Source organism: Mauremys reevesii, linkage group 12, assembly GCF_016161935.1.
Source record: "Mauremys reevesii isolate NIE-2019 linkage group 12, ASM1616193v1, whole genome shotgun sequence".
In the NCBI taxonomy this organism is placed as follows: domain Eukaryota; kingdom Metazoa; phylum Chordata; order Testudines; family Geoemydidae; genus Mauremys; species Mauremys reevesii.
This window is the reverse complement of record NC_052634.1, coordinates 48,478,968-48,618,273: the sequence shown is the minus strand read 5'-3', so window position 1 is coordinate 48,618,273 and position 139,306 is coordinate 48,478,968. Positions and strand designations below refer to the sequence as shown.

General features: G+C 54.0%; 25 non-coding genes across 25 annotated transcripts; 10 read left to right on the top strand and 15 right to left on the bottom strand.

The window, feature by feature from the left end:
* The first annotated feature begins 3,154 nt into the window (after window positions 1–3,154).
* Window positions 3,155–3,226, top strand: TRNAM-CAU. Its single transcript has one exon. It is a non-coding gene; the product is annotated as a tRNA-Met (tRNA).
* Window positions 3,227–3,990: 764 nt separating this feature from the next.
* Window positions 3,991–4,064, bottom strand: TRNAN-GUU. Its single transcript has one exon. It is a non-coding gene; the product is annotated as a tRNA-Asn (tRNA).
* Window positions 4,065–7,553: 3,489 nt separating this feature from the next.
* On the bottom strand, window positions 7,554–7,626 carry TRNAR-CCG. Its single transcript has one exon. It is a non-coding gene; the product is annotated as a tRNA-Arg (tRNA).
* Window positions 7,627–17,968: 10,342 nt separating this feature from the next.
* Window positions 17,969–18,050, bottom strand: TRNAS-AGA. Its single transcript has one exon. It is a non-coding gene; the product is annotated as a tRNA-Ser (tRNA).
* Window positions 18,051–20,045: 1,995 nt separating this feature from the next.
* Window positions 20,046–20,117, top strand: TRNAC-GCA. Its single transcript has one exon. It is a non-coding gene; the product is annotated as a tRNA-Cys (tRNA).
* Window positions 20,118–24,101: 3,984 nt separating this feature from the next.
* On the bottom strand, window positions 24,102–24,173 carry TRNAG-UCC. Its single transcript has one exon. It is a non-coding gene; the product is annotated as a tRNA-Gly (tRNA).
* Window positions 24,174–34,050: 9,877 nt separating this feature from the next.
* TRNAS-GCU lies at window positions 34,051–34,132 on the bottom strand. Its single transcript has one exon. It is a non-coding gene; the product is annotated as a tRNA-Ser (tRNA).
* A 14,594-nt stretch (window positions 34,133–48,726) lies between these two features.
* Window positions 48,727–48,800, top strand: TRNAI-AAU. The gene has a single exon. It is a non-coding gene; the product is annotated as a tRNA-Ile (tRNA).
* A 6,437-nt stretch (window positions 48,801–55,237) lies between these two features.
* TRNAQ-UUG lies at window positions 55,238–55,309 on the top strand. The gene has a single exon. It is a non-coding gene; the product is annotated as a tRNA-Gln (tRNA).
* Window positions 55,310–56,328: 1,019 nt separating this feature from the next.
* On the bottom strand, window positions 56,329–56,401 carry TRNAR-UCG. Its single transcript has one exon. It is a non-coding gene; the product is annotated as a tRNA-Arg (tRNA).
* A 1,906-nt stretch (window positions 56,402–58,307) lies between these two features.
* On the top strand, window positions 58,308–58,380 carry TRNAR-CCG. Its single transcript has one exon. It is a non-coding gene; the product is annotated as a tRNA-Arg (tRNA).
* Window positions 58,381–66,027: 7,647 nt separating this feature from the next.
* Window positions 66,028–66,099, bottom strand: TRNAC-GCA. Its single transcript has one exon. It is a non-coding gene; the product is annotated as a tRNA-Cys (tRNA).
* Window positions 66,100–73,587: 7,488 nt separating this feature from the next.
* Window positions 73,588–73,660, bottom strand: TRNAC-GCA. The gene has a single exon. It is a non-coding gene; the product is annotated as a tRNA-Cys (tRNA).
* A 2,793-nt stretch (window positions 73,661–76,453) lies between these two features.
* LOC120376291 lies at window positions 76,454–76,617 on the top strand. Its single transcript, XR_005587190.1, has one exon. It is a non-coding gene; the product is annotated as a U1 spliceosomal RNA (small nuclear RNA).
* An 11,361-nt stretch (window positions 76,618–87,978) lies between these two features.
* Window positions 87,979–88,050, bottom strand: TRNAM-CAU. Its single transcript has one exon. It is a non-coding gene; the product is annotated as a tRNA-Met (tRNA).
* Window positions 88,051–99,725: 11,675 nt separating this feature from the next.
* Window positions 99,726–99,807, top strand: TRNAS-CGA. The gene has a single exon. It is a non-coding gene; the product is annotated as a tRNA-Ser (tRNA).
* Window positions 99,808–101,966: 2,159 nt separating this feature from the next.
* TRNAR-CCU lies at window positions 101,967–102,039 on the top strand. Its single transcript has one exon. It is a non-coding gene; the product is annotated as a tRNA-Arg (tRNA).
* A 10,528-nt stretch (window positions 102,040–112,567) lies between these two features.
* Window positions 112,568–112,640, top strand: TRNAK-CUU. The gene has a single exon. It is a non-coding gene; the product is annotated as a tRNA-Lys (tRNA).
* Window positions 112,641–118,618: 5,978 nt separating this feature from the next.
* Window positions 118,619–118,690, bottom strand: TRNAD-GUC. The gene has a single exon. It is a non-coding gene; the product is annotated as a tRNA-Asp (tRNA).
* Window positions 118,691–119,851: 1,161 nt separating this feature from the next.
* On the bottom strand, window positions 119,852–119,923 carry TRNAD-GUC. The gene has a single exon. It is a non-coding gene; the product is annotated as a tRNA-Asp (tRNA).
* A 627-nt stretch (window positions 119,924–120,550) lies between these two features.
* On the bottom strand, window positions 120,551–120,622 carry TRNAH-GUG. The gene has a single exon. It is a non-coding gene; the product is annotated as a tRNA-His (tRNA).
* A 461-nt stretch (window positions 120,623–121,083) lies between these two features.
* TRNAD-GUC lies at window positions 121,084–121,155 on the bottom strand. Its single transcript has one exon. It is a non-coding gene; the product is annotated as a tRNA-Asp (tRNA).
* Window positions 121,156–122,315: 1,160 nt separating this feature from the next.
* TRNAD-GUC lies at window positions 122,316–122,387 on the bottom strand. Its single transcript has one exon. It is a non-coding gene; the product is annotated as a tRNA-Asp (tRNA).
* An 11,276-nt stretch (window positions 122,388–133,663) lies between these two features.
* TRNAV-UAC lies at window positions 133,664–133,757 on the bottom strand. The gene is made up of 2 exons: window positions 133,720–133,757; window positions 133,664–133,699 (listed from the first exon to the last, which is right to left on the bottom strand). It is a non-coding gene; the product is annotated as a tRNA-Val (tRNA).
* Window positions 133,758–134,858: 1,101 nt separating this feature from the next.
* Window positions 134,859–134,952, top strand: TRNAI-UAU. Its single transcript has 2 exons — window positions 134,859–134,896; window positions 134,917–134,952. It is a non-coding gene; the product is annotated as a tRNA-Ile (tRNA).
* Window positions 134,953–139,306: the final 4,354 nt, after the last annotated feature.

Genomic DNA, 139,306 nt, shown 5'->3' with positions numbered 1-139,306 from the left:
CCCCCACCTACCCCCCAGCACCTCACCCAACCCATCCCTGATGGAGGGGAGGGAGGAGAGAGAGAGGGATGCTCCTGGGGAGGAGGGAGAAAGGAGGGGGTGCTCCATGGGGCAGGGTGGGAGAAGAATGGATGTTATGGGGGACAACAGAGGATACTGGTTCCAGAGCCGCAGGGCCTGCCTCACCTCACCTCAGCCAGGGGAAAGAGTCACACTCACAGGTGAGCTCCCTCCCCAACCCCTACCCGTCCCAGAGACCCCAGCAGCCAATCCCCACCCACCGCCTGTGCTGCATTTGGCTCTCTAGGACCGAGCAGCCCTGCTCTTACATGCTCCACTGCTTCCGTCTGTCCAGGCTCCCAGCAGAGCAGTGCCCCCACACCTAGTGGTGCCCTAGGCAGCTGGCTATGGGTAAGGATGGCCCTGGACACATAAGAGAGAGATCAGGCTAGAGCAGAAAATGGTTAGGGGTGGGGGTGGAGAATTTGAAATGTAAGGAGAAGAAAAATCTTTCTTCTGCTCGCTCTCATCAGAGCATCTAAAAACCAGGTGAGAAATACCTCTCCCTCACTGCAACATCAACTCTGGTGGGCTTGGGCTGAGGAAGGAACTTCTCTCCCAGCAGCTCCAGCTCACCTGGGCTGGGCCATGGACATCTGCCCCACAGATCTGGTACGCCTGGCCTGGGACAGGAGGGGCTCCTCTCCTCTCCATTGGGGACATGGCGGGATGAGAGATGTGACAGGGCTTTACGGGAAATCATTATTTGCCTGATTCATGTGCCAGTCCTAGTCCTTGCTGACCAAACAAACAGTATCCTGCATGCTGATGCCAGTTTGGAGGGTCTGGGAGCACTCTCCTACCAGGAAGTGGAAGGTAAATGTAAATCTGTAGCCTTTGCCAGCTGAGGACTGTCTGATAGCAAAACTCGCTATCCCATCCACCGGCTGCAGTTCTTGGCCTTGAAATGGGCCATCATTGAGAAATTTCGAGACTACTTGTCTGGTGCTCAGTTTCAGGTATGCACAGAGAACAATCCACTGACTTATGTGTTAAGAAGGGCTAAGCTGGATGCTACAGGGCAGAGATGGGTGGCTACTTCTGCTAGCCATAACTTCAGCATGCAATACCAATGAGCTGGTATAATAGGGAGTGTGATTTATCAGGACCACCAACTCTTGGCTGTGGGGAGGATGTAAGCAGGGTCAGAATGAACTCTACCCTGCCATCTGTTGGTGATGTGTTGTAAAGGCTTTTGGTTGCTCATGTGCATGGTCACACCCACCCCGCATTGCATGATGGGGGTGCTTGTCCAAATGGTGATTTTGGCTGCTGTGGGATCCCCAAACACTTTCTTAATAGGGCAGGAGTAATAAAGTGTAGTAATCCTGGTCATATGAATCAAAACCAGTAGAACGGTACTTAGCAGTTCATGATTTCGGGACTCACCCGAACCTACATAAAAATCGATAGACAAGGGACATGGGTTCCAAAGACTAGCAATTTAAGAGAAATTGAAAATATATGTATTTAACATCCTGAGATTCTGTGGAACTCTCTAAATACACATTTTATCATTTTCTTCTCTCTTTAGTTGAAAAATAGAATTAATTATTATTCCACTACAAATAGTGTGTTAAAGCATGCACTTAAAATTTTAGACAGATAAGTGAAAAATTGAGATATACTGAAGGAAGTGGACTGTGATGTTATTTAAAAGCTTAAGTTCATAGCAATACAGTTTGGAATGAGAACCTGGCAGAAAAGTTTTGCTGGAAGAGTTAGCAGAGCGAGATTGTTAGTCACAGGTCAGTGGGTGGGTTTATGCAAATCCTGGACTCTTGGACAGAGGCGGGGGGGGGGCACACGACTTCTCTGGCACATGCACCACCTCTGCAACTAACGTTTGCTACCTCACTCCCTAACAACACACCTTTTACCTCTCAGGGCCAAAATACACCGTGAAAGAGATCTAACAGCATTAGCTTAGGGTGAGCAACTGCAGCACTCACAACAATTTGAAGAGATTCAAAACCGCCTCTGTCTTTCCACACCAGGGACAGCAGAAAGGACATCAGCAGCACCTGCAAGAGACCAACAAACATCCATTTCTACCTCCCTCCACGAGCGGCCGTTAGGAACCCCTACCCCTTAATGGTGAGCACTTTTCAGGCGAGGGTGACGCTCTCAGGCCTCAAATGCCACGTACAGTTACTCTGTCCTTGATCCAAAATCAACAGGAAAATACACTGGATTACTCTTGCCCCAATAACAAAGAGACTGGGGATCCCGCAGCAGCTGAAATGACCGTTTGGACAAGCACTCCCATCATGCAATCCGGGGTGGGTGTTACCATGCAAATGACATCAGCCCCAAAAGGCCTTGACGACAGATCACCAACAGATGGCAGGGTTGACTTCATACTGACCCTGCTTCAACTAGATTGTGGCAAAGATTCCCAAACACCGAACGTTAAAACTCACCTAACGCGGGTCAATCCATCCTCATCGTCGTAACCGCTCGTTATACTCCACACCTGAATGTAGCCCTCGTATGGACAACATACCCTCCTAACTCAGTGGCTGTACGTTAACCTTTTACCGCCAGTCAGGGCTATTGCAGATTATGTATTTTTTACGCCACCCCATTTTAAACCGAACTTTGCACCCCTTGGGTAAGCTGTACGTTGTTCCCTGAGCACCAGAAACTTCTACGCCGAAACTCTGAACCGTACACTTTTTTTTTCTTTGAACTTCATCTTAATAAAATGTTGACTTTTGTTCGAGATCCCAGCTCCTCTTCCTTTGCAAGGCGTGTGCGTTCGCTCCGCGTTTTACTCTGCTAATACGGCGGGGGGCGATTGAGCCAGAGGTGCTTGCCTGCTGCAGACATGGATCCAAGGCTGAACCTCGTCCCCCACAAGCGTAACTGAAAACAGTTTAAGAAGTGCTCCCGTCTCTGGCACTCAGCTACCCAGCTCCCAATGGGGTCCAAACCCCAAATAGATCCTTTTTACCCTGTAGAAGCTAGCTGTAAAATCCTGTAACCAGGGCAGCTGCCTAGTAGCCTGCGCATCTGCCTGCCAGAGCGAGGGCGTGTAAGGCACTAATCCGGATAGTGGCAGCTAGGTGGCAGGGGGAGAGTGTGAAGAAGCAGCAGAGTGGCGCAGCGGGAGCGTGCTGGGCCCATAACCCAGAGGTCGATGGATCGAAACCATCCTCTGCTACGTGTGCGCTTGTTTCTTTTCCCTCTGGGCCTTCAAGCGAGCGGGTGACCAGCAGAGCCCCAAGAGCCTAGGCCATGAGGCAAGAGGTGGCTGAGGCGAAGCGGCGGCCTGCCAGGGAGCTCCCTGGCACCTCTGGCTGCCTGGGCTGAAGGCAAGAGGCAGGCCTGGGCGTGGCCAGGGCCTCCTGTCCCGGAATGAGGCTGCAGTGCTTCCTGGTCCCCTTTTCCCACCCACACCGGCAGGCGGCTGCTGCGGGAGAACACGAGGGAGGCTCTGGGGGCGCTAGGCAGCGCTGTGTGTGTGGCTGTCAGGGGAAAGAGCCGAGGCTCCCGACTCGACCTGCCATTGACTCGCGTGGCTCTGCGCGCTGTCAGCCGGGGCGGGGCGGGCCAGGCCGCGGACGTGACTCAGGCTTGGGCCGCATGGCCGTGCTTTCCTGACGAGGCATGAGGCAGGCCAAGAGCTTTGCACAGCGTACAGGGAAGTGGGAGGGAGGTGTCTTTGAGCCGGCCTGTCTCCTCCGCTTCTCCCTTGCTGCTTGGGCGGAGGCGGGAAGGGAGCGAAATGTTCCCGGCTGAAAGTTTTTGTGCTCGGCTTTGAGGATTAAGCCTGAGCCTCCGGCACGGCTGCTGGCAGATGGGTTTCTGAATGGCATCCAGTCCGCTCTTTGGACCACCAGCTGAAAGCACTGAGGCCAAGAGGCAGCAAAATGGGACCTTTGAGGCCCCACCACAGGCCTCGGGGAAGCAGCACAGGCTTAGTGTCGTCCCTGGGTGGGCTCAAGCCACCAGCCTTTCGGTTAACAGCCGAACGCGCTGACCCATTGCGCCACAGAGACACGGAGGGGCAAGGCTGTATTGAGCACAAAAGCCGGGCATCAGCTCAGGGTACGGTATAGCACATGCATGCAGTGGATAGACAAGCAACAGCAAGGAACTGGACTGGTATGGAGCGAAAGTTCTGTGGGAAGGAATGAAAGGAGCAACGGGGCTGTGGTACAGCGCTCGCATACACTTTCTTTGGTCCGTTTTGCTGGAAGAGTTAACAGTGAGAGACTGCTAGTCACAGGTCAGTGGGTGGGTTTGTGGAAAGTAGGAGTGTACAGGGAACTGTCTTTGAACAGAAGGAAGGCGAGGAACCAGTGAGAGGAGGGAGGCTGAAAGACTTCTCTCTGAACAGCATTCTGTGTTAATGGTTCTTGCTTTGAAATCCTCAGTTGGAGTCATTTCGGGGAAGTGATCCTCACTTAGTTACCTAATTTTCAAAGTCATGTGAATGGTGTTTGGTGCGTGTCTGGGAGCTCGTCATGGCGAGGTAGAAAGCAGTGGGGCAGAGAGGCTGTGTAACAGCCAAGGGTGTCAGCCTTGTTTTCGGCTCTTTAGAGCCCAGATCCAAGGGTATATTACTTTTGTTCACTGAATGGTTGGGTAGTAAGTCATCTGTTGGACTTTTATTTATTGTGTTTTGTCTGCAGGTAGTAAATCAGTCACCAAATGTTCTCCTGTTGATTCTGCAACTTTACCAGGGTGGGAGTGGGGTGGATGGGGACCCCACCTGTCAATCCTGTGCTGTGAGGACGGGAGGTAAGTCACAATAAGATATATCAACTTCAGCTACACTATTCTTGTAGCTGAAGTTTTGTGTTTACATTGACCCTGTTCCCCAGTGTAAACCAGGCAAAAGTGTAAGTAGTCTCTTAGCCTATCCATGCTGTGATCAAGTGTCTTGGGGTCTATCTACACTATGAAATTAGGTCAAATTTATAGAAGTGGTTTTTAGGAATTGTTTTATACAGTCGATTGTGTGTGTCCCAACACAAAGGGCTCTAAGTGCATTAAGTCACTGGACTGCATCCACAGTACCAAGGAGCGTCGACTTCTGGAGCGTTGCAATTTGGGTAGCTGTGGGTAGCTATCCACAATCTCCGCTGTCCATTGGGATTCTGGGTTGAGATCCCAATGCCTGATGGGGCAAAAACAGTGTCGCGGGTGATTCTGGGTACATGTCATCAGACCCTCCTCGCCCTCCCTCCCTCCGTGAAAGCAACAGCAGACAATCATTTCGCACCTTTTTTCCTGGGTTACCTGAGCAGACGCCATACCACGGCAAGCATGGAGCCCGCTCAGCTCACCGTCACACCGTACGTCTCCTGGGTTCTGGCAGACATGGGACTGCATTGCTACACAGCAGCAGCTCATTGCCTTTTGGCAGCAGAAGGTGTGTGTTCTGATTAGTAGCCATCATCATCCTAGGTGCTCTTTTTGCTGATCTCAGTGAAATCAGTTGGGGCTCCTGGGCAGACAAGGGAGTGACTCAGCCAGCTCATTCCCATCTTCTGCCAAGCAGCCAGGCGATGACGATGGCTAGCAGTTGTACTGCCCCGTTTGCTACTAGCCTAAGATGTAAAAGCTAGATGGATCAAAACAAGAAATTGAGCTGATTTGTTTTGTGAAATCAACAGCCTGCTAAACCCAGGGTTTTGAGTTCAATCCTTGAGGGGGCCATTCTGTGTGACAGTTGTTTGTGTTTCTCCTTGATGCAAAGCCACCCCTTTTGTTGATTTTAATTCCCTGTAAGCCATGCCGTCAGTCGCCCCTCCCTCCATCAGAGCAATGGCAGACAATTGTTTCACACCTTTTCTCAGCGCAGAACCAGAAGCTGCAAAAGCAAAACCAGGCAAGGAGGCGACAGCAGTGCGGTGACAAGAGTGATGAGGACATAGACATGGTCATAGACTTCTCACAAAGTATGGGCCGGGCAATGTGCCCCGGCAATGTGCACATCATGGGGATGAACTCTGCATGGTCACCTGTGCTGATCAGCACACCACGCTGGCCAAACAGGAAACGAAATTAAGAAGTTTGCAGGCCTTTTCCTGTCTACCTGGCCAGTGCATCTGAGTTGAGAGTGCTGTCCAGAGCGGTCACAATGGAGCACTCTGGGATAGCTCTGGAGGCTAATACCTTCAAATTGTGTACACCACTACCCTAAATTCGACCAGGCGAGGCTGAGTTCAGTGCTAATCCCCTCGTCGGAGGTGGAGTAAAGAAATCGATTTAAAGAGCCCTTTAATTTGAAAAAAAGGGCTTTGTCGTGTGGATGGGTCCAGGGTTAAATCGAGGTAATGCTGCTGAATTCGACCTAAAGTCATAGTGTAGACCAGGCCTCCGAGGGATTTTATAGCTACTGGCTGGCTGGGTGTCCAAAAAAGGGAGCAACCCTCCCCCCCGCTTCCATTGATCACACTTGGTAACTACTAAGCAGAAGCACAGAATCATAGATTGATTTGCTGAGTCTCCTGCAGGCTTCCTCACGGCACAGCAGGGCTGCTCTTGGTTCTGCACAATGTTGTTTCGTTTAGCAGTGACTGTGAAGGCACTTCCAGCTATTTGGCCGTGGGAACTCTGGTATTAAGTGGACACCCTGTGTATGGCTGTATTGCTTGTAGATTTATATATTCTGTATTGATGTTACCAAATGGAGTATTTTGTAGCTGTCTGCTATAATTTGTTTAACTTGTATGAAATATGAATATGCTCCCTCAGACTTAATAACCTGCCTTTCACACACTCCCTGCCCCTCGCTCTCTGGGGTGGGAACAAGCCACCAGCATGTGTGTCCATTGGATTTTTTTTATTTAATTACTTCTCATTGTTAAATTATTTATGAGTGGTTTTTAAATTTCATTGCAGTGCGTTTTCTTCCTGCCACTGTCACCTGGCAGCTCAGGGATGTGAGATTCTCCTCCATTGCGTTTCTGCCCATGGAAAAAGAAGAGAGACCACACGTCAGTACCTTTGGAAATAAAAGCAACCTGGAAACAAACCAGCTGTCTCCTCAGTGTGCAGTTTGTGTCTCTTTTGCTGCAGTTGATGTGTGTGCAGCATGTGTGGTGGACAGGGGCACTGTGTGCTCACATGGGAATTCACCACCCTTGGTGCAGGATTTGACTTGTTCCTGGAGTGAATGTAGCACTGTGGAGTGTCAGGCACAGGCTGCATGACCCCCTCCATTTATCCTTGGTGCAGATACAGCCCAGGCAGTGCTAGTGCAACCTCCCATCCTGCTGCCCTCCACCATCATCTGCACAGCCCACCTGTCAGGGCAGGAGGGGAATGTTGCTCCATGGATCCTGCTTCTCAGATGGGGCTGCCCTTGGATGGGGATGTGTGGTTGCATCCATTAGGTCACCAGACTGAGCCTTCTAATATCCTTGGTGATTATTCCCAAGATCCAGGACTTTGTGCTCAAACAAAGAAACATCTCCCAGCTTCCTGGTTGAAAATAAGGCCCTTTCCTTGCAATATAGAGGAAAGAAGTAGATCTTCACCCCAGATGGGACTTGAACCCACAATCTCTGGCTTCGGAAGCCAATGCCTTAGCCATTAGGCCACTGGAGCCCTGATGTACAGCTGTGGAAAAGATGGAAATTTCCTCTCATAAATGCACATTCCTCGCATTTGCTTCAACACTAAATAGCCCCTTTATGTGCCTTAGAGAAACGTCTGCATCCCCTGGCAGCGAGGCAACTGGGCAGGTGGCTGACAGAGCTGAGCACCACCTTTCTGCCAGCCATCGTTAGAGAAGAACCCCACCCTAGAGTCACCCCTCCCTCCTTCAGCACCTCCACGGCTGTGGCTCTGAGTGGCAGTAGGATGATTAGGGGGTGAATCCGGGGCTGGAAGGGGGGTAAGGTCGGCCTGTAAGGAGTAACCAGGTGGGGCAGACCCAGGGGGAGGCTGTGGGCTGCTGGTTGGTTGTTGGGATCCGAGCTCTAGATCAAAGCTGCACAGTGACCTGACACCCAGGGTTATAGGGCCGACATAGTGACCCCCTTACTGGCCTCTGTGACCCCCAAACCCTTGTTACTAAGGGCACTGAGGAGTCTCTGTCCCTTAATAACTTCTGGGAGCTCCCCAGCAGGCTGCAGGCATCAGCCGCCTCCTGCCTCACAGGTTAGACTCTTGGCACCGTGCCAGCCGCCCCCTCGCTTGCAGGCCCAGTGTAAGAAGCAGGAGGCCTGGTGCTGGCAGAATAGGGTTTTGATTGATCCACCTCTGTGTTATGGGCACAGGACGCTCCCACTGTGTCCCTCTGCTGGCTTTTCTTCAGCAGCGCCTAGCGGCCCTGGCTCCAGGCTAGCGCCTGGTGAGCTCTGGCACTGGCAGGAAGCGCTGCAGGGTGCTGGGCAGCGGCCCTGGCAAACCAGCTGCTGGTAGGTGTCTCTGTGGTATCATGGGTCAGTGAGTGCAGCTGTTAATGGAAAGGAGGGGGGGTTATGCTCCCCCAGGGCTGCCACTGAAGGCTCCTCATGGGCTCCTCAAGGTCTGCTGGGAGCCGTGATGTCCCCCTTTTGCCACGTTGAAGGCTCCCTCTTGGACACAGTGGGGTCACCTGCTGCCTACAAGAGTGTGGGGGCCGTGCTGCAAAAGCGCATCTCCCAGCAGCCATGCCAGAGCCTCAGGCTTAATCCTCAAGGCCGAGCACAAAAACTTTCAGCCGGGAACATTTCACTCCCTTCCCGCCTCTGCCCAAGGAGCAAGGGAGAAGTGGAGGAGACACGCCGGCTCAAAGACGCCTCCCTCCCACTTCCCTGTACGCTGTGCAAAGCTCTTGGCCTGCCTCATGCCTCGTCAGGAAAGCACGGCCATGCGGCCCAAGCCTGAGTCACGTCCGCGGCCTGGCCCGCCCCACCCCGGCTGACAGCGCGCAGAGCCACGCGAGTCAATGGCAGGTCGAGTCCGGAGCCTCGGCTCTTTCCCCTGACAGCCACACACACAGCGCTGCCCAGCGCCCCCAGAGCCTCCCTCGTGTTCTCCCGCAGCAGCCGCCTGCCGGTGTGGTGGGAAAAGGGGACCAGGAAGCACTGCAGCCTCATTCCAGGACAGGAGGCCCTCGCCACGCCCAGGCCTGCCTCTTGCCTTCAGCCCAGGCAGTCAGAGGTGCCGGGGAGCTCCCTGGCAGGCTGCCGCCTCACCCAGGAAATAAGGAAAAGGCGATGAATGACTAAGTCAGGAAATAACAAGGAAATGAAGAGGTTTGTCGAACGGGTTTCTGCCCGATTTAACATCTTCTCAGCTACCGCTCAAAGTTAAAGACCTAAAGTCGACCTATCGGCATAAGTACAGATGGTTGGATGGGAATTAAAAGGAGCTGCTGTCACAAGTGTTAGGTGCCTGCAAGCAGCATGCAGAGCCTTTAAAACCACCGCAGTTAGAGGCTCAGATGAAACGTTTGCCCTAAATCAGCAGCGACAATAGGAGGACCAGCAGAACGCCACTCTAGGTAAATGTCAGAGTAATGGAGGCCATTAGAGGCAAAAAGTCATTCCTTAAAATTTGGAAATCAGATCCTAGTGAGGATAATAGGAAGGTGCACAAACTCTGGCCTGTTAATTGTCAAAGTCTAACAAGTCAGGCCAAGAAAGAATCTGAGGGCTTGTCTACACTACAGGACTATTTCGAATCTACTTAAGTCGAATTTGTGGATTCGACCTTAATAAGTCGAATTTGTGTATCCATACTAAATACACAAATTCGAACTTCTGAGTCCACATTCACGGGGCCAGCTTCGACTTTGGAAGCGGTGCACTGTGGGAAGCTATCCCACAGTTCCCGCACTCCCCGCTGCCCATTGGAATTGTGGGATTTCCCCCCAATGCATGCTGGGGGGAAAAATGTGTCGTCATTGAACCGTCAATCCCGCCCTCCCTCTCTTCCTTGAAAGCGCCGGCGGGAAATCTGTTCGCGCCCTTCTCTGGTCGGTTACAGCGCGGACGCCACAGCACTGCGAGCATGGAGCCCGCTGCGATCATCGCTGCACTTATGGCCGTTGTCAACTCCTCGCACGTTATCGTCCACCTCTTCCACAGTCAGATGCTGAGAAACCGGGCGAGGAGGCTCCGGCAGCACGGTGAGGAGAGTGGCGCAGACCTCTCAGAAAGCAGGGTACGCCGGGCAGTGGAGATCATGGTGGCAATGGGTCAAGTTCATGGTGTGGAACGGCGATTCTGGGCCCGGGAAACAAGCACAGACTGGTGGGACCGCATAGTGCTGCAGGTCTGGGATGACACAGAGTGGCTGCGAAACTTCAGGATGCGTAAGGGCACTTTCCTTGAACTGTGTGACTTGCTGTCCCCTGCCCTGAAGCGCCAGGACACAAGGATGCGAGCAGCCCTGACTGTGCAGAAGCGAGTGGCCATAGCCCTCTGGAAACTTGCCACGCCAGACAGCTACCGGTCAGTAGCGAACCACTTTGGCGTGGGCAAATCTACCGTGGGGATTGCTGTCATTCAAGTAGCCCACGCAATCGTTGAGCAACTGCTCTCAAAGGTAGTGACTGTCGGAAATGTCCAGGTCATCATAGATGGCTTCGCCGCGATGGGATTCCCAAACTGCGGTGGGGCTATAGATGGGACTCACATCCCTATCCTGGCACCAGCCCACCAGGCCAGCGAGTACATTAACCGAAAGGGCTACTTTTCAATGGTGCTGCAAGCTGTGGTGGACCATAGGGGACGTTTTACCAACATCAACGTCGGGTGGGCGGGCAAGGTTCATGACGCGCGTGTGTTCAGGAACTCTGGTCTGTTTAGACGCCTCCAGGCAGGCACTTTCTTCCCGGACCACAAAATAACGGTTGGGGATGTGCAGATGCCTACAGTGATCCTCGGGGACCCGGCCTACCCGCTAATGCCCTGGCTCATGAAGCCCTATACAGGCGCCTTGGACACTGAAAAGGAACTCTTCAACTACCGGCTGAGCAAGTGCAGAATGGTGGTGGAGTGTGCTTTCGGACGTCTCAAGGGAGATGGCGGACCTTACTGACTCGCTCGGACATCAGCGAAAAGAATATCCCGTAGTTATTGCTGCTTGCTGTGTGCTCCACAATCTCTGTGAGAGCAAGGGCGAGACCTTTTGGCCGCTTGGGAGGTTGAGGCAAATCGCCTGGCTGCTGTTTACGATCAGCCAGACACCCGTGCTGAGAGAATATCCCAGCGGGAAGCGATATGCATCAGGGAGGCTTTGAAAGCGAGTTTCCTCGCAGAGCAGGGTAACCTGTGACTGTCCACTTGATTTTAAGAGAGCCTGATCATAAACCAAGTTTTCCCCACTTCCCAAGGACGTTTTAAAACTAAGGACATGTTTTAGTAATTAATAATAAATCTTTCGTTGACTTTGCATTTCTGTTTATTCGTTGAAACATGGAAGCATTCTGTGCTGGTTAAGGTGTGCACTGATGGGTGGGTTTGCAGGAAGGGCGAGGGTGCCGTCCTTGGATAGGGGTTACCATGACGGCTGTGGGTTTGGGCGTTGGAAGGTGAGGGGTGTGGGGAAGGGTGAGTATCTGCCCCTGGATGAGGTCTCTTTGGGGCTCGGGGCACCGGGAGGATCGTGACTACGGTCCAAATGCATGTGAAGGGAAGCCTGCCTTTACATTCAGGGATGTCAGGCACCAGGACCCTGCACAAGCATACACCTCAAGGAAAGACCCGGGGCAGCATACACCACACAGACTGTCCCTGGTGCCTAGTGACTGCAGTCTGTGTGTGCCCTGCAGTTGACCCTGCAGCCAAGTCTGTAGCATGGCACTGTGGGCTATGCAGTGACATTACAATTACCCCCCCCCCCCCAGAACAACAGAAAGTCTTCTGACACCAGAAACGTGACGGAAACAGTCAGTAACACCAAACCGCTTTTAATAATGTAATACACAGTGGGGGGTTTGAACTTGGAGTTGGGACTGGTTGATGCTGTAAAGAAAGAGCTTGTACAAATTTACAGCGCGACAGTTGTCTCTAACATTATCGGTGTGCTGCGGTGCAGGGACAGTTCTCACGGCCCCTACCGCCTCCGTCTTGTCACTTTGGGTGAGGGGGGGACAGGACTTCTTGGCGTTGGAGGGCGGTTGCAGATGCACTGCAGGGGGGCTCTCTCCTCCTGACTGCGGTCTTGCAGAACATCTACAAGGCGCCGGAGCGTCTCCGTTTGCTCCTCATTAGACCAAGCAGCGTTTGAGTCGCCTGCTGGTCTTCCTGCCGCCACCTATCCTCCCGTTCCAGGTGTGTGCGATGCTGCTGACACAGGCTCTCCTCGACTGTCTCTGCTCTGCCGCCTCCGCTCTGGAGCTGGCCATCAGTTCCTGGAACATGTCGTCCCTTGTCTTTTTCTTTCGGCGTCTAATCCGAGCCAGCCTCTGCGAGGGGGATGGCGGGGCAGTCCGGGAAGGAGCCGAAGCTGTGTGATGTGAAAAAGTAGGTGATTTCCTTGAACACATACATGTTTGCCAACAGTAAACACAGTCTAGTCAGTTTCAGTGAACAAGACCAAAGAGGGAACCAAGTCTCAGGAGATCTCAGAACTAGTCCGAGATTTCGGAATACGCTCTCATTGGCGGCGCCATTGCACTGGAGAGCGCACAAGCGAGGAAAGATAGCTGCATCCCTCTTGCACAAAGTCCTGGTAAGCCTTACAGTACAGAGTGCTTATCAGTTAGTGCTTAGCTGTGCTCTCCTGCTGGAGGCAATGTGCAAAGCAGAAAAGATGAGCGTTATGCGGCATCTCCCGCCAGTGAACGGGAAAGACCCCTGTATGCTTTTCCTCTGAGGCCTGCCACAAGTGGCTGTTAAGCGAGGGTCATTCTTATGCAAAGTAAAACTCTGTTAAGCGAGGGTCATTCTTATGCAAAGTAAAACTCTGTTAAGCGAGGGTCATTCTTATGCAAAGTAAAACTCTGTTAAGCGAGGGTCATTCTTATGCAAAGTAAAAGTCTACCATGCACAATAGTAACAGTACACTAATTCCACTAATTAGATGCAGCACTTCCACAACGACATCACCCTGAGGCGTGTCAGGCGCACACAGAGAGAGCGGATGTTAATAGAAGCCCTGCACAGACCAGGACCCTACGCTGCCATGCTCGTAGAGGCGATGGTCCCCCTCTACCTGAGGATGGCATGGCGCGGAAGAGTGTGCTTCAACGGAGCACCCAATAAAGCACCTCTCCCAAGAAACCTCTTGCTGAGGCTTTTCCAGCTGCTCTCTGAGAGCTTTTTTGAAATATCCCCAGAGGACTATTGCTCCATTGCTGTTTGTGTAGACCTGCTGTTTGTTTAGTTTCATATTTAAAAATGTTTATATAGTATTTCTATTTTTTATATAAATCCCTGTTTCTTAAAAAAATAAATGTTTCCCTGTTTGTAGCACTTACCGCCTGATCCTTCCCCTGATTCCGAGTCCTGGTTAACGGGCGGGGACGGTTGGTAGGGGATCTCTGTGAGGGTGATGAAGAGATCCTGGCTGTCAGGGAAAGCGGGAGTGGGTTCGATGTCGCCTGCGCCGTCCTCTAAAGACCCTTCCTCATCTTCCCCATCGGCGAACAGGAGGGGGAACTGTCCCGGTACACTATTCCGTCCTCGGAGTCCACCGTCACTGGTGGGGCACTGGTGGCAGACCCACCTAGAATGGCATGCAGTGCCTCGTAGAAGCGGCATGTCTGGGGCTGGGCTCCGGAGCGTCCGTTTGCCGCTCTGACTTTTTGATACCCTTGTCTTAGGTCCTTCACTTTCACGCGGCACTGCATCGCATCCCGGCTGTATCCTTTGTCTTTCATGGCTTTAGAGACCTTCTCGAAGGTCTTCGCGTTCCGCTTGTTGGAGCGCAGCTCCGAGAGCACAGACTCCTCGCCCCACACAGCGATCAGATCCTGGACTTCCCGGTCACTCCATGCTGGGGACCTCTTTCTATTCTGGGATTGCCCGGACTCCTCTGCTGGAGAGCTCTGCATCGTTGCAGGTGCTGCGGAGCTCGCCCCGATGTGCAACCAGAACGTCAGATTCAAACCGCCCAGACAGGAAAATGAATTCAAATTTTCGCGGGTCATTTCCTGTGTGGCTGGCCAGAGAATCCAAGCTCGGACTGCTGTCCAGAGCGTCAACAGAGTGGTGCACTGTGGGATAGCTCCCGGAGCTGCTAAGTTCGATTAGCATCCACACCAAGCCTAATTCGAGCTAGCAAGTGCGAATTTAGCGTTACTCCACCTGCCGGGGTGGAGTACCAAATTCGAACTAAAGAGCCCTCTAGTTCGAATTAAATGGCTTCCTGGTGTGGACGGTTGAGCGGTTAGTTCGAATTAACGCTGATAAATTCGAATTAAAGTCCTAGTGTAGACCAGGCCTGAGAAGCAACATGCTAAAGACACAAAAGCTAAGCATAAATCCGGTCAGTGCGAGTCCTGGTCTGTCCCCGCAGAAAGGTGAACCCCCTCTGTGGCTGGAGTGAGCTCCTCTAAGCTGACCTCACTACAGACCTGTGCCAGGTAGTGCTCATTGTAAAAATGTTTCCTCTGATGGTTGGGAAAACGGGACCAGTGGTGCTCAGGCCGGCTGACACAATTAAAATCCCCCCCAACAACAAACATCATGCAGTCCTGAGGAAGGGAGCCTTTGATCTTCCCTCTCATGCCTTAACTGGGGACCATACACACTAATATAGCAGTAACCAGTGCCACAGAGCACAAAGCCCACCAGAAATGCCCTCCCTGGTTGGAGCTCCACCACCTTCTGTACTCGCACCGTGAATGTGAAGAACAAGACTCCAGCCCCATCATTCTTCCCTGTCCAGGAGGCCTTTCCTCCAATCAACCTCTGCCTATTGAGCTACCCTAGAGTTGTTAATGTGCATTTCCTGAACACCCACCATGGCCAAGTCCAGCTGCTCCAAGGCACTGAACAGCAAGCACCTCCTCCTGGGCCCCCAAATCCCTGCCACCTTCCACACGGCCACTTTCACAGATGCCCCTTCCAGGGCACTGCCCTTGCTCAACTGCGCAGAGGAGTTTTCATCCCCAATGCCTGCCTGCCACTGCCCAGCAGCCCTCTGGCACCATTCCTGAGGGCCACCATGTTCGGAAAGACAGCTCTCATCTCTCAGGGGCCCCATGAGAATACAGTATTGCAACTTTTTTAATGGAAAGGGCCCCCAAAATTGCTTTGCCCTAGGCCAGCCCTGCTCACCTTGGGTGCAGGCACCGCTGTGCTTCCAGAGAGCAAGCTGGCAAAGGCTGGGGTTAAACCAGGGACCTTTAGATCTTCAGTCTAACACTCTCCCAACTGAGCTACTTTGGCAGCTGCTTAAAAGTATTTTGGCCCGTTGCTTCTCTGCTCGGGATGTTTTTGCAGCAGTTGAAAAGCAGGTAGGAAAGCAGGGCCAGCCCCCGAGTGGGGCCTCTGACCGTTCCCACTCAAGGGGCTCCTTTTGGCAGCGGGGCAGGAGATATTTCCCACAAGAGGCTCCTACGCTGCCTCATCGCCCAAGACCCCTCCTCCCGCTCACTGCTCTCCGTCCCCTCCCCACCCTCACTCGCCCTTACGGTCATTAGAAAGTGGCAAGGCAGAGCCCTCCCATTTTTAAAAGTCCTGGGGTGTTGTTCCCCCCTGTTCCGGCACCCCTGGGGCCCTGCACGTCACACAGCTCTCCCTGATTTCAGCTGTTAGTGAGGGAGCCTCACTGCTAGCGCAGACTGGGCAGTTTCTTGCAGGAGAGACACTGTCCCAAAGCAGGACTAATGCTTAGAGCTGGTTATCAGTGATTTCAGATCTGTTGGGCTGCAGCAAGACTCTCCATTGAGTCTTAACCAGCTCTGTTATTACACAGGGAAGAACAAAAGGGTGAAATGGGGCCTGGAACCCTTAAGAAGAATCCACCCCACCAAGTACAACACTTGTCGCTACCTGCTCCCAGCCCCACTGAGAATGTTTTGGGGGTCACGCCTTGGCTTTATCAGCCTAGGGGGGTTTCAGAAAATGCTATTCCACAGGTGCTCCAGTGGTACAATTGGTTAGTGCACAGTACTTATAGGGCAGTGCTGAGAGGAGCTATGCTGAGGTTGTGAATTCAAATCTCACCTGGAGCACTGGTTTTCATTAACCACATGGCATCACCCCCTCATTTGGCCCTGTGGAATGTAGAATTCCAGCCCTGGGACACTGAGGAGGGGAGGAGTGGGAAATGCCCCCTTCAATTATTACCTCCTCTCCAGAGTGCAGGTGAGAATCTACAATCCTTTCTCCTCCCTGTGCCAGGATCCCTCAAGCAGAGCCTGGAGTCCTGCCCCTGGCGTCTGTACTATTGACAAAGACTAAGTGACAAAGACAAAACACTCAAATCCCGCCTGGTGCGGGGAGCCAGGTTTGCTCTTCAAATTCTGTCGTTGGTACATTTCCAGGCCTGGGAATGTCCCACAACAGCATTGAATGGGAAGCTGCCTGCAGAACAGTTACACTGCACAGAGCTCCTGCGGAGGAGGGGTGGGAATTAGTAACATTTTGAGGATAGTTTGGGAAATGAGCCTTTGCTGACAAGGTTTGTCTCTGTTCACATTTCACCTTCAGGTGTTATGTTGAGGGATCTTTAGTATATCTTTGGGAAGTTAATAACTATCGCCTCAACTTTATTTACTCAACTTAAAAATTGGTGTCACTTGATTTTTGCATCTCCCTGTGAAAATACAACTGACACGTGTGGCTTTCTACACAGGGTCATGATGTTAAAGTTGGGGAATTCAGTCTTTGTACTTCTGGGGGGGGGGTGTTGCTTTTTTACAGCTGCCTCACTGCCAGGCACACCGGGCTGTTAGCTGCACCCACGGTCCTTGCCAGGGGCTCCTGCTGAACCCTGGGCAGCTGCACTGCAGTGCTGGGGTGACTGCAGGAGGAGAAGCTGCTGTGCAGCAATGTAGAGCAGGTGCAGGAAGGAGATGGGGTCACTATTCACATTCTGAGCTGCACAATTTTCCAAATTTGGGAATAGATTAATCGATTCATAGACTTAAGGTCAGAAGGGACCATTATGATCATCTAGTCTGACCTCCTGCGCAACGCAGGCCACAGAATCTCACCCACCCACTCCTGTAACAAACCCCTAACCTATGTCTGAGTTATCGAAGTCCTCAAATTGTGGTTTAAAGACTTCAACGTGCAGGGAATCCTCCAGCAAGTGACCCGTGCCCCACGCTGCAGAGAAAGGCGAATGTCCGATAACAATTCTAAGGGGAAGGTGAATGCAGAGCTATGACATTGGAGGTGCCCAGACCTCCAATGGGGGCAGCGTGGAAATTAATAATGGGAAGATCACTTGCAAACTTAGTCATCACTGACAAGCTTTGTCTCTGTTCCTATTTCACGCTGTGGTGTTAGTTAGAGGAATCAGTACAGATTTTTACTATATTAATTAAACACTTAATTTTATTTAACCAAGACAAAAACTTAGTGTCACTTATTTTTTCTCTGTCCTAGCAAGAATGAATTGAATTTTGTGACTTTCTGGAAAGTGCAGCGAGATTAAATGTGGGGAATTCAGTCTCTGTGTTTGTGAGCTGATGTTTTCTTCTCACAGGTCAGTGCCTGCATTGAAATACCAAAAGGGATCTAAGGGCTGGTGTACGCTGGGCACTTCACTGGCAGAGCAACGTCTCTCAGGGTATGAAACCCCCCGTCCACCCATATAGTTACAGTGACCTAAACCCTGGTTAGATAGTGCTAAAGAAAAGGAAGAATTGTTCTGTCAATGCAGCTATTACAGGGATGGGAAAACCTCTCCACTGACTGTCTACTCCAGAGTGCTATAGCAGGTGTCACAGCAGAATTTTAAGTGTAGACAGAGTGAAACTAGATTTAGCTCCAGTTTGCACTGTGAATGCTCAGGCACTAAAACTACAGTAATCATAACAACAGTGCAGAGCTTGCGTAGTTGGCAGGATTTGAACCTGCGCGGGGCAACCCCAATGGATTTCTAGTCCATCGCCTTAACCACTCGGCCACAACTACTTGAGGCATAATTGTTTTACTACACGATAATTCAGTTCTCACTGAATTGTCTCTTCAAATTGTTTGCTCAGACCAGCTTCCCCAGCACATTCATGGCTGTGCATCAGTGTAAGTGTGTCCTTGGGTGAACAGCGAGAATTCCTGCCCATTTCCCTTCCGGCTGGAGCAGGATGAGAGTGTGTTTGTGTTAATGACATTGCTGTAGATTGTTGTTCATTCCCCACTCTGACAATTCAGACAGTCCCTTTCCTAGTCAAATCTCCAGCACATCATTCCAATATCAGGTGGCAGGATTTCTCTGGGGCACTGAAATTTTTCAGGGGGCTGTTGCATGAACTGAGCCTTGCATTCCACCCTTGATGTTTCATGGACTAACAACAGCAGCAGAAAGAAAGAGCTGAGCCAATATCTCCCTGGCGGGGATGCAGGTGCCACGTCCCCTCTGTCTGACCATCACATTGCAGGAGAGAAGATTTCACTGGAATCGAATGCCCTGGCTCAGACCAGAGACACAGGGAGGTTTTGCTGTTCACGGATCTGTGCAAAGGAAATTGTGTCTCTGTGGGAAATGGATGCAGGAAATGAAACACCCAATGCCCTAAGGAATATGGGTGAAGGACTCGGGCTGAGCAATGATTTAACAGGGGTTTGTTTCAATTTATTGGCCTGATTAAAACTATGGCTAAAAGCCCCCTGTAACAGAGGTTGCGGGACAGGACAGGCAGTTCTGCGCGGAGTGTTCAGAGCTGCCCCCTATCTGCCCTTTCTCTGCCCCGCCCCTGCTCCCAGAATGCACCAGGCCCTGGACTGAACTCTTCCCCTGCCGGCCGAGCTGGTTTCGTTTGCTGTGATCCTGTTGGCTTGGCAGGGGGGGGAAGTGACAGTCCCACCCCAGAGCCAACGCCTCCCTGTCACCCAGCCCCCTGACCCCCAGCAGTGCAGGTCAGCCAGGAGCTGGGCCCTGCCAGGCACTCAGGGGCGTCTCCCCTGCAGCTGGGGGCTCTCCCCAGCGTAGTCTGTGGGAGCTCGCGCACTAACGGGGCAGCGGCAGCAGCCACATGGTGGGTTGGGCTGGTGACCCGGGTCCATCTCCTGGGGTTGGCTGGGTTCATGCTCAGGCGACTGGCCCCAGCCACAGGCCCAGCCCCACGGCCACGCTGCTGCTGTTACCGCACTAGCCCCTCACGCCCCCATTCCCTCACTGAAGCCAGGAGAAGGTTTGCAGGGAGGAGGTGGGAAGGGTTTGACCCCAATATCCCAGAGCTGATTCTCCTCACAAAGGGGTGTGTGCATGTGGTGGGTGCCGTGTGCAATGCCCTGTGCCCATGAGGAGGGGACCGGAGCTCTGCTAGCAGGAAGATTTATCCTGCAGGAGCCCTGCCTCCCTCCCACAGGGGTTTCCCTGGAGCAGAGAAGCTTTGAATCCTCGCTGGAGACTAGAGACGCCCGAGCAGCACGAGCTGCCTGGCAGAGGTTCTGGATCAGGGCCTCACGGGCACATTGGGTTCATTCCCTCAGGGCTGCCCTGCCCAGTGCCAGGGCTGATCTCACTCCCCAGCACAGAGGGGGCTGCAGGCTCTTTGCCAAGCTGGGTCCCAGCTCAAGGCAGATTTAACACTAGCAGGGGGCCCAGGCATGTGCTGGTGCCGCTCAGGGAGGGAATCTGGGCCAAAGACTGATTAGAAATTGGGTAACACTGAAGTGGGACTAGAAAGACCCTTGCTGGGACGTGGCGGGTAGGTAGCCCCCATTGTGTACCGTGCCCTCGCCGAGAAGTCTCTGGGAGAGTGGATTCTTCCTCATGGGCCACCAGCACGTCTCGTTGGTCCTGATGTCGGCTGCTCCTTTGCTGATACTGACAAGCTAGTTGTGGGCCTTTCCCACTCACCCCATAGCTCCGGGATGCACAGACAGTAACACTGCTGTGGAAGAAATGAACGCCACTCTCCGGTTTCAAGATCCTTAAGATCACTGCCATTGCCAATGTAATTGTCAGGGGGTATAGCTCAGTGGTAGAGTGTTTGACTGCAGATCAAGTGGTCCTTGGTTCAAATCCAAGTGCCCCCTTAAAAGCCTGGTCCTTCAACAGCAATAATAAGTGCATATCCATTTCCATTATGTTCAGGAGCTCCACTGACCAGGGATACCTGAAATGAATGGAAACACTCAACATTTTCCTGTGCAAATGCATAAAAACCTAGCAAACATGTCCCCCAGCTGAAATCAGTTCCAATCCTCTAAGTGTCTAATTTGTGTTTTCATCAACTAAACGAAGGCACATGAAGACACATTTGCAGGTTCTTGGCCTCCATGGGCTACAATGTGCAGAAGAACAAGAACCACATCCACGTGAGAGGCATGGACTAGTCTGTATTACATTTGGTAAGTAAGTTGCCATTGGGACTGAAAACTCTACTGGAGGTGGACAGGAGCCTGTTACAAAACTAAAATAACCAAGATTTACCAAACTCCCTGTTACACATTCAATCCTCTGTTTGTGCACACGGCATCAACTGGGGCAACCTTCCTTTAACACAGATAAATGGCAACCTTCCTTTAACACAGATAGTTGTTCCTTGTGACTTTCAGATACATTCGAATGGCAGCTGTTCAGAGGTCATGTGCTTCTAGTTTATGAGCAGCAGCAGAGTCTCTGTACGTTACCAGCCGTAGAGCTGGGTGTGTCTGCATCCAAGTAACTGCAGAGTCAGTGTAGTCCCAGACAGTTAATTGCACAGTCTCATTTTCTGGTCTCATTGATCATTTGGGTAGAAACAGCAACGGTTTGGTGGGTTTTGTTTTTTTTCCCCTTCGTTTTCTCCTAAGGAATGTGTGATCTTGAGCATGTTAGTTTAAGTTCCCTGTGGGTCAGGAAAATTCCATCTCTTTGAAATAGCTGGGAAGTGACCTGTTTGTATCACCTAGAATAAAGGAGCTTTTGTAAAGCAGTTTTGCCTTTAAATATACTGGGATAAAAATAGTAAACAGTAAATTCCACAGCCAGACACCAGGCCAGGATCAATTGATGGGGCCAGGATCAATTAATTACAGAAGAAACAAACTCTTGGGAAGTAAATGTAATTTGTCCCCAAACCTTTCCTTGTTCTCATATGCTATCAGGGATTCTCTTCTAGAGGGCAGAGTTAAGGTTATCTGGGCATATACCCTCACTCTGTATTCCCTGTTTTTCCAGAGTTTGAGTTTTACTGAAGTTGATGTTCTGGAAGGTAAGAGATATTCACAGTCAAAGTTAACTCTCTGTTAACAAAGGTTTTGTTATTGGCAAATAATGAGACTAATCCCTCACTGCGGTAATTCCACTGACTTCAGTGTGCTCTTTCCTCATTTCTAGTTCCAAAAGAATAAGCAAATTAAAACAATATTGAGAACTAAAATGCTGTGAGAAAATGGAAATTTTAGTAGCTCAGATTTCAGTTTCTTCTGTGTCTTGTCCGTGTGTAAATGGCACAACATGTTAATTTATAAGCACATCTTTCTTAACTTCTTTAAATATTCTGTAGTACATTAACTATATCCAGTGGGTTGTTCAATGCAGTGAGGTTTTCATGCATTGCCCAAAACATATTTTTCATGTTATGTAAATGAACACAACTCATTGAACACAAAATTGTGTATTTCATGCTGTGAACTGTGTCGGTAGCTCAGATTAATAGGTTTGTTTTTTCTCTCTCTCTCTCCATGAAAAAAGGAAGAAACCGTGAAAATACCCATGGGAGAGAGGGGGTTTCTGAGAGCTGGGGTAGATATGGAGATATTTATGAAAGGAGGAGAGGCCAAAGTAGAGCCTTAGCTGGAGCAAAGGGGGAGGTTTTTTGTGCAGGTTCATTTCAGCCAGCCTCACATCCTGTAGTCCCTACTTCCCCACCCCCCCCAACAAAGCCACCTGTGACTCCTGAGACAGCCCCACGTCAAAAACTGCAGAGCCCCCAGCACTCCCTCTCCTAACTGGATCCCCTGGCAGCCAGAGCTGTCCGCAGAACTGCTGTGGTTGCTCCCCTGGGTCTCTGGTCAAGGACGGCTACCGGCTTCTCCTGAGAATGCAGCTGAGAAATGATTCACCCTTCTCTAGATTCTCGCCTGTGGGCTGTGAGAAGCAAGATGGGGCCTGTATGATAAAGTCCATGCAACATTCCCCTCACATCCCAGCCCTGGTATGTCACCAGTAGCCTGCTGTCCCTGCGTTGCAGCAAAGGATGTTTCCCGTCATTCAGGAGATCCAAGCCTGGGACTAAAGTCAGCCCAGCCCAGCCCCCACACCTTAAAGTGAATAAAGAAAAGTTATTTACTTGTTCCCATAATATAAGAACTAGGGAACACCAAATGAAAGTAATAGGCAGCAGGTTTAAAACAAATAAAAGGAGGTTCTTCACACAGTGCACAGTCAACCTGTGGAACTCCTTACCTGAGGAGGTTGTGAAGGCTAGGACTATAACAGGGTTTAAAAGAGAACTAGATAAATTCATGGAGGTTAAGTCCATTAATGGCTATTAGGCAGGCCGTGTAAGGAATGGTGTCCCTAGCCTCTGTTTGTCAGAGGGTGGAGATGGATGGCAGGAGAGAGATCACTTGATCATTACCTGTTCACTCCCTCTGGGGCACCTGGCATTGGCCACTGTTGGCAGACAGGATACTGGGCTGGATGGACCTTTGGTCTGAGCCAGTATGGCCATTCTTATGAAGGGAGGGAGAAAGCACTGCAACAGAGTTTCTGTAGTATATTGGTTATCATGTTTGCCTACCACACAAAAGGTCCCTGGCTCAAAACCAGACAGAAATAGGAGGGCTTATTTCTGCCTGTCCAGCAAGGCGCTCCTACTGCTGCCACTGGTCCGTCCCTGTGATAACCCCAACTCCTGCATGGCAGAGGGTGGTGAAATGAGCTGAGAAGAAACCTTGGCATCAGCAGGGGAAAGCTAGAGGATCTGGGCCAGGCACCTTTTGAAGCCTTGTGGCTTGGTCTCTGCCCTTGGAGATTGGCCTATGGCGGCCGGCTCTTCTGCGTGACTTGCCAAAGGAGGGAGTGAGGCAGGAATTGGGCAAAAGAGGAAAGTCGAGCTGAGGAAGGCAGGGCAGAAGCTAAGTGCCTCAGTGCGGCTAAGTGGGATTAGTAGAGCACCACCAGTCGTTCTGCAAAGCCTGGGGAGGTGCGGTTGGCTGCTGGGAGGCAGAATCCTGTGCCTGCCTCTTGGCTTCCCAGGGGTGGCTACTTGCAGCCCAGGAGAAGAAGGACGGTTCTGGGTGAAAGGAAGACAAGCAAAGCTCTGGGAGGAAATTTGGGTGCGGGGTGCGGGCTCTGTGCTGGGGGGGGGGGTTGGGGTGCAGGAGGGGTGGCACTTACCCCGGCCAGTGCAGCTCCCAAAGTGACTGGTACACACAACCCTGCGGAAGCAGGTCCTAGGTGGGTGGGGCCAGGGGGTCTCCATGTGCCGCTGCCTGCAGGCACCGCCCCCAGAGCTCCCATTGGCTGCAGTTCCTGGCCAATGTGGGCTGCGGAGTTGGTACTCGGGGCAGGGGCAGTGAATGGAGATACTCCCCCGCCACAGGGGATGCTGGGACATGTCGGCCACTTCTGGGAGTGGCACGGAGGGATGGAAGCAGAGTGGGCAGGGAGCCACCTCAGTGCTGCTGGCACATCTCTGCACACCCATGGGGGGAGGGGAGCAGAGGGCCTCCATGTGCTGCCTGGGGTAGGGGCAGTGCACAGAGCTGCCTCCCCTCCCGGGTCTATTACAGGAGTGGGTGGGTGGGTCTTTTGGCCTGCAAGGTGCAGCAGGTCGGACTAGATGATCACACTGGTCCCTTCTGACCTTAAAGGCTCTGAGTCTAAAAGGGAGAGGGAAGAAAAGAAATTAAAAAAAAAATAAACCAAATATTGTAATACCAGGATAACTCCAACAGCTCATTGTATAGTCCCGCCCCTTTCTTCTGTGTTGAATGACCTGCAGGACATTGATTCTCTCATTCTATTGATAAACTGATACAACGTGACTGAAATTAAACCAATTCCCAGCAGAGAAAACATCACATGTCTGCATTGGCTGGGAATCGAACCCAGGTCAACTGCTTGGAAGGCAGCTATGCTCACCACTATACCACCAATGCATTTGGCAAAAGGACCACTTATGCTTGCCCAATAAGGCTAGAGCAGCATTGAGGAGATTTTCTGCCAGTTAAAATGTACTGGATTCTCATCACTAAAAAAAAAACCTCCATCTTCACCTGGGTTTGAACCATCAGCCTTTCATTTAGCCACCAAAGTTATTAATCACAGGGTATGTCTACACTACAGGATTATTCCGATTTTACAGAAACTGTTTTTTGGAAACAGATTGTATAAAGTCGAGTGCACGCGGACACACTAAGCACATTAATTCAGCGGTGTGCGTCCATGTACCGAGGCTACTGTCGATTTCCAGATCGTTGCACTGTGGGTAGCTATCCCATAGCTAGCCCATAGTTCCTGAGTCTCCCCACCCATTGGAATTCTGGGTTGAGATCCCAATGCCTTATGGGGCAAAAACAGTGTTGTGGGTGATTCTGGGTAAATGTCAGTCAATCCTCCCTCCGTGAAAGAAACGGCAGACAATCATTTCACGCCCTTTTCCCTGGAGCCCGTTCAGCCTTTTTTCACTGTCACCGTATCTCTACTGGATGCTGCTGACAGACGCGGTACTGCAGCGCTACACAGCAGCATCCCCTTCCTTTCTCTTCCCTTGCCTTTTGCAAGTTAGCAGAGATGGTTACCAGCCATACCGTCCCACTGCTGATTTGCAAGTTGACAATGACAGTTGCCAGTTATACTGTACCGTTTGCTGCTGTCATGGGTGCTCCTGGCTTGCCTTGGTGAGGTTGGCTGGGGGCGCATGGACAAAAATGGGAATGACTCCCCAGGTCATTCCCTTAAGTTTTGTCTAAAGGGAGACAAGCCTACAAAAGAACCAGAGAAGCAAACGGCCGCTCCAGGTCAGAGCCCCAGACATCCCGCAGAAATGATGAGCTGCATGCCATTCTAGGGGGTGCCCCTGCAACAACCCCACCCATTGCTTCCCTCCTCCCCCACCCCTCCTGGGCTACCGTGGCAGTTATCCGCCCATTTGTGTGATGAAGTAATAAATAATGCAGGAATTTGAAACAACACTGACTTTATTGCCTCTGCAAGTAGAGCTCAAAGGTGGGAGGGGAAGGCAGTCTCCAGCTGCTATGATATTCCAGGCAGGACTGAATCTCCATTAGACAAAGCTTAAAGAAGAGAATGACCTGGGAGTCATTCCCATTTTTGCCCAGGCACCCCCAGCTGACCTCACCAAGGCCAGCCAGGAGCACTCACGGGACGACAATAACAGATATCAGTCCTACCACAACATCAGTCCTGAAGGGAAGGGAAGGGAAGGGGATGGTGTTGTGTAGCGCTGCAGCACTGCGTCTGCCAGCAGCATCCAGTAGACATACGGTGAAATTGAAAAAAGGCGAGAAATGATTTTTTTCCCTTTGCTTTCACGGGGGGGTGGGCGGAGGGGGGGGAACGACATATACCCTGAACCACCCGCAACAATGTTTTTGACCCTTCAGGCTTTGGGAACTCAGCCAAGAATTCAAATGGTTTTCGGAGAGTGAGAGGAACTGTGGGATAGCTACAGACGTCAGTTGCCCCTCCCTCCATGAGCGTCCATTACATTCTTTGGCTTTCTGGTACGCTTGTCACAGGTCCTTAAGTTTTAGCACTGTATTGAGTCCCTGTTGTGGCCTCTGTCTATCATGGCCTTGGAGATTTTGTCAAATGTTTTGGCATTTTGTCTTTTGGAACAGAGTTCTGATAGAACAGATTCATCTCGCCATACAGAGATCAGCTTCAGTATCTCCTGTACGGTCCATGCTGCAGCTCTTTTCTGATTCTGGGACTGCATGGTCACCTGTGCTGATCTGCGCTCCACGCTGGGCAAACAGGAAATGAAAATCAAAAGTTCATGGGGCTTTTCCTGTCAACCTGGCCAGTGCATCCGAGTTCAGATTGCTGTCCAGAGCGGTCACAATGGTGCACTGTGGGATAGCGCCTGGATGCCAATACCGTCGAATTGTGGCCACACTAACCCTAATCCGACATGGCAATACCGATTTCAGTGCTACTCCCCTCGTCGGGGAGGAGTACAGATACCGGTATTAAGAGCCCTTTATATGGATATAAAGGGCTTCATTGTGTGGATGGGTGCAGGGTTAATGTGATTTAACGCTGCTAAATTCGATATAAACTCGTAGTGTTGAATGAGGCTAATCATCTAGTGGAACAAGCTCCGCAAGGGACGTGGTTAAATCCCCATCACTGCCATGTGTAAATGAAGACCACAGCTCTTGCTGCAAGACACCTGGTGTGTGGGTGTCCCTGTTCCCCGTTCAGAACCTCTGGTACATGGTGCTTCCCTGCTCCCAGTTCAAGATCCCCATCATGTGGGTGCTCCCATCCAGGATCTCTGGTGGGTGTCTCTGTTCCCCACCCCATGAGCTAGCTCCAGTTTGTGGTTTCCCCTGCCTGCCCCCGTCCCGGATCTGTGGGTGTCTCTGTTCCCCTTTTCAAGATCCATGTCGCTTGGGTGCATCTCTCCCCCCCAAGTCAGAATCCCCAGCGTGTGGGTGCTCCCATCCCGGCTCTGCATAAAAAGAGACCATGTCTTGCTGTCTTGCCCAGGCTACGCTGCAGGGGCTATTCACAGGTGTGATCCTACTACTGATCCGCACGGGAGATTTGAGCTGCTCCATTTCCGACCCGGGCCGGTTCACCCCTCCTTAGGCAACCTGGGGACCCCAAGCTTCCCTAGGATCACCATATTTATACTGAACGTAGTGGGGACACCCAATTGGCACAGCCCCCTGCAACCTAGAACTCCTGAGCTCAAGCAATCCAGTGGCTTCAGCCTCCCCAGGCACTGGGATCACAGGCACCAGCCACGGGGCCCAGTTTGTTTTGCAGCCTGGCAGCTGGAGCTTTAAACTCTGCTTGTGAGCTCTGTGCTTTGGCCAGACGGGGACAGCCTGGAACTGGGAAATGCTCCTGCTCCCCCTGCCCCCATCTCATGTCGAGCTGCAGGCACCGCTGTCCTCCCAGGTAAGATCCCGGATGTTTCGGTGCCCCCTTCCCCCGCCCAGGTGTCCGGGTACCTCTGCCCCCCACACAGAATCCTGGATGTGTGGGTGTCTGTCCCTCTGCAGAGGATCCCGGAGTGTGGATGCCCTTGTCCCCCCCTACAAGATCCTGGGTGTGTGGGTGCCACTCTCCCCCCCTGTAGATCTCTGGTGGGTGGGTCCCCAGGGTGTGAGTGCTCCCATCCCCCGATACAGGCTGGGGGGTTGTATAACTGGCTCTCCCTGTCCTGCCCAGGCGGTGCTACAGCAGCTGTTCACAGGGGCAGCAACCCCACTGTCACCCTGCAGCTTTAACCTGCTCCAGGGGTGACCTGCTTCACCCTCCTTTGGGAGCCTGGGGATCCCGAACTTCCCAGAATCACCTGATTGATGCCGAGCTTAGCACAGACACCGGCTCAGCATGGCAGGGAGCTGCCCTGAGCCTTGACAATCAGCTTCCCTCCGCCTTCTGCTGCACAGCGAGGATCCCACGCGAGAGGCTTTATGCCCAGTTTGTTCAGGAGCGTCCCAGTCTCCAGCTGTAAACTCTGCTGGTCAGTTCTAAACTTTGGCCACACGGGAACGGCACTAACGTTGTCATCTAAACGCTGTTTGCGTTCGACCCTTCGGATCGCAGATTGTAACCCGCGGGCAGATCTCTTAGCGCAGCCAAATCCCTCCCCAAACTGAACATTGAAGCAGCAGCTCCCATTGGAAAGATCAGGATTTTTGCCTTTAAAAACAAGGGAAATGTCTACAGCGAGAGACTGAAGAAGCTCAATTGATTTCATTGACTGGAGGTTAAGAGGCGATTTAATCACTGGTTTAAATACGTTTTACAAATTACCAGAGGGGGGGATATGTGAGTTGAAGGGTTCTTTAATTCACCAGACAAAGACTGAACAAGACCCCATTGGCTTGCAGTCGATGTCAGAAAATCCCAACTGGAAATGACCATTTTTTAACCATGAGGCTAATTATCTAGTGGAACAAGCTCCGCAAGGGAGGTGGTAAATTCCCCATCACTTGCAGTTTGTAAATCAAGACCGCAGCTCTTGCTGCAAGATACCTGGTGTGTGGCTGTCCCTGTTCTGCGTTTCGGGATCCCTGGTACATGGTGCCTCCCTCCCACCAGTTCAGGATCCCCACAATGGGTGCTCCCATCCCCCCTTACAGTCTCTGCGGGGGAGGGGGGGTGTATAAAAAGAGACCGTGTCTCACTGTCTTGCCCAGGTTACGCTGCAGGGGCTATTCACAGGTGTGATCCCACTACTGATCAGCACGGGAGTTTTGACCTGCTCCATTTCCGACCTGGGCCAGTTCACCCCTCCTTAGGCAACCTGGGGACCCTAAGCTTCCCCAAGATCACCATATTGATGCTGAGCTTAGTGTGGACACCCGATCAGCACAGCCCCCTCACCAGGCCAGAGAAAGCAGCAGGTTTCCCCTATTGTTTCCTGCTCTTGTTTTCTTGACTAGTTTCTCCTCTGCACCAACTTGCTCTTTTCCTATGTGAGCCTGGCTAGCTCAGTTGGCAGATTATCAGTCTTTTAATCTGAGGGTCCAAGGTTTAAGTCCTTGATCAGGTGATAAACTACTCACCAAGATCTAAAACTGTCTTGCTGGAGTCCTCTTTGATGTTACTTTTTCTCTGCAGGATTTTCCCTTTCTTCAGAAGGGCCTTTTTGTGTGTGGGTTTGAAGGGGCAACTTCCTGACAGCCCCTATGTCCTTGCAGCCTGGAGGAATAAAGGCCTCTGGGCATAGAGCATGTTCCTTCCCTGCACACACACACACACACACACACACACACACACACACACACACACACACACACACACACACACACACACACAATATCCCTAAGGAATTAGAATCACCTGCTGCCTTCCCCTGTCCTGCTGGATCCCCAAATGAAGATGCTCTTCAGCCTAAACCCATGTCCCCTCTTTTCCCAGTGCCCGTCAGACCCAACCCTCAGTCCCTCCTATGCTCACTGCTCCTCACTCCCAACCAGAGCCTGCTCCTCTTCACCCTTCTCCTCTGTCCCAACCCACAGCCCCCTCCTATTCCCAGTGCCCCTCAATCCCAACCCACGGCTCCCTCCTTCCCTCCAGCAGCAGGTGCTTCAGACCCCCTCAGGAAGATTTTCTTGCAAGGTTTCGTGTACGAGTCTGCATGTGGATTTTACAGTATGTTGGAAATAGGTTGGGTCGCTTGCTGAAATGATCACTTGTGGCTGGTGTTGGATTCCCAGTCTCCATGTTACAGGGGCAGGAGAAATAAAGCGTTGTTATCCTTGTTGTGTGAATCGAGGGCAGCACAACTGGGCTTGGCAGACCCCGATTGAGGGACTCACCCTCAATTCAATAGCCTTTGCTAGGCAGGGAACAGGGGTTCCAAAGCCAAGCGGGCTGGGGCCTGGGTCTCAATACTAAAATGTAGGTGTTAGACCAATGTTAGGACAGGGTGGCAGTGGAGGGATGAGTGAGTCCCTAGACACCATAGTGAGTACGGGGCCTTCTTATTTCCCACTTTTCCACCCAGGATGGCAGGTGAACTCTACAGAGGCACCTCTGGGCTTGCACTGACTAAGGACAACAGCTGTGAGTGGGGTGCAGAGCGGGGATGGCTCATGTTAAAGGACTTTTGGTTGCTGGACTTACAAACTGTAGGGAGAAGGACACTGCCCAGCTTATTTGGTGGGTGGGACTTTCCCTTGTGGTTTATGTTTATGTGTTGGGGCTGCTGACATGACTTCTGCTAACCCTGGGCTTACATTGCAGTGTAGACGTACCCTGAGAGGGCATCTATACTGTGGTAAAATCCCGCTGGCCCGGCTGGCCTGGATGATCTGATTTGGGCTCGTGGGGCTCAGACTGGAGCCCAGGCTCAGAGACCATCACCCCTCGTGGGGTCTCGGAGGCTGGGCTCAAGCCCAAGTGTCTACACTGTAATTTTATAACCCTGCAGCACAAGCCCCACAAGCCTGAATCAACTGACCCAGGGTTTGAGAATAGTGACGTAGGTGTGTTAATGGCAGTGTAGACATAATGCCAGGCTATGTCCGCACTGCAATGAAACACCCACGGCTGCCCCGTGCCAGTGCAGGCTCCCAGGCTAGGGCCGTGGGGTGGTAAATTTGCACTGTAGACATCTCGGCTCAGGCTCAATACCGGGCTCTGGGACCCCACAAGGTTGGGAGGGAGTTTAGCAAGCAAAAAAGGTAAAATGGCAGTGGAGTATTACCCTGGACTCAACAGCATTGCTCCATTGGTCTGTCTGCTAATCCAGGATTCTGTCTGGGGGGCAGAGGTACCCGGACAGCTGGGTGGGGGAAGGGGGCACCGAAACATCCGGGATCTTACCTGGGAGGACAGCGGCGCCTGCAGCTCGACATGAGATGGGGGCGGGGGAAGCAGGAGCATTTCCCAGTTCCAGGCTGTCCCCGTCTGGCCCAGGCACAGAGCTCACAAGCAGAGTTTAAAGCTCCAGCTGCCAAGCTGTGAAACAAGCTGGGCTCTGTGGCTGGTGCCTGTGATCCCAGCGCCTGGGGAGGCTGAAGCCGCCGGATCGCTTGAGCTCAGGAGTTCTGGACTGTAGCGGGCTGTGCCGATCAGGTGTCTGCACTAAGTTCAGCATCAATATGGTGATCCTGGGGGAGCTTGGGGTCCCCAGGTTGCCTAAGGAGCGGTGAACCGGCCCAGGTCGGGAAACAGAGGAGGTCAAAACTCCCCTGCTGATCAGTAGTGGGATCACACCTGTGAATAGCCCCTGCAGTGTAGCCTGGGCAAGACAGTGAGACATGGTCTCTTTTTATACAGACACCCCCCGCAGAGCCTGGAGGGGGGATGGGAGCACCCACACGTTGGGGATTCTGACTTGGGGTGAGGGACGCACCCAAGCAACACGGATCTTGAAAGGGAACAGAGACACCCACAGATCCCGGATGGGGGCAGGCAGGGGAAACCACACACGGGAGCTAGTTCATGGGGTGGGGGACAGAGACACCCACCGGGGATCCTGGATGGGAGCACCCACATGATGGGGATCTTGAACTGGGAGGAGGGAAGCACCATGTACCAGAGGTTCTGAAGGGGGAACAGGGACACCCACACACCAGGTGTCTTGCAGCAAGAGCTGCGGTCTTCATTTACACAGGGCAGAGATGGGGAATTAACCACGTCCCTTGCGGAGCTTGTTCCACTAGATAATTAGCCTCACGGTTAAAAAATGGTAATTTCCAGTTGGCATTTTGTGACATTGACTGCAAACCAATGGGGTCGTGTTCAACCTTTATCTGGTGAATTAAAGAACCCTTTAAAATCAGATATTCCCCCCTCTGGGAATTTTTAAAACTGTGTATTTAAAAACAGTGATTAAATCCCCTCTTAACCTCCAGTCAATGAAATCTATTGCGCTTCTTCAATCTCTCGCTGTAGACAGAAGAGAACAATGCACATTTTCCTTGTTTTTAAAGGCAAAAATCCTGATCTTTCCAAGGGGATCTTCTGCTTCAACTGTCAGTTTGGGGAAGGATTTGGCTTCCTGGGTTATAATCTGCCTGCTGGGTTATAATCTGCAGTCTGTCAGCTAAGCCATAGTACCTGCTATTATTTAAAGTATCATGTTTGCCCACACCTGACTCCCTGCCATCCCCACTGGGGCCTGACAAGCTTTGCTTGTGTTTGGATTCTGCAAAGCAGAGGAGCAGGTGACATTTTCCTTGCAAGCTGTGTGTGTGTGTGTGTGTGTGTGTGAATCTTTGGCCAGGTCTGCACTACAAAGTTATTTCAGCATCATTATATTGCTCAGGTGTGTGAAGAACACACAACGCTCCCTCGGTCAGCAGCTTTTGGCTGGTGCACACACTGCAATGCCACGTCTGGGGACAAAACTGCCCTGTTTTGGTGACAAAATAAAACCACCTCGACGAGAGGCCTAGAGCTTTGTGCAGCAAACTTAAAGTGACAAATTGTCAGAGTAAATGCTGCTGGTCATTATATCACCATAACTGGTCTCCACCAGTATCCCACAATGCCTGCCGTGAACTCGCCTGCCCTGCATTCCTGCTACAGAGTCTGGGCCCCTCCCCTTTCATAGCTCCAGAAAGTTCTGACTGCTGAGCTGTTATCTACACTGGGATTACGTTTATATAACGGCATTGCCAGCCTAGATAATGTAATTACACCAACCTAATTTTGTAGTGTAGACCTGTCCAAAGAATCACACACACACCTTGGGAGCAAAACGTCACCTGCTCCTCTGCTTTACAGAATCCAAACACGAGCAACACTTGTCAGGGCCCAGTGGGGATTGGCAGAAAGTCAGGTGTGGGCAAACATGATACTTTAAATAATAGCAGGTACTATAGCTTAGCTGGTTAAAACCTTTGTTTTGTAAGCAGGAGATCCTCGGTTGAACTCCCAGTAGTACCTTGAGGAGTGGCTTTTGTGGCACCTGGTATTGGCTACTGTCAGAAGACAAGATTCAGAGCTAGATGGATCTATGGTTTAAATTACACTCACAGGCATTGATAATAGAGTTACTGAAAGTTTGGGTGTTAAGAGCTGATAGGTCAGTGATCCAGTCCCCTCAATGTGGTTTTACCATTTCCACTTGCTAAACTCCCTCCCAACCTCTATAAAATTACAGTGCAGACATATGGGCTTGAGCCCAACCTCTGAGGCCCCATGAGGGGCGAGGGTTTCTGAACCCAGGCTTCAGCGTGAACACAAATATCTGCACCACAGTTTTTAGCCCCTCAGCTTTAGCTCCATGAGCCCAAGTCAGATGACCCAGGCCAGCCCTGCTGCCATCTTTATCCCAGGAGAGATGGACTCTAAGGGTACGTCTCCATTGCAATGTAAGCCCAGGTGTGGCACGCTCTGCTCAAAGCAGCACCTGGAAGCCCCATATTCACCACTCTCATATAATGATGACATGGTTTGTACAAAGTCTGCCTGGTGAGGTATCATTTCAAAAGTCTTGATCTGTTGAACATTAATATCGTGTTGGATTGTGTGTGCTCGCATTGGTTGGGAAGTTATGAAGTTTTGCTCTGTGTGCGTTACTGAGATATGTTATGAGGTTGGGAAATGCCCCCCACCAGCCTTTCAGGTGTGACAAGGGAGGAGCCAGACTCGCTGCTGGCCCATTGAAGGGATCCACACTCCCAAGGACTATCCCAGGAACCGTGTACAATGCAGACTTCTCCGAGATAGCACAGCGACAATGGACACTGCTTGACTCACATCGTAGCAAAGGAGCTTCCTAGCAAGTTGGAAGAAGCTATGAAAGAGGGGAAGAGACATCATAGCTTGGCCTCTCTCCCCCACAACTCAGCAGGTGGAAACACACCTGGAGGAGAAAAAACTGAACTGATTCAGAAATCAGAAGAGTATAATAACAATAATACTTGCAAACCAAAGTCCCCAACCAGACTAGTACTGGTTTTTCAGCAGAAAATTTTCAGTTTGGGGAATTTTATTTTCTGAGTCAGACCTTGCCAAGGGAAGCTGGGAGAAAATGTTTGAGTTGCCTCCTTCAGAGCAGCTTGGCCTAGACACTAGCTCTGGTTCACTGCTCTGGCCTTGCTCGGGTTGAGGGTATTTTAATAATTTGGGCAGGTCCCAGGGTGTTTGGGGGAGATGATGAGGATGTTCCCTTTTGAGATAAAAACTAAGAAATACAGGACTAGAGAATTTTTTTTTAAGAAATCTGGGATTTAGACATTTTATTTAAAGCAAGGGAGTTCTGAGTTTCTGAGAAGGTTTTTGTTTGCAAGAAGGAACATTGTTTGATCTGTCATTGTACCAAAGGGGTACATGTTTGTCTACAAAGGAGGGGCGACGACTAAAAGCATCCGATGAGGATGGGATTCGGACCCATGCGTGCAGAGCACAATGGATTAGCAGTCCATCACCTTAACCACTCAGCCACCTCATCTGAGCTGGTAAGAAGAAGACAGGAGGAGAAATCTAAGACCAGCAGAGCTAGGGACAATAAGGAGTTTTTAAACACTAAGCGGAAGCAGGGGCTGAATGAGCTCCCCCCTCACATCTAGTGAGGAGCTGGGGGAAAGACTTCAGGAACAGACCGTGTTTGCACAGACACACCTACTCTGCCTAGCTATGCAGCATGATGGAGCCACTTTCCCAAAATGACCAGTTTTGGCTGCTGGTGGGTTACAAATCACTTTAGCATTGAGTGGAATGAAATGTTATTATCCTTCCTGTATGAGTGAGGGGCAGCAGAACATACCTAGACCGTCCTGATGGAGGGGTGGGTGGGTGAGGAATAGCTTTTATTGGACTGCATAGAAGCCATTGAGAACATCATCCTAAACCAGGGGTCCCCAAACATTTCACTCTGTGCCCTCTTATCCATGGCTGTGGACCCTCGGAAACCACAATCGGAAACCGAGGCTGGGAGTGGGGCTGTTGCTTGCTGGGGAGAGGGGTGCAGACAGGGGTAAGGGGGTCGAGGCTGAGCTGGGAGCCAGAGCCCCAGGCTGAGGGTGGGGTTGGGGAAGAGCTGGGGCAGAGTGGGGCTCAGTGCTGCTCCCTCCATGGGGGCTGGCTCAGACCCTGAGGTGCCCCCATGAATGTGCCTCTGTGTCCCCCTAGGAGTCATGCCCCACATTTTGGGAACCACTGAACCCTTCTCGCTAAGCAGGGGCTAGTGATGCCAAAGCCCAGGGAAAGGGAGAACAAGTGCAGGGCCCCCAGCACTGGAACCATGTGAAGGGGCTGCAGGAGAGGGGCAATGGCTGGTGGCCCAGGGAGTTAAGGGCAAAGGGGGCACAGGAGGGGGCAGGAGTTAGGGGTGAAGGAGGTGCAAGGGTTGGGAGTGCAGGAGCTAGCGGTAAAGGGGGAGTGGGGATCATCCAGGGGCAATGGGGAAGTGCCAAAGTACAAGCTTTGCTCAGGGCACCATTTTCCCTAATGCTGGTCTGAGCAAACAATTGGAAATGACCCTTCAGTGAGACCAGAACCATAGTGTAGAAAAGCCCTTTTGTTAAGTGGTGGTGGCTGAGGGCTTAGGGAGATGGGTTAAAAAACAACAAGCATCTCTCTGTGGAGGTTTGATTCTTGCCTGCTGGGCAAGGCTGGTGTGTGGTGTCTCCATGGCTGCACTTTCAGTGTCTGATCACCCACGGTGTCACAGGGAGCCAAGTCTAGACATATTCAGAGGCTCTATGCCAGGGTTTCTCAAACTTCCTTTCACTGCAACCCCCTTCAGCTAAAAAAACAAAACACCTTACTATATGGCCCTGGAAAGAGGGACCAAGCCCCTCCACACCAGGCAGGGGCAGGGGGGAGCCAAAGCCTGAGCCCTGCCCCAGTTAGGGGAGGGTAAAACCAAAGCTTGAGGGATTCAGCCCTGGGTGGTGGGGCTCAGACTTTTGGCTTCAGCCTCAGGCACCAACAAGTCTAATGCCAGCCCTGGCAACCCCATTAAAACAGGGTTATGACCCACTTTGGGGTCCTGACCCACAGCTTGAGAACCACTGCTCTATGCTGAGGGGAGAGAGTTTTCCTGTGGGTGCAGTTAATCCACTTCCCAAGAGGTGGCAGCTATGTCAGTGGGAGAAGCTATATCGGTGGGTGCGCAAGCTGTGGTGGTTGCCACATTTAAGAAGTTTAATCAAACCCCATTTTTAAAACCACCTGTGGTCTGGGAATGGCAACGGAGCTCAATGAAGCAGGGTCTGTCCTTCAAAGTCCTGGAGATCACAATTCTATACTCCTGTTGTCATGGGGGTATAGCTTAGTGGTAGAGTGCTTAACTGCAGCTCAAGTGGTCCTTCGTTCAAACTCCTGTGTTCTCTTATAACCTTCTTTCTTTTTTTTAAAAAAAGGAAAACATTTTCATTTCCATTCTCCATTCTGTTCAGGGGCTCCACTATATGGGGGTGCTTGATATGAATGTAAACACTCAACATTTCGCTGTCCAAATGCATAAAAACCTAGCGAAGCTGTCCATCAGCTGAAATCCGTTCCAATCCTCTAAGTGTCTAGTTTATGTTTTCATCAATTAAACAAAGGTATCATACGAATGTACATTTGCAGATCCCTCTTCTCCAGGAGCTGTGCTGTGCAGAAGAACAAGAGCCACATCCAGCTGCAGTTCAGGAATCTGATGACCAAAGAGCCAATAAATGTTCTGAGGGCTGGAGAAAAATGCCTTCTAGTGAGCTATTGAACGAGCTCAACCTGTTTAGCTTATCAAAAGAAGATTGAAAGGTGACTTCATTGAAGTGTTGAAGGGCCTTAATGGAGAGAAGAGATTGGGTATAAAAGGGCTCTTTAATCCAGCAGAGAAAGGCATAACAAGACCCAATCGCTGGAAGGTGAAAAGAGACAAATTCATATTACAAATAAGACACAAATATTCAACAGCGAGGATGATTCACCACAGGAACAAGCTACCAAGGAAAGTGGTGGATTTGCCATCTCCTGATGTCATTTAATGAAGACTAGATGGTTTTCTGGAATGTGTTTGCCCCAAAAGTAGCTCTTGTGTCATTCAGGAGGCCTGTGATATGCAGGGGGTCAGATTAGATGCTCTAATGGTCTCTTCTGGTCATAAAGTCGACCAATTTCTGAAAAACTGAGTGTAGCATTGGGAGCAGCGTCTGATGTTTTCCTGTCTCGCCGGCTTGCTGCCTAGAACGAACGCTCCTTGAGTGGGGTGATCCCCAGGGAGTAGCTCAAACCTCCAAAGTGCCTGGGCAGGGGCAGGACATTAGCACAGCAAGGGAGGGGTGTGGCAGTGACATCACAAAGGCCTTTTGCAGGACCTCAGACTATTGGTCAAAGGTGGTGGGGAGGTGGTGACCTCACAGAGAGATGCTGACATCAGCCAGGCAGGACAGGGGCGAGGGGCCAGGGAAACCTCAGAGACCCCTGTGGCTTTGCTTCAGCAAGTCTCCTTCTCCAGGTCTCTCTTTGAGGACTGAGAGAGTATTCAGGTTCACGGACGTGAGCGCCAGGAGGAACCTCTTTCGAGTTTTCTCCTTCCCTTTTAGTGATTTTACTAGAAAACGGATGTCCCTGTTTAGAAGGTAAGAGCCTCCTCGAGGTTTGAAACCTGTTCAGTCTGATCCATCTGGTGACAGTTTAATTCTAGGCATGGAAAACACGAGCTTAAGGAGGCAGAATTTTATTCCGTACCTGGGATTTTGTCCCGTAAAATCACTGGGGACATTAGGGTTTGTTCTTTTTGTTTCACCTTTTCCTCCATCCATCCCTCCCTCCTTTTTCTTCGTCTCTTGCTTCTTTTGTCCTTTCTCCTGTTCCCCTCCCAAAACCAGGAGCAGTGTCGGGGTGTGTTTGGGGCGGGGTCAGAGAGGGGGATGGGCGGCACTGGGGGAGGGGGAGCTCGGGGGGTGTTGGGGCAGGGGCAGAGAGGGGATGGGCGGCACTGGGGAGGAGCTCGGGGGTGTTTGGGGACGGGGCAGAGAGGAAAGGGAGGTCGGGGGTGGTGGGGCGGGGAAGAAGAGGGGATGGGAGGCACTTGGGAAAGGGAGCTCGGGAGGTGTTGGGGGCAGGGGGCAGAGAGGGGATGGGCGGCAGTGGGGAGGGGAGCTCGGGGGTGTTTGGGGCGGGGGCAGAGAGGGGATGGGCGGCAGTGGGGAGGGAGCTCGGGGTGTTTGGGGCGGGGTGCAGAGAGGGGATGGGCGGCATTGGGGAGGGAGCTGGGGGTGTTGGGGCGGGGGCAGAGAGGGGATGGGTGGCACTGGGGAGGAGCTCAGGGGGTGTTTGGGGCAGGGGCAGAGAGGGGATGGGCGGCACTGGGGAGGGAGCTCGGGGTGTTTGGGGACGGGGCAGAGAGGGAAAGGGAGGTCAGGGGGTGTTGGGGCGGGGCAGAAGAGGGGATGGGAGGCACTTGGGGAAAGGGAGCTCGGGGAGGTGTTGGGGCGGGGGCAGAGAGGGGATGGGCGGCACTGGGGAGGGGAGGTCAGGGGTGTTTGGGGAAGAAGAGAGGGGATGGGCGGCACTGGGGAGGGAGCTCAGGGGTGTTTGAGTGCGATAGAAGAAGAGGGGATGGGCGGCATCGGGGAGCTCGGGTGTTGGGGACAGGGGCAGAGAGGGGATGGGCGGCACTGGGGAGGGAGCTCGGGGTGTTTGGGGCAGGGGCAGAGAGGGGATGGGCGGCACTGGGGAGGAGCTCAGGGGTGTTTGGGGACGGGGGCAGAGAGGGAAAGGGAGGTCAGGGGTGTTGGGGGCGGGGCAGAAGAGGGGATGGGAGGCACTTGGGGAAAGGGAGCTCAGGGAGGTGTTGGGGGCAGGGGCAGAGAGGGGATGGGCGGCAGTGGGGAGGAGCTCAGGGGTGTTTGGGGCGGGGCAGAGAGGGGATGGGCGGCAGTGGGGAGGAGCTCAGGGGGTGTTTGGGGCGGGGTGCAGAGAGGGGATGGGCGGCATTGGGGAGGGGAGCTGGGGGTGTTGGGGCGGGGGCAGAGAGGGGATGGGTGGCACTGGGGAGGGAGCTCAGGGGGTGTTTGGGGGTGGGGGCAGAAGGGGATGGGCGGCACTGGGGATGGGGAGCTCAGGGGTGGTTGGGACAGGGGCAGAGAGGGGATGGGCGGCGCTGGGGAGGGGACCACGGGGTGGGGTTGGGGCGGGGACAGAGAGGGGATGGGCGGCACTGGGGAGGGGATGTCTGGGGGTTGGGGGCGGGGCAGAGAGGGGAGGGGCGGCACCGGGGAGGGGAGCTCAGGGGTTGGGGCAGGGTCAGAGAGGGGAGGGGCGGCACTGGGGAGGGGAGCTCGGGGATGGGCGGCACTGGGGAGGGAGCTCAGGGGGTGGCTGGGGCGGGGGCAGAGAGGGGATGGGCGGCACTGGGGAGGGGAGGTCAGGGGTGGTTGGGGCGGGGACAGAGAGGGGATGGGCGGCACTGGGGAGGGGAGGTCAGGGGGCAGAGAGGGGATGGGCGGAACTGGGGAGGGGAGGTCGGGGAGGTCGGGGTGTTGGGGCAGGGTCAGAGAGGGGATGGGCGGCACTGGGGAGGGAGCTCGGGAGGGTTGGGGGTGGGGCAGAGAGGGGATGGGCGGCAGTGGGGAGGGGAGCTCAGGGGTTGGGGCGGGGCAGAGAGGGTGATGGGCGGCACTGGGGAGGAGCTCGGGGGTGTTTGGGGCAGGGTCAGAGAGGGGATGGGCGGCAGTGGGGAGGGAGCTCAGGGGTTGGGGGCGGGGCAGAGAGGGGATGGGCGGCAGTGGGGAGGGGAGCTCAGGGGTTGGGGCGGGGCAGAGAGGGGATGGGCGGCACTGGCGGAGAGGAGCTCGGCGGGGTGCTGGGGCGGGGCAGAAGAGGGGATGGGCGGCACTGGGGAGGAGGTCGGGGCGGGGCAGAGGGGATGGGCGGCACTGGGGAGGGAGCTGGGGTGTTGGGGGCGGGGGCAGAGGGGATGGGCGGCAGTGGGGAGGAGCTCAGGGGGTTGGGGGCGGGGCAAGGAGGGGATGGGCGGCATTGGGGGTGGGGAGCCCGGGGTTGGGGGCAGGGCAGAGAGGGGATGGGCGGCACTGGGGAGGGAGCTCAGGGGTGTTGGGGCGGGGCAGAGAGGGGATGGGCGGCAGTGGGGAGGGGAGCTCAGGGGTTGGGGGCGGGGCAGAGAGGGGATGGGCGGCAGTGGGGAGGGGAGCTCAGGGGTTGGGGCGGGGCAGAGAGGGGATGGGCGGCAGTGGGGAGGGGAGCTCAGGGGCGTTGGGGCGGGGCAGAGAGGGGATGGGCAGCACTGGGGAGGGGAGCTCAGGGGTTGGGGCGGGGCAGAGAGGGGATGGGCGTCAGTGGGGAGGAGCTCAGGGGTTGGGGGCGGGGCAGAGAGGAGGGGCGGCAGTGGGGAGGGAGCTCAGGGGTTGGGGCGGGGCAGGGAGGGGATGGGCGGCACTGGGGAGGGAGCTCGGGGTGGGGCGGGGCAGAGAGGGGAGGGGCGGCATTGGGGAGGGGGCGCTCGGGGGTTGGGCTGCTCAGGAGCCGCCTCGCGAACGCTTCAAGGCCACGTGACACCCTCTCGAAACTCCGCCTCTCCCGAGACAGCCAATAGGAAGAGGAGGCAGAGCCCTGACCAATGGGAGCGCGAGAAGAAACCTGCCCCCGCCCAGTTCCAGTGTGAGGTTGGGGCTGCAGTGACCAGAGCCCCAGCAGGGTGCAGCGGGGCTGAAGTGACCAGAGCCCCAGCAGGGTGCATCGGGGGGGGGGAGCTGCAGTGACCAGAGCCCCCTGCGGGGTGCAGCGGGGGGGGGCTGGAGTGCCCAGAGTCCCCAGCAGGGTGCATCGGGGGGGGGCTGCAGTGACAAGAGCCCCAGCAGGGTGCATGGGGTCTGCAGTGACCAGAGCCCCAGCAGGGTGCATCGGGGGCTGCAGTGACCAGTGCCCCCAGCAGTGTGCATGAGGGGGGGGCTGCAGTGACCAGACCCCCCGGCAGGGTGCATCGGGGAGCTGCAGTGACCAGAGCCCCAGCAGTGTGCATCGGGGGCTGCAGTGACCAGAGCCCCCAGCAGTGTGCATCCGGGGCTGCAGTGACCACAGCCCCCAGCAGGGCGCAACGGGGGGGGGCTGCAGTGACCAGAGCCCCCAGCAGGGTGCATCGGGGGGGCTGCAGTGACCAGAGCCCCCAGCAGTGTGCCTCGGGGGGGGGGCTGCGGTGACCAGAGCCCCAGCAGGGTGCATCGGGGGCTGGGTGACCAGAGCCCCCAGCAGGGTGCATCGGGGCTGCAGTGACCAGAGCCCCAGCAGTGTGCATCGGGAGCTGCAGGGACCAGAGCCCCCTGCAGGGTGCATCGGGGGGGGGCTGGAGTGACCAGAGTCCCCAGCAGTGTGCATCGGGGAGCTGCAGTGACCAGAGCCCCTGCAGGGTGCATCGGGGCTGGGTGACCAGAGTCCCCAGCAGTGTGCATCGGGGCGCTGCAGTGACTAGACCCCAGCAGGGTGCAGCGGGGCTGCAGTGACCAGAGCCCCCAGCAGGGTGCATCGGGGGGGCTGCAGTTACCAGAGCCCCAGCAGGGTGCAGCGGGGGCTGCAGTGACTAGACCCCCCAGCAGGGTGCATCGGGGGGGGGCTGCAGTGACCAGAGCCCCCAGCAGGGTGCATCGGGGGGGGGCTGCAGTGACCAGAGCCCCCAGCAGGGTGCATCGGGGGGGGGCTGCAGTGACCAGAGCCCCCAGCAGGGTGCATCGGGGGGGGCTGCAGTGACTAGACCCCCCAGCAGGGTGCAGCGGGGGGGGGCTGCACTGACCAGACCCCCCAGCAGGGTGCAGCGGGGGGGGGCTGCACTGACCAGACCCCCCAGCAGGGGGGCTGCCGGCCGTGGGGTTCCCTGCAGCCTGGTGCCATTCACAGGGAGACCCGCAATAGCCTGACCCCCCCACCCCTGTCCGAGCTCCCGCCCTGCCCCCCAGCCCACTGCCTCTTGAGCAGCCCCCCCTGCGGTGTCACCACTACCCCCCCCGGCTGTGTCCCCCCCGCAGCTTCCCAGCCCCCCAGCTCCCCTCCGGTGGCCCCCCCACACTTCCTCCCTGCAGCCTGCCCCATTCCCCCCCGGAGTCCCAGCTTCACCCCCCGACATCTCTCAACCCACCTCCCCCATCGCAGCCTCTGCCCCCAGTGCCCGGCCCTGCTCCCGGGGCTTGAGGCCCCACCCCGGCCGCTCCACTCCCCACAATGGGCAGCTGCTGGCGCTGAGGAAGGGTCTGGGCCAGGCCAGGTGCTGGGCCGATCCTGGTGAAAGAGAGACGAGCCGGCAAGGCTGAGGCCCCTCCCTTGTCTGGGGACAGGGGCTCCACAATTTGGCCAGTGTCACCCTCCCCATCCAGAGGAGACGTCCGCTCCCAGCAGGCCATGCTCCATCTCCACCCCGCAGGGGAGGGCCCCCAGTCCAGCAGTGCCCCACCCCGCCCCATCAGCAGCCAAGCCGGGAACCTGCCCTTCTCCCCTGCGAGGGCTGCAGGACTCCCTGCCCCCAGCACCAGCCTCCCCATGTCCCCGGGGTGGGGTGGGGAAGGGGGATTCCTTCTTCCCATGGCCCAGATCCCACCCCACCCGGGCTGCCCAGGCGGGAACCAGGGGCTGCAGCAGTTGGCTGCTTCCCCAGGAGCTACCAAGGAGCCGCCAGGAGAAGGGACGAGATTCTCCACGGCGCTGCAGCCGTTCACACTGGCACCCGCCTCACACGGGGGAAACTGAGGCACCAGGGAGGGCGAGATGGGCTGCACCAGCTCAGATTGGGAGTCTGTGGGAGAGCCAGGAATAGAACCCAGGAGTCCTGGCTCCATGGGCAGCAGGACTCCTCCACTTGGGGAGGCTGGGCGGGCCCGGACTGTGGACCTGCCCCAAGGCCTGCTGCCACTCAGCCTCCTCCTGCCAAAGCCCCGCCCACACGCCCCCTCCACCCCGCCCACCCTCCCCCTTCAGCCCCGCCCACACGCCCCCCTCAGGACCCCTTTGTTCCACTCCCCTGACCCCCCCCGCCCACCTCTCACGTCTCTTCCCCCGAGGCCCTGCCACTTGTGCCTCTTCGCCCCACCCCAAGGCCCCCGCCTGCCTCTCTGCCGTTTGCACCCGGCCTCTCCCCCCACGGCCCCATGTGGCCCGATGGAGCTTGGGAAAGGGTGAAGTGAGGATGGGGCCTTGCGGGGGAGAGGACGAGTGGGAGCAGGGCCTCTGGGTGGAGCACAGGCCAGGTGCCTCCCCGGGCCCCTTATACCCACCGCCCCTGCCTGGCTCCCGGCCTCCCCGGCTCTAACCACTAGACCCAGCGGCACTGGGACAATTTGTATAGTGGGAGGTGCTGAGAGCCAGTGAACAAACCTGTAAACCCTGCACAGGATGGAAACAACTTCAAGCCGGGGGGGGGGGCACCACGACTGGCCCCCACTCCCTTCCCAGAGCCAGCGGTGGGACCCGGATACCCTGGCTCCCAACCCCCACTCTAACCACTAGCCTGCACTGCCCTGCCAGAGCTGGGGAGAAGAACCAGGAGTCCTGACTCCCAGCCCGGTCGTGGGTGGAGCAGGACGTACTGGCCATGGGCTCAGCTGGGCATCACTTACCATCAGGCTGGATAGTATCCCAGTGCTGACCTCCAGCCCCACAGCTCTGCTGGTGCCCCTCACTCCCGACCCGCAGCCCCTTGGTTCCCCCCAGCACTGACGGTGCCCCTCACTCCCGACCCGCAGCCCCTCCTATTCCAATCCTGATCTCCACACCCACAGCTCTGCTGGTGCCCCTCACTCCCGACCCGCAGCCCCTTAGGCGTCAACCAGCTCTGACGGTGCCCCTCACTCCCGACCCGCAGCCACTGCTTTCCCAGTCCTGACCTCCAGACTCACAGCTCTGCTGGTGCCCCTCACTCCCGACCCGCATCCCCCTGGATTCCCCGCTGAGCTACCCAGTTACTGCGCTGCCAGTGCCCCTCACTCCCGACCCGCAGCCCCTACTATCCCAGTCCTGACCTCCAGCCTCACAGCTCTGCCGGTGCCCCTCATTCCCGACCCGCAGCCCCTGCTATCCCAGTCCTGACTCCAGACTCACAGTTCTGCTGCTGCCCCCTACTCCCGACCCACAGCCCCCTGGTCTCCCTCCTGCTCTGCTGCTGCCCCTCACTCCCGACCCGCAGCCCCTCCTATCCCAATCCTGATCTCCAGATCCACAGCTCTGCTGGTGCCCCTCACTCCCAACTTGCAGCAACTGGGCTTCCCGCAGAGCTCCCCAGTCACTGTGCTGCCGGTGCCCCTCACTCCTGACCCACAGACCCCTGGGCTTCCTTCAGCTCTACCGGTGCCCCTCACTCCCGACCCGCAGCCCCCTGGGTTCCCCCCAGCTCTAGTGGTGCCCCTCACTCCTGACCCGCAGCCCCTGCTATCCCAGTCCTGACCTCCAGACTCACAGTTCTGCTGCTGCCCCTCACTCCCGACCCGCAGCCCCTCCTATCCCAATCCTGATCTCCACACCAAGAGCTCTGCTGGTGCCCCTCACTCCCGACCCGCAGCCCCTTAGGCGTCAACCAGCTCTGACGGTGCCCCTCACTCCCGACCCGCAGCCCCTGCTATCCCAGTCCTGACCTCCAGACTCTCAGCTCTGCTGGTGCCCCTCACTCCTGACCCGCAGCCCCCTGCGCTCCCTCCAGCTCTGACGGTGCCCCTCACTCCCGACCCGCAGCCCCCTTGATTCCTCGCTGAGCTCCCCAGTTACTGCGCTGCTGGTGCCACTCACTCCCGACCCGCAGCCCCTTAGGCGTCAACCAGCTCTGACGGTGCCCCTCACTCCCGACCCGCAGCCCCTGCTATCCCAGTCCTGACCTCCACACCCACAGCTCTGCCGGTGCCCCTCACTCCCGACCCGCATGGGTCACCCCTGGAGCAGGTTAAAGCTGCAGGTTGACAGTGGGGTTGCTGCCCCTGTGAACAGCTGCTGTAGCACCGCCTGGGCAGGACAGGGAGACCCAGTTATACCCCTCCCCCGCCCCAGCCTGTATCGGGGGATGGGAGCGCTCACACCCTGGGGCCCCTGAGTTGGGACGGAGGGAGGCCCCCGTGCACCAAGGAAGCTGTAAGGGCGAACAGGGGCACCCACCCACGCACCCGAGATCTTCTAGGGGGGGAGAGTGGCACCCACACACTCAGGATCTTGTAGGGGGGGACAAGGGCATCCACACTCCGGTATCCTCTGCAGAGGGACGGCACCCACACATCCAAGATTCTGTATGGGGGGCAGAGGTACCCGGACACCTGGGCTCCTGGACAGGGGATGGGGGGCACTGAAACATCCTGTATCTTACCTGGCAGGACAGCGGTGCCTGCAGCTCGACTTGAGACGGGGGCGGGGGGAGCAGAAGCATTTCCCAGTTCCAGGCTGTCCCCATCTGGCCAAGGCACAGAGCTCACAAGCAGAGTTTAAAGCTCCAGCTGCCAGACAGCAAAACAAGCCGGGCTCTGTGGCTGGTGCCTGTGATCCCGGAGGCTGAGGCTGGTGGATCACTTGAGCTCAGGAGTTCTGGGCTGCAGGGGGCTGTGCCGATCGGGTGTCCACACTAAGTTCAGCATCAATATGGTGATCCCAGGGAAGCTTGGGGTCCCCAGGTTGCCTAAGGAGGGGTGAACCAGCCCAGGTCGGAAACAGAGCAGGTCAAAACTCCCGTGCCGATCAGTAGTGGGGTTGTGCCTGTGAGTAGCCCCTGCAGCGTAGCCTGGGTGAGACAGTGAGACATGGTCTCTTTTAAGACCCCCCCCCCCCGCAGAGCCTGGAGTGGGGATGGGAGCACCCACACGCTGGGGATTCTGATTTGGGGGGAGGGACGCCCCCTGCAACACGGATCTTGAAAAGCGGAACAGTGACACCCACAGATCCCGGATAGGGGCAGGCAGGGGAAACCACACACGGGAGCTAGTTCATGGGGTGGGGGACACACCCATATGCTCCGTTGCACCATTCTTAATGAGAAGAACGGGGGCATCCACACAACACGGATCCTTAATGGGCGGGGGGACACCCACACACTCCACTATTAACCAGGAGGGACAGGGGCACCAGACACCCCCAGTAGCATGGAGAACACCCACATCCACCGGATCCCTCATGGGGAGTAAGACAGAGGGGATTGTAATGGGGCCCAGCGCACCCATGCACCAGGGATTGTTAAGGGTTGAAGGGACAGGGACACCCACACACACTGAGATCACGTCCTTGGAGGAACGCAAACCCTCCACAGAAGGACCTGGTCTGTTCCATGATGGCAGCCCAGCCTGGGTGAGTCAAAGTCTCTTTTTATACAGGCACGCCCCAGAGATCCTGACTAGGGGGAGAGAGACACCCACCCACCAGAGATCCTTAATGGTCTAGGGTGCACCCACACACCAGGGATTCTTATGGGTGGGAGGAATGGAGACAGCCAGACACACTGAGATCACTTCCTCCCAGGAGCCTGGGCCAGACAGGGAGACACAGTCCCCCTTTACATATCTGCCAGACAACCTTCCTCCCACTCCCTCCACACAATGTTCTTATTTGGAGGTGAAGCCAGGGAAACCACATGGAGGATTCTTATCTGGGGAACTGGGGGGACCCACTTACCACCAGAGATTCTTAAGGGCAGAAGGAACAGGGACTCCCACCTCTGCAGCATGGGGGTGGGTCGCCTGCTGGGATCATCGGGGCATATTTCACCTCGTCAATTCCCTGCCATTGCCTTGGGGGCCCCTTGTTCGCTGCCTCTGGCACCCAGTTTAGCCTCCTTCCTGAGGGCTGAAACGCTTTGATCTATCTAAGGTCTGTGGGATCAATGTGTGTCATGGTGTAATTCTGTGTTATTCGGGGGTCAGACTAGCTGAGCTAATGGCCCCTTCTGCCCTTAAACGCCATGAAAACATTTCCCTGGTTTCCCCTTGTGCCTGACAGACACCACGGTGAGGGGCCCGATAGAAGATCCTGGACACAGCGCTCTGGCTCTTACGTTACTTGGGGACGTCAGCACTTTCCTAGCAAAGCTGCTGCTAAAGCGCTGGATTTGGGGAACGGTTCGGCTCCGGTTCAGAGATCTGCCTGCGCGGTGTGAACCTGCCACGAGGAGCGGGAAACGCAACCAGCAACGGGAGGCGTTGGCTGAGCTCCGGGCTGCCCCCGTGTGGCCAAAGCTTAGAACTGAGCAGCGGAGTTTAAAGCTGGCGCTGGGAGGGACCTGAACACGCGGGGCACGAAGGCTCCTGCGTGTAACGCTTGTTGGGTGGGCAGCTGAGTGTAGCTGATTGCCGGAGTTCAAGCCTGCACCCTGGGGTGCTGAGCAGGTGTCTGTGCTCAGGTTGGCCAGAAAAGGAGGCTTTCAAAACTCTGGTACCAATTGGCAGTGGGACTGCCCCTGTGAAGAGCCGCTGCAGCCCCGCCAGGGAGAGCCGGTCTCTCTTTATGCAGCCCCCCCCCATTCCTCAGGACGGGGGTTGTGCTCAAAGATCTGTGCCCCATGTTTTCACCTCCGTGTGAAGCGCACAGTGCAAATAACCCTCAGCGCATCAGCTCAGTGCCAGGCTCAACTTCCACCGGCTCAGGCAAGATGGTGCAGAGGAGCCCCTGGGTGGCTGTGGGCCTGGGGAGGATGGCTTTTGATTTTTCGGCCTGACCGCTACGTGCAGCAAGGCCAAAAGTCAGATGGCCGGCTCTCCCGTCCACCACGCTCATCAGGAGCCCTTAGTCGACAGGCTTGGAGAATGCGGGCATCGCCCCCCACTACCTCTCGCATGCAAAGCGAGCGCTCTGCCGCTTGAGCTAATTCCCCACAGCTGGCCTGACTCTCAGGCACCGGGCAAAAAAAGGCAAGGGCTCTGTGGCCTTAAGCAGAACACAGCCTGAAATGGGGAGGGGGGGCGCTACCCAGAGCTGGGGAAGGGGGTCCGAGTCCCAGCCACGCTCCTCGGCACAAACACCAACGCTCCCTCCCTGGAGTGTGTCTGGGCTGAGAGTTAGCCCCAGAAACAAGCACCAAACTTCAGAAGACAACACAGGGATAGATCACTTGACGATTGCCTGCTCTGGCCATTGCCTCTGAAGCGCCTGGCATCGGTTACTGTCAGAAGACGGGATAGTGGCCTAGATGGACCATCGGTCTCACCCAGGAGGGCCGTTCTTATCTTCACCACTTTCCTCTAACCCAAGCAAAGCCAGGAGCAGGCCCAGCTCAGCAACTCTAGCAGGCTCCCTGGCCCCTGGCCCAGCATACAGCAAAACGACCCTGCCTCCGCCAGGCTAGACAGCCACCGACTCCCTCTTCCAGACCAACGCAGCCCTTCCCCGCTTTGGCTGTCTCCAAGCTGTCTGCGTGCTCTGCTCTGCTCCACGGCTGCCATGCTGCCTGAGATCAGGAGGCTGCGAGGTCTCACGGTCTCAGCTGAGCTGGTATCGCATGCCCCCCCGCCCATCTCCTCATTCCCTTCATGGACCCCTGGGATGTGAGTAATTCTGTATTTGAGTGGCTCTCCCTCCCGGCCAATGAGCTTGGCGTAGACTAGCAGGGAGGGAGGAGGAAAGGGATTGTGCTCCAGTGAGAGCTCAGAAAGAAAGGTGCAGGTCCCCCACGAGAGCCCAGCCCAGCAGAGCAGAGCAGAGCAGAGCAGGCTGGAGAATGTGTGTCTGGGTCTGACTACTTCGCCCCTGCTCTTCCATTTGAGCTAACTTCCCCCAGCTGTCTCCAGCCTCCCAGTCAGCGCAAGGGGGAGAAGGGCCGGGGTGGAAGAGCTTTGTGCTCCGCAAGGGCTGGCCTTTTGGGAGGCCAAGGGGGAGAGGGATGGAGGCCACTGGAGGAGCTGAGCCGGCTGACTGAACATGGCTTTTAAAAGAAGGGCAAGAGAAGGTCCTGCAGCTGCCTTGCCGCTGGAGACTGCGGGCATTGATCCCGCTGCCTCTCACATGCGAAGCGAGCGCTCTACCACTTGAGCTAATTCCCCTACCTTAGCAGGTGGTGTCTTGATCCATTCATTCGATAACGGAGGCCACATCGTTCCCTGCGCCAGCCGGTGACTCCTTCCAAAAGGGTCAGGCAAGGAAGGGCTTCCCGTAGGCCGGCTAGCTCAGCTGGTTAGAGCATGGTGCTAATAACGCCAAGGTCATGGGTTCAAGCCCCATGCTGGCCACTGCGGGAGGGAGAGGGTGACTTCTGCTCTTTTGGCAGACTGCTAGGGGTGGCAGAGGCCAAAACCAGGTGGGCCGGGAGCGGGCAAGAGCCCTGCTGGGCACCGGGCAGGACGAGGCTCCGGACACCTCCTTGGGCTCCCCTCCCTGGGCTCCTCGCTCCACCTGCTGCCTGAAAGGAACTTGGGCCCGGGGAGGAGACGGGTGAGCCCGGCCGGCTGCCTTCCAGGCTCATAGGAGGCCAGGCTTGAGCTGCCTGCCCACGAAGCCAAAATCGCAGGCCTGCCGGCTCGCCCCCATTGTCCACAGAGGGTTGACCTGATGGCCCAAATTCTTGCCGGCCGCCAGCTCCACCCAAATGTACCCGACGCCGGATCACGCTCCCCAGGCCAAGCCACAGAGGAAGGCTTAACACTCGGCACCCCAACCTAGGGGAGAGGCTTCACACTCCGCCGGCGCAGGGTGACCTTTGGGACTTCCCTGGACACCATCCTCCCACCGCCCACAGCCAGACCCCCCAAGCCCACACTCGAGCCCACCCCTCCGACAGGAAGGAGTAGGAGGACCACTCCACCCAGGGGCACCACCACTCAAAGTCAGCTTCACTTGCTTTCTCTTCTACCCCTTTCCTCCCAAGTTATGCGCCCCTCACGGGAGCCGGCCCTGGGAAGACGCAGGCACGGCACTCTGACTGGCGGAAGCCAAACGCCCACACCGAGAGTTTAGCACGGGCTCTTGAGGCACTGGAGGAACCCCATGCAGACGCACTGACGGAGCTAAGCTTTACGGCCAAGGGCCCTACCTGTGCAGAAAGCCAACTTGCTTGTGAAAAAGACGCCTCTTTCGGCTCCCCTTCCAAACTTCCAAATGGGAAAACACACACACTGAAACCCCCAAACGGTCCTAACGCTGGGGCCAGGCGAAAAAGAAAAGCAAGGAAAAGATTTCTAAATGGCCACCCTGCCAGAGTCGTACAGCTCCGCAAGTGAAACCCGTGAGAGGGACATTACACAGAAAAGGGGAATGGAAAGCTGCCCAAATTGAGATGCTGTGGAAAGCTACAGCCCCATCGCTACTTCTACTCTGCACACTTCTTGCAACAGCTGATTAACAGCCAGGTGCTTTTTGCATCCAAGCCCACACCAGGGGAAGACCTTGAGAAGCTTCCCGTGGCTTGCCTGGTTCAGCTGGTCAGAGTGCGGCACTCGTGGAGGCCATGGGCACCAACTTATATGGGCTCCTGGGGCTAAAGCCCCAGGAATATGCACAGTCAGGGGTTCTGCTCCACCAATATTTGGAGCTAGGTTTCTCCCCTGCTTGGAGCGCCCCCGCCTCTCATTTCCCCCCGCCGCCGCCGCCAGGGCTGGAGCTTCCCCACTCCCGCCCTGGAGCTTCCCTGCCTGAACGTAAAGAACGCGCAGCGCGCGTCTCTCTCCCTTGCTGCTGCTGCTGCCGCCGCCTAAGGGCTACAGCATAACAGCAGTGCAAGCTGCTGGTGCTGTAGCACCTCAGGAGCGGGAGGGGAGTGGAGGGGGCCGTGCCGTGCTTGGCAGCCCTCCCCTCCCCTGCCCCTACCTGGAGGAGACGCGAAGGGGACTTCCGGCCAGGAGACGGACATCACTCACCTTAGCAGCTGCTGGGGCTTCCGTGAGTGTTTGACCCTATGATTCCCCCCCTGCCCCAGCCCCTGCCCCAGCCCCCACTCCTGCCCAATGCTGGGGAAGGGAGGGGCAGCCCCATCCCCTCCCACCGTCCCCCAGTGAGGCTGTGGTGAGGGGCAGCAGGCTGCAGCAGGGGTCAGGGAGGCAGGAAGCCACATGTGAAGGCAGTGCCCCTCCCCACCACAGGGGAGATGGGGGAGGGGGTTCATAGACCTACCTGAGCAGCTGGGGCTTGGGTGTATTTTGTGACAACTTGCTCTCCCTGTCCCCCCCCAGCCACCACCCTGCAGCCCCACTCCTGCCCACGCTGGGGACGGGAAAGCCCCATCCCTACCCCCAGTGAGGCGCAGCAGGCTGCACAGGGGTGGCAGGAAGCCACATGGGAAGGCAATGCCCCTCCCCAGCACTCCACCAACCCACCCGCCACAGGGGATGGGAGAGGAGGCTTCCTAGATCTAAGCAGCTGGGGCTTGGGTGAATTTTATGACACCCTGCTCCCCGCCATAGCCACCACCCTGCCTACCCCACTTCTGCCCCATGCTGGGCAAGGGCAGCCCCATCCCCATCCACAGTGAAGTTATGGTGAGGGGCAGCAACATGGAAGGCCACCTGTGATGGCAACCCCACCCCACCCAGTACCCATCGTAGGGGAGGGAGTGAGCTTTCTGGACCTGAGAGGGCTCTAGGAGCATGTGCAGAGTGTGTGTGCCATGGGGGCAGGAGGGTCCCTCCTGGAGCTTGCTGCTGCCAGTGGTGGTGGGGGGGAGTCCTCTCTGGCCCTAGCCCTGGGGCAGCCTGTCTGCACCCCAAGTTCCTCATCCTCAGCCCTGCCCCACCCCAAAGCCTGCACCCCCAGCACTGAGCATGCTCCTGCACTGTGAACCCCTCATCCCCAGCCCCACCCCAGAACCCTCACCTGAGGGGAAAAACATGCAACTTAAATTTGGTGGTCAGTTTGGAGTATCATTGTATTTAGCACAATATTTGATTATTTTACACCCTTCAAAGTATGTAACTGGTCGTATACAGGTGTTACGAAGTGGGATTGTGCTTAATGTTTTCTCTGAATACTGTCTGTGTGCCTCAGTTTCCCCTATGCATTTCTCAAGGCTCTAGATGGTGGGATAACGGGGTGTGATTGTTGTAGAGCCCAAGAGGGACAGTGTGATGCCATCTGCACAGAGAATGGCCGACACCCTGTCTCCAGGCAACAGATGGCCTGGGCCCTCCCCTGCAAAGGTGCCAGCTGAAGGTGTTGGTGCGCTCCCTCCAGCTCTGGCGGTGCCCCTCACTCCCGACCCACAGCCCCTGCCATTCCAGTCCTGACCTCCAGACTCACAGCTCTGCTGGTGCCCCTCACTCCCGACCCGCAGCCCCTGCTATCCCAGTCCTGACCTCCAGATTCACAGCTCTGCTGGTGCCCCTCACTCCCGACCCGCAGCCCCCTGCGCTCCCTCCAGCTCTGCTGGTGCCCCTCATTCCCGAACCGCAGCCCCCTGTGATCCCTCCAGCTCGGACAGTGTCCCTCACTCCCGACCTGCAGCTCCTGCCATCCCAGTCCTGACTTCCAGACTCACAGCTCTGCTGGTGCCCCTCACTCCCGACCCGCAGCCCCCTGCACTCCCTCCAGCTCTGATGGTGCCCCTCACTCCCGACCTGCAGCCCCTGCTATCCCAGCCATGACTTCCAGACTCACAGTTCTGCTGGTGCCCCTCACTCCTGACCCGCAGCCCCCTGGGCTCCCTCCAGCTCTGCTGGTGCCCCTCACTCCTGATCCGCAGCCCCCTGGGCTCCCTCCAGCTCTGCTGGTGCCCCTCACTCCTGATCCACAGCCCCCTGGGCTCCCTCCAGCTCTGCTGGTGCCCCCACTCCTGATCCACAGCCCCCTGGGCTCCCTCCAGCTCTGCTGGTGCTCCTCACTCCCGACCTGCAGCCCACTGCGCTCCGTCCAGCTCTGACGGTGCCCCTCACTCCCAACCCACAGCCCCTGCTATCCCAGTCCTCACCTCCAGACTCACAGCTCTGCTGGTGCCCCTCACTCCTGACCCGTAGCCCCCTGGGCTCCCTCCAGCTCTGCTGGTGCTCCTCACTCCTGACCCGCAGCCCCCTGGGCTCCCTCCAGCTCTGCTGGTGTCCCTCACTCCTGATCCGCAGCCCCCTGGGCTCCCTCCAGCTCTGCTGGTGCCCCTCACTTCTGATCCACAGCCCCCTGGGCTCCCTCCAGCTCTGCTGGTGCCCCCACTCCTGATCCACAGCCCCCTGGGCTCCCTCCAGCTCTGCTGGTGCTCCTCACTCCCGACCTGCAGCCCACTGCGCTCCCTCCAGCTCTGACGGTGCCCCTCACTCCCAACCCACAGCCCCTGCTATCCCAGTCCTCACCTCCAGACTCACAGCTCTGCTGGTGCCCCTCACTCCTGACCCGTAGCCCCCTGGGCTCCCTCCAGCTCTGCTGGTGCCCCTCACTCCTGATCCGCAGCCCCCTGGGCTCCCTCCAGCTCTGCTGGTGCCCCTCACTCCTGATCCACAGCCCCCTGGGCTCCCTCCAGCTCTGCTGGTGCCCCCACTCCTGATCCACAGCCCCCTGGGCTCCCTCCAGCTCTGCTGGTGCTCCTCACTCCCGACCTGCAGCCCACTGCGCTCCCTCCAGCTCTGACGGTGCCCCTCACTCCCGATCCGCAGCCCCTGCCATCCCAGCCCTGACCTCGAGACTCACAGTTCTGCTGGTGCCCCTCACTCCCGTCCCGCAGCCCCTGCCATCCCAGTCCTGATCTCCTGTGACGTTGTGAGTGTAATATAATATTTCATTGAAAGGTGACAGGGCCAGAAAGAGTTAATTAACTCACCTCACTGACTGACCTGACCCATGGGTGAACCTTAAGGACTGGTTAGGAAGATCTGTAAATGAACAGAGCTTTGAAATGCAAGTCGGCATTGTTAGAGGTAGAAGGGGAGATGTTTGCTCAGGGCTTGTGATGTCAGCAAACAAGTCTTGTCTATTGCTGTAGTTTTAATTCAAAGATCAAAAAAGGAATATTAACATTTATGATGATACTTGAGTGATATAGTATTATTGTCTCTGTGTCTCTTTGAAGGTTGTGCTAACCTGGATCTGAGCTGTTTAATGGCTAAATTACCCTGTGCTAATTGCCAGGATGTTTGGGAGAAGAAGTTAAGCCTGTTGTTTTCTCAGGCTGAAAGGCTGCTGGAAATGTAAAAGAACCCTGGGACATGATCTTGCTTCATCTCAGATCTGCTTTGGGATTTAACAGGGGGAAACCTTAAGCCATAAGGATTGAGATCCCGAGTCACTGACTGGAGTCACCCTGAATATGGAAATTGGACTATAACCTCTGGACCATTTCTAAAAGGACTTTTGGCAACTACAAGCTCATCTCTGCTATGCATCTGAACCTCGAGAATTGAATTCAAGTCTGTCTGTAGATTGATCTTTTAACCAACTCTCTCTCTCTCTCTTTTCTTTTTTAATAAATTTTAGCTTAGTTAATAAGAATTGGCTATAGTGTGTATTTTGTGTAAGATCTAAGTTATAATTGGACCTGGGTATGTGGCTGATCCTTTGGGATTGGAAGAACCTTTTCTTTGATATGATGAGATCAGATTTTCAGGAATCATCATCATATCTGACGTGTGTGTCTGGATGGAGGCCTGAGGCTGGGCACTTCAAAGGAACTGCGTGGTTTGGACTCTGAGTAACCAGTGAGGTGCTACAGAAGCTGTTTTGTGCTGGTTGGTAAATCTAAGTATTGGAATAACCACCAGCGTTTGGGGTTTGTCTGCCCCGTTTTGTTTACAGTTCACCCTGATTGAGTGATCTCAGCTGGCTCCCACGGGCAGCACCGTCACACTGCTCCTTTCTAGTCACACTTTCTACACATCTAACGTTAGTATATAATGTAATACAGATCTATCCCAACACCTGCCGGAGGGCCTCTGGTAAGGCGGATTCGGCGGCATGCCTGTGGGAGGTCTGCCGGTCCTGTGCCTTCGGCGTAACCACCGCCGAATTGCCGCTGAAGCCGCGGGACTGGCAGAGCTCCTGCAGGCATGCCACCTAATCCGCATTACCAGGGGACCTCCTGCAGGCAGCCTGACTGCCACCCTCACAGCGACCGGCAGGCCGCCCTCTGCAGCTTGCTGCGCTGGTGCCTGGAGCCACCCCTGTCCCCTACCTAGAGCAGAGGATATTGGAAGCTGAACATCCAGAGCTTGCAAGATAAAGGAGCAGGGGGGCGAGGCCTGGTGGTGTTGGCAGAACGGGAAAGCATCAGAGGGTTCTATGGCAACCAGGGGGATTGGTGGGAGTCGGTGAGGGAGGAGTTGGTGACTTTGTTCCAGCAGTCGGGCAAACACCACAACATTAAAGAAACCAACAGTGCCAAGTCCTGCAGCGTCGCCTGTGGGATTTCCACAAGAGCATCCAGGCTGGGGAGCCAGTCAGCCTGTGACTGTACGACCGGGTCAAGCGACAGCTGCCCGAGTTCCAGGAGATGAGGCTGCAGTTGGCTGATATGAGTGGGAGCACCAAGTGAAGGGAGGGGCGGCCTCCCCTGACATTTTTGCAGCCTGAAGGGAATGGAGACAAAGCAGGGGGATGTGGAGACTCAGGGCAGGACCCGCGGATCCAGCCGTGCAGGCCCACAGTCGCTGGAGGAGGAGAGAGAGTCCTGCGAGAGGAAGCCGCTGGTGGGAAGCAATAAGTGCAGAGTGCAAACCAGCCAGCTGAGAGTCACAGGGGTCTAAAAAACAAAACAGCAGCAGGTCCCATGGTGTAATGGGCAGCACTCAGGACTTTGAATCCTGGAATCTGAGTTCAAATTTCAGTGGGACCTCTGGCAGATATGTTGGTTTGCTGCAAAGCCTTAGAGCTCAATGTGCTTGGCTACCCTCTCCTTGTCTAGATAGAGTGGATGTTTTTTTCTCCTCCTCCTGGGTCATTGGTGCCCACTGGAGATGGGTCTCTGGTCCAGCTGGCCGCTAGAGGGTGGGGTCCTAGAACTTAACAGTCTGGCTGAGATTCCTGCGGGTTGACCTGATGGTTGGGTTTCTTGCTGCTTCACCTGATGTCCACAATTTTGGTCCCTGTAGCTGCAGCTGCCACACTCTTCCTCTTGCCCACATGGCATTTAAAGGAAGCAGTGCCAGGGCCAGGCTTCCCAGGCTGGAGCCCAGCCCCTCTCCTCCTCTGGGCACCTGGAGCAGAGGCAGCTGGTGCTGACGGCTCCAAGGGAAGGCTTAAAAGCCACAGAGCAACCGAGGGCAGGGCAAGAGGTGGGGAGAACCATGCCTATGTGCGGCCTTCAGACAGGCACAAAAACACCCAGCCAGGCTGCTCCCTGCCATGCCAAACCCCACTGAAGGCCACCCACAGACCAGCATGCGGGGCGGCTGCTGTCGCTCTGTGGCCAACATCAGAAGACGGTAGGAAAGCAGGGCCAGCCCCCCTGGTGGGGCCTCTTACCATTCCCACTCCAGGTGCTCACTTTGGCAGTGGGGCAGGAGATTTTACCCCAAGAGGCTTTTCCCCAGCTGGCGAGAAGCAGAGAAACTCCCAGGCTCCCAAGGTGCTATGTAGCAAGTACCCTCCAGAACAGGGACAGGCGCACACTTGGAAGAGGGAAACTGCTCCACACTCTAGCCCGGGCAGCCACCCATTTCCTTTGGCAAGTCAGGAAGGGCAAAGGCGAGACTGGAAGCACCTGGGGCTCATGCCCCAGCCTTTGTGACACCCACCCCCCAACTCCTTCCCGGGGCTCTAGCTGAAGCCAGAGCATTGGCCTGAGTGGCCAAGAAGAGGTTCCAGCCCTGAAGGGAGCAGGACGCTCAGCACGAAGGTAAAACTGCACAAGCACAACCACAAAGGGACTTGAACCCTCAATCACCTGATCCGAAGTCAGACGCCTTATCCATTAGGCCACGTGGTCACACAGAAAAAGGCCCTCCAGGCACTTCTTTGGAAAAGGCCGACACTGATGCCTCCAACGAAGTGGGGATTCACCCACGAAAGCTCATGCTCCAATACGTCTGTTAGTCTATAAGGTGCCACACGACTCTTTGCTGCTTTTGCAGACACTGTGTTTCTCAGGTCAGCTACTGAGGGGGGGCGAGACTCTCTGGGCACAAGAAGTCGAGTTCCCAGTGAGATGTGAGACTTAATTGTATGGAGCCAGGTGCAGGGCTTTGACAGGGAGGCTCAGGCATGGGGGATTGGGGTGCAGCGCATGGACCGGCTGTCTAGGCACAGAGATTTAGTCTCACTGAGGCACAGGAGGGAGGAGGAGGAGGAATCCTGCTGACAGGCAGTGGCTGTGCAGAAAAAGAGGAGGGGTTGCTGGGGACTTTTTTTGCTTCTCTTTTGCCTGCCTGCTCACTCTTGTGGTGAACAGTGAAGATGGTCCCAACAAGCCCAGATAGCTCAATTGGTAGAACATCAAGCTCTTAATCTGAAGGTCCAGGGTTCTAGCCCCTGTCTGGGTGCTCAGCTTTTAAGTTGCCTTGTGTGCCAGGAGCCAAGTTCTGTTCACAGCCACACAGGGATTCCCAGAAGCTGTGGCCATTTCCTGGGAAGGTTCCTTTCCTTAGCAATCAGGAGAGAGGCCACATCCACAGGAGCAGGTGGAGAAAGCGTTCTCTACAATGGTGCTTAGATCGGGATAATCCCCCATGCCTGAGCCTCCCTGCCAAAGCCCTGCACCTGGCTCCATAGAATTACATCTCACTGGGAACTCGACTTCTTGTGCCCAGCATCTTGCCCCCCCCTCAATAGGTAACCCAAGAAACACAGTGTCCACCTTTTCCAAAGAAGTGCATGAAGCAGGCATCCACATGGCTTAACAGATAAGGCTTCTGACTTTGAATCAAGAACTTGCGGGGTCAAGTCCCTTTGTGCTTTTGTTGCTGCAGTTTTACCTTTCTCACCCTGTTCCTGCCTGAGTTCCTGGGTTCATCTGGCAGTGGAAGGGGCTGGAGGCCAGTGGCGCGGGGAGGAGGTTGAGCTGGACCCTGAGCTAGACTAGACCCTGGCGGTGAGAGTCTGGCCACCACTTGCCGCTCCATCCTGGTGTCCCCCAATGGGAATCATTTTGGGAGGGAAGTGGGGCTTCAGCCTCCCCTCCCCGATTTTAGCTGCTTCCCCTGCTCCCCCCCAGCTGTGCTACTGAGTGGAAGTGTCCTGTGCCCATAATCAAAACCCTCTTCTGCCAGCACCAGGCCTCCTTCTTCTTACACTGGGCCTGCAAGCGAGGGGGCGGCTGGCACAGCGCCAAGAGTCTAACCTGTGAGGCAGGAGGCGGCTGACGCCCGCAGCCTGCTGGGGAGCTCCCAGAAGTTATTAAGGGACAGAGACTCCTTAATGCCCTTAGTAACAAGGGTTTGGGGTTCACTAAGGCCAGTAAGGGGGTCACTATGTCGGCCCTATAACCCTGGGTGTCAGGTCATTGCCCAGCTTTGATCTAGAGCTTGGATCCCAACAACCAACCAGCAGCCCACAGCCTCCCCCTGGGTCTGTCCCACCTGGTTCCTCCTTACAGGCCGACCTTACCCCCCTTTCCAGCCCCGGATTCGCCCCCTAATCATCCTACTGCCACTCAGAGCCACAGCCGTGGAGGTGCTGAAGGAGGGAGGGGTGACTCTAGGGTGGGGTTCTTCTCTCAAGATGGCTGGCAGAAAGGTGGTGCTCAGCTCTGAGAGCCACCTGCCTAGTTGCCTCGCTGCCAGGGGATGCAGACATTTCTGTAAGGCCATTAAATGGGGTATTTGGCTCCTGAGTGAATGTGAGGAATGTGCAATTATGAGAGGGAATTTCCATCCCTCTTTCATGCACAATTAAGAGCCCCAGTGGCCTAATGGATAAGGCATTGGCTTCCGAAGCCAGAGATTGTGGGTTCAAGTCCCATCTGGGGTGAAAACCTCCTTCCTTCTTGTATATTGTAAAGAAACCTTGGTCTTATTTTCACCAAGGAAGCTGGGAGATGTTGGAACACAAAGTACTGCAGCTTGGGAACAATCCCCCAGAAATAGCATCTTCCACTTGAAAAATGCTTTCTAGACCCATCAGTAGCAAACACTTAATACTAGTGTTTGTCTGAGAATAGAGTGTGTGGTGTGTGCTTCACTGTGCCCCTATTCACTGCACATGGTGGTGGAGGGCAGTTACTGAGTTCGGTTGGTCTGGCAAATTTAGGGCTTGGCTACACTTGCAGATGTAGAGCGCTGGGAGTTAAACCACAGCAGGCATGCCGGCGGGAGCTCCACCGGAGCCAAATGCCGCCCTCCCCAGGATGCCGCCCCAAGCGGGCGCTTGGCCCGCTGGTGCCTAGAGCCGCCCCTGCTCCTGTGCCCCCTTTGCCCTTAACTCCCTGTGCCACCAGCCATTGTACCTCTCCTGCAGCCCCTTCATATGGCTCCAGCGCTGGGGGCCCTGCACTTGTTCTCCCTTTCCCTGGGCTTTGGCATCACTAGCCGCTGATCACTAGCCGCTGATTAGTGAGTAGAGTTCAGTGGTTCCCAAAATGTGGGGCATGACTCCTAGGGGGACACAGAGGAACATTCATGGAGTCAATGAAATCAGTTGAGCTTCTTCAGTCTCTCGCTGTAGACATTTCCCTTGTTTTTAAAGGTAAAAATCCTGATCTTTCCAACGGGAGCTGCTGCTTCAATGTTCAGTTTGGGGAGGGATCTGGCTGCACTCAGAGATCTGCCCGCGGGTTAGAATCTGCGATCCGAAGGGCCGAACGCAAACAGCGTTTAGATGGGACCGTTAGTGCTGCCCCCGTGTGGCCAAAGACTAGAACTGACCAGCAGAGTTTACAGCTGGAGCCTGGGACGCTCCTGAACAAACTGGGCACAAAGCCTCTCGCGTGGGATCCTCGCTGTGCAGCCGGAGGCGGAGGGAAGCTGATTGTCAGGGCTCAGGGCAGCTCCCTGCCAGGCTGAGCTGGTGTCTGTGCTAAGCTCGGCATCAATCAGGTGATTCTGGGCAGTTCGGGGTCCCCGAGCTCCCAAAGGAGGGTGAAGCAGGTCACCCCTGGAGCAGGTTAAAGCTGCAGGGTGACCGTGGGGTTGCTGCCCCTGTGAACAGCTGCTGTAGCACCGCCTGGGCAGGACAGGGAGAGCCAGTTATACCCCCCCCCCAGCCTGTATCGGGGGATGGGAGCACTCACACCCTGGGGACCCACCCACCAGAGATCTACTGGGGGGGAGAGTGGCACCCACACACCCAGGATCTTGTAGGGGGGGACAAGGGCAACCACACTCCGGGATCCTCTGCAGAGGGACGGACACCCACACATCCAGGATTCTGTATGGGGGGCAGAGGTACCCGGACACCTGGGCTTCTGGATGGGGGATGGGAGGCACTGAAACATCCGGGATCTTACCTGGCAGGACAGCAGCGCCTGCAGCTCCACCTGAGATGGGGGCGGGGGAAGCAGGAGCATTTCCCAGTTCCAGGCTGTCCCCGTCTGGCCAAGGCACAGAGCTCACAAGCAGAGTTTAAAGCTCCAGCTGCCAGGCTACAAAACAAGCCGGGCCCTGTGGCTGGTGCCTGTGATCCCAGCTCCTGGGGCAGTGGAGACCAGCGGATCACTTGAGCTCAGGAGTTCTGGGCTGCAGCGGGCTGTGCCGATTGGGTGTCTGCACTAAGTTTGGCATCAATATAGTGACCCTGGGGAAGCTTGGGGTCCCCAGGTTGCCTGAGAAGGGGTGAACCGGCCCAGGTTGGAAACAGAGCAGGTCAAAACTCCTGTGCCAATCAGTAGTGGGATGGCACCTGTGAATAGCCCGTGCAGCATAGCCTGGGCAAGACAGTGAGACATGGTCTCTTTTTATACAGTCACCCCCCGCAGAGCCTGCAGGGGGTATGGGAGCACCCACACACGGGGGATTGTGACTTGAGGGGAGGGACGCCCCCCTGCAACACGGATCTTGAAAAGAGGAACAGAGACACCCACACACCACAGAGCCTGGATGGGGGCAGGGGAACCACACACGGGAGCTAGTTCATGGGGTGGGGGACACACCCATATGCTCCGTTGCACCATTCTTAATGAGAAGAATGGGGGCATCCACACAACACGGATCCTTAACGGGCGGGGGGACACCCACACACTCCACTATTAACCAGCAGGGACAGGGGCACCAGACACCCCCGGTAGCGTGGAGAACACCCACAACCACCGGATCCCTCATGGGGGTAAGACAGAGGGGATTGTAATGGGGCCCAGCGCACCCACGCACCAGGGATTGTTAAGGGTTGAAGGGACAGGGACACCCACACACACTGAGATCACGTCCTTGGAGGAACGCAAACCCTCCACAGAAGGACCTGGTCTGTTCCATGATGGCAGCCCAGCCTGGGTGAGTCAAAGTCTCCTTTTATACAGGCACGTCCCAGAGATCCTGACTAGGGGGAGAGAGACACCCACCCACCAGAGATCCTTAATGGTCTAGGGTGCACCCCCACACCAGGGATTCTCATGGGTGGGAGGAATGGAGACAGCCAGACACACTGAGATCACTTCCTCCCAGGAGCCTGGGCCAGACAGGGAGACACAGTCCCCCTTTACAGATCTGCCAGACAACCTTCCTCCCACTCCCTCCACACAATGTTCTTATCTGGAGGTGAAGCCAGGGAAACCACATGGAGGATTCTTAGCTGGGGAACTGGGGGGACCCACTTACCACCAGAGATTCTTAAGGGCAGGAGGAACAGGGACTCCCACCTCTGTAGCATGGGGGTGGGTCGCCTGCTGGGATCATCTGGGCATATTTCACCTCGTCAGCTCCCTGCCATTGCCTTGGGGCCCCTTGTTCGCTGCCTCTGGTACCCAGTTTAGCCTCCTTCCTGAGGGCTGAGACGCTTTGATCTATCTAAGGTCTGTGGGATCAATAGGTGTCATGGTGTAATTCTGTGTTATTCGGGGGTCAGACTAGCTGAGCTAATGGCCCCTTCTGCCCTTAAACACCATGAAAACATTTCCCTGGTTTCTCCTTGCGCCTGACAGACACCACGGTGAGGGGCCCAATAGAAGATCCTGGACACAGCGCTCTGGCTCTTACTTGACTTGGTGACATCAGCTCTTTCCTAGCAAAGCTGCTGCTAAAGCGCTGGATTTGGGGAACGGTTCGGCTCCGATTCAGAGATCTGCCTGCACGGTGTGAACCTGCCACGAGGAGTGGAAAATGCAACCAGCAACGGGAGGCGTTGGCTGAGCTCCAGGCTGCCCCCGTGTGGCCAAAGCTTAGAACTGAGCAGCGGAGTTTAAAGCTGGCGCTGGGAGGGACCTGAACACGTGGGGCACGAAGGCTCCTGCGTGTAACGCTTGTTGGGTGGGCAGCTGAGAGTAGCTGATTGCCGGAGTTCAGGGCTGCACCCCGGGGTGCTGAGCAGGTGTCTGTGCTCAGGTTGGCCTCGCTATGATGGTTTCTGGGAAGTTTGGGGTCACCAGTCCTCCTAGGGAGAGGGGAGCCACGTCAACCCAGGAAAGGAGGCCGGCAAAACTCTGGTACCAATTGGCAGTGGAACTGCCCCTGTGAAGAGCCACTGCAGCCCCGCCAGGGAGAGACGGTCTCTCTTTATGCAGCCCCCCCCCGCCATTCCTCAGGACGAGGGTTGTGCTCAAAGATCTGTGCCCCGTGTTTTCACCTCCGTGTGAAGCGCGCAGTGCAAATAACCCTCAGTGCATCAGCTCAGTTCCAGGCTCCACTTCCACCCACTCAGAGCGCAGAGCTCCCAGGCTGAGCCTGAAGTTGGAAGCGGGAGACCCTGTAACCAGCCGGGCCCCGTGGCTGGTGCCTGTGATCCCTGCTCCTGGGGAGGCTGAGGCCAGCAGATCACTTGAGCTCAGGAGTTCTGGGCTGCAGGGGGCTGTGCTGATCGGGTGTCTGCACTAAGTTCAGCATCAATATGGTGATCCTGGGCAAGCTTGCGGTCCCCAGGTTGCCTAAGGAGGGGTGAACCGGCCCAGGTCAGAAATGGAGAAGGTCAAAACTCCCCTGCTGATCAGTAGTGGGATCACGCTTGTGAATAGCCCCTGCAGCATAGCCTGGGCAAGACAGTGAGACACGGTCTCTTTTTATACAGACACCCCCCGCAGAGCCTGGATGCGGGGATGGGAGCACCCACACACTGGGGATTCTGACTTGGGGGGAGGGACGTCCCCCTGCAACACAGATTTTGAAAAGGGGAACAGAGACACCCACAGACCCCGGATGGGGGCAGGCAGGGGAAACCACACACTGGAGCTAGTTCATGGGGGGGGGGGGGGGGGACAGAGACACCCACCAGAGATCCTGGATGGGAGCACCCACATGATGGGGATCTTGAACTGGGAGCAGGGAAGCACCATGTACCAGAGGTTCTGAAGGGGGAACAGGGACACCCACACACCAGGTGTCTTGCAGCAAGAGCTGCGGTCTTCATATACACACGGCAGTGATGGGGAATTAACCACGTCCCTTGTGGAGTTCGTTCCACTAGATGATTAGCCTTATTGAAGTACCCAAACCTTTTAACAATAAGAAGTGAAATGAAATGGCCACATGATGGCAACAGAACCTAAGAAACGTGTTAGTGTCTAAGGTGCCACACATACTCCTGTTCTTTTTGAGGATCCAGACTAACACGGCTGCTCCTCTGAAACCGAAGAGATGAGAAGCCATGTTCTTGTTCAATGTGCATTGAAGCTGAAAAGGGAGATGTTTCCTCTTTGAGTCCTAAGCCCCCAACTCTAATCCACTAAACACCCCTTTCCTCCCACAGCCAGGACTAAAACCCAGGAGTCATAAGTAGTGCCCCCCCCTTAACCTTCTTTCTGTGAGGAAGAAGAAGAAGCTCTGAGACCCCTGTGCTGTCCCCTTGCCACCCTGCCTGGGCTGCACTTGAAACCCAATGGGGTTTCCTTGGGCAGTTCTGAATCTTGCTCCCAGGAAGGGTGTAATTTTAGGAGCAGGTTCCAAATAGTGCAATTAACCAGCCAGAAGGGGCAGCAGGTATCGGTGTAGGAGCTATTGAAATAATCACAGCAAAGTAGTTCAGGGAAACTGTTATTAATGACGTGTGAGTGAAAGGTGAGAATCTGATGGTGTCAGTGTCACACTAGAGGGCGCTGAGATGGTTTTAAATTTGTCATCCAAACCCAGCCACCACCTAGCACATGTTTTAACCCCTTCTTCTCTTACCGTTGCTCCTTATCAGAGAAGGGGAGAGAGCAAACGAGCAATAGAAACACAGACCTAGTGACCGAAGCAAACATTTCTTTGCTCCTTGCTTGGCTCTGTCAGTTATTCGGGTACAAACTCACCCCCCACCCACTGTCTGTGCTGGGCTCAGTGGGCAGGAAGAGCTCAGCTGTCAGTGGGACTTGGGGAGCTCGGGACATTACTGGGAGCTGCTTGAACGTTTAGGTGAAAACCACCTAAACACGGACACAAGGTCTAGGCTGCAGTAACTCATCTTGCATCTGCGGCTGTTGAAGCTACAAGGCAGAGGACTAAGTACAACATTTAAACTGATGTTTGACCTCAGAGAATAAAACAAATGTGTCTGTGAAACGAGGGGAGTCGAGTTCAATCCCTTGTCACCATCAATGTGCAAACCAGGAACCTGTTGCTTTGCATTCCTGATGTGTCACCATCATGTGGCTATTCTCATAGACTCATAGACTTTAAGGTCAGAAGGGACCATTATAATCATCCAGTCTGACCTCCTGCACAGCGCAGGCCACAGAATCTCACCCACCCACTTCTATAACAAACCCCTAACCTATGTCTGAGTAACCTATTCTGTTCAGTCCCTTTAATTAAAAAAATGTGTTTTTTTCATAGAAACTATATTTTCCTTGTAGAGACACAGGGGCAGATTAATCTACAAAGGGAAGGTGATTCCAAGGCAGTTCTGGAGGAGAAGGGAATGTTTTCAGCATCACTAAATTATTTTGTTGTGCCTCACAGAGAGAGAAAGAGAGAGAGAAAATAAACCTATTAATTTGAGCTACCGACACAGTTCACAGCATGAAATACACAATTTTGTGTTCAATGAGTTGTGTTCATTTACATAATATGAAAAATATGTTTTGGGCAATGCATGAAAACCTCACTGCATTGAACAACCCACCTGATCTAGTCAATGTACTACAGAATATTTAAAGAAGTTAAGAAAGATGTGCTTATAAATTAACATGTGCCATTTACACACGCACAAGACACAGAAGAAACTGAATTATTTGAGCTACTAAAATTTCCATTTTCTCACAGCATTTTAGGTCTCAAGGTTGTTTTAATTTGCTTATTTTTTTGGAACTAGAAATGGGGAAAGAGTACACTGAAGTCAGTGGAATTACCGCAGTGAGGGATTAGTCTCATTATTTGCCACTAACAAAACCTTTGTTAACAGAGAGTTAACTTTGACTGTGACTATCTCTTACCTTCCAGAACATCCAGTTCAGTAAAACTCAAACTCTGGAGAAACAGGGAATACAGAGTGAGGGTACATGCCAAGATAACCTTAACTCTGCCCTCTAGAAGAGAATCCCTGATAGCATATGAGAACAAGGAACGGTTTGGGGACAAATTACAGCTACTTCCCAAGAGTTTGTTTCTTCTGTAATTAATTGATCCTGGCCCCATCAATTGATCCTGGCCTGGTGTCTGGCTGTGGAATTTACTATTTACTATTTTTATCCCAACATATTTAAAGATGAAACTGCTTTACAAAAGCTCCTTTATTTTAGGTTATACAAACAGGTCACTTCCCCAGCTATTTCAAGGAGATGGAATTTTCCTGACCCACAGGGAACTTAAACTAACATGCTCAAGATCACACATTCCTTAGGAGAAAACTAAGGGGGAAAAAACCAAAACCCACCAAACTGTTGCTGTTTCTACCCAAATGAGACTGGAAAGGGAGACTGTGAAATTAACTGTCTGGTACTACAGTGACTCTGCAGTTACTTGGATGCAGACACACCCAGCTCTACTGTTGGTAAACGTACAGAGACTCTGCTGCTGCTCATGAACTAGCAGCACATGACCTCTGAACAGCTGCCATTCAAATGCATCTGAAAGTCACAAGGAACAATGATCTGTGTTAAAGGAAGGCTGCCATTTACTAGAGCCCCAGTTGATGCTGTGTGCACAAACAGAGGATTGAATGTGTAACAGGGAGTTTGGTAAATCTTGGTTATTTTAGTTTTGTGACAGGCTCCTGTCCACCTCCAGTAGAGTTTTCAGTCCCAATGGCAACTTACTTACCAAATGTAATACAGACTAATCCATGCCTCCCAAGTGGATGTGGTTCTTCTTCTTCTGTACATTGTAGCCCTTAGAGGCCAAGGACCTGCAAATGTGTCTTCATGTGCCTTTGTTTCATTGATGAAAACAAACCTAGACACTTAGAGGATTGGAACTGATTTCAGCTGGGGGACATGTTTGCTAGGTTTTTATGCATTTGCACAGGAAAACATTGAGTGTGTCCCATTCAAAGATGCTTATTTAGTGGAGCTCCTGAACATACTGGAAATGGAACTATTTTTATTAAGGGAACAGGTTTAGGAGGGGGCACTTGGATTTGAACCAAGGACCACTTGATCTGCAGTCAAACACTCTACCACTGAGCTATACCCCCATGACATTTGCAGAGGCAAGTCAGTGATCTTAAGGATTTTGAAAGACGGGCTCTGCCTCAGCTAGCTCCTTTTCTATTCCCAGACCACAGGGGTTTAAAAATGGGGTTTGATTAAACTTTATATACACATGTAGACACCACAGCTTGCACACACACCAGCATAGCTTCCCCCCACTGACATAGCTACCACCTCTCGGGGAGATGGGTTAACTACACGGACAGGACAGCTCTCTCCCCTCCGCTTAGAGCAGCTTCATTATTTATGAATAGGTGGGAAATAACCTCCTGAATGGACAGGAACCAATGTATCAAATATTGCTGTGTCTGCATTCAATATGGGTAACTGGTCATATTGGGCTGGATTAGTAGGAGCGTTGCCAGCAGATCGAGGGAAGTGATTATTCCCCTCTATTCAGCACTGGTGAGGCCACATCTGGAGCATTATGTCAAGTTTTCGCTCGCTCCTCTCCTCCCCCAAGGCCTCCTCGCGCCTCTCCACTCCCTATTCCAAGGTCTGCCTGCTGCCCCCACCTCTCTGCCCTCTCCCCTGAGACTCACCCTGCCCATCGCCCACACCTCTCTACCCCATCCCCTGAGACCCACCCTGCCCATCGCCCACACCTCTCTGAGCCCTCCCCTGAGACCTGCCCTGCCCACCGCCCGCATCTCTCTGCCCCTCCCCTGAGACCCATCCTGTCCACCTCTTTCATTGGTCATCTGTTGTTATTCCTTGAAACATCAAGGATGGAATAAAAAGCTGAGTTTACTCCAGGGTGAGGAAAGAAAGGAGCCACCAACCCCCTGGCAAAGCTAAGTGCCCCAGAGAAAACCTGCCCCTTGCTATCGCAATCACTGATGTACTGGGGATATGACGGGAAAGGGACTGTCTGAATGATCTAGGCAGGAAATGGACAACAATCTACAGCAACGTCATTAGCCACAAACACACTCTCCTCATGCTCCAGCCAGAAGGGAAAGAAGCAGGAATTCTTGCAGTTCAGCCATGGACACATTTACACAAGGGCACAGCAGTGTGTGTGTTGTGGAAGCTGGTCTGAGGAAACAACTGGAATTGATCAGTCAGTGAGAACATAACTAGAGTGCAATGAGCGCCACCTATTAAGCAAGTAGTTGTGGCCAAGTAGTTAAGGTGATGGACTAGAAATCCCTTGGTGTCTACCTGCGCAGATTTGAGTCCTGCCAACTACAGAGGAAGTTGTGGTTCTTCAGTTTCAACAGAGCTGAGTCTTGTCTCACTCTCAAGCTAGGCATCCACTAAAGGGTGATGTGGCTTAAGTTAAAGTGTTTTAATTGAACAGCTGTTGCATGTCCACCCTATGCCCCTGTGTCACCAGAGCACATCCATGCTAGCATCTCTTGGATTGCCACAGAGAGCAGTGCACTGTGGGTAGCTATCCCACTGTGCAGCTGGCTGCAGGGTGCTTTGGGAAGGGTTTGCAATGCCTCACGGGCTGGTACAGCATCACATGATGCAGGTTTCTATCCCATTGTTCCATGGGCATCCTACTAGATTGCCAGCTGCTTTCCAACTGCAATGTGCATGGTGGGGTAGAGAGCATGTGTGTGTGGTGGGGTAGAGACAGTGTGTGCGTTGCGGAAGAGTGAGTGTGTCGCACACTGTCTCTAAGTTCAGACAGCTGCTGGAAGCAACCAGTCCTGAGGCAGGGGACAGCCCTGACATCAGCCCCCTTCTCTCCCTGGCTCAGCTCAGCACAGCACTCTCTGTCACACACACACTGCTGCCTGCTTAGCTCGGTGTCAGGGGTGCTGGAACAGGGGGTTCAGAGGGCCATGGCCACACCATTCTTTACTGCCTGTTAGGACAAATGATGGGGGGGGGAAGAGTGCAGTCTTGGGGAACAGGCGTCTGTGGGTGTGGCCTCGGTGGGGGTGGTGCTGTGAGTGGGGGTCCTTAGGTAAGGGGTGTCATGGGGGTGCCACAGTTCGGACAACGGTGCCCCCCCCCACTGTAAGGAAGCTTCTGCCGCCCCTGCTCTGTGTTGGCAGAGTGGGAGAGAGCAGCATCCACGGCAGTGATTTGCTCCCCGGGGCTCCGGCAGGGGGGCTCGGGAGGTGATTTAAAGGGCCAGGGGCTCCGGCCTCTACAGAGAGCCCTGGGCCCTTTAAATCACCAGCCTGGGGAAGCCGGGCCGGGCTAGCACAGCGTAACGGCTCTTGCCGGTACCCCATACCGGAACATACCGGCTTACTTTCACCTCCGGAAAGTCCTCACGTGGATCAATAACTGGTTAAAAGATGGGAAACAAAGGGTAGGAATAAATGGTCAGTTTTCAGGATGGAAACAGGTAACTAGTGGTGTCTGTACTGGGACCAGGACAAGTCAACATATTCATAAATGATCTGCTAAACAGTGAGCTGACAAAATGTACAGATGGTCCAAAACTACCGGCTTGCCGCCTAGAACGAATGCTCCTTGAGTGGGGTGATCCACAGGGAGTAGCTCAAACCTCCAAAGTGCCTCGGCAGGGGCAGGACATTAGCACAGCAAGGGAGGGGTGTGGCAGTGACATCACAAAGGCCTTTTGCAGGACCTCAGACTATTGGTCCAATGTGGTGGGGAGGTGGTGACCTCACAGAGAGATGCTGACACCAGCCAGGCAGGACAGGGGCGAGGGGCCAGGGAAACCTCAGAGACCCCTGTGGCTTTGCTTCAGCAAGTCTCCTTCTCCAGGTCTCTCTTTGAGGACTGAGAGAGTATTCGGGTTCACGTACGTGAGCGCCAGGAGGAACCTCTTTTGAGTTTTGTCCTTCCCTTTTCCTGATTTTACTAGAAAACAGCCATCCCTATTTAGAAGGTAAGAGCCTCCTCGAGGTTTGAAACCTGTTCAGTCTGATCCATCTGGTGATAGTTGAATTCTAGGCATGGAAAAAACGAGCTTAAGGAGGCTGAATTTTATTCTGCACCTGGGATTTTGTCCCTTAGAATCACTGGGGTCACTAGGGTTTGTCCTTTTTGTTTCACCTTTTCCTCCATCCATCCCTCTCTCCTTTCTCTTTGTCTCTTGCTTCTTTTGTCCTTTCATCTGTTCCCCTCCCAACACCAGGAGGTGTGTGTGTGTGTGTGTGTGTGTGTGTGTGTGTGTGTGCGTGTGCGTGTGCTGCAGGGGAGTGCTCGGCAGCTCCCACTAACATAAGAACATAAGAACATAAGAAAGGCCGTACCGGGTAAGACCAAAGGTCCATCTAGCCCAGTATCTGTCTACCGACAGTGGCCAATGCCAGGTGCCCCTGAGGGAGTGAACCTAACAGGCAATGATCAAGTGATCTCTCTCCTGCCATCCATCTCCATCCTCTGACGAACAGAGGCTAGGGACACCATTCTTACCCATCCTGGCTAATAGCCATTTATGGACTTAGCCACCATGAATTTATCCAGTCCCCTTTTAAACATTGTTATAGTCCTAGCCTTCACAACCTCCTCAGGTAAGGAGTTCCACAAGTTGACTGTGCGCTGCGTGAAGAAGAACTTCCTTTTATTTGTTTTAAACCTGCTGCCTATTAATTTCATTTGGTGACCCCTAGTTCTTGTATTATGGGAATAAGTAAATAACTTTTCCTTATCCACTTTCTCAACATCACTCATGATTTTATATACCTCTATCATGTCCCCCCTTAGTCTCCTCTTTTCCAAACTGAAGAGTCCTAGCCTCTTTAATCTTTCCTCATATGGGACCCTCTCTAAACCCCTAATCATTTTAGTTGCTCTTTTCTGAACCTTTTCTAGTGCTAGAATATCTTTTTGAGGTGAGGAGACCACATCTGTACACAGTATTCGAGATGTGGGCGTACCATGGATTTATATAAGGGCAATAATATATTCTCAGTCTTATTCTCTATCCCTTTTAATTATTCCTAACATCCTGTTTGCTTTTTTGACCGCCTCTGCACACTGCGTGGACATCTTCAGAGAACTATCCACGATAACTCCAAGATCTTTTTCCTGACTCGTTGTAGCTAAATTAGCCCCCATCATGTTGTATGTATAGTTGGGGTTATTTTTCCAATGTGCATTACTTTACATTTATCCACATTAAATTTCATTTGCCATTTTGTTGCCCAATCACTTAGTTTTGTGAGATCTTTTTGAAGTTCTTCACAATCTGCTTTGGTCTTAACTATCTTGAGTAGTTTAGTGTCATCTGCAAACTTTGCCACCTCACTGTTTACCCCTTTCTCCAGATCATTTATGAATAAATTGAATAGGATTGGTCCTAGGACTGACCCTTGGGGAACACCACTAGTTACCCCTCTCCATTCTGAGAATTTACCATTAATTCCTACCCTTTGTTCCCTGTCCTTTAACCAGTTCTCAATCCATGAAAGGACCTTCCTTTTATCCCATGACAGCTTAATTTACGTAAGAGCCTTTGGTGAGGACCTTGTCAAAGGCTTTCTGAAAATCTAAGTACACTATGTCTACCGGATCCCCCTTGTCCACATGTTTGTTGACCTCTTCAAAGAACTCTAATAGATTAGTAAGACACGATTTCCCTTTACAGAAACCATGTTGACTATTGCTCAAGAGTTTATGTTTTTCTATGTGTCTGACAATTTTATTCTTTACTATTGTTTCAACTAATTTGCCCGGTACCGACGTTAGACTTACGGTCTGTAATTGCCAGGATCACCCCTAGAGCCCTTTTTAAATATTGGCGTTACATTAGCTAACTTCCAGTCATTGGGTACCGAAGCCGATTTAAAGGACAGGTTACAAACCTTGGTTAATAGTTCCGCAACTTCACATTTGAGTTCTTTCAGAACTCTTGGGTGAATGCCATCTGGTCCTGGTGACTTGTTAATGTTGAGTTTATCAATTAATTCCAAAACCTCCTCTAGTGACACTTCAATCTGTGACAGTTCCTCAGATTTGTCACCTACAAAAGCCAGCTCAGGTTTGGGAATCTCCCTAACATCCTCAGCCGTGAAAACTGAAGCAAAGAATCCATTTAGTTTCTCCGCAATGACTTTATCATCTTTAAGCGCTCCTTTTGTATTTTCATCGTCAAGGGGCCCCACTGGTTGTTTAGCAGGCTTCCTGCTTCTGATGTACTTAAAAAACATTTTGTTATTACCTTTGGAGTTTTGGCTAGCCGTTCTTCAAACTCCTCTTTGGCTTTTCTTATTACACTCTTGCACTTAAGTTGGCAGTGTTTGTGCTCCTTTCTATTTGCCTCACTGGGATTTGACTTCCACTTTTTAAAGGAAGTCTTTTTATCTCTCACTGCTTCTTTTACATGGTTGTTAAGCCACGGTGGCTCTTTTTTAGTTTTTACTGTTTTTCTTAATTTGGGGTATACATTGAAGTTGGGCCTCTATTATGGTGTCTTTAAAAAGGGCCCATGCAACTTGCAGGGATTTCACTTTAGTCACTGTACCTTTTAACTTTTGTCTAACTAACCCCCTCATTTCTGTATAGTTCCCCCTTTTGAAATTAAAGGCCACAGTGTTGGGCAGTTGAGATGTTCTTCCCACCACAGGGATGTTGAATGCTATTGTATTATGGTCACTATTTCCAAGCGGTCCTGCTATAGTTACCTCTTGGACCAGCTCCTGCGCTCCACTCAGGATTAAATCTAGAGTCGCCTCTCCCCTTGTGGGTTCCCGTACCAGCTGCTCCATGAAGCAGTCATTTAAAGTATCGAGAAATTTTATCTCTGCATTTCGTCCTGAAGTGAAATGTTCCCAGTCAATATGGGGATAATTGAAATCCCCCACTATTATTGGGTTCTTAATTTTGATAGCCTCTCTAATTTCCCTTAGCATTTCATCATCACTATTACTGTCCTGGTCAGGTGGTCGATAATAGATCCCTACTGTTATATTTTTACTAGAGCATGAAATTTCTATCCATAGAGACTCTATGGAACCTGTGGATTCGCCTAAGATTTTTACTTCATTTGAATCTACACTTTCTTTAACATATAGTGCCACTCCTCCCCCTGCACGGCCTGTTCTGTCCTTCCGATATATTTTGTACCCCGGAATGATTGTGTCCCATTGATTGGTCTCAGTCCACCAGGTTTCTGTGATGCCTATTATATCTATATCCTCCTTTATCACAAGGCACTGTGGGAGGTCCACCCAAAAATGTGGGGCTGAAATAGTGCTCGGGCAGTGATCCCCACCGGTGACCTGGGCCATCCTTTGGGCTCTCTGGTGAGAACCCTCAGCCTCCCGTCCTCTGTCTCTACCCTGATTGGCTGAGCAGGGGGTTATTGACAGGGAGGAGACTCAGGTCCTTGTTGTTCTCTTTTAAGACCAAGGAAATAAGTCAGAACCAGTTCTATGTTTGATGAATTTTGCTGCTTCTCTGCATTAATGGTCTCTGAGCAGTTCATGATTCTCTCTAACATTGCAGTTCTCCTCAAATACTTGCTGAATATTTATTGTGCACTGTTGTTGGTCTGGAGCTCATCTGAGAGCACTTTATTCAGGTCATTCAATGTCTGAAATTCAAGATCCGATGGTTAGTTTGAAAATCAGGGCTCTTGCGTCCTATTCCCAACTCTGCCACTGACTGGCTGTGTGACCTAAGACAAGTCAATTCTCCTTTCTCAGCCTTAGCTTCTCCCTCTTTCTAGTAGGGATAATAATGATCCGCTTCTACCTACCTTACGGTATGTGGAGGCAGGGCTGGCTCTAGGTTTTTTTGCCTCCCCAAGCAAAAAAAATTTGTCTGCCCTCCCATCCCCTTGCTGCCCGAGCCCTGGGCTCTCCCCTCCCCACACCTGCACCCCCTGCCTCCCCAGCTCTGGGCCTCCTACCACTCGCACCCCACTGCTGCCCCAGCCCTGGGCTCTACCCCTTGACCCTCATCCCCCTGCCAAGCCAGCCCTGGGCTCTCCCCCCCACACACCCTGTGCTGCCCCAGCTCTCGACTCTCCCCTTCCCCCCTACCAGTGCTCCCCCACCCACACACACCCTGCTGCCCCAGCCCTGGGCTCCTCCCACCACCTGCACCCTCCTTCTGCCCCAGCCCTGGGTCACTGGTAACTTGCTCCCAGTTTAATGGAATAGAAAAAAGAGAGGATTGAATGTGTAACAGGGAGTTTGGTAAATCTTGGTTATTTTATTTTTGTAACAGGCTCCTGTCCACCTCCAGTAGAATTTTCAGTCCCAATGGCAACTTACTTACCAAATGTAATACAGACTAGTCCATTCCTCCCAAGTGGATGTGGTTCTTGTTCTTCTGCACATTGTAACCCATGGAGGCCAAGGACCTGCAAATGTGTCTTCATGTGCCTTTGTTTCATTGATGAAAACAAACCTAGACACTTAGAGGATTGGAACTGATTTCAGCTGGGGGACATGTTTGCTAGGTTTTTATCCATTTGCACAGGAAAATGTTGAGTGTTTCCATTCATTTCAGGCATCCTTAGTCAGTGGAGCTCCTAAACATAATGGAAGGGGGTATGCAATTATTTTTGATGAAGGACCAGGCTTTTAAGGGAGCACTTGGATTTGAACCAAGGACCACTTGATCTGCAGTCAAACACTCTACCACTGAGCTATACCTCCCTGACAATTTTTTTTGGCAAGTCAGTGATCTTAAGGATCTTGAAACCTGAGAGTGGCATTCGTTTGTTCCACACCAGTGTTGCTGTTTGTGCATCCCAGAGCTATGGGGTGAGTGGGAAACTCCCACAACTAGCTTGTCAGTATCAGCAAAGGAGCAGCCGACATCAGGACCAACGAGACGTGCTGGTGGCCCATCAGGAAGAATCCACTCTCCCAGAGACTTCTCGGCAAGGGCACGGTACACAATGGGGGCTACCTACCTGCCACGTCCCAGCAAGGGTCTTTCTAGTCCCACTTCAGTGTTACCCAATTTGTAATCAGTCTTTGGCCCAGATTCCCTCCCTGAGCGGCACCAGCACATACCTGGGCCCCCTGCTAGTGTTAAATCTGCCTTGAGCTGGGACCCAGCTTGGCAAAGAGCCTGCAGCCCCCTCTGTGCTGGAGGAGTGAGATCAGCCCTGGCACTGGGCAGGGCAGCCCTGAGGGAATGAACCCAATGTGCCCGTGAGGCCCTGATCCAGAACCTCTGCCAGGCAGCTTGTGCTGCTCGGGCGTCTCTAGTCTCCGGCGAGGATTCAAAGCTTCTCTGCTCCAGGGGAACCCCTGGGGGAGGGAGGCAGGGCTCCTGCAGGATAAAATCTTCCTGCCGGCAGAGCTCCGGTCCCCTCCTCATGGGCACAGGGCATTGCACACGGCACCCACCACATGCACACACCCCTTTGTGGGGAGAATCAGCTCTGGGATATTGGGGTCAAACCCTTCCCACCTCCTCCCTGAAAACCTTCTCCTGGCTTCAGTGAGGGAATGGGGGCGTGAGGGGCTAGTGCGGTAACAGCAGCAGCGTGGCCGTGGGGCTCGGCCGGTGGCTGGGGCCAGTCGCCTGAGCATGAACCCAGCCGACCCCAGGAGATGGACCCGGGTCACCAGCCCAACCCACCACGCGGCTGCTGCCGCTGCCCCGTTAGTGCGCGAGCTCCCACAGACCACACCGGGGAGAGCCCCCAGCTGCAGGGGAGATGCCCCTGAGTGCCTGGCAGGGCCCAGCTCCTGGCTGACCTGCACTGCTGGGGGTCAGGGGGCTGGGTGACAGGGGGGCGTTGGCTCTGGGGTGGGACTGTCACTTCCCCCCCGCCAAGCCAACAGGATCACAGCAAATGAAACCAGCTCAGCCGGCAGGGGAAGAGTTCAGTCCAGGGCCTGGTGCATTCTGGGAGCAGGGGCGGTGCAGAGAAAGGGCAGATACGGGGCATCTCTGAACACTCCGCGCAGAACTGCCTGTCCTGTCCCACAGCCCCTGGTACAGGGGGCTTTTATCCATAGTTTTAATCAGGCCAATAAATTGACGGAAACCCCTGTTAAATCATTGCTCAGCCTGAGTCCTTCACCCACATTCCTTAGGGTATTGGGTGTTTCATTTCCTGCCTCAATTTCCCATAGAGACACAATTTCCTTTGCACAGATCCGTGAACAGCAAAACCTCCCTGTGTCTCTGGTCTGAGCCAGGGCATTCGATTCCAGTGAACCCTTCTCTCCTGCAATGCGATGGTCAGACAGAGGGGACGTGGCACCTGCATCCCTGCCAGGGAGATATTGGCTCGGCTCTTTCTTTCTGCTGCTGTTGTTAGTCCATGAAACATCAAGGGTGGAATGCAAGGCTGAGTTCATGCACCAGCCCCCTGAAAAAATTTCAGTTCCCCAGAGAAATCCTGCCCCCTGCTATTGGAACGATGTGCTGGAGATTTGAATGGGAAAGTGACTGTCTGAATTGTCAGAGTAGGGAATGAACAACAATCTACAGCAATGTCATTAACACAAACATAGTCTCATCCTGCTCCAGCTGAAAGGGAAATGGGCAGGAATTCTCGCTGTTCAGCCATGGACACACTTACACTGATGTGTAGTCATGAGTGTGCTGGGGAAGCTGGTCTGGGCAAAGTTTGAAGTGACAATTCAGTGAGAACAGAATCATCATGTAATAATACAGAGGTCCTTCCGCTCCGGGGTGGAAGGACCCCAGCCGCCAGCGAAGACCGGGAGCGGAAGAAGCTCCTGCGCCCAGCCCCGCAAGAGTTTTCCAGGCCCCCCAGAGCGAGTGAAGGACCCTGCTCCAAGGGCCCTGAAAAACTCTGGTGGGGGCCCCTGTGGGGCTCGGGGCCTGGGGCAAATTGCCCCTCTTGCCCCCCGCTCTGGGCAGCGCTGCCTGCCAGTGCACTCAGCCTCACTTGGCAGGTAACAAAAGGGATCGAGTGGCCGTCCAGTTTCTGGAGAGTGGCTGACAACGCCCGACCTTCTGCCCTGAGGAGAAACTGACGTGAGACAAGGCAGGGGAGGTCATTCTTTTATGGGACCAACTTCCGGTGGGGGGAGAGAGAGGGAAAGAGCGAGAGAGAGAGAAGCGACACGCAAGCTGCGCTCTTTCCCCAGCAGCAGATGGGCCACGTCGTCTCTCTGATGGCCTGGCTGCCCGGGACGGGACCCGGCTACCACTACAGGGCAGGCAAGAGCGGCGGCCCGGGTGGGCAGGGGGCGGGGCCCGAGCGGAGGGGCGGAGCCGCGTGAGCAGGTATGCAGATCTGTGTGCGAGCAGAGCATTGTGGGAGCGGACGCAGGCTGCCAGGCAGGGCCCGACTTTGGCACCGGAAGCTCGGCGTGGAGAAGGGAGGGCCTCCGGGGGATGCGTCGGGGCGGCTGTCGGCAGTGGGGGCCGGTGTGGGCGAGGCCAGCGGTCGGTCCGCCCCGTGTGTTATAAGTGCGGGGCGAGCGAGGGCGGGCTGCGGCCAGGTGGCAAGAATTCATATTTACTTGGCAGGGAAGATACCATGATCATGAAGGTGGTTTTCCCAGGGTGAGGCTCATCTATTGCACTGTGGGTGTCCTGACCCCTGCGATTTCCCCAAATGCGGGAAACTCAACTGCATAGTTTGTGGTAGTGGAGAACTGTGTTCACGCTCTCCCCTGGTAATTGGTTGGAACAACAGAAAACCACAAGTGGGCTGCTTAGGCTTAGTGCACTGCAAAGCAGATTCTTAGGCTATGGCTACACTTAAACTTCAAAGCGCTGCCGCGGCAACGCTTTGAAGCGTTAAGTGTAGTCAAAGCGCCAGCGCTGGGAGAAAACTCTCCCAGCGCTGTCCATACTCCACCTCCCTGTGGGGAATAACGGACAGCGCTGGGAGCGCGGCTCCCAGCGCTGGGGGTTTGACTACACTGGCGCTTTGTAGCACCGCAATTTGCAGCGCTGCAGAGGGTGTGTTTTCACACCCTGCTGCAGTGCTGCAAATTTGTAAGTGTAGCCAAGCCCTTAGGAAAGCAGGTTTTTCTTCTGTGTTTTTAGGAGTGCTCTTTTCCACAGGTCCTGTACTTCTGGGCACCTTTGTTGTTCCTCCTTGTAAGCAAAGCTCAGCTCTTAAACTTTACTTGGGTCTTATAAAGCTCTGTGTGCTCTTGGCTTTCCCTGCTATTTTGCAGCTGGTCTGCTCTCTAGTCTGCTTTTGGGGGGGCTTGGACTGGTGTCTTCTTTGGCTCTAAGGGGAGCTGCCTGCTCTGCTTCTTTGCCTGCTTGTACCTTCTTGCCCGGCCCTCCTTCTCAGGCTCTTCCTCCTTTGACGGGAGGACGGCCTGTCCAAAACGCCTGTCCCACCTGGTCCCCTCGTCCAACAGGCAGCCTCGCCCCCTGCCCTGGGGCCGCTTTGGATTTCGCTGTCTGTTCCTGTCTGTTGGTGGTCACCCTGTCTGTGCTACGGAGACTAGGCTGTCACAACCCCGTGCTGGAGGAGGGCTTTCTGTTGCTTTAGGCCCACCCACCGCCTTCACGAATGCCCTTAGCAACGCTGGGGGTTAGGGCGGCATGGCCGCGTCGCTCAGGAGCGGGTTTTCCCTTTTGCACACCTCTGACGGACGGAGCTGTTTTGACTTAACTGTTCAGCACGCACCGACCCTCGGGCCTGGGCTGCACGGGGAACGTAAATCGGCGCGGCTACGTCAGTCCACGCCTTGGTCGGAAGAATTCTTCCGTCGACCTAGCTCCCGCCTTTCGGGGAGGTGGATGGCTGGCACCAACGAGGAAAACCCTCTCCAGGACCCTTCTCCGGGAACAGTGCCCTTCCATTTGGGGAGATTATGCTGCTTTAAAAAAGAGAAATTGTTTAACTGCCTTTCTCTGAGGCAAGGTTGACTTTGTATTGCTTCCCTCGTGGCTCCTTATAGCAGTTGTGTTCTGAAATCTTTAGGGTTTGACTTCATTTATGATGAAATCTTGCTGTAACTTTATTCTAATTTTGAATGAGTAACTAGACCTGAGCTGTTTGGTGTGTTAGTGGAGGATTGTTTAAAAACCTGGGATTCCACTTTCGGCTGCCTTTCCATTCCATTTCCTCTGAAAGCCCACCGAAAGCCTCCACTTCCCACATAACTCTCTCAAACCTGCAGTCATCAGGCATACAGAAGATGCTTACAGTTTCACTCCATACGAGTCCAGTTCCTCGCTGTTTCCTGTCTAACCACTGCACACATATGGTATCCCCTCCCTACCCGGAGCTGCTTCCTGTCAGGCAGTAACAAGGAAATGAAGAGGTTTGTTGAACGGGTTCTGTCTTATTTACCGTCTTCCCAGCTACCCGTCAAAGTTAAAGACCTAGCCCAGTATCCTGTCTGCTGACAGCGGCCAATGCCAGGTGCCCCAGAGGCAATGAACAGAACAGGGAATCATCAAGTGCTCCATCCCTTGTCGCCCATGCCCAGCTTCTGGCAAACAGGGATACCTAGCTAGGGATACCGCTGGTGAAGCGCCATAGATGGACCTATCCTCCATGAATTTATCTAGTGCTTTTTTGAACCCTGTTACAGTCTTGGCCTTCGCGACATCCTCTGGCAAAGAGTTCCACAGGTTGACTGTGTGGTGCGTGAAGAAAGACTTCCTTTTGTTTGTTTTAAAGCTGCTGCCTATGAATTTCATTTGGTGACCCCTAGTTCGTGTGTTATGAGAAGGAGTAAATAACTCTTCCTTATTTACTTGCTCCACGCCGGTCATGGTTTTATAGACCTCCCTTGTATCCCCCTTTAGTCGTCTCTTTTCCAAGATGAAAAGTCCCAATCTTATGAATCTCTTCTTAGACGGAAGCTGGTCCATATCCCCTCATCATGTTTGTTGTCTGTTTCTGACTCTTTCCCATTCCCATATATCGTTTTTGAGGTTGGGGCGACCGCATCAGCACGCAGTATTCAAGATGTGGGCGTACCATGGATTGATATTGAGGCGATATGATAGTTTCTGTCTTATTACCTGTCCCTTTCTTAATGATTCCCAAAGCTCCGCTGCACATTCAGTGGATTTTTTTCAGAGAACTATCCACAATGACTCCCAGATCTCTTTCTCGAGTGGTAACAGCTAATTTAGACCCCATCGTTTTATAGGGATAGTTGGGATTATGTTTGCCAATGTGCATTACTTTGCACTTATGAGCACCGATGTTCATCTTCCATTCGGTTGTCCCGTCACCCAGTTTTGTGAGATCTCTTTGTGGCTCTTGGCAGTCTGCCTGGGACTTAACTCTCTTGAGCAATTTTGTATCATCTGCAAATTTTGCCACCTCACTGTTTAGCCCTTTCCCCAGGTCATTTATGAATAAGTTGAACAGTACTGCTCCCAGTACAGACACCTGGGGATAAGAGAGGGCAGATCCTCTTCTGACACTGGCAGACCAGTTGCCAGCTCATGCCAAGGCCCCTAGGCCTTACTGAAAAGTGACAAACGCATGGCTGGAAACTAGTCTTGCTCACCTGTTTGTTAGTGTTGTTAAAACAGGCATTAGCTTTATAAAAAAACATGTTTAGAGTTTATGACAAGCTTCAGAGGGGTAGCCGTGTTAGTCTGGTTCTGTAGAAGCAGCAAAGAATCCTGTGGCACCTTATAGACTAACAGATGTTTTGCAGCATGAGCTTTCGTGGGTGAATACCCACTTCTTCGGATGACAAGCTTGTGAGTTGCTTCATGCATTATTCTCACTTATAATAGCCGTAGCCCATGTTGTAAGGTGATAGATTTATACGATCTGAAGAGAAACCAGAGTATATAAGCATTGGCACTAAACCCCGCCACCAATCAGGAGAGAAGCATTACCAAGTGTGAAATGCCAGTTTACCAGAAGAGGTTTCATCTCCTTTCCAACAAGAGAAGGCCCTGACTGAGACCAGAACTGGGGTGGGCGGGGCACATGACTTTTGCAGGACATGCACCACCTTTGTAACTAACCTTTGCTATCTCACTTTGTATCACCACACACAGAGCACCTTTTTACCTCTAAGGACCAAAATACACTGTGAAAAAAATCTAACAGCATAAACTTATGATGAGGAACTGCAACACCAACAACAATTTTAAAAGACTTAAAACTGTCTCTGTTTTTCCACACCAGGACCAGCACATACAAAGCCACCACTGCTACCAACAAAAATCTATTTTCACCACCCACCATGTTTTGCTGTTAGGAACCCATACCCCATATTGGTGAGTACTTTCCAGACGAGGATGACGCTCTCAGGCCTCAAATGCCAGGTACAGTTACTCTGTCCTTGATCCAAGATCAACAGGAAAATACACTGGATTACTCCTGCCCCAATAACAAAGAGACTGGGGATCCCACAGCAACTGAAATGGCCATTTGGACAAGCAATGCCATCATGCAATCCGGGGTGGGTGTAACCATGCAAATGACATCAGCCCCAAAAGGCCTTGACAACAGATCACCAACAGATGGCAGGGTAGACTTCATACTGACCCTGTTTCAACTAGATTGTGGTAATTAGTGTTTGTCAATAGTACAGACGCCATGGTGGACTCTAGGCTCTGCTTGAGGGATCCTGGCACAGGGGCTGGGGGAAGAAAGGATTGCAGATTCTGACCTGAGCTCTGGAGAGGAGGTAATAATGGAAGGGGGCATTATTGACTCCTTTTCTTCTCAGGGTTCCCTGGGCTGGAGTTCTACATTCCACAGGGCCAAATGAGAGGGTGATGCCATGTTGTTAATGATAACCAGTGCTACAGGTGAGGTTTGAACTCACAATCTCAGCATAGCTCCTGTCAGTACTGCATGCTAACCAGCTGTGCCACTGTCACTCAGTGTTTTCTGAGACCCCTAGGCTGATAAAGCCAAGGAGTGACCCAAAACATTCTCAGTGGGGTTGAGAGCAGGTAGCGACAAGTGTTGGTACTTGGTGGGGTGGATTCTTCTTAAGGGTTCCAGGCCCCATTTCACCCTTTTGTTCTTCCCTGTGTAATAACAGAGCTGGTTAAGACTCAATGGAGAGTCTTGCTACAGACCAACAGATCTGAAATCACTGATAACCAGCTCTAAGTACTAGTCCTGCTTTGGGACAGTGTCTCTCATGCAACAAACTGCCCAGTCTGCGCTAGCAGGGAGGCTACCTCACTAACAGCTGAAATCAGGAGAGCTGTGTGAAGCGCAGGGACCCAGGGTGCCTGAACAGGGGAACAACACCCCAGGACTTTTAAAATGGGAGGGCTCTGCCTTACCACTTTGTAATGACAGTAAGGGCTAATGATGGGGAGGGGACGGAGACCAGTGAGCTGTAGGAGGGGTCTTGGGGGAAGAAGCACCAAAGGAGTGGGGCCTTGGGGAGAAGGGGTGGGGTAGGGGCGTGGCCTCGAGTGGAAGGGGTGGGGCTACTGTTTGGGCTCTGGTGGCCGCTACTTTTAGGCAGGGCCACCCTGGGGGGGCAAGTGGGGCAATTTGCCCAAGGCCCCGGGCCCCGCAGGGGCCCCACAAACTCTGGCCAAGAATCCCTTCCCTGGTAGCGCTCCGGGTCTTCAGATGCACTTCTGTGGTGGGTCCTTCAGTGCTGCCAAAGACGCAGAGCGAGTGAAGGACCCGCTGCTACTGAAGACTCAGACGCCACCCAGTGAGTACAAGAGCCGCAGCAGGTGGCGCCTTTTTTTATGTCCGCTCCCCCGCTTTGCCCCAGAGCCCCGAATCCTCTGGGCGGCCCTGCTTTTAGGGAGCCTGTTCCGCTCCTGGTGGGACCACAAGACGTCCCAGAGCAGAGAGGGTGGCCAGCAGAGCAGTGACGGGGGGAACGGCAAGTGACCGGCAATGTGGCCAGACAGCGGAGGGAGAAAGGGGCTTTCCCCCCAGGAGGTGAGAGGTGAACTCTGGGTTTTCATTGACCCAGGACAGCAGCTGTGGGTGAGGTGCAGTGAAGGGAGGGGCATATCCACAGAGCTTCTGGGGTCTTGATTTAAGAGCCCGAGGCAAAAGGCCACTACCCAGCGCACTGTGGGTGGGTGTTTTGCTCATAGTGTTGTGTTATGAATCCTGATTGTGGTGTTTTCCCAAGTTAATACAAGGTGATTTTCCTCCTTTTTATTAAAGTTTCTTTCCTGCACTCAGTGGTTGTGAGTGGGGAAAGTATCACCTCTTAGAGGCACCCAGTGGCCAGGGCTAGTTTCCCCAGGTTACTGGGTGGGGGCTTAGGCACATTGTGTGTTGTATTGTTGAAGAGGAGCCCCAAGCACCCAAACAGGGAATTGTAACTTCAACCTTCAGAGTAAGAGCCAGAGGTGCTGCCAGCTGAGCTAGCCAGGCCGCCTAAACGTATTAACCCCTTTCACCACAAGAGCAAACACCAGGTACTTCTGTGCTTCTCAGCAGCTGGGAAAAAGCCTCTTGGGGGAAATGTCTCCTGCCCCACCGCCAAAAGGAGCCCCTTGAGTGGGAACGGTCAGAGGCCCCACTTGGGGGCTGGCCCTGCTTTCCTACCGCCTTGTGATGCTGGCCGCAGAACGAATGCTGGTCTGTGAGTGGCCTTCAGTGGGTGTTCGGCATGGCAGGGAGCAGCCTGGCCGGGTGTCTTTGTGGCTGTCTGCTGGCCACGCATAGGCATGGTCCTGCCTTCCTCTTGCCCTGCCCTTGGTTGATCTGTGGCTTTTAAGCCTTCCCTTGGAGCTGTCAGCACCAGCCGCCTCTGCTCTAGGTGCCCAGAGGAGGAGAGGTGCTGGGCTCCAGCCTGGGACTCTTCCTCCCTCCTGCCTAGCCCTGACTATGAAGCCTGGCCCTGGCCCTCCTTCCTTTAAATGCCATGTGGGCAAGAGGAAGAGTGTGACAGCTGCAGGGACCAAAGTTGAGGACTTCAGGTGAAGCAGCGAGAAACAACCATATGGTCAAACCACAGGACTCTCTAGCCAGACTGTTAAGTTCTAGGACCCCAACCTATAGCAGCCAGCCCATTGAACCAGCCAGACCAAAGACCTATCTCCAGTGGCCCTCAGTCACCCAGCATGAGGGAAAGAATTCACTCTAGTTCACCCTGAGAGAGGGATAGCTAAGCACATTGAGCTCCAGGGCTTTGCAGCAAACTAACATACCTCCAGGAGGTCACACTGAGATTTGAACTCAGATTCCAGGATTCAGAGTCCTGAGTGCTGCCCATTACACCATGGGACCTGCTGCTATTTTATTTTCTAGACCCCTGTGACTCTCAGCTGGATGGTTTGCACTCTGCACTTATTGCTTCCCACCAGCGGCTTCCTCTCGCAGGACTCTCTCTCCTCCTCCAGCGACTGTGGTCCTGCTCTACCAGATCTGTGGGTCCTGCCCTGAGACCCCACATCCCCCTGCTTTGTCTCCATTCCCTGCAGGCCACAAACATGTCAGGGGAGGCCACCCCTCCCTTCACTCGGTGCTCCCGCTCATATCGGCCAGCTGCAGCCTCATCTCCTGGAACTCGGGCAGCTGTCGCTTGATCCGGTCGTACAGTCACACGCTGACTGGCTCCCCTGCCTGGATACTCTTGTGGAAATCCCACAGGCGACGCTGCAGGACTTGGCACCATTGGTTTCTTAAATGTTGTGGTGTTTGCCCGACTGCCACAGCAAAGCCGCCAACTCCTCCCTCACCAACTCCCACCAATCCCCCTGGTTGCCATAGAACCCTCTGATGCTTTTCCGTTCTGCCAACACCACCAGGCCTCCCCCTCTGCTCCTTTATCTTGCAAGCTCTGGATGTTCAGCTTCCAATATCCTCTGCCCTGGGTCAGGGAATTGAAATCCTGCTCAACACCAAACAGTCTAGAGGAAGGGAGCCAGTTCCTTCATAGAACTTTCCTTTCACGCCTTAACTGGGGACCATACACATTAATATAGCCATAACCAGTGCTACGGAGCACAAAGCTCACCAGTAATGCCCTCCCTGGTTGGAGCTCCAGCACCTTCTGTACTCGCACCATGAATATGAAGAACAAGACTCCAACCCCATCATTCTTCACTGGCCCGGAGGACCAGAGAGATGGGCCCTTCCACCAATCACCCTCTGCCCATCAAGCTACCCTAGACTTGTTAATGTGCATTTCCTGAACACCCACCATGTCCAAGCCCAGCTGCTCCAAGGCAATGAACATCAAGTGCCTCCTCCTGGGCCCCCAAATCCCTTCCATCTTCCAAATGGCCATTTTCACAGATGCCCCTTCCAGGGCACTGCCCTTGCTCAGTTGCACAGAGGACTTTTCATCCCCAATCCCTGCCTGTCATTGCCCAGCACCCCCTCTGGCACCATTCCTGAGGGCCACCCTGCCTCACTCTCTTCCTGCCATATTGGGTCCACCAATACCTAATGTAGGAGAGACAGCTCCCATCCCTCATTGGAAAAGGTGAGGCCAGCAGCACACAGGTTTTTTTTTCCTATTACAGAGCCCAAGCTCAGAGACTCACCTTGGAGTGCAGGCACCCCTGTGCTCCCAGAAGACAAACCACCATTGTACAAAAAGGGATGAAAGGACCTGCCAAAGTCTGGGATTGAATGAACAACCTTTAGATCTTCAGCCCAATACGCTCCCAACTGAGCTACTTTGGCAGCTGTGTAGCAGTATTTTGGCCTGTTGCTTCTCTTTCAGGGAGTTTTTTGCAGCCGTTGCACACAAAAAGGACGTCATTGTGAGCGGCCCATGACGACAAGACTCGCTTTTGCCTGCCTTGCTCAGCTTGACTTGACTTGCTGCCTCACCCGGTTCCTGCCCTAGTGCCCAGGTTGACCTGGCAGTGAAAGGGGACTGGGGGCCAGTGGCACAGGGAGGAAGTTGAGCTGTACCCAGAGCTAGACTAGACCCTGGCAGCAAGAGTCTGGCCACCACTTGCCACCCCACCCTGCTGTCCTGGCTTCCGCCACTGGGTGTCGTTTTGGGAGGGAAGTGGGGCTCCTGCCTCCCTTCCCCGATTTTCACCCCGCAAAGGAGTGTGAACAGGAAAACGAACGGCTGCTCCACACCCCCACCGGAGGAACCCGACGCCCTTAGCTGTGGGGAGTAAGAAGTGGCTGTTGGCTGACAGGGCCTGTCCCCGAGGAGCTGGAGCAGCAGCTGCCACCTCCCCCTCGGCTCCAGGCTGTGGGAAATGCTCATTGCCTGGCTGCATGGGCGGCTGCTGCTCCGTGCTCTGGAGAGCGTCTGTATTGCTCTGTCAACCCCCCGTCTTCACTGAGCGAGTCTGGTAAGGTCCCAAGTGCCCCCTCCGGCCTGGCAGCTGAGTCTATGCAGACATCAGCCCCCCTGCCAGCCCCACAGGCAGCAGCAGCACCAGCCCCCCAGCACCACAGGGGCACTCAATGCACTCTCTGTGGGGAAATGGCTCCCATGGAGTCGCTGACTTGGCTCCTTTCGCACTCTAGAGAGAGGAGCAGAACCAGGGCTACGGTTGATCTATAGGGCACCAGGTGAGTAGCAGACGGTTCAGGTGCTGAGAGTTTGCCTGACCTCTCAGGGACACAGTGTGAGGTGGTGTCCCAGGCATCTCTATGAAAGGAGCAGAACAGGATTTACTTGGGGTGGGAAGAGAATTGAGAGTGTCTTGGGGGGTTGTACAGAGGTATTGCCCCGGTGAGAGACTGCCTAAAACACAGGCCTTGTTGTGAGCAAGATTCCAACCTGCGCAGGGGAACCCTATTGGATTTCGACTCCAATGCCTTAATCACTCAGCCATCAGCACAGTAATGACCTAATGCCAGAGAATCACAATGCCCAGGTGTGAAGTCATCTGAACTACAGAATTCCCACAGCAAACCTGGCTCCCAAAGCACAGGGGGGATTTGGGGTTCATTCTCTTTGCTTAGCCATGTGCAGTCGCACAGCAGGATGCGGCTGGTGGGACAGGGATACTGAATGCTCAAGGGTCAGACCTAGGAAGGTTGAAGCTTCATAAGCTTCTTGCCCTGCAGACAGCCTGCTCAGAGAAAGGAAACTCCCACAGAATCCGGACTGGCTGTGTATAGCGCACTTCCACCGCATTGCCCAGCGCCCCAGCGACAAGCCAGAGCTGTGGTCTGGGAGTGAGAGGCACAGGCAGAGTGCTGACTGGGAGCTCAGGGCTGGGATAGCAGGGGCTGCGGGCAGGGAGTCAGGGGCACCGGCAGAGCATTTAATTGAACTGATTTAAATCTCAGGTTTGATCATTCCTGGGACTGGACCTGGCTAGGACTCTCGGGCATCACTGAAGTGTTCTTGAAATCAGGTTCCAGCTTTGTCCGGCCCCCTCCTTTTCTGAGCTGGGCTGCAGCCCCTGACGCAGCCGCCCGCCCGCCTGCCGCGGATAGCGGGCCCAGCAGAGGCCCCAGCAGGGACCAGGCGGCACTTCGGCAAGGGCCCCTGGTGGGGCTGGCAGCCGGGCTCTCAGCGCCGAAGAGCCCGGGCTGGCCAGGGGAGTGCACCGGGCCAGGCAGGCAGGCAGCGGGAGGGGCCTGACTGGAGGGCCAGAGGCACGTGAGCATGTGTGCGAGCAGAGCATTGTGGGAGAGGAAGCAGGGGTAATCAAGTGTATTTTCCTGTTTAGTTTGCATCAAAGACTGTACCTGGCATTTGAGGCCTGAGAGCGTCACCCTCGCCTGAAAAGTACTCACCATTAAGGGGTAGGGGTTCCTAAGGGCAGCGCATGGAGGGAGGTAGAAATGGATGTTTGTTGGTCTCTTGCAGTTGTTGCTGATGTCCTTTCTGCTGTCCCTGGTGTGGAAAGACAGAGGCAGAGGCGGTTTTGAATCTCTTCAAATTGTTGTTAGTGCTGCAGTTGCTCACCCTAAGCTTATGCCATTAGATCTCTTTCACGGTGTTTTTGGCCCTGAGAGGTAAAAGGTGTGTTGTTAGGGAGTGAGGTAGCAAACGTTAGTTGCAGAGGTGGTGCATGTGCCACAGAAGTCGTGTGCCCCCCCCCGTCCCCGTCCAGGAGTCCAGGATTTGCATAAACCCACCCACTGACCTGTGACTAACAATCTCGCTCTGCTAACTCTTCCAGCAAAACAGGCCAAAGAAAGTGTATGCGAGCACTGTACCACAGTCCCGGTGCTCTTTTCGGTTCCTTCCCACAGAACTTTCCTTCCATAGCAGTCCAGTTCCTTGCTGTTGCTTGGCTAACCACTGCATGCATGTGCTATTCCGTACCCTGAGCTGATTCCGGGCTTTTGTGCTCAATACAGCCTTGCCCCTCCATGTCTCTGTGGCACAATGGGTCAGCGCGTTCGGCTGTTAACTGACAGGATGGTGGTTTGAGCCCACCCAGGGACGACACTAAGCCTGTGCTGCTTCCTTGCTTCCCCGAGGCCTGTGGGGGAGCCTCAAAGGTCCCATTTTGCTGCCTCTTGGCCTCAGTGCTTTCAGCTGGTGGTCCAAAGAGCAGGCTGGATGCCATTCAGAAACCCATCTGCCAGCAGCCGTGCCGGAGGCTCAGGCTTAATCCTCAAAGCCGAGCACAAAAACTTTCAGCTGGGAACATTTCGCTCCCTTCCCGCCTCCGCCCAAGCGGCAAGGGAGAAGCGGAGGAGACAGGCCGGCTCAAAGACGCCTCCCTCCCACTTCCCTGTACGCTGTGCAAAGCTCTTGGCCTGCCTCATGCCTCGTCAGGAAAGCGCAGCCATGCGGCCCAAGCCTGAGTCACGTCCGCGGCCTGGCCCGCCCCGCCCCGGCTGACAGCGCGCAGAGCCACGCGAGTCAATGGCAGGTCGAGTCGGGAGCCTCGGCTCTTTCCCCTGACAGCCACACACACAGCACTGCGTAGCGCCCCCAGAGCCTCCCTCGTGTTCTCCCGCAGCAGCCGCCTGCCGGAGTGGGTGGGAAAAGGGGACCAGGAAGCACTGCAGCCTCATTCCGGGACAGGAGGCCCTCGCCACGCCCAGGCCTGCCTCTTGCCTTCAGCCCAGGCAGCCAGAGGTGCCGGGGAGCTGCCTGGCAGGGCGCCGCTTCGCCTCAGCCACCTCTTGCCCCATGGCCTAGGCTCTCTGCTGGTCACCGGCTCGCTGGAAGGCCCAAAGGGAAAAGAAACAAGCGCACGCGTAGCAGAGGATGGTTTCGATCCATCGACCTCTGGGTTATGGGCCCAGCACGCTCCCGCTGCGCCACTCTGCTGGTTCTTCATACTTGCCCTCTGCCACCTAGCCGCCACTATCCGGATTAGTGCCTTACGCACTCTCGCGCTGGCAGGCAGATGCGCAGGCTGCTAGGCAGCTGCCCTGGTCACAGGATTTTACAGCTTCTACAGGGTAAAAAGGATCTATTTGGGGTTTGGACCCCATTGGGAGCTGGGTAGCTGAGTGCCGGAGATGGGAGCACTTCTTAAACAGTTTTCAGTTAAGCTTTCAAGCTTGTGGGGGACGAGGTTCAGCCTTGGATCCGTGTCTGCAGCAGGCAAGCACCTCTGGCTCAATCGCCCCCCCCCCCGCCGTATTAGCAGACTAAAACGCGGAGCGAACGCACACGCCTTGCAAAGGAACAGGAGCCGGGATCTCGAACAAAAGTCAACATTTTATTAAGATGACGTTCAAAGAAAAAAAAAGTGTACGGTACAGAGTTTCAGCATAGAAGTTTCTGGTGCTCAGGGAACAACGTACAGCTTACCCAAGGGGTGCGAAGTTTGGTTTAAGATCGGGTGGCGTAAGGAATACATAATCTGCAATAGCTCTGACTGGGGGTAAAAGGTTAATGTACAGACACTGAGTTAGGAGGGTATGTTGTCCATATGAGGGCTACGTTCTGGTGTGGAGTATAACGAGCGGATACGACGATGAGGATGGATTGACCCGCGTTTGGTGAGTTTTAACGTTCGGTGTTTTGGAATCTTTGCCACGATCTAGTTGAAGCAGGGTCAGTAATGAAGTCTACCCTGCCATCTGTTGGTGATCTGTCATCAAGGCATTTTGGGGCTGATGTCATTTGCATGGTTACACCCACCCCGGATTGCATGATGGGAGTGCTTGTCCAAACGGTCATTTCAGCTGCTGCGGGATCCCCAGTCTCTTTGTTATTGGGGCAGGAGTAATCCAGTGTATTTTCCTGTTAATTTTGGATCAAGGACAGAGTAACTGTACCTGGCATTTGAGGCCTGAGAGCGTCATCCTCGCCTGAAAAGCACTCACCATTAAGGGGTATGGGTTCCTAACGGCAGCACATGGTAGAAGGTAGAAATGGATGTTTGTTGGTCTTTTGCTGGTGCTGCTGATGTCCTTTCTGCTGTCCCTGGTGTGGAAAGACAGAGGCAGTTTTGAATCTCTTAAAATTGTTGTTAGTGTTGCAGTTGCTTGCCCTAAGTTTATGCCGTTAGATCTCTTTCACGGTGTATTTTGGTCCTGAGAGGCGAAAGGTGTGTTGTTAGGGAGTGAGGTAGCAGAGGTTAGTTGCAGAGGTGGTGCATGTGCCACAGAAGCTGTGTGTCCCCCCTGCTCTGGTCCAAGAGTCCAGTATTTGCATAAACCCACCCACTGACCTGTGACTAACAATCTCGCTCTGCTAACTCTTCCAGCAAAACAGGCCAAAAAAAGTGTATGCGAGCGCTGTACCACAGCCCCGTGCTCTATTCGGTTCCTTCCCACAGAACTTTCGCTCCATAGCAGTCCAGTTCCTTGCTGTTGCTTGGCTAACTCTTCCATAAAAACATTTCTTCCAGGTTCTCATTCAGCACTATATTCCTACCAATTTCCACTTTTAAGTACCATCAGAGACCACCTGTTTCACTATAACTAAAAGTTTTACCTTTCTGTCAAAGATTTTAGGTGTATGTTATAACACATTATTTATAATGGGATAATAATTTTATTCTATTTTTAAACTCAAGAGAGACAAAAACCATAAAATGTGCATTTAGAGAGTTCAAAAGAATCCCATGGTACTAAACACAAATAGCTATTTTCAATCTCTCTTAAATTGCTGTTTTTTGGAACCCATGTCCCTTGTCTAACGATGTTTATGTAGGTTCTGGTGAGTCCTGAAATCATGAACTGCTAAGTACCGTTCTACTGTCCTTGATTCATATAGCCAGGATTACTACACTTTATTTTTCCTGCCCTAATAAGAAAGTGTTTGGGGATCCCACAGCAGCCAAAATCACCATTTGGACAAGCACCCCCCATCATGCAATGCGGGGTGGGTGTGACCATGCACATCAGCAACCAAAGGCCTTTCCAACACATCCCCAACAGATACCAGGGTAGAGTTCATTCTGACCCTGCTTACATCCTCCCCACAGCCAAGAATTGGTGGTCCTGATAAATCACACTCCCTATTATACCAGCTCATTGGTATTGAATGCTGAAGTTATGGCTAGCAAAAGTAGCCACCCGTCTCTGCCCTGTAGCATCCAGCTTAGCCCTTGTTAACACATAAGTCAGTGGATTGTTCTCTGTCCATACCTGAAACTGAGCACCAGACAAGTAGTCTCAAAATTTCTCAGTGATGGCCCATTTCAAGGCCAAGAACTGCAGCTGGTGGATGGGATAGCGAATTTCCCTATCAGACAGTCCTCAGCTGGCAAAGGCCACAGATTTACATTTACCTTCCACTTCCTGGTAGGAGAGTGCTCCCAGACCCTCCAAACTGGCATCAGCATGCAGGATACTGTTTGTTTGGTCAGCAAGGACTAGGACTGGCACATGAATCATGCAAATAATGATTTCCCGTAAAGCCCTGTCACATCTCTCATCCCGCCATGTCCCCAATGGAGAGGAGAGGAGCCCCTCCCCTGTCCCAGGCCAGGTGTACCAGGTCTGTGGAGGCAGATGTCCATGGCCCAACCCAAATAAGCTAGAGTTGCTGGGGAGAGAAGTTCCTTTCTCAGTTCAAACCCACCAGAGTTGATGTTGCAGTGTGGGAGAGATGTTTTTCACCTGGTTTTTAGATGCTCTAATGAGAAGGAGCAGGTGGAAGATTTTTCTTCTCCTTGCATTTCAAACTCTCCCCCACAACTTTCGGCTCTAGTCTGATCTCTCTCTCATGTCTTCAGAGCCGTCCTTAGCTATAGGCAGCCACCTAGAGTTCCACTAGGTCTGGGGGCACTGTTCTGCTGGGAGCCTAGACAGATGGGAAGCAGTGGAGCATGTAAGAGCAGGGCTGCTGGGTCCTAGAGAGAGCTGAATGCAGCACAGTCTGAGGGAGGGGATTGGCTGCTGGGGTCTCTGGGAAGGGGAGGGGGGAGGAGTTGGGGAAGGAGCTCACCTGTGAGTGTGACTCTTTCCCCCCAGCTGAGGTGAGGTGAGGCAGGCTCTGCGGCTCTGGAACCAGTATCCTTTGTTGTCCCCCATAACATCCATTCTTCTCCCGCCCTGCCCCATGGAGCACCCCCTCCTTTCTCCCTCCTCCCCAGGAGCATCCCTCTCTCTCTCCTCCCTCCCCTCCGTCAGGGCTGGGTTGGGTGAGGTGCTGGGGGGTAGGTGGGCGGGAGGAGGCTGGCTGGCTGCCTGCTGAGGAATGACAGTGAAAGTAATTCACTTCCTGGGCAGTGAGCCAGGATTGGAATGTCACACGGGGCTGAGCTGGGGTTAGCCAGATGTGTGAAAACTCAGGACAGGGGGTTGAGGTAGGGTGAGCAGATATCCCTATTTTATAGGGCCAGTCCCAATTTTCGGGTCTTTTTCTTATATAGGCTCCTTTTACCCCCCACCCCCTGTCCTGATTTTTCACACTTGCTGTCTGGTCACTCTAGGTGGGGGTAATTGGTGCCTATATAAGACAAAGCCCCAAATATCGGGACTGGCCCTATTAAATCAGGACATCTGGATTTGGTCAACCTAGCTGGGGAGCGCGTCTCCCCCGGGCTGGCAGCTGCCAGCAATCCACCTCATCCGGGGGGAGCTGCACAGGGCAGGATGAGCTGCTGTGGCTCCATGGGTGACCTGTCCCTGAGATCAGATGCTGTGCTAACTTCACCATGGTCCGTAAGGCTGGTGGTGGTGCCCATTGGCGTGTGATTGGACCTGAGGGTTTGCTGCTGCTGTTGCCACTCTGCACCCCAAGAGGTGGATTTTGGGGTCTACTGCAGCTGTTGGACCAGCAGGCTGGGGGTGAGCCAAGCATGAAAGCAGTACTGTGTTGTCATTTAGGTTGTCATTTAACAACTTTGTTTGCCAAAAATTCTTGCTAACAATCCTGAATCCAATTTCAATATCTTAGCCAAAAACAGAAAATTAAGTTGTTTTGAAATTATTAGTGACAGGTTTGGTTTGGGGCAGGGAGTGGGCCAGTTTTCATCAGAGAAACAAAAAATGTTGACTGACTTTCCTATAGCCTGTTACTCCTGATAAGAGCCCTCCAACAACTGTAATATGCTCATCTCCTTACTAGTGTATAAAGCAGGGGTCGGCAACCTACGGCACACGTGCCAAAGGTGGCAGGTGAGCTGATTTTTGATGGCACGCAGCGGCAGGCTGAGCGGCTCAGCCCATCACTGCTCTGGGGTTCCGGCTGCTGCCCTATTGCCAGCTGGGATACCGGCCGCCGGCCCCACTCAGCACCTGCTGCTGGCCTGGGGACCCCCAAGGAACCCCAGGCTGGCAGCGGGCTGAGCAGGCCGGCTGAACCACTCAACCTGCTGTCAGCCTGGGGTTCCATTCACTCAGCTGGCAGCGGGCTGAGTGGGCTGGTAGCGGGCTGAGCAGGGCTGGTGGGGGGTTGAGTGGCTCAGTCTGCTGCCAGTCTGGGGTGCCGGCAGCACTCAGCCTACTGCTACTCCGGGGTTCCAGCTGCCGGCCCCTTGCCAGTCAGGAGCCCAGCCGCCGGCCCCACTCTGCCTCCTGCCAGCCTGGGTGAGCAGAACCCCAGGTTGGTAGCGGGCTGAGGGGGGTTGGCGGCCGGGATCCTGGCTGGCAGGAGTTGGTGGTCAGAACCCCAGACCAGCAGCAGGCTGAGCAGGGCCTGGGATCCTTGTCTAGGGTTCCAGCCACCAGTCCCACTCAGCCCGCTGCCGGTCTGGGGTTTCATTTACTCAGCTGGCAGTGGCCTGAGCAGGACCGGTGGCCAGGACCTCAGATAATAACAATAGTTTATTTATATAATATAGACATAGAGAGAGACCGTCTACAAACGTTAAAGTGTATTACTGGCACGAGAAACCTTAAATTACAGTGAACTTGGCACACCACTTCTGAAAGGTTGCCGACCCCTGGTATAGACTGACCATATGTTGTACTAAGATTCTCCTGCTTTTTTTTTTTCCTGTGAGTCAGTATAGCTTTTGCCAGCCCAGAAGTTGGGCAGCCAATGTTTTACATTTTCAATGTTTTCTCCAACTTTCATAAAGTAAATACATAGTTAATATGAGTTAAAAAGGCCACGGACACTTCCTTGTGAAGAATCTGTACAGCAGATCATGCTAGAGCTGTGAAAATGTCAGTTTTTGATGGAACTTTAGAGACAGTGATTTATCATGTATTTTATCATGTGAATGTGCTGCTATTGCCAATGTCTTTCCAAACAAAAATAAGGCACAATAGGACTTCTGTAACATTTCTGTGCTACCTTAATCTAGATGAGATGATTCTGTGCTGACTTCATTTTGGTCACTTTGTGCTTTACCTAGCAGTAAAACTAGGGTTATATTTTCCCACTGTTTGGAAACCCAGCTTATTAAACTGATTTTGCAGCCAAAAAAGCCAGAAAGATTGCTTTTAATTAAAAACAAATCTTTGTTTCAATACCTCTTCATATAAATTTCCAATACAATTTTGACAAATTAAAAAAATTATATTATTTGCATCATTCTGTCAAATCAGAATTTTTTCTATGGTGCCACTTCTTTAGTGCTAGTGCATCAGCATTACAGTTTGCTTCATTAAGTTAAACTGGTTTAATAACGTGAATGTGGCAAGTTTTCCAATACTGTATGCTTATATTTGTGTTGCTAAGAGCAGATCAGGCACAGGGGCACCAGTTTCATAATCTCGCCTAGGGCACCATAAATCCTAAGGACGGCCCTGCATGCCTCAAGTCTCTTTTTCCTGGCCTTGTTCCAGAGCCCTCACAGCCCAATTCTCTGCCCTAACATTGAGCCCTCTACTGCCCCCTGAACCTCTCATTCCAACCCCACCCCAAAGCCTGCACCCCCTAGCCAGTGCTCTCATCCCCCTGCACTCCAACTCTCTGTCCCATGTAGCCTGATTTAGGGTGTACTAATAATATTAATTTGGAAAATATGATGAAAATTTAATTTATTAGCTTACATTTTATTTAATTTAATTGAGTTATAAAGTTACAGTTGCATTACTGCTATTCAAAAGATACATATGGCATTATATGCAACAAAGGTTTGGTTAATATACTCACACCCTTTCTTGATAACCTGGTGGTAAGAAACACAGGCCCAGCCTTGCAGTTCAGGTTTCTCAATTCTTGAGTGAAAGATGCAGTGCTTAGAAAAAGCTAATGTTACTTTGGGTTTACTTGAATAAGTTAAACTTAAAATCAAAACCTAATAAACAAAGAATAAAAACTTAGGGAAACCGAGCTTAGCCGAGTTACTTTGAAACTTAAAGTTTAAGAACAAGTACAGCCTACTGATAGTAGAGAGAGAATGGAGGAAGTAAGTCAGAATGATAGAGCGACGTGCTCTAGTGAGGTGGGTTACCTCTTTTATAGGGCACAAGCGCCGGAAATCCTTCCTCCTATGCCCAAATTTCATTCCTTACCCACAAAACGTTAGGGTATGCTTACTTCATAGGCTAGTATGTTTGTGCGTGTTGATGACGTGTACATATGCACATAAGTTCCCTTGTGGTGTACCTGTTAAATCTGTGGGTACAACACTGAAAAACCCCTTATGCCATTCTCCATTGTCGATTGGTCTAGGTAAAGGCCTTAGACAGGTGTGGGTACTTCTCTCTTTAAGTAACAAGATAAAGGTCAATTTTCCTTTCTGAGTGAAAGGTCACACTATAGAGATGCTCACTTTGCCTTAGCTTAACATACAGGATATGGCCTGTAGGTCCTCGTAAGTCATGTGCTCCAGCCCCCTAATCATTTTTATTGCCCGCCACTGGACTCTCTCCAGGTTCTCCACTTCCCTTCTCATGTGGGTCCCAACCCCAAAAGTACTCACATTTCACCCCAATGGCCCCCAAATGCCGGCTTTTAATATGTAAAGAGGGTGCTGCCATGGTCAAGTCACTCCCGAGTTCTCCAGTGGAGCCTGCTGGCGGACAACAAGGTGAAAATTAGCCAGGACGTCGCTCAGTCAATTCCCTCTGCTCCCAGCAGGTGGTATCGGAAAGCTCCAAGATGGCTCACTTCCCTTTCTCTCATCAGCTTCAGGCCCCAGGGTTACAAATGCACAAACCAGTTGGGATTCTCCCCTGGGCTCAGGGGGTGGGACTGCTCTGAGGGGATGGACTTGCACACTTGGGATATTAGTGCAAAGATACAATTTCAATTTCTCTTAGAGAAATTTGAGGGCAATTTATATTTGGTAAAAATCTTATTTAGTGAAAGGAAAGCTGCAGTGACAGCCTGGTTACTGGGGTGCAAAACACTTTCCTCCTGGGAGAAACAAGAAGTTAGAATTAGAAATTTACATCGTTTGTTCCAATGTTGGCACAGGTTTAATTTTGCTTCTGTGTAGGCTTGTTTCAGGCTGTGACTATTTTGGTTTATTGGGTTGTTTTGTTTTTTTAAGTTGGACTGGAGCTTTTAATTGACATTTGCTGGATTCGAATGGCTGACCTACAACACCAGTTTTGACATAGTTCTGCATATTTTATACAGATTTGGCCAGTATTCAAGGATCCAAATCCTTTATAGAAGGTTTTAGTGGTCAGGCTTATTTATTTTATGTTATTTTATCATCCTGCTGTAGCACACCTTTTGGATAAAATGTTGAAATTATTAATTTATGGTATTTGTTAATTTTTATTTTTGCAAACAAAGTTTTTCTTAGTGTTTGGGTTTTAAATTAAGCATTATTTTTGGTTTCAATTTTTTATTTTGGCTTTGGTTATTGATGGGATCTTTAAGAACTTTGGATTTAATACTAAAATTTGGACAGATTTAGATTATTTAAAGTAAACCCTGTTTACTATTTTATTTTAATAAAGGTTGTATTGCTCTAAACCCTGGCCAGGGGGAGAGGAGATGAGCCTGGCCTTTAACTGAGAAGGAGCAGAGGCATGGGAGGCATGGCCCCCGTGAAGGGTGGGGCCAGATGATGGGGAGCACAGCCCCCCCGATTTTTTTTGTCTAGCCCACCTCAGTCACCCACCAAACGAGAAGAGTCTGATGCCACCTGCTGGTCACTGGGTGTCACTGCTGCTCCATGGGAAACATGCTCTGTGTGTTATCTTGACTGGTCCGTGGGTGTCACTGCTCCTAGAAGGCAGCTACACGCTGTGCATTACGCCACCTGGCCACTGGGTGTCACTGCTGCTCCAAGGAAAACACCTTCTGTGCGTTACCCTGATTGGCCACTGGGTGTCGCTGCTGCGCCAAGGGAGACATAAGAACAGCCAGACTGGGTCAGATGCAAAATCCATCTAGCCCAGTATCCTCCTGTCTTCTGCCAGCGGCCAGTGCCAGGTGCCCCAGAGGGAATGAACAGAGCAGGGAATCATCCAGTGATCCATCCCCTGCCGCCCATTCCCAGCTTCTGGCAAACAGAGGCTACAGGCACCATCCCTGCCCACCCTGGCTAATAGCCCTTGATGGACCTGTCCTCTGTTCATTTATCTAGTTCTTTTTTTTAACCCTGTTATAGTCTTGGCCTTCACAACATCCTCTGGCAAGGAGTTCCACAGGTTAACTATGCAACTGCCCTGAGTCCCCCCCCCCCTGGGTTGTATATGGAAAAGAGGATGAGGATGAGGAGAGCCATGATGTGTCTGTCACTGGCTGGTGCCTCAGTTTCCTCTAGGCAGCAGTGCTGCAGGCTCCTTTGGTCAGTGCCCATGCAGCTGTGTCGGGGGAAGGGGGAGTAGAGGCTCATGCTCCCCAGCCCCACGCCCCTCCCCCAGCAGCTGGGGAATCCAGGCCAAATGTAACCCTGGTAGCTGGGCCGGGATTAGCCTGGGACGGAGTAGGGCTGGGGAGGAATTGCAGGGGAGACAGATGCACCCGCTGTGAGGGGAGATCCTCCCATTCTCTGCCAACCCCCCTCACTCCTTGCAGCACGGCGCACCCTAGCATTTCTTACTCTGTCGTGGGGGTGTCTGCTGCCTGCTTCTCCCTTAGCATCATCTCTCCCCCGGGGCACTGGTGTTGCCCGTCCAGCGCCCTGGTGTGCCCCATTGCGCTGCCCTGCAATTGGGGGGCAGCTGGTGGATGGAATATGGGGGTGGGCAAGGCTGGGGACCAGGACTCCTGGGTTCTCCCCCCAACTCTGGGAGGAGAGGGGAGGAGGTTTAGTGGGTAGAGTGAGGGAGGGGCAGGGCTGGGATCCAGGGCTCCTGCTTTTTCTGGTTTTCTCCACCTCCTGCAGCTGCCTCAGTCCTTTCAGTGCATTTCCTGTTCCAAATTCATTTGCTGACTTGTGCAACCCACCCCAGAGGTGGCTGCATCTCAGTGTTGGGTGAGGCACCCTTGGCTGCCTCACCTCCTAACCGCGTCTCTCTCTCCCTGCAGGTGACCCTGCAGCACTCGGCAAACATCCGCAAGATCATGGGGGGCGCTTTGAGCATTGGGCAGGCAGGGGCCAGATGCCCAACCCCCGCCCTGAGAATGGGACCCAGCCCCCCCTACTTTTTACAGGGATTAAAGAGGGGGAAAGGGGGGTAAATCAGAGGAGGGGGTGGCCAGGGTCTGAGCAGGGGGTGGAAATTGACTGGTCGGGGGGTCAAGCAGCTGGAGGCAGAGTTAGGAGAGGGGCTGAAGGGCAAAGTCAGGGAGGGGGGAAGGAGCCGGGTTAAGCCCAGGGGAAGGCGCTGTCAGAGGGTTAAACCCCGGCACAGGCAGGGCAGAGGGGTAACAGTTACCCCGGGGGGCTGAGACTCCAGTGTTTGCAAAAACAGGGTGTGGGGAGCCGAGGGGCTTTTCTATTTCCCCTCCCACAGGCAGCACCTCTCAGCATGGGCTTCCCAGGGCTGGGCTCTTAAAGGCACAGGCATCCCACTGCCTAGACACTGCAGCTCCTCTCTGATGTGACCTACTGAGGTGCTGCAGTAGGAGTCTCAATTCAGTGAAACCGGGCATTCCCTATATGCTCCCCCAGCCAGGGGGCTGTGCACCCCCTTCCCCGAATTTCCCCAACACCCCCCAGTGGTCAGGTAGTTACATGCAGCGCTGCCAATGTTGTCATTGGTTGCAAATCTAAATGGAAATTGCAACGTTAACAAACACTTTAAAAGCAGCTCCAACGTATGACAAATACTTGTACCTGAGAAAGTAAAATAGGTTTGAAAAGTCTGGACAAAGCCGGGTTTCCTCCCCCAGCTGTTGTGTTTGCTGACAATGTCGGTGCCTTGGCTTCGGCAATGTTGGCCAACCTCAGACTTTCAAATGATGATTTGGAAGCAAGGTGTGGATGAGCTCTACCCTGACAGCTAGTGACGAGCCAGGGTTGGGGGAGGCTTTGGGACCAGACTGTATTTACATGAACTCACCTACTCTGCCCAGGTATCCAGCAGACAGAGCTGGGCCGCCTCTGCTCTAGGTGCCCAGAGGAGGAGGGAAGGTGTGTGGGGCTCCAGCCTGGGAATCTTCTTCCCTCCTGCCAAGCCCTGACTATCAATACCAGCCCTGACCCTCCTTTCTTCAAGCACCATGTGGGCCCCAGGAAAAGTGTGGCAGGAAGCACCAGGGCCAAACTTGTGGGCATCAGGTGAAGCAGCAAGGATCCCAACCATCAGGGTAGCAAGTTCTAGAGCCCCAACCCACTGTGGCCACCCCAGCCAGAGACCTGGCTCTAGGAGGTGTGAGTCACCCAGCAGGAGGGGAAAGATTTACTCTTGCACAACTGGAGACAGGGAAGTTGAGCACTGTGAGCTCCAGGGCTTTACCACAAGCCAACACAAGGTTCCACTGAGATTTGAGCTCAGATTGCAGGATTCAGAGTCCTGAGTGCTGCCCGTTACACCATGGGACCAGCTCATGCTGCCCTCTCTGCACATTGGTGACCCTCACGGGGCTGGCTTGTGTAAGGGGGCTCTTGGCCCTTTACTAAAACTTAGCGTGGGAGGGGGCGGGGTTTGGTTGGCTAGTTCCCAGTCCCGGGGGAAGGGCCAATGGGGAATCAGGACCCTGAGACTGACAGTCCCCAGGGGCAATGGGGAGAGGCCAAAGCTCCAAGTTAGCCGCACTGACAGGCCAGGCAGTGTAATGGGGGAGTCACCAGGCCAGGGGGTCCCATCCTCCGTGGGAGCTGGAACTGCCTGGGCCAGAGTGGGGCAGAGCTAAGGAGAGAGCAGGAGCCCGAGAAGAGCCGGGGAGCAGAGCTGCACAGGTGTAGTGCCAGAAACTGCTCCCTGTAGGACTTTGCTACCTGCAGCAGCTACTGAGACCTGAGGTTGTTCTTATTTGCTGACTTGTCCTAATTGGCTAAAACTTGACAGTGGTTTCTCTAGCAAAGGCCAGTCCCTGGCCCCTTGGTCCAGACATCCTCATTCACCTCAGGCTTCAAGTTGAGAATCATTTCCCCTTCCCGCTCTGTGGGAGGGGAGACTTTTAAACCCGCTCTCTGTGCGACTGCACATGGCTAAGCAAAGAGAACAAACCCCCAATCCCCCCTGTGCTTTGGGGGCCAGGTTTGCGGTGGGAATTCTGTAGTTCAGATGACTTCACACCTGGGCATTGTGATTCTTTACCAGTTTCTCTGGCATTGGGGCAATTTTGTCCTCACAGCTGTGATGGCCGAGTGGTTAAGGCGTTGGAGTCGAAATCCAATAGGGTTCCCCTGCGCAGGTTCAAATCCTACTCACAGCGAGGCCTGTGTTTTAGCCAGTCTCTCACCCGGGCAATACCTCTGTCCAACCCCCTGAGCCACTCTCAATTCTCTCCCCACCCCAAGTAAATCCTGTTCTGCTCCTTTCACAGAGATCCCTGGGACACCCCCTCACACTGTGTCCCTGAGGGGTCAGGCAAACTCTCAGCACCTGAAACCTCTGCCACTCACCTGGTGCCCCATAGATTAGCCATGTCGACGTGCTCTCCTTCACGTAAATCCGGTCAGTGCGACTCCTGGTCTGTCCCTGCAGAAAGGTGTATCCCCTCTGCAGCTGCTGTGAGCTCGGGTCAGAGGACTAGGAGGCTACCGCCCACCCTCCACTGGTTCTGCTATGGAGAAACACGTCCTCTAAGCTGACCTCGCTACAGACCTGCGCCAGGTAGTGCTCATTGTAAAAACGTTTCCTCTCACAGTTGAGAAAACGGGACCAGCGGTTCTCAGGCCGGCTGAGACAATTAAAATCCGCCCCAACAGCAAACACTGTGTGGTCCAGAGGAAGGGAGCCAGTTCCTACCATGGATCTTTCCTTTCACACCTTAACATCAAGTGCCTCCTCTTGGGCCTCTGAATCCCTGCCACATTCCAGGTGCCAGATGCCCTTCCCAGTACTGTCGTCACTCAGCTTTGCAGAGGAGCTTCCTCCCAAGTCCCTGCCCCCTCTGGCACCATCTCCGAGGGCCGTCCTGCCTCACTCTGTTCCCGCCATTTTGGGTCGACAAATAAGTCATGTGGGAAAGACAGCTCCCATCTCCCATCCTTATAGGTCAGGTGGGCCAACTAGGGGGAGAAGCCCATGCTCTCTGTTGTCCTGCTGGGGAGCCCAAAATCAGGTACCTGCCCCAGATAAAGGTGCTGCTGCCACCCTCCCAGAAAACAAGCCCCCCCTGCACAAAGAAGGATCAAAGGGCCTGCCAATGCCTGGGATTGAAACAGGGGCCTTCAGATCTTCAGTCCAACGCTCTCCCAACTGAGCTACTTTGGCAGCTGTGTGGCAGTGTTTTGGCCTGTTGCTTCTCTGTTCAGGATGTTTTTGCAGCAGTTGCACACAAAAAGGACGTCATTGTGAGTGGCCCATGAAGACAAAACTCGCTTTTGCCTGCCTTGCTCAGCTTGACTTGCTGCCTCACCCTGTTCCTGCCCTAGTGCCCGGGCTGACCTGGTGGTGGAAGGGGACTGGGGGCCAGTGGTGCGGGGAGGAAGTTGAGCTGGACCCTGAGCTAGATTAGACCCTGGTGGTGAGAGTCTGGCCACCACTTGCCGCCCCACCCTGTTGTCCTGGCTTCCCCCACTGGGTATCATTTCGGGAGGGAAGTGGGGCTTCTGCCTCCCCGCCCCAATTTTCACACCGCAGAGGAGTGCGAACAGGAAAACGAACGGCTGCTCCACACCCCCACCGGAGGAACCCAATGCCCTTAGCTGCTCCCCTTGCTCCCCCCCCAGCTGTGCTACTGAGTGGAAGCGTCCTGTGCCCATAACACAGAGCTCGATCAATAAAAACCCTCTTCTGCCAGCACCGGGCCTCCTTCTTCTTACACTGGGTCTGCAAGCGAGGGGGCGGCTGGCACAGCACCAAGAGTCTAACCTGTGAGGCAGGAGGCGGCTGATGCCCGCAGCCTGCTGGGGAGCTCCCAGAAGTTATTAAGGGACAGAGGCTCCTCAATGCCCTTAGTAACAAGGGTTTGGGGGTCACCAAGGCCAGTAAGGGGGTCACTATTTCGGCCTTATAACCCTGGGTGTCAGGTCGCTGTGCAGCTTTGATCTAGAGCTCGGATCCCAACAACCAACCAGCAGCCCACAGCCTCCCCCTGGGTCTGCCCCATCTGGTTACTTCTTACAGGCCGACCTTACCCCCCTTCCAGCCCCGGATTCACCCCCTAATCATCCTACTGCCGCTCAGAGCCACAGACGTGGAGGTGCTGAAGGAGGGAGGGGTGACTCTAGGGTGGGGTTCTTCTCTAACGATGGCTGGCAGAAAGGTGGTGCTCAGCTCTGTCAGCGACCTGCCCAGTTGCCTCGCTGCCAGGGGATGCAGATGTTTCTGTAAGGCGATTAATTGGTGTATTTGACTTCTGATTGAATGTGAGGAATGTGCAATCCTGAGAGGGAATTTCCATCCCTCTTTCCACTGGTTTTCAGGGCCCCAGTGGCCTAATGGATAAGGCGTTGGCTTCCTAAGCCAGAGATTGTGGGTTCAAGTCCCATTTGGGGTGAAAAACTCCTTTCTTCTTGTACATTGCAAAAAAGCCTTGGTGCTATTTTCACCAAGGAAGCTGGGAGACGTTTGAACCCAAAGTACTGGATCTTGGGAGCAATCCCCCAGAAACGGTATCTTCCACTTGACAAATGCTTTCTAGACCCATCAGTAGCAAACAGTTAATACTAGTGTTTGTCTGAGAATAGAAGGAAGGGGAGTGTTTACTCCGACACCTCAGCGAGTGAAACAGACAGAAAGAGCAAGGCTGTCCTGAAAGAGAATGGATCTGTCTGGAGACAAAGCAGAACCTGAGAATGAGCAACAGCGTGAAAAGAAGAACTTCAAATGTGTGTTAGGTGTTAGTTAGGTTGGTCTGACAAATTTCAAGAAAATACCAATGCTCATAGACTGATGCGGACACTGGCTGCTTCTGATCTTTTACTGAGAGGTCATTGAGAAATATTTTCCTTAACTATGATATGGAATATTGGGTGGGCTATGAAGGTACCATTCCTCCTGCTTTCACCCTTCGAGACAACACGGCTACATGGCATGCGGCCAGTGCTCACCTTCCAGTCAACTGCTAGAGAAGACAGCACAGACAGGGATGGCAGCAGGGCAGCCTGGAGCTCCATGGAGACGGTGGGACCAGGTCTCATCAACAGAGAGGTGGCCACCCCACCATGCACAAGGCTGAGCCAGCAAGTGCGGCGTGTGCTTCACTGTGTCCCTACTCACTGCACATGGTGGTGGAGGGCTGTCCTGCCTGGCTGATGTCAGCATCTCTCTGTGAGGTCACCACCTCCCCACCACCTTGGACCAATAGTCTGAGGTCCTGCAAAAGGCCTTTGTGATGTCACTGCCACACCCCTCCCTTGCTGTGCTAATATCCTGCCCCTGCCCAGGCACTTTGGAGGTTTGAGCTACTCCCTGTGGATCACCCCACTCAAGGAGCGTTCGTTCTAGGAAGCAAGCCGGCTAGACAGGAAAACATCAGACGCTGCTCCCAATGCTACACTCAGTTATTCAGAAATTAGTCGACTTTATGGCCAGAAGAGACGATTAGAGCATCTAATCTGACCCCCTGCATATCACCGGCCTCCTGTATGACACAAGCCGGCTTCCAGAAAGGCATCTAGCCTTCATTAAATGACATCAGGAGATGGCGAATCCACCACTTTCCTTGGTAGCTTGTTCCTGTGGTGAATCATGCTCGCTGTTGAATATTTGTGCCTTAGATGTAATATGAATTTGTCTCTTTTCACCTTCCAGCCATTTGCTCTTGTTATGCCTTTCTCTGCTGGATTAAAGAGCCCTTTAATACCCAATATTTTCTCTCCATTAAGGCACTTCAACACTTCATTGATGTCACCTGCCAATCTTCTTTTGATAAGCTAAACAGGTTGAGCTCATTCAGTAGCTCACTAAAAGGCATTTTCTCCAGCCCTCAGAACATTTGGTGGCTCTTTGCTGCCCCAGCTCCAATTTCACAACATCTTTTCAAATGAGGACACCAAAACTGGAGGCAGTATTCCAGTATCAGTCTCACTGATGCCGTGTCACCTCCTGTGACGTTATTGACATAATCTGTAACTGTACAGATCACTGTTGCGACCACTGTTCTATATTTGCAGCCAATATTGTAGAAAGGTTGTTGTGTAAGGGGTCTACGGAGAGGTTCTGATTGGCTGATTCTAATGATGCTATCTCTAGATGTGTATCATTTTTGTAGCTGACGTTATGAATATTGGCTGTATGCTGCTCGTATTTCAAACTTGTGCTCTGCTTCCGGGGAACACCCCAGACAAGTTGGTGTCAGTTCTGTCTAGCCTGTTTGATGGGTCATTAAGGACCATCAGCTATACAATTGACCCATTGAGAGAAGGCAGATATGGCTCCCTGGCATGCCAAACCCCCGCTGAAGGCCACTCACAGACCAGCATTCGTTCTGCGGCCAGCATCACAAGGCGGTAGGAAAGCAGGGCCAGCCCCCGAGTGGGGCCTCTGACCGTTCCCACTCAGGGGGCTCCTTTTGGCGGTGGGGCAGGAGATATTTCCCCCAAGAGGCTTTTTCCCAGCTGCTGAGAAGCACAGAAGTACCCGGTGTTTGCTCTTGCGGTGAAAGGGGTTAATACGTTTAGGCGGCCTGGCTAGCTCAGCTGGCAGCACCTCTGGCTCTTACTCTGAAGGTTGAAGTTACAATTCCCTGTCTGGGTGCTTGGGGCTCCTCTTCAACAATACAACACACAGTCTGCTTAAGCCCCCACCCAGTAACCTGGGGAAACTAACCCTGGCCACTGGGTGCCTCTAAGAGGCCATACTTTCCCCACTCACAACCACTGAGTGTAGAAAAGAAACTTTAAGAAAAAGGAGGAAAATGAGCTTGTATTAACTTGGGAAAACACCACAATCAGGATTCATAACACAACACTATGAGCAAAACACCCACCCCACAGTGCGCTGGGCAGTGGCCTTTTGCCTCGGGCTCCTAAATCCAGACCCCAGAAGCTCTGTGGATGTGCCCCTCCCTTCACTGCACCTCACCCACAGCTGCTGGCCTGGGTCAGTGAAAACCCAGAGTTCACCTCTCACCTCCCGGGGAGAAAGCCCCTTTCTCCCTCCGCTGTCTGGCCACATTGCCGGCCACTTGCCGTTCCCCCCTGTCACCGCTCTGCTGGCCACCCTCTCTGCTCTGGGACGTCTTGTGGTCCCACCAGGAGCGGAACAGGCTCCCTAAAAGCAGGGCCGCCCAGAGGATTCGGGGCCTGGGGCAAAGCAGGAGCGGACATAAAAGGCGCCACCGCTGCGCGCTTGTACTCACTGGGCGGCATCCAAGTCTTCAATGGCAGCGGGTCCTTCACTCACTCCGCGTCTTCGGCAGCACTGAAGGACCCGCCACTGAACTGCCACCGAAGACCCGGACTGCTGCCGGATGAATACAAATTAAAAAGGCGCCTCTAGCCAGGGAAGGGATTCTTGGCCAGGGCTCGGGGCCCCTGTGGGGCCCGGGGGTTGGGGCAAATTGCCCCATTTCCCGGGCAGGGCTGCCTAAAATTAGTGGCCACCCGAGCCTGAACAGTAGCCCCACCCCTTCTACTCGAGGCAACGCCCCTGCCCCCCCTTCTCCCCAAGGCCCCGCTCCTGCGCTGCCTCATCCCTCAAGACCCCTCCTCCCGCTCACTGCTCTCCGTCCCCTCCCCACCCTCACTCGCCATTACAAAGTGGCAAGGCAGAGCCCTCCCATTTTTTAAAGTCCTAGGGTGTTGTTCCCCCCTGTTCAAGCACCCCTGGGGCCCTGCACTTCACTGTCCCAAAGCAGGACTAATGCTTAGAGCTGGTTATCAGTGATTTCAGATCTGTTGGTCTGCAGCAAGACTCTCCATTGAGTCTTAATCAGCTCTGTTATTACACAGGGAAGAACAAAAGGGTCAAATGGGGCCTGGAACCCTTAAGATGAAACCACCCCACCGAATACACCACTTGTCGCTATCTGCTCTCAACCCCACTGAGAATGTTTTGGGGGTCACTCCTCGCCTGTATCAACCTAGGGGTCTCAGAAAAGCCTTATGAGTAGGTGCTCCAGTGGCGCAATTGGTTAGCGCACAGTACTTATAGAGCAGTGCTGAGAGGAGCTATGCTGAGGTTATGAGTTTAAGCCTCACCTAGAGCACTGGTTGTCATTAACCAAGTGGCATCACCCTGTCATTTGGCCCTGTGAAATGTAGAATTCCAGCTCTGGGGACACTGAAAAGGGGCAGAGTCAAAATGCCCCTTCACTTATTACCTCCTCTCTAGAGCACAGGTGAGAATCTACAATCCTTTCTTGCCCCTGTGCCAGGATCCCTCAAGCAGAGCCTGGAGTCCTGCCCCTGGCGTCTGTACTGTTGACAAAGACTAAGTGACAGGGACAAAACACTCAAATCCCACCTGGTGCAGGGAGCCAGGTTTGCTCTTCAAATTCTGTCGTTGGTACATTTCCAGGCCTGGGAATGTCCCACAACAGCATTGAATGGAAAGCTGCCTGCAGAACAGTTACAATGCACAGAGCTCCTGTGGAGGACGGGCGGGAATTAGTAACATTTTGAGGATCGTTTGGGAAATGAGCCTTTAGTGACAAGGTTTGTCTCTGTTCATATTTCACCTTCAGGTGTTATGTTGAGGGATCTTTAGTATATTTTTGTGAGGTTAATAACTATCTCCTCAACTTTATTTACTCAACTTAAAAATTGGGGTCACTTGATTTTTGCATCTCCCTGTGAAAATGCAACTGACACGTGTGGCTTTCTACAGGGGGTCATGATGTTAAAGTTGAGGAATTCAGTCTCTGTACTTGTGGGGTTGGGTTGCTTTTTTACAGCTGCCTCACTGCCAGGCACACCGGATTGTTAGCTGCACTCACGGTCCTTGCCAGGGGCCCCTGCTGAACCCTGGGCGGCTGCACTGCGGTGCTGGGGTGACTCTGCAGGGGGAGAAGCTGCTGTGGAGCAATGTAGAGCAGGTGCAGGAAGGAGACGGGGTCACTATTCACATTCTGAACTGTACAATTTTCCAAATTTGGGAATAGATTCATAGATTCATAGACTTAAGGGCAGAAGGGATCATTATGATCATCAAGTCTGACCTCCTGCACAATGCAGGCCACAGAATCTCACTCACCCACTCCTGTAACAAACCCCTAATCTATGTCTGAGTTATTGAAGTCCTCAAATTGTGGCTTAAAGACCTCAAGGTGCAGGGAATCCTCCAGCAAGTGACCTGTGCCCCATGACGCAGAGGAAGTCGAATGTCCGAGAACAATTCTAGGGGAAGGTGAACGCAGAGCAATGACACTGGAGATGCCCAGACCTCCAATAGGGGCAATGTGGAAATTAATAATGGGAAGATCATTTGCTAAATTTGTCATCACTGACAAGATTTGTCTCTGTTCCTATTTCACGCTATGGTGTTAGTTAGAGGAATCAGTACAGATTTTTACTATATTAATTAAACACTTAAGTTTATTTAATCAAGCGAAAAACTTAGTGTCACTTATTTTTTCTCTCTCCTAGCAAGAATGAATTGAATTTTGTGACTTTCTGGAAAGTGCAGCGAGATTAAATGTGGGGAATTCAGTCTGTGTGTTTGTGAGCTGATGTTTTCCTCTCACAGGTCAGTGCCTGCATTGAAATACCAGGAGGGATCTAAGGGCTGGTGTACGCTGGGCACTGAACTGGCAGAGCGACGTCTCTCAGGGTGTGACCCCCTCCCCCCCAACCCATAGAGTTAAGGTGACCTAAGCCCGGGTTAGATAGTGCTAAAGAAAAGGAAGAATTGTTCTGTCAATGCAGCTATTACAGGGATGGGAAAACCCTTCCAGTCACTGTCTACTCCAAAGTGCTATAGCAGTGCCACAGCAGCCTTTTAAGTGTAGACAGAGTGAAATAAGATTTATCTCCAGTTCGCACTGTGGATGCTCAGGCAATAAGACTACAATAATAACAACAGCGCATAGTTGGCAGGATTCAAACCTGCCCAGGAGACCCCAATGGATTTCTAGGCCATCGCCTTAACCACTCGGCCACAACTACTTGACATGCATCTCTTTCACTGCATGATGATTTTGTTCTCACTGAATTGTCACTTCAAATTGTTTGCCCAGACCAGCTTCCCCTGCACACTCACGGCTGCGCATCAGTGTAAGTGTGTCCTTGGGTGAACAGCGAGAATTCCTGCCCATTTCCCTTCCGGCTGGAGCAGCATGAGAGTGTGTTTGTGTGAACGACATTGCTGTAGATTGTTGTTCATTCCCCACTCTGACAATTCAGACAGTCCCTTTCCTAGTCAAATCTCCAGCACATCGTTCCAATAGCAGGGGGCAGGATTTCTCTGGGGCACTGAAATTTTTCAGAGGGCTGGCGCGTGAACTCAGCCTTGCATTCTATCCCTGATGTTTCATGGACTAACAACAGCAGCAGAAAGAAAGAGCGGAGCCAATATCTCCCTGGCAGGGATACAGGTGTCACGTCCCCTCTGTCTGACCATCGCCATTGCAGGAGAAAAGGTTCACTGGCATCAAATGCCTGGCTCAGACCAGAGACACAGGGAGGTTTTGCTGTTCATGGATCTGTGCAAAGGAAATTTTGTCTCTGTGTGAAACTGAGGTCGGAAATGAAACGTCCACATGGTGGCCCAGTGCTCTAGGGAATGTGGCTGAAGGACTCAGGCTGAGAAATGATTTAACAGGGGTTTGTTTCAATTTATTGCCCTGATTAAAATCTATGGCTAAAAGGCAGCCACTGTTTTTAGTACTTGTACCTGTGTAGGGACACCCCAGTGGGTGTCAAGTCCATTGCCTTCACCAGGGGCAGTCGATTATTTTATCAAGGTACAAATTTCTTGGCCAAGGTCTAGACTCCAGAGAAAACAATACACTGCTGATAAGAAGTACATCAAAAGATTTTGCAGCCACCATGGGCATAACTATGATGTGTCGTGTTTCACTCTTTATACCTGGCGCCACCTCCTTTCCCTTTAGCCTTGTAGTTGACCAAGGGCAAAGCTGAACATCCCCTCAGATACCAGGGAGTGTTTATGTCCATTCCTGCGAGCTGCTTTCAGTCCTCTGGCTCTGCCGGGATAAGGAACAATTCAGGCTGTCACTGAACTGAAGGAGGAAGATCAGTTTTGACAGGCAGAGGGACGCCTCCTCTTAAAGGTGTTTGTCTGGCTGGCAGTCCTGGTCCCCAGGTCTCGCCCGTGGGGCTCCAGCAGTTTTGGGACCGGGTCACTCCCTTGGCCCCACCAGCCACCCCCAGGGGCCCCGTCAGTGCAGCGGAGCTGAGCAGCGTCTGCCTGCTCGCTCCAGTGGCTGCCGGCACCTCCCAGAGTCTGCACGCCCTCCTTCCCACCCCCACCCCCAAACTCCCTCCCAGAGCCTGCACCCCACCCCTCCTCCTGTTCCCCGCTCCTGCCCCAGCCCAGAGCCTGCACCCAGCACCCAAACTCCCAGAGCCATAACAAGGAATTTTTGTGCCCGAGGCAAGGGCCGGCTCCAGGATCTTTGGCGGCAGGTCCCTGAGTCCCTGTCGGAGGGAAGGACCTGCCACCCAGTTGCTGCCAAAGAAGCAGCAGCGGTAGAGCTGCCTCAAAGTGCCGCTGATTGGGGTAGAGCTGCGCCTCCACTTTGCACCCAAGGCAAGTGCCTCACTCGCCTCACCCTTGTTACAGCGCTGCAAACTCCATCCCAGAGCCTGCCCCCCAGAACCCCTCCCCCACCCACACTCCCTCCCAGAGACCAGCCTCTCACCCCTTCTGCACCCAAACTCCCCCCAGAGCCTGCACCCCTCCTGCACCCCAATCCCCAGCAGGGGGGCAGGGGTTTGAAATGAATTTAAACACTCAGCATTTTCCTGTGCAAATCAATAAAGACCTAGCAGAGCTTTCCAGCAGCTGAAATCAGTTCCAGTCCTCGGCGTCTCTAAGAGGGACACTCGGTAGCTGAGGCACGTGGGACACCTCTGTGGTGAGGACAGGTGAAAAAATGCTGGATTCAATGAACGCTGAGCCCATAGGAGGGGAAGGTGAACGGCAGCACCACACAGGGTCATAACACTCAGACACGGGGCTTCGCTGTCACTGCCCCTGTGTTTTCCATTATTTATTTCCTCCCCACACACTGTCACACACAACACCGTCTGCCCTTGAGCCCAATCCAACCCTCCCCTCTCCCCACACACACCATGGGGCACAGCCTCTCAGTGAGTTACTCAGATGGGGGCTTGTCTCTGCATCTCCCCAACAGGGGAGCAGAGAGCCGAAAGGGCCACAGGAGACCAATGGAGCTAGGCAGGGATAGAAAAGACTTCCCCTCTCTTCTCCTTTCAAGAGTCTTGTTAATCTCACCCATGGGACGTTCCAGCACCGGGTGGGCTCAAAGCACCAACCTTCCCCTCAGCAACGGAAGGGGGAACCAGCTCTATCACATGGAAGGAGGCTCCCCACCTCTGCTGCTGCCATCCTGCAGCCTTTCATATGGATTTGTTTTAGCTAATGCAACCCCCTCAACCCCTAATCCATCGATGAATCAAGGAGAAAAGACACTCACTCAGGCACCAGAGGTGCAATGGGTTAGTGCCCAGTACTTACAGAGCAGTACTGAGTGGAGTCATGCTGAGGTTGTGAGTTCAAACCTCACCTACAGCCCTAGTTTCCTTTAAGCAAATGGCTTCTGCCAATCATTTTGTCCTGCAGAAAATACAATTGCAGCTCAGAAGACACCGGGGTCCCCTTGCTTTACAGAGAGCAGGGCAGATTACACAGATCTACCAGGCTCTGCTCTCCACCAGCCGCCTGTGTCAGGAGGGGTCGAGCAGAGCCCAGAGCACTGCCCCCGACTCCCCCTCAGTCTTTGCTCCCCAAACCACCTGTGTGCTCACCCTCTTCGCTGTGAGACTCAAACTCTGCCTTGCTTTCTCTATGTTGGGGGGGGGTTCATCTGTCATGTTGATGTGCATGTGGGTCCTGTGCGATTTTGGTGGATGCCTGGCATAGTTTTGTGTGCGTGGGTGTGTGTATGATTTTTGCATGCAGATTGTTTTTTGCTTAGTATTCTTTTGGTATGTGGGTTTTGTGTTTCCTGTTGTGGGCTTTTGCTGTATTTTTGGTGTGGATTTGTTCTTTCTATGTTTTGTGTGGCTTTCCTTATGGGTATATGCCTCTGTGTGCTGTGTGGGCTTGGTTTTGTTTATGTCTGTGTGGGCCTGTGCAGTCTGTGATTTTCTCATTCTCTCTGTGTGTGTTTGTCTCTCTGTTTGTATCTTCATGTGTAAATTCACTGGAACTTTTCAAAATCTGCACAACTTTGCCAATTTTCACCAGGGATTTTTCTCCATTAACAAATTCTCACTTGTTCCCTACCAGTTGGTGACCATTGCCCCAGGGGCCTGTCAGTCTCTGGGTCCTGATTTCCCATTGACCCTTCCCCCTTCTATTGGGACTGGGAACTAGACAACCAAAAAAAACCCACTCAGTTTTAGTAAAGGGCCAACAGTCCCTTACACAAGCCAGTCTTGTGAGCGTCACCAATGTCCAGAGATGGCAGCACAAGCTGCTCCCATGGTGTAATACACAGGCCTCTGAATCCTGTAATCTGAGTTCAAATGTCAGTAGGACCTTGTGTTAGTGGGTGGTAAAGATCTGGTGCTCAAAGTGCTTTCCTAGCTCCACCTATATAAGAGTGAATCATTTCCCTCCTGCTGGGTGACTCCTTCCCCACTGGAACCAGGTCTTTGGTTGGGGTCCAGAAGTGGCTGTGGCTGTCTGGTGGGTGGGATTCTCACTGCTTCACCTGATGCCCCCAAGTTTGGTGCTTGTGGCCACACCTTTCCTCTTGCCCACATGTCACTTGAAGAAAGCAGTGCAAGGGCCAGGCTTGATAGGGAGGCAGAGTCCCAGGCTGGAGCCCAGCACCTCTCCTCCTCTGGGCACCTGGAGCAGAGGCGGCTGGTGCTGACTGCTCCAAGGGAAGGCTTCAAAGCCACAGAGCAACTGAGGGCGGGGCTAGATGAGGGCAGGCCCATGCCTATGTGTGGCCAGCAGACAGGCAACAAGACTCCCGGCCAGCCTGCTCCCTGCTCCCTGCCATGCCAAACCCCCACTGAAGGCCACCCGCAGACCACCATGCGGGGCGGCTGCTGATGCTCTGTGGCCAACAACAGAAGACAGTAGGAAAGCAGGGCCAGCCCCCATGGTGGAGCCTCTGACTGTTCCCACTCATGGTCCTCACTTTTGCAGTGGGGCAGGAGATTTTTACCCCAAGAGGCTTTTCCCCAGCTGGTGAGAAGCAGAGAAACACCCAGGCTCCCAAGGTGCTATGTAGCAACCCCCCTCCAGCACAGGGACAGGCGCACACTTGGAAGAGGGAAACTCCTCCACACACTAGCCTGGGCAGCCGCCCATTTTCTTTGGCAAGTCAGGAAGGGCAAAGGCAAGACTGGAAGCACCTGGGGCTCATGCCCCAGCCTTTGTGACACCCAACCCCCAACTCCTTCCCGGGGCTCTAGCTGAAGCCAGAGTATTGGCCTGAGCGGCCAAGAAGAGGTTCCAGCCCTGAAGGGAGCAGGACTTTCAGCACAATGGTAAAACTGCAGCAATACAACCGTAAAGTGACTTGAACTTTCAATCACTTGAGCCAAAGTCAGATATCTTAGTCATTAGACCACTTCACACACTTTTTTGGAAAAGGTGGACACTGTGTTTCTTGGGTCATCTACTGAGGGGGGGAGGGAGACTCTCTGGGCACAAGAAGTCGAGTTCCCAGCAAGACGTGAGATGTAATTCTATGGAGCCAGGTGAAGGACTTTGGTAGGGAGGCTCAGGCATGGGGAATTGGGGTGCAGCAGACGGACTTGCTGTCTAGGTGCTTAGATTTAGTCTCCCTGAGGAGGAGGAGGAATCCTGCTGACAGGCAGTGGCTGAACAGAAAGAGGAGGGTTCCTGGGACTTTTTGCCTCTCTTTTGCCTGCCTGCTCACTCTTGTGCTGAACGGTGAAAATGTTTCTCAACAAGCCCAGGTAGCTCAGTTGGTAGAGCATCAGGCTCTTCATCTGAGGGTCCAGGGTTCAAGCCCCTGTCTGGGCACTCAGCTTTTAAGTAGCCTTGTGTGCCAGGACCCAAATTCTGTTCACAGCCACAGCTGGATTCCCAGAAGCTGTGGCCATTTCCTGGAAAGGTTCCTTTCCTTATCAATCAGGAGAGGCCACATCCACAGGAGCAGGCCTAGAACAGGCAGTCTCTGGCTGGCAGGAAGCGCTGTGGGGCCAGGTGCTGAGAAAGCCCAGAGGTGGAGGGAAGGGAGAGAGAGAAGCAATGAGGACAGACCGTAAGTGTAAGGAGAGTCTGTTCTGGCTATTGTTGGGAACTTCCCTGGATTTTACAAGACCCCAGTGGAATTGGCTGGCGGAAGGATCTGAGTCCCCACCCCCTTACCCAGAGGCTGCCTGACCCCAAGGACGCTCTTTCTACTCTGGTGTGTGGTAGAGTCCTCGTAACCCCAACAAGGCTGGGCCCAGGAATCCTGGGGGGCTTGACCCCCCCAATCTTGTCATGATCACTTGAACAGGGCTACAGCGTCTCCACTCTGGGCACGTCCCTGACCCACTCCTCATTGCATGTGCTTCAAGCAAACACCATTTACTACCCAGCAATCAATGTAAAACATAAGGAAAGATGGGAAAGGAAAACACGTCACCCTGTTCTGTGGCGCAGGGAGATCACAACCAGCGTCTCTGGAGTGTCAGGGCAGGTCACAGTCTCTCCCTCACATGTCCCAGGCCTCCTCCCCAGGCCCTGGCTGTGCTGCAGGGACACCACGGGCTGGACACTTGCTCTGGCAGTGGCCACGTGCTCTAGGTGACAGGCCCCTTGTTCCCAATGTCTGCCACCCACATAGAGCTGGTCCCATGGTGTAATGGGCAGCACTCAGGCCTTTGAATCCTGCAATCTGAGTTCAAATGTCAGTGGGACCTCCTGGAGATATGTGATTTTGCTGCAAAGCCCTGGAGCTCAATGTGCTTGGCTACCCTCTGTCAGGATGAACTAGAGTGAGGTTTTTCCCTCCTGCTGGGTGACTGATGCCCACTGGAGATAGGTCTTTGGTCTGGCTGGTTCAATGAGCTTAACAGTCTGGCTAGAGAGTCCTGTGGGTTGACCATATGGTTGTTTCTCACTGCTTCACCTGATGCCCACAACTTTGGTCCCTGTACCTGCAGCTGCCACACTCTTCCTCTTGCCCATATGGCATTTAAAGGAAGGAGGGCCAGGGCCAGGCTTCATAGTCAGGGCTAGGCAGGAGGGAGGCAGAGTCCCAGGTGGGAGCCCAGCACCTCTCCTCCTCTGGGCACCTGGAGCAGAGGCAGCTGGTGCTGACAGATCCAAGGGAAGGTTTAAAAGCCACAGAGCAACCAAGGGCAGGGCAAGAGGAGGGGAGAACCATGCCTATGCGTGGCCAGCAGACAGCCACAGAGACAGCCAGCCAGGCTGCTCCCTGCTCCCTGGCATGCCGAACCCCCACTGAAAACCACCCACAGCCAGCTGCTGAAGCTCTGTGGCCAACATCAGAAGATGGTAGGAAAGCAGGGCCAGCCCCCCTGGTGGGGCCTCTGACCGTTCCCACTCAAGGTGCTGACTTTGGCAGTGGGGCAGGAGATTTTACCCCAGGAGGCTTTTCCCCAGCTGGCGAGAAGCAGAGAAACACCCAGGCTCCCAAGGTGCTATGTAGCAAGTACCCTCCAGCACAGGGACTGGGGCACACTTGGAAGAGGGAAATTGCTCCACACGCTAGCCCGGGCAGCCGCCCAGTTTCTTTGGCAAGTCAGGAAGGGCAAAGGCAAGACTGGAAGCATCTGGGGCTCATGCCCCAGCCTTTGTGACACCCAACCCCCAACTCCTTCCTGGGGCTCTAGCTGAAGCCGGAGCATTGGCCTGAGCGGCCAAGAAGAGGTTCCAGCCCTGAAGGGAGCAGGACTTTCAGCACAAAGGTAAAATTGCACAAGCACAAAGGGACTTGAACCCTCAATTGCCTGATTCAAAGTCAGATGCCTTATCCATTAGGCCACACGGTCATAGAAACAAAACCTTTCCAAGCACTTATTTGGAAAAGGCAGACACTGTGTTTCTCAGGTCCTCTACTGAATGGGGCCGAGACTCTCTGGGCACAAGAAGTCGAGTTCCCAGCAAGATGTGAGACAATTCTCTGGAGCCAGGTGCAGGACTTTGGCAGGGAGGCTCAGGAAGCGGACGGACTGGCTGTCTAGGTGCTTAGATTTGGTCTCACTGAGGAGAAGGAGGAATCCTGCTGATAGGCAGTGGCTGTGGAGAAAAAGTGGGATCTCCAGGCTGCTCAGGTCTCCTTCTTCCAGCTCCTCATCTGGCTGAGCTGCTCCACTGGCCTAGACAAGTCCTCTGCATGCACAGCAAATAGCCCAAGAGCCATTTCTGCCCAAACCTGTGCTGGGGGGTGAGCTTCTGTCTTCCCTGTCTCATCTGCGCTAGAGCAGACCACTAGATTGAGAGAGACAGTCAACAACTATTAAGGCTAAGATTATATAAAGGGGGTCCCAGAATCTGTGACTTTCAGAGATCTCAGGGACATTTTCCTCCTCAGCCCTGCGGCAGCAAGATTGGAGCTGTCGGCCGGTGGGGGCCTCACAGCTATCAGCCACCAGTGTCGGAAGGGGCTCCCACAGGCCCATGCCACCACGGATGGACCCCACAGCTCCCAGCTGTTGTGGGTGGATCCCAGAGCTCCCAGGTACCACATGTGACAGGGGGACCCTGGAGCTCCCAGTCGGGTGACTGCGTTATAAGTCCGGTCAGCGGTGCTGCGGGGCTCAGGCAGGCTGGTCCCTACGTGTCCTAGGGCACCGCGCTGCGCCCTGGAAGTGGCCAGTAGGTCCCCCCTGCTGCAACGCTGACCAGGAGCCGCCCGAGGTAAGTCTGCACCCCAACCCCCTGCCCCAGCCCTGAACCCCCCCCAAACCCAGAGCCCCCTCTTGCACCCCAGAGCCCTCACCCCCCTGCACTTCAACCTCCTGCCCCAGCCCAGAGCTTCCTCCCACACCTGGAACCCATCATCCCTGCCCCCACCCCAGAGCCAACACCCCGTCCAGGGCCCCAACCCCCAGCCACAACCCACAGCCCTCCTGCACTCTGAATCCCTCGGCCCCCTCCTGCAGGCTGGAGCCCCCTCCTCCACCCCACACCCCTCATCTCCCCACAGCTCCCACAGGCAGACCCTGGGGCTCCCAGCAGCCATGGGTGGCCGGGGAGCCCCCACAGCCCCACCCCACTGCCTATGGACCCTGCAGCTCCTACGAGTGGACCCCAGAGCTCCCAGCCGCTGTGGATGGACCCAGGATTTCCCAACAGGCATTGATGGTGTGAGGACACTGCAGCCCCAGGTCATTGCTAATAGACCCTGCAGCTCCGAAGCCCCTGGAGCTCCCGGCCGCCACAGGCAAGAGAGGGAGCCCCCAGCGCTCAGATACTGCAGGCAGAGCCGGGAGCTCCCAGTCACCGGGGGGGTGAGGAGAAGCCGCAGCCCCCGGCCATTGCCGATGGCCCTGTAGCTCCCAGCTGCCACAGGTGGATGCCAGAGCCCCAGCTGCCATCGGGACCCCCGGCCCCACGGGCAGGAACCGTCACCCTTCGACCGGCAGAAAACAGAGGTGCGCCTGTGACCCCGGTGCTGCGGCTTCTCGCCAGGCAGGAGGCGGCGCCAGTAGTTTCCCAGGAATTGAAATTAGGGGGGGTGTTTGAATTTACGGGGGGGGTGTCAGGGCCAATGAGATATATAAAAGAGATGTGAATAAAGTAAATGTTTTGTTAGGATAATGCAAATTTAATATAAGGATAATGCAAGTTACACATAACAGGTCTAGATTTCTAAAAATATATATAATTAAAAAAAATGTATTTAATTTAAATTGACTTTTGAAAAGTAAGCCATCATGGGATAAGAGGGAAGTCCTCTCATGGATCAGTAACTGGTTAAAATTTTGGAAACAAAGGGTAGGAATAAATTATCAGTTTTCAGAATGGAGAGAGATAAATAGTGGTATCCCAAGGGGTCAGTACTGGGACCATTACTGTTCAACATACTCATAAATGATCTGGAAAAATGGGTAAACAGTGAGGTGACAAAATTTGCAGATGATACAAAACTGTTCAAGATAGTTAAGTCCCAGGCAGACTGCGAAGAGTTACAAAGGGATCACACAAAACTGGGTGATTGGGCAACAAAATGGCAGATGAAATTCAATGTTGATAAATGGCTTCATCGGATGCATAGAATGGAACATATAGTGAGGATATATGTATATGCACATACACATACACACAGAGAACATGAAAAGGTGGGAGTTGCCCAACCAACTCTAAGAGGCTAATTAATTAAGATGAGCTATTCTCAGCAGGAGAAAAAAAACTTTTGTAGTGATAATCAAGATGACCCATTTAAGATAGTTTGACAAGAAGGTGTGAGGATACTTAACATGGGGAAATAGATTCAATGTGTGTAATGGCTCAGCCATTTCCAGTCTCTATTTAAGCCTAAATTGATTGTATCTAGTTTGCATATCAAGTTCAGCAGTTTCTCGTTGGAGTCTGTTTTTGAAGCTTTCTGTTGCAAAATTGCCACCTTTAAATCTGTTACTGAACGGTCAGAGGTTGAAGTGTTCTCCTACTGGTGTTTGAATGTTATATTTCCTGACGTCTGATTTGCATCCCATTTATTCTTTTGCACAGAGACTGTCTGGTTTGGCCAATGTACATGGAAGAGGGGCATTGCTGGCACATAATGGCATATATCACATTGGTAGATGTGGAGGTGAACGAGCCCCTGATGGCATGGCTGATGTGAATAGGTCGTATTATGGTGTCACTTGAATAGATATGTGGACAGAGTTGGCATCGGGCTTTGTTGCAAGGATAGATTCCTGGGTTAGTGTTGTTATTCTGTGGTTGCTGGTGAGGATTTGCTTCAGGTTTGGGGTTTGTCTGTAAGCAAGGACTGGCCTGTCTCCCATGATCTGGGAGAGTGAGGGATCATCTTTCAGGATAGGTTGTAGATCTTTGATGATTCGCTAGAGAGGTTTTAATTGGGGGATGAATGTAAAGGCCAGTGGTGTTCTGTTATTTTCTATGTTGGGCCTGTCTTGTAGTAGGTGACTTCTGGGTACTCTTCTGGCTCTGTCAACCTGTTTTTCACATCAGCAGGTGAGTATTGTAGTTTTAAGAATGCTTGATAGATATCTTGTAGGTGTTTATCTCTGTCTGAGGGATTGGAGCAAATACGGTTGTATCTTAGAGCTTGGCCATAGACAATGGATCATGTGGTGTGTCCTGGATGGAAGCTGGAGGCATGTAGGTAAGTATAGCGGTCAGTGGGTTTCCGGTATAGGGTTGTGTTTATGTGACCATCGCTTATCAGCACAGTACTGTCAAGGAAATGGACCACTTGAGTGAATTGATCTAGGCTGAGGTTGATGGTGGGATGGAAATTGTTAAAATCACAGTGGAATTCCTCAAGGGCTTCTTTTCCATGAGTCCAGATGATGAAGATGTCTTCAGTGTAGTGCAAGTACAGTAGGGGCATTAGGAGACGAGAGCTAAGGAAGCGTTATTTTAAGTCAGCCATAAAAATGTTGGCATACTGTGGGGCCATGTGGGTACCCATAGCAGTGCCGCTGACTTGAAGATATATATTGTCCTCAATGTGAAATAGTTGTGGGTGAGGACAAAGTCGCGAAGTTCAGCCACCAGGTTTGGCATGTAACTAGTTCACAAAACTAGGGGGGGAGGGTGTTGGGAAATCACTGCTCATGCCCCTGGGCAGCCTATTTCCCTTTACCGCTCTGAAACGTGCCCCCACATGCAGACCCCGAAGCTGGGCCCGGGGGCGGAAGGACAGGACGAGCGTGTCCTTGCGAGGTAATTGTCTCTCTGGAGGTGAAAGTCATCAGTGCGGGGTGCGAAGGGAAGTGGCCGTCGAAGGAGAATGCAAGGCATGTGGCAGGCAGGCCAGGGATTTCTTTGTCCCCCCTTCCAAAGGGGTCACCCTCCCCGTCGGGGAATCGAACCCCGGTCTCCCGCGTGACAGGCGGGGATACTCACCACTATAGTAACGAGGAAAGGGGCACGGTGAGTGGCCCCAGCTCCCACAGACCAGCTATGGTCAGCGTACACCTACACCGTCGCATGGGCCCCAGCAGGCAACAACACCCCTGGCCCTCTTCTGCTTCCCAAAGGCTTTGGCCGCAGCAACAGCCCTGGCCCTCCTCACCTGCCCTTGCCCAGCAGGACGCCTTTTCGGGCCTACACAGCTCCTCACACAACACCCGCCTGGGACCTTGCGCTCCCCTACCAGCTCAGCAGCACCTTTTTTCCTCTCAAAACCTCCTCTTGCCACCCTCCCCCTTCCACACTTCACACTCACCTCATCACAAACTCACCCACGGCCCCTTTGGCTTCTCAAGCGCCTCTGGAGGGACGCAGCTTCCCTGGCACGCAGATCCTTCCCTTCAACGCGCACTGGACGGACATTCGAAACACAGCCCTTTCCAGGAGGGAATGCGCTGCTTTTGGACCCTGGCGCCCAGCAAGAAGTCCTGGGACTCTTTTTCTGACCGATGGACCCCACTGACTTGCCTTTACCAAGCAGAAACTGAGGACCGGCTGATGGCTCTCTTTGCAAACGGACGCCATCAGACTGAGCCACGAGGCGTGCTGCAGGATAGCCCCTCCCCACCAAAAAGCAATGCCGTGACCCGGATTTGAACCGAGGTTGCTGCGGCCACGGCGCAGAGCACTAACCACTATACGATCACGGCCAGGCGCTGGGAGCGCAGGCAGCACCCCAGCGGAAAATGCTCAGCTCTGCGCTCTCGGGGGGGCCACCTACCTCGCCAGCGGCCACAGGTCTTTCTCAAGTCTCCCCATTACAGTCACAGGTCAAAAGCTGAGCAAAGGAAAAAATACAGGAAGCCAATCCCATGCCTGTCCCTTTTTCTGTCTTCCTCCACCCCTGGACCAAGTCCCTCCCCGTTTGTCTGGGCCATTATCCTCATGGTCCTGGCCAGCCTATTTCCCTTTGCCGCTCTGAAACGTGCCCCCATGTGTAGGCCCCGGGGGAGGCTTTGGCTAGGGCGAGCGTGTCCTTGCGAGGTAATTGTCTCTCTGGAGGTCAAAGTCATCAGTGCGGGGTGCGAAGGGAAGTGGCCGTCGAAGGAGAATGCAAGGCATGTGGCGGGCAGGCCAGGGATTTCTTTGTCCCCCCTTCAAAAGGGGTCACCCTCCCCGTCGGGGAATCGAACCCCGGTCTCCCGCGTGACAGGCGGGGATACTCACCACTATACTAACGAGGAAAGGGGCACGGTGAGTGACCCCAGCTCCCACAGACCAGCTATGGTCAGCGTACACCTACACCGTCGCATGGGCCCCAGCAGGCAACAACACCCCTGGCCCTCTTCTGCTTCCCAAAGGCTTTGGCCGCAGCAACAGCCCTGGCCCTCCTCACCTGCCCTTGCCCAGCAGGACGCCTTTTCGGGCCTACACAGCTCCTCACACAACACCCGCCTGGGACCTTGCGCTCCCCTACCAGCTCAGCAGCACCTTTTTTCCTCTCAAAACCTCCTCTTGCCACCCTCCCCCTTCCACACTTCACACTCACCTCATCACAAACTCACCCACGGCCCCTTTGGCTTCTCAAGCGCCTCTGGAGGGACGCAGCTTCCCTGGCACGCAGATCCTTCCCTTCAACGCGCACTGGACGGACATTCGAAACACAGCCCTTTCCAGGAGGGAATGCGCTGCTTTTGGACCCTGGCGCCCAGCAAGAAGTCCTGGGACTCTTTTTCTGACCGATGGACCCCACTGACTTGCCTTTACCAAGCAGAAACTGAGGACCGGCTGATGGCTCTCTTTGCAAACGGACGCCATCAGACTGAGCCACGAGGCGTGCTGCAGGATAGCCCCTCCCCACCAAAAAGCAATGCCGTGACCCGGATTTGAACCGGGGTTGCTGCGGCCACGGCGCAGAGTACTAACCACTATACGATCACGGCCAGGCGCTGGGAGCGCAGGTAGCACCCCAGCGGAAAATGCTCAGCTCTGCGCTCTCGGGGCGGCCACCTACCTCGCCAGCGGCCACAGGTCTTTCTCAAGTCTCCCCATTACAGTCACAGGTCAAAAGCTGAGCAAAGGAAAAAATACAGGAAGCCAATCCCATGCCTGTCCCTTTTTCTGTCTTCCTCCACCCCTGGACCAAGTCCCTCCCCGTTTGTCTGGGCCATTATCCTCATGGCCCTGGCCAGCCTATTTCCCTTTGCCGCTCTGAAACGTGCCCCCACGTGTAGGCCCCGGGGGAGGCTTTGGCTAGGGCGAGCGTGTCCTTGCGAGGTAATTGTCTCTCTGGAGGTCAAAGTCATCAGTGCGGGGTGCGAAGGGAAGTGGCCGTCGAAGGAGAATGCAAGGCATGTGGCGGGCAGGCCAGGGATTTCTTTGTCCCCCTTGAAAAGGGGTCACCCTTCCCGTCGGGGAATCGAACCCCGGTCTCCCGCGTGACAGGCAGGGATACTCACCACTATACTAACGAGGAAAGGGGCACGGTGAGTGGCCCCAGCTCCCACAGACCAGCTACGGTCAGCGTACACCTACACCGTCGCATGGGCCCCAGCAGGCAACAACACCCCTGGCCCTCTTCTGCTTCCCAAAGGCTTTGGCCGCAGCAACAGCCCTGGCCCTCCTCACCTGCCCTTGCCCAGCAGGACGCCTTTTCGGCCCTACACAGCTCCTCACACAACACCCGCCTGGGATCTTGCCCTCCCCTACCAGCTCAGCAGCACCTTTTTTCCTATCAAAACCTCCTCTTGCCACCCTCCCCCTTCCACACTTCACACTCACCTCATCACAAACTCACCCACGGCCCCTTTGGCTTCTCAAGCGCCTCTGGAGGGACGCAGCTTCCCTGGCACGCAGATCCTTCCCTTCAACGCGCACTGGACGGGCATTCGAAACACAGCCCTTTCCAGGAGGGAATGCGCTGCTTTTGGACCCTGGCGCCCAGCAAGAAGTCCTGGGACTCTTTTTCTGACCGATGGACCCCCTGACTTGCCTTTACCAAGCAGAAACTGAGGACCGGCTGATGGCTCTCTTTGCAAACGGACGCCATCAGACTGAGCCACGAGGCGTGCTGCAGGATAGCCCCTCCCCACCAAAAAGCAATGCCGTGACCCGGATTTGAACCGAGGTTGCGGCGGCCACGGCGCAGAGTACTAACCACTATACGATCACGGCCAGGCGCTGGGGGTGCCGGCCAGCACCCCAGCGGAAAATGCTCAGCTCTGCGCTCTCGGGGCGGCCACCTACCTCGCCGGCGGCCACAGGTCTTTCTCAAGTCTCCCCATTACAGTCACAGGTCAAATGCTGAGCAAAGGAAAAAAGACAGGAAGCCAATCCCATGCCTGTCCCTTTTTTGTCTTCCTCCACCCCTGGACCAAGTCCCTCCCCGTTTGTCTGGGCCATTATCCTCATGGCCCTGGCCAGCCTATTTCCCTTTGCCGCTCTGAAACGTGCCCCCACGTGTAGGCCCCGGGGGAGGCTTTGGCTAGGGCGAGCGTGTCCTTGCGAGGTAATTGTCTCTCTGGAGGTCAAAGTCATCAGTGCGGGGTGCGAAGGGAAGTGGCCGTCGAAGGAGAATGCAAGGCATGTGGCGGGCAGGCCAGGGATTTCTTTGTCCCCCCTTCAAAAGGGGTCACCCTCCCCGTCGGGGAATCGAACCCCGGTCTCCCACGTGACAGGCGGGGATACGCACCACTATACTAACGAGGAAAGGGGCACGGTGAGTGGCCCCAGCTCCCACAGACCAGCTATGGTCAGCGTACACCTACACCGTCGCATGGGCCCCAGCAGGCAACAACACCCCTGGCCCTCTTCTGCTTCCCAAAGGCTTTGGCCGCAGCAACAGCCCTGGCCCTCCTCACCTGCCCTTGCCCAGCAGGATGCCTTTTCGGGCCTACACAGCTCCTCACACAACACCCGCCTGGGACCTTGCGCTCCCCTACCAGCTCAGCAGCACCTTTTTTCCTCTCAAAACCTCCTCTTGCCACCCTCCCCCTTCCACACTTCACACTCACCTCATCACAAACTCACCCACGGCCCCTTTGGCTTCTCAAGCACCTCTGGAGGGACGCAGCTTCCCTGGCACGCAGATCCTTCCCTTCAACGCGCACTGGATGGACATTCGAAACACAGCCCTTTCCAGGAGGGAATGCGCTGCTTTTGGACCCTGGCGCCCAGCAAGAAGTCCTGAGACTCTTTTTCTGACCGATGGACCCCACTGACTTGCCTTTACCAAGCAGAAACTAAGGACCGGCTGATGGCTCTCTTTGCAAACGGACGCCATCAGACTGAGCCACGAGGCGTGCTGCAGGATAGCCCCTCCCCACCAAAAAGCAATGTCGAGACCCGGATTTGAAGCGAGTTTGCTGCGGCCATGGCGCAGAGTACTAACCACTATACGATCACGGCTAGGCGCTGGGAGCGCAGGCAGCACCCCAGCGGAAAATGCTCAGCTCTGCGCTCTCGGGGCGGCCACCTACCTCGCCAGCGGCCACAGGTCTTTCTCAAGTCTCCCCATTACAGTCACAGGTCAAAAGCTGAGCAAAGGAAAAAATACAGGAAGCCAATCCCATGCCTGTCCCTTTTTCTGTCTTCCTCCACCCCTGGACCAAGTCCCTCCCCGTTTGTCTGGGCCATTATCCTCATGGCCCTGGCCAGCCTATTTCCCTTTGCCGCTCTGAAACGTGCCCCCACGTGCAGGCCCTGGGGGAGGCTTTGGCTAGGGCGAGCGTGTCCTTGCGAGGTAATTGTCTCTCTGGAGGTGAAAGTCATCAGTGCGGGGTGCGAAGGGAAGTGGCCGTCGAAGGAGATTGCAAGGCATGTGGCGGGCAGGCCAGGGATTTCTTTGTCCCCCCTTCAAAAGGGGTCACCCTCCCCGTCGGGGAATTGAACCCCGGTCTCCCGCGTGACAGGCGGTGATACTCACCACTATACTAATGAGGAAAGGGGCACGGTGAGTGGCCCCAGCTCCCACAGACCAGCTATGGTCAGTGTACACCTACACCGTCGCATGGGCCCCAGCAGGCAACAACACCCCTGGCCCTCTTCTGCTTCCCAAAGGCTTTGGCCGCAGCAACAGCCATGGCCCTCCTCACCTGCCCTTGCCCAGCAGGACGCCTTTTCGGGCCTACACAGCTCCTCACACAACACCCGCCTGGGACCTTGCCTGCTTAGGTAAAGATTGTAACTCTATGAAGTTAAGTTTTAGTCACTAGAAAGCTTGTTTTGTTTGTTTTACTTGTAATGATATCTGTGCCTTCTGTTCTTACTGATTATCATGTAATCCTGCCTGCCCGGCCCGGGTCCAGCGGGCCGGGGCTGCGGTTCCTGCCTGCTCGGCCCCGGGTCCAGCCGGGGGGTGGGTGCGGCTCCTGCCTGTCTGGCCCCCGGGTCCGGGTCCAGCCGGAGGTGGGAGCGGGGCGCGGCTCCTGCCTGCCCGGGGCCGGGTCCAGCTGGGGGGGGTGGGCGGCTTCTGCCTGCCCGGGGCTGGGTCCCGCTGGGGGCGGGGGCGGCTCCTGCCTGCCCGGCCCCGGGTCCGTGTCCTGCCGGGCGGCGCGCTCCTGCCTGCCCGGCCCCTGGGCTGGCCCCGGTCCAGGTAGGACGGTAAGGATACAGGGAGGGTGTGTTGGATAGAGGGCAGGGAGTTGGGGGATGGATTAGTGTCGGAGCGGTCAGCGGGCAGGAACAGGGGATTGAACGGGGCAAGGGTCGGGAGGCAGTCAGAAAGGAGCAGGGGTTGGATGGGGCAGTGGGGGGCAGTTAGGGGTAGGGATTCCAGGGACAGTCAGGGGACAGAGAGCAGGGGTGGTTGGATGGGGTAGGGGTCCCAGGGTGCCCTCAGGAATCAGAGAAGGCGTTGGATGGGGTGGCAAGGGGCAGTCGGGACAGGGAAGGGGTGGATAGGGCATGGGTCCTGGGGTGGGGGCTGTCAAGGAACATGGGGGGGTTGGATGGGGCAGGAGTCCCGGTGGGGGGCATGACCCCTCATGGGGTGAGGAGGAGGAGGAGGGAACCGGTTGTTAGCATTTTGGCAGCTCATCACTGGTGAAAACTATCAAGAAATGCAAATCCTCGAAGGAGCCTGTGCCAGAAACCGGGTGGTGCAGAAACCACAGCCCCATCCCCACCTCTGATCCACCCTTGGCTGGCACTGGATCATGCCCCCTGTGCCCCCAATCGGCCCCGTGAGCCCTGGGGGGCAGGGAATAGCCATGGTGCTGGGCCCCCCATCCAATTGAAGTATTCAGTGTCACAGTGACCCAAGGTGTGTGCACAGAATGGGGATGGGGTGTGTGGGTGTCAAGAGTGGGGCTGGGGGGAGCGAGGATCAACACTTTGTCATGGGCAGATCATGTTGGTCCCAGGGTAATGTCGGGGGGTTCTGATTCCCCACTCAGCCGGGGGGCTCCCCTCTGGGCTGAGGAGACCTGGGGTGGGCGGGTGCAGGGGCTGGGTGTGTGTGTCAGGCTGGGGGAGCTGCCTGGGCAGAGGGGCTGGAACCAGGGGCGGCTCCAGGCACCAGCACACCCAGCGCGTGGTTGGGGGGGGGCAAGCTGCAGGGGGGGCTCTGCTGGTCACCGCGAGGGCAGCAGGCACCCCAGCCCCTCCCCTCCCCTCCCCTCCCCTCCCAGAGCTGGGGGAGAACCCAGGAGTCCTGGCTCCCAGCCCTGCCCCTCCCCCGTATTTCCATATGGCTCCATCCAACAGCCCCGCCCCCGTCCCCGAGTGGGGAGAGACGAGGCCAAGGGACACGCGAGTTCTCGTCATGAGCAGGAGAGGGGCGGGGCCGGGGCTCTCTGGGGGGCGGGGCGGGGATGACGGGTTGCGTTGGGGGGGGAGGTGTCAGGTTGACCCAGGGACCCGCCCTCACCTGGGCTGGAGAGGACGGAGGCGCCCCGGGGCAGGCTGGGAGTTGTAGTTCCTGGCTCGTCTCAGAGCGGAAGCGACGCGACGGTTGCTCAGGCAACGCGCCCCCTCCCGGTGCACTCTGGGAAGCGTAGTTCTCTCTCTCTCTCTCTCTCTCTCACACGCGGCCTCTATTGCAGGAGGGGCCGTAACTCGTCACTTCGCCGCGCCCCTCCCGCTCCCTGATTGGCGGAGAGCGCGGGACAGAGACTCGGCGCGTGGGAGGCCCGGTTCCTCGCCCGAGGCTTCGCTGCCTCCCCCCCCCGGGCGCGCGCTGCGGCCGTTGGGATTCGAATCCCGCGTGGGCGCCGGGCTGGGGGGGGGCCCCGGGCCGAGGCAGCGCGGAGCGAAAGGGCTCCACCCCAGCTGGGCCTGGGGGGCAGCAGCGGGGGCTGAGCTGCCGCGAGCAGCCCCACAAGCGGCAGCCTGGGGCCGCGGGGCCCCTCAGCCCCCACCTGTCCCCGCAGTGTCCCCTGCTGTGACCCTCCCACCAGCCCCACCCCGGCGTCCCCTCCCCCACCCTGTCCGCTCTGCCCGGCCTTTCCCTTCACCCCCCACTCCCCACTTCCCTGGGGGGAGGGAGAGCTCAGTGGTTTGAACATTGTCCTGCTAAACCCCGGGTTCTGAGTTTAATCCCTGAGAAGGCCCTTTAGGGATCTGGGGCAAAAATTGGTCCTGCTAGTGAAGGCAGGGGGCTGGACTCAATGACCTTTCAAGGTCCCTTCGAGCTCTAGGAGATTGGTATATCTCCAATTATCACCTTTATTGCCCCGACCTCCTCCTCCCCCTCCTCACCACTCCACCCTCCTCCTCCCCCTCAGCGTCCCACCCCTAATTGCCTCCAGCCCATTTCCCCATAGCTGGGCCCCACTTTCCCATTCCCCACCGGCCGAGTCCATCCCCAGGGTGTGAGGTTCCTCAGCTCCAATCTCTGCTGCCCCCCAACCTGCCGGGTTCCCCTTTTCAGCCACTGTAGGGTCCTCCAACCCACCCCCACCCATCCACTCTGGGCTCTCTAAATCCCACCTTCCCACAATGCACCTCGGTAACCCCGCCCTCCTCTATCCCTAATCCCCCTAGTCCGCAGTCAAGAACCGGGGCTGGGAGTGGGGCCGTTGCTTGCTGGGGAAAGGGGGTCGAGGCCGAGCTGGGAGCCAGGGGCCCAGGCTGAGGGTGGGGTTGGGGAAGAACTGGGGCAGAGTGGGGCTGAGTGGTGCTCCTCCATAGGGGCTGGCTCAGGCCCTGAGGTGCCCCATGCATGTTCCTCTGTGTCCCCTAGGAGTCATGCCCCACATTTTGGGAACTACTGAACCCTACTCGCTAAGCAGGGGCTAGTGATGCCAAAGCCCAGGGAAAGGGAGAACAAGCGCGGGGCCCCTAGCACTGGAGCCATGTGAGGGGCTGCAGGAGCGGGGCAATGGCTGGTGGCACAGGGAGTTAAGGGCAAAGGGGGCACAGCAGGGGCAGGAGTTACGGGTGAAGGAGGTGCAAGGGCTGGGAGTGCAGGAGCTAGCGGTAAAGGGGGAGTGGGGATCGTCCAGGGGCAATGGGGAAGTGCCAAAGTACAAGCTTTGCCCAGGGCACCATTTTCCCTAATGCTGGTCTGAGCAAACAATTGGAAATGACCCTTCAGTGAGACCAGAACCATAGTGTAGAAAAGCCCCTTTGTTAAGTGGTGGTGGCTGAGGGCTTAGGGAGATGGGTTAAACAATAACAGGCATTTTTCTGTGGAGGTTTGATTCTTGCCTGTTAGGCAAGGCTGGTGTGTGGTGTCTCCATGGCTGCACTTTCAGTGTCTGATCTGCCACAGGGAGCCAAGTCTAGACATATTCAGAGGTTCTATGCCAGCGTTTCTCAAACTTCCTTTCACTGCAACCCCCTTCTGCCAAAAAAAAAACCTCACTACATGGCCCTGGAAAGAGGGATCAAGCACCAAGCCCCTCCCCACTGAGCAGAGGCAGGGGAGACAAAGCCTGGGCCCTGCCCCAGTTAGGGGAGGGCAAATCCAGAGCTTGAGGGATTCAGCCCTGGGTGGTGGGGCTCAGACTTTTGGCTTCAGCCTCAGGCACCAACAAGTCTAATGCCAGCCCTGGCAACCCCATTAAAACAGGGTCACATCCCACTTTGGGGTCCTGACTCACAGTTTGAGAACCACTGCTCTATGTTGATGGGAGAGAGTTTTCTGTGGGTGCAGTTAATCCACTTCCCAAGAGGTGGCAGCTCTGTCAGTGGGAGAAGCTATATCGGTGGGTGTGCAAGCTGTGGTGTTTACCACATTTAAGAAGTTTAATCAAACCCCATTTTTAAAACCACCTGTGGTCTGGGAATGGCAAAGGACCTCGATGAAGCAGGGTTTGTCCTTCAAAGTCCTGAAAATCACAATTCTCTATTCAGCTCATTGTGCTGGTATAGCTCAGTGGTAGAGTGGTTGATTGCAGCTCCAGTGATCCTCAGTTTAAACCCCAGTGTTCTCTTATAACCTTCTTTCCTTTTTTTAAAAAAAAGGAAAACATTTTCATTTCCATTCTGTTCAGGGGCTCCTCTATACGGGAGTGCTTGATATGAATGTAAGATTTCGCTGTCCAAATGCATAAAAACCTAGCGAAGCTGTCCATCAGCTGAAATCAGTTCCAATCCTCTAAGTGTCTAGTTTATTTTTTCATCAATTAAACAAAGGTATCATATGAATGCACATTTGCAGATCCCTCTTCTCCAGGAGCTATGTTGTGCAGAAGAACAAGAACCACATACAGCTGTAGTTCAGGAGTCTGATGACAAATGTTCTGAGGGCTGGAAAAAATGCCTTCTAGTGAGCTATTGAACAAGCTCAACCTGTTTAGCTTATCAAAAGAAGATTGAAAGGTGACTTCATTGAAGTGTTGAAGGGCCTTAATGGAGAGAAAAGGTTGTGTATTAAAGGGCTCTTTAATCTAGCAGAGAAAGGAATAACAAGACCCAGTGGCTGGAAGGTGAAAAGAGACAAATTCATATTACAAATAAGACACAAATATTCAACAGTGAGGATGATTCACCGCAGGAACAAGCTACCAAGGAAAGTGGTGGATTCACCATCTCCTGATGTCACTTAATGAAGACTAAATGCCTTTCTGGAATGTGTTTGCTCTAAAAGTAGCTATTGTGTCATTCAGGAGGCCTGTGATATGCAGGGGGTCAGATTAGATGCTCTAATGGTCTTTTCTGGCCATAAAGTTGACTAATTTCTGAAAAGCTGAATGTAGCATTGGGAGCAGTGTCTGATGTTTTCCTGTCTAGCCGGCTTGCTTCCTAGAACGAACGCTCCTTGAGTGGGGTGATCCACAGGGAGTAGCTCAAACCTCCAAAGTGCCTGGCCAGGGGCAGGACATTAGCACAGCAAGGGAGGTGTGGCAGTGACATCACAAAGGCCTTTTGCAGGACCTCAGACTATTGGTGAAAGGTGGTGGGGACGTGGTGACCTTACAGAGAGATGCTGACATCAGCCAGGCAGGACGGGGTAAGGGGCCAGGGAAACCTCAGAGACCCCTGTGGCTTTGCTTCAGCAAGTCTCTTTCTCCAGGTCTCTCTTGGAGGACTGAGAGAGTATTCGGGTTCACGTACATGAGCGCCAGGAGGAACCTCTTTCGAGTTTTCTCCTTCCCTTTTAGTGATTTTACTAGAAAACAGCCGTCCCTGTTTAGAAGGTAAGAGCCTCCTCGAGGTTTGAAACCTGTTCAGTCTGATCCATCTGGTGACAGTTGAATTCTAGGCATGGAAAACACGAGCTTAAGGAGGCAGAATTTTATTTCACACTTGGGATTATGTCCCATAGAATCACTGGGGACATTAGGGTTTGTCCTTTTTGTTTCACCTTTTCCTCCATCCCTCCCTCCTTTCTCTTCATCTCTTGCTTCTTTTGTCCTTTCACCTGTTCCCCTGCCAACAGCAGGAACGGGGTGTGTGTGTGTGTGTGTGTGTGTGTGTGTGTGTGTGTGTGTGTGTGTTTTGCTGGGGAGTGCTCTGCAGCTCCCACTGTGGGAGGTCCACCCAAAAATGTGGGGCTGAAATAGTGCTTGGGCAGTGATCCCCACCGGTGACCTGGGCCATCCTTTGGGCTCTCTGGTGAGAACCCTCAGCCTCCCGTCCTCAGTCTCTACCCTGATTGGCTGAGCAGGGGGTTATTGACAGGGAGGAGATTCCGGTCCTTGTTGTTCTCTTTTAAGACTAAGGAAATAAGTCATAACCAGTTCTATGTTTGATGAATTTTGCTGCTTCGCTGCATTAATGGTCTCTGAGCAGTTCATGATTCTCTCTAACCTTGAAGTTCTCCTCAAATACTTGCTGAATAATTACTGTGCACTGTTGTTGGTCTGGAGCTCATCTGAGAGCACTTTATTCAGGTCATTCAATGTGTGAAATTCAAGATCTGATGGTTAGTTTGAAAATCAGGGCTCTTGGGTCCTGTTCCCAACTCTGCCACTGGCTGGGTGTGTGACCTGAGACAAGTCAATTCTCCTTTCTCAGCCTCAGCTTCTCCCTCTTTCAAGTAGGGATAATAATGATCCGCTCCTGCCTGCCTCACAGTGGGTGGAGGACGGGGATCCATTGGAGCGTGTCACTAGGAGTAGTGCATAATATGAGGTGTCCTATCATGGTTACTCCGATCAGATTATGACATAATAGAATACCTGAAATAGTCTATTTGATTTGTATTTTTTTATTTTGCAATTGTTAAGAGCAGCAACTACTTAGCTCAGACTGAAGCATCTTATCTAATGTTTGTGATCTAAGTGTCTCCCCTCTGTGTGTGATGAGACAATTTAACACACTGTGACAAACAGGAGATGCTTTTGTTTGGCAACAAGATATTTTTGCAAAGAACTTTCATCCCACTTGTTTTGATTTCGAGAAACAAACTGGTTTAGTCTGAAGGGGATTTTCTGACATTGAGCAGGCGCAGTGTGTCCCATGACACCCGCCCGCTATACAGCGGCCCCTGCTGAGGGCGCCCTGGCTGCAGCTGCAGCTGGTTCTGCTGGCGCCCTGTGGTTGCCCTCGTTCGGCCAGGAACAAGCCTCAGGTGAGCTGAAAAGAATCCTGTCCAACTGAGTCTGGCAGCTGCCATCATGTAGCCAGAAGTCCCCACACCTGCTGGGGAAACAAACCAGCCACCAGAAAGTGGTCCATTGTCTCACGCGGTGCCAGAGCCTGACACAGCGCCCGTGGGCAACCTTTGCTCTGCACATGCCGGCCGTGCACACGCTGGCCGGTTCCCATGAAAGATGTCACTGCACATCTCGGTACTTAAAAGGTATCTGTGCCACTGGCAGTGAGTTCTGGGGACAGTTGCTCACTTTCAGTGAATGTAACTGTACGTAACTGTATGTGCAGCTCTGTGCAGTCACATTTGATAGAAGTTTGGTAATTATATTATACAAGAGGGTCAGGTAAAGTGGCTACTACCACCACTATGTTTTGTCCCCAGAAGCCTTTACAGCCATTCTGAGGGGAAATGGGCCCTTGCCCACAGAAATGGTCTATAGGGGACGGCTGCAGGCAGCAGATGGAGAGATAATCTCATCAAAATGATTTGACTCCTGGGTAATGTAAGCAAAATCACTAAAGGAATGTCCGGGGTTTCTATTGGCACTTAACGTGCCTGCCCCTGGCTGTCTCTGGTTGTACAAGATGGACGTGTAATCGGGGTACAGTTGTGTAAAAAAGAGTCATCGCAGTGCAAGGGATGTTAGGCAAAAGAGAACTTTGTGTGTGATGATGTAAGGTTTTAAGGACCTAAACTGACACTCATGGTTTGTAAAACTCTTGTTTTGTAGGTTTAAGATGAATTGGTTTGGTTCTGCTTTTTTGGGATTTTTATATAATGCCTCTGAAAATCCATTTGAATCATTCAAAGTGGCAAAACTGCCAGACACCTTTTGCCAGACACAGTTAACTAGTGTTGTTTGGGTTTGGTATTTAGCATTTAACCCTTAAGGTACCTCACTACTCTATAAAGTTCAAGACCAAAGTTATGGCTGTAGTAAGGGGCAGCCAGAACCAGAAGGATGAAGAAAGAAACATTGGTTGGACAGACGGACGGATGGACAAACCGAATAGTTAAGTAGCTGCCTCACTGCTGGTCATTTTCCTCCTTTCTTGTGCTGAGACACCCCCTCTGCAGTTCACTGAAACTGGGATGCACTCAGCTCAGGGGGCTTCTTAGTTAACAGAGACTTTCCCAGCGCCCAGTGTTCAGCCTTTCTGGGCAGCAACTTGCAACCTGTGCAGTTCCAGCTTCTTCTGCTCTTCACTCTTCATTAGTTTGCTTATTTTTCTTTCCCTATTTCCCTTACCCGAAAGGAGCAAACAGGAAATCATAAACCAGTAACCACTTTGTCTGTTCTCTAGCCACCACACCCAACTCACTACCAGTCTCTCAAAGCAATCAGCTGTGAGTCTGGAGGTCAGGACTGGGATAGCAAGGGCTGCGGATCAGGAGTGAGGGGCACCGTCAGAGCTGGAGGGAGCCCAGGGGCCTGCGAGTCGGGAGTGAGGGGCACCGGTAGGGCTGGGGGAAGCCGAGGGGCTGCGGGTCGGGAGTGAGGGGCACCGGCAGAGCTGTGAGTCTGGAGGTCAGGACTGGGATAGCAGGGGCTGCAGGTCGGGAGTGAGGGGCACCAGCAGAGCTGTGAATCTGGAGGTCAGGCCTGGGATAGCAGGTGTAGCGGGTCGGGCGTGAGGGTCACCAGCAGTGCAGTGACTGGGGAGCTCAGCGGGAGCCCAGGGGGCTGAAAGTCGGGAGTGAGGGGCACCAGCAGAGCTGTGAGTCTGGAGGTCAGGACTGGGATAGCAGGGGCTGCGGGTCGGGAGTGAGGGGCACCGGTAGATCTGAGGGAAGCCCAGGGGGCTGCAGGTTGGGAGTGAGAGGCACCAGCCACGCAGTGACTGGGGAGCAAAGTGGGGAGCCAAGGGGGCTGCGGGTCAGGAGTGAGGGGCACCGCTATAGCTGGGGGGAACCCAGGGGGCTGCGGGTCGGGAGTGAGGGGCACCAGCAGACCTGTGAGTCTGGAAGTCAGGGCTGGGATAGCAGGGTCTGCAGGTCGGGAGTGAGGAGCACCAGCCGCTCAGTGACTGGGGAGCTCAGCGGGGAGCCCAGGGGGCTGCGGGTTGGGACTGAGGGGCACCGGTAGGGCTGGGAGTGAAAACTGTGCAGTTCAGAATGTGAATAGTGACCTTGTCTCCTTCCTGCACCTGCTCTACATTGCTCCACAGCAGCTTCTCCCCCTGCAGAGTCACCCCAGCACGGCAGTGCAGCCGCCCAGGGTTCAGCAGGGGCCCCTGGCAAGGACAGTGGGTGCAGCTAACAGCCCGGTGTGCCTGGCCGTGAGGCAGCTGTTAAAAAAGCAACACCTGCCCCCCCCCCGAAGTACAGAGACTGAATTCCCCAACTTTAACATCATGGCCCCCTGTAGAAAGCCACACGTGTCAGTTGTATTTTCACAGGGAGATGCAAAAATCAAGTGACACCAATTTTCAAGTTGAGTAAATAAAGTTGAGGAGATAGTTATTAACCTCACAAAAATACACTAAAGATCCCTCAACATAACACCTGAAGGTGAAATATGGACAGAGACAAACCTTGTCAGCAAAGGCTCATTTCCCAAACGATCCTCAAAATGTTACTAATTCCCACCCCTCCTCCGCAGGAGCTCTGTGCAGTGTAACTGTTCTGCAGGCAGCTTCCCATTAAATACTGTTGTGGGACATTCCCAGGCCTGGAAATGTACCAACGACAGAATTTGAAGAGCGAACCTGGCTCCCCGCACCAGGCAGGATTTGAGTGTTTTGTCCCTGTCACTTAGAGTTTGTCAATAGTACAGACGCCAGGGGCAGGACTCCAGGCTCTGCTTGAGGGATCCTGGCACAGGGGCTGCAGGAGGGAGGGGGAAGAAAGGATTGCAGGTTCTGACCTGTGCTCTGGAGAGGAGGTAATAATTGAAGGGGGTGTTTTTGACTATTCCCCTGCCTCAGGGTCCCCAGGGCTGGAATTCTACGTTCCACAGGGCCAAATAAGGGGGTGATGCCATGTGGTCAATGAAAACCAGTGCTCCAGGTGAGGTTTGAACTCACAACCCCAGCATAGCTCCTCTCAGCACTGCTCTGTAAGTACTACACGCTAACCAATTGCACCACTAGAGCACCTGTTAAGTATAATTCTGAGACCCCCCTAGGCTGATACAGGCAAGGAGTGACCCCAAAACATTCTCAGTGGAGGTGAGAGCCGGTAGCGACAAGTGTTGTACTCGGTGGGGTGGATCCTTCTTAATGGTTCCAGGCACCATTTGACACCTTGTGGTCCCACCAGGAGCGGGGCAGGCTCCCTAAAAGCAGGGCCGCCCAGAGGATTCGGGGGCCTGGGGCAAAGCGGGGGAGCAGACATAAAAAAGGTGCCACCCGCTGCGGCGCTTGTACTCACTGGATGGCGTCCGAGTCTTCAGTGGCAGCGGGTCCTTCACTCGCTCCGCGTCTTCGGCAGCACTGAAGGACCCACTGCTGAAGTGTTGCCGAAGACCCGGAGCGCTGCCGGGTGAGTAAAAATTAAAAAGGCGCCTCTAGCCAGGGAAGGGATTCTCGGCCAGGGCTTGTGGGGCAAATTGCCCCACTTGCCCCCCGCACTTGCCCTGCCTAAAAGTAGCAGCCACCAGAGCCCAAACAGTAGCCCCACCCCTTCCACTCGAGGCCACGGCCCTGCCCTCCCTTCTCCCCAAGGCCCCGCTCCTACGCTGCCTCTTACCTCAAGACCCCTCCTCCCGCTCACTGCTCTCCGCCCCCTCCCCACCCTCACTCGCCCTTACGGTCATTACAAAGTGGCAAGGCAGAGCCCTCCCATTTTTAAAAGCCGTGGGGTGTTGTTCCCCCTGTTCAGGCACCCCTGGGGCCCTGCACTTCACACAGCTCTCCCTGATTTCAGCTGTTAGTGAGGGAGCCTCATTGCTAGAGCAGACTGGGCGGTTTCTAGCATGAGAGACACTGTCGCAAAGCAGGACTAATGCTTAGAGCTGGTTATCAGTGATTTCAGATCTGTTGGTCTGCAGCAAGACTCTGCATTGAGTCTTAATCAGCTCTGTTATTACACAGGGAAGAACAAAAGGGTCAAATGGGGCCTGGAACCCTTAAGAAGAATCCACCCCACCAAGTACAACACTTGTTGCTACCTGCTCTCAGCCCCACTGAGAATGTTTTGGGGTCACTCCTTGCCTGTATCAACCTAGGGGTCTCAGAGAATGATAATTAGCAGGTGCTCCAGTGGCACAATCGGTTAGCGCACAGTGCTTATAGGGCAGTGCTGAGAGGAGCTATGCTGAGGTTGTGAGTTCAAGCCTCACCTGGAGCACTGGTTTTCATTAGCCAAGTGGTTTCACCCCCTTATTTGGCCCTGTGGAATGTAGAATTCTAGCCCAGGGGACACTGAGGAAGGGAAAAGTCAAAAACACCCCCTTCACCTATTACCTCCTCTCCAGAGCACAGGTCAGAATCTGCAATCCTTTCTGCCCCCCTCCCTCCTGCAGCCCTGTGCCAGGATCCCTCAAGCAGAGCCTGGAGTCCTGCCCATCCTTGACCCCTGAGCCTGGAGGGAGAGGAGCAAGGAGCCATTGTTAGAGGGCTTTCCCTTCCCCCGCCCACTTCCCTGGCTCTTGTCACGCAGACAGCAAGCAGCAAAAGACCAGAAGTCGGAAGCGCAGACAAAGGGATGTTTACTGGCGTTAGTTTCCCAGCAAGCAGATTCCGAAGCCCTTCACACCAGTCGGGCTTATCTCTATAGACCGACAGAGTCTGTTCCCCAGTGTCCCCCTTCCCAGCTCTGACACCGCAGTTCTGAAAGTCTAGGCCTGTACAGGCAGCCTGAATATCTCTATTCTAACAGCCATCGGTCCCTGTGGGAAAATGATCTATTCAGGGTTGTCCCTAGACATTTTGGTGCCCTACACGGCACCCCCCGTCCCCCAGCCCAAGCTGGCAGAGCGGAGCAGGCTGGGGCCAGGTCACTCCACTTCCCGCCGCCCGGTAATTGCAGGGCAGGCCCGACCCCACACTCATGGGGCGGTGGGAAGTGGAGGGATCCGGCCCCAGCCTGCTGCACTCTGCTCCCAGCCTTGGAACATGGGGGGTGGGGGAAAAACACCCCCCAGCACTCACCAGTGGCGCGGCTGGGAGCTGGTGGAGAAGAGCAGGCTGGGGCCAGGTCGTTCCATTTCCCACCGCTCGGTGAGTGCCGGGTGCGCCTGATCCCTCCTGCCGTCCACCGGGGTGTAACTCAGGGCAAGGCGCGGTGTGGGGGGTGGATGGCGGGGCGCGGGAGGGGGGGGCCGACCCGGGGGGGGGGGCTGTGGGAAGAGGTGGAGCAGGGGCAGGGGCAGCTTTCCTGGCTGGCTCAGCCAGCCGGGGGATCGAGTTCGCCGCTGGAGCAGTACCCAGCTGCGTGGGGCACCGGGAAATTTGGGGCAATTTGGTGCCTCCACATCCCTTAACCAGGCAGTGTCCCTGTGGTGTGGGCTGTCTGCATAGGCCCTTTCTCAATCTTTCTCACCCTCTTGTCTTGAGTCTCCTGTGTCTCTGCTTTCTAAACACAGACTAACTCTGGCTGTTCAGAGGAGGGGAGGCCCATGCGTATGTGTGGCCAGCAGACAGCGACAAAGACCCCTAGCCAGCCTGCTCCCTGCCATGCCAAACCCCCACTGAAGGCCACCCACAGACCAGCATGCAGGGCGGCTGCTGATGCTCTATGGCCAACATCAGAAGACGATAGGAAAGCAGGGCCAGCCCCCCTGGTGGGGCCTCTTACCGTTCCCACTCCAGGTGCTCACTTTGGCAGTGGGGCAGGAGATTTTACCCCAAGCGGCTTTTCCCCAGCTGGCAAGAAGCAGAGAAACACCCAGGCTCCCAAGGTGCTATGTAGCAAACCCCCTCAAGCACAGGGACAGGCGCACACTTGGAAGAGGGAACCTGCTCCACATTCTAGCCCGGGCAGCCGCCCATTTTCTTTGGCAAGTCAGGAAGGGCAAAGGCGAGACTGGAAGCACCTGGGGCTCATGCCCCAGCCTTTGTGACACCCAACCCCCAACTCCTTCCCGGGGCTCTAGCTGAAGCCAGAGCATTGGCCTGAGCGGCTAAGAAGAGGTTCCAGCCCTGAAGGGAGCAGGACGTTCAGCACAACAGTAAAACTGCAGAAACACAACCACCAAGGGACTCGCACCCTCAGTTTTCTGATCCACACTCAGACGCCTTATCCATTAGGCCACCTGGTAACATGAGAAAAACCCCTCCAAGCCCTTCTTTGGAAAAGGCGACATTGTGTTTCTCAGGTCATCTGCTGAGGGGGCCGAGACTCTCTGGGCACAAGAAGTCGAGTTCCCAGCAACACGTGAGACTTAATTCTCTGGAGCCAGGTGCAGGGTTTTGGCAGGGAGGCTCAGGCATGGGGGATTGGGGTGCAGTGGACGGACCGGCTGTCTAGGTGTGGAGTTGTAGTCGCACTGAGGCACAGGAGGGAGGAGGAGGAGGAATCCTGCTGACAGGCAGTGGCTGTGCAGAAAAAGCAGAGGGGTTCCTGGGACTTTTTTTGCCTCTCTTTTGCCTGCCTGCTCGCTCTTGGGCTGAACGGTGAATATGGCCTTAACAAGCCCAGGTAGCTCAGCTGGTAGCACATCAGGCTCTCAATCTGAGGGTCCAGGGTTCAAGCCCCTTTCTGGGCACCTAGCTTTTAAGTTGCCTTGTGTGCCAGGAGCCAAATGATTCCTGGTGCTGTTCACAGCCACATGCGGATTCCCAGAAGCTGTGGCCATTTCCTGGAAAGGTTCCTTTCCTCAGGAATCAGGAGAGAGGCCACATCCACAGGAGCAGGCCTAGAACACGCAGTCTCTGGCTGGCAGGAAGTGCTGTGGGACCAGGTGCTGAGAAAGCCCAGAAGTGGAGCAGCAGAGATGAGGGGAAGAGAGACAGAGAAGCAATGAGGACAAAGAACAAGTTTACAGGGGGTTCAGGTCTGGCTATTGTGGGGAACTTCTCTGGTTTATACATGACACTGGTGCAATTGGCCAGAGAAAGGATCTGAGTCCCCACCCCCTTACCCAGAGGCTGCCTGACCCCAAGGATGCTCTTTCTACTCAGGTGTGTGGTAGAGACCTCGTAACGCCAACAAGGCTGGGCCCAGGAATCCTGGGGGGTTTGATGACCCCCAATCTTGTCATGCTCACTTGAACAGGGCTACAGTGTCCCCACTCTGGGCACTTCCCTGAGCCACTCCTCATTGCATGTGCTTCAAGCAAACACCATTTATTACCCAGCAATCAATGTAAAACACAAGGAAAGATGGGAAAGGAAAACACGTCACCCTGTTCTGTGGTGCAGGGAGATCACAACCAGCGTCTCTGGAGGGTCAGGGCAGGTCACAGTCTCTCCTCACATGTCCCAGGCCTCCTTCCCAGGCCCTGGCTGTGCTGCAGGGACACCACGGCCTGGACACTTGCTTTGGCAGTGGCCACATGCTCTAGGTAACAGGCCCCTTGTCCCCAGTGTCAGCCCCCATGTAGAGGATACAATCCCCCCGATCCCTGAAGGTCTGGCCTGCAAGATCTCTTGACGGGTGGCATCTCCTTGCACTGGGCCTTCTGCCCAGGGTCCCCCTCGCTCTCCCACGCTGCTGACTGCACCCACCTCCAGCCCCAGTGCTGCTGCGGCTCTGCCTCCAGCTCCTGGGCTGCTCCTCTGGCTCCGCTTGCTGCAGCTCTTCTCCCAGCACAGATCTGCTCCCTGGGCAGCTTCTACGGCTCGTGCTGCTGCGGCTCAGCTCCCAGCACAGATCAGCTCTGGTTCTCCCTGGCTGGTGCAGCTCTGCTCCCCGGCTCTTCTCGGGCTCCTGCTCTCTCCTTAGCTCCGCCCCACTCTGGCCCAGGCAGTTCCAGCTCCCATGGAGGATGGGACCCCCTGGCCTGGTGACTCCCTCATTACACTGCCTGGCCTGTCAGTGCGGCTAACTTGGAGCTTTGGCCTCTCCCCATTGCCCAGGGGACTGTCAGTCTCAGGGTCCTGATTTCCCATTGGCCCTTCCCCTTCTACTGGGACTGGGAAGTAGCCAACCAAAAACCCCACTAAGTTTTAAGGGGCCAACAGTCCCTTACACGAGCCAGCCCCGTGAGGGTCACAGATGTGCAGAGAAGGCAGTATGAGCTGGTCCCATGGTGTAACGGGCAGCACTCAGGACTCTGAATCCTGCAATCTGAGCTCAAATCTCAGTGGAACCTTGTGTTGGCTTGTGGTAAAGCCCTGGAGCTCACAGTGCTCAACTTCCCTGTCTCCAGTTGTGCAAGAGTAAATCTTTCCCCTCCTGCTGGGTGACTCACACCTCCTAGAGCCAGGTCTCTGGCTGGGGTGGCCACAATGGGTTGGGGCTCTAGAACTTGATGGTTGGGATTCTTGCTGCTTCACCTGGTGCCCACAAGTTTGGCCCTGGTGCTTCCTGCCACACTTTTCCTGGGGCCCACATGGTGCTTGAAGAAAGAAGGGTCAGGGCTGGGATTGATAGTCAGGGCTTGGCAGGAGGGAGGAAGATTCCCAGGCTGGAGCCCCACACACCTTCCCTCCTCCTCTGGGCACCTAGAGCAGAGGCGGCCCAGCTCTGTCTGCTGGACACCTCGGCAGAGTAGGTGAGTTCATGTAAATACAATCTGGTCCCAAAGCCTCCCCCAACC